The 139,623-nt window shown below is 42.9% G+C and overlaps 14 protein-coding genes across 19 annotated transcripts; 6 read left to right on the forward strand and 8 right to left on the reverse strand.

The window, feature by feature from the left end:
- Positions 1-1,920: 1,920 nt before the first annotated feature.
- si:ch211-197l9.2 (uncharacterized) lies at positions 1,921-11,283 on the reverse strand. The gene is made up of 9 exons (XM_068732690.1): positions 10,687-11,283; positions 9,477-9,701; positions 8,437-8,595; positions 6,101-6,172; positions 4,819-5,997; positions 4,607-4,726; positions 3,813-3,850; positions 2,526-3,723; positions 1,921-2,447 (listed from the first exon to the last, which is right to left on the reverse strand). The coding sequence occupies exons 1-9, from the start codon at positions 11,281-11,283 to the stop codon at positions 2,292-2,294; spliced, it is 3,744 nt and encodes a 1,247-aa protein (XP_068588791.1). The 3' UTR covers positions 1,921-2,291.
- A 1,434-nt stretch (positions 11,284-12,717) lies between these two features.
- LOC137889460 (oxysterol-binding protein-related protein 2-like) lies at positions 12,718-19,615 on the forward strand. 2 transcript variants are annotated; one of them, XM_068733329.1, is made up of 14 exons: positions 12,718-12,800; positions 13,070-13,210; positions 13,321-13,417; positions 13,841-13,916; positions 14,337-14,471; positions 14,689-14,786; positions 14,878-15,060; positions 15,547-15,654; positions 15,739-15,828; positions 15,923-16,037; positions 16,580-16,699; positions 17,414-17,537; positions 17,703-17,793; positions 18,368-19,615. In XM_068733329.1, the coding sequence occupies exons 2-14, from the start codon at positions 13,174-13,176 to the stop codon at positions 18,468-18,470; spliced, it is 1,377 nt and encodes a 458-aa protein (XP_068589430.1). In that variant the 5' UTR covers positions 12,718-12,800; positions 13,070-13,173; the 3' UTR covers positions 18,471-19,615. The 2 variants fall into 2 exon arrangements, with proteins under 2 accessions (XP_068589430.1, XP_068589429.1); XM_068733328.1 differs by having other exon boundaries at positions 12,728-12,858.
- A 2,035-nt stretch (positions 19,616-21,650) lies between these two features.
- On the forward strand, positions 21,651-25,941 carry LOC137889530 (proteasomal ubiquitin receptor ADRM1-like). Its single transcript, XM_068733420.1, has 10 exons — positions 21,651-21,707; positions 22,549-22,776; positions 22,855-22,971; positions 23,075-23,198; positions 23,277-23,363; positions 23,469-23,574; positions 23,681-23,925; positions 24,867-25,024; positions 25,154-25,256; positions 25,580-25,941. Exons 2-10 carry the CDS (start codon positions 22,567-22,569, stop codon positions 25,681-25,683), a joined length of 1,254 nt encoding a protein of 417 aa, XP_068589521.1. The 5' UTR covers positions 21,651-21,707; positions 22,549-22,566; the 3' UTR covers positions 25,684-25,941.
- Positions 25,942-26,045: 104 nt separating this feature from the next.
- On the reverse strand, positions 26,046-36,025 carry LOC137889531 (CDK5 and ABL1 enzyme substrate 2-like). The gene is given in 10 exon segments (XM_068733421.1): positions 26,046-27,617; positions 29,989-30,193; positions 30,342-30,448; positions 31,015-31,112; positions 31,213-31,381; positions 31,497-31,596; positions 31,752-31,829; positions 34,945-35,037; positions 35,465-35,499; positions 35,501-36,025. Coding segments are annotated over 10 exon segments (1,542 nt in total). The 5' UTR covers positions 36,011-36,025; the 3' UTR covers positions 26,046-27,470.
- A 702-nt stretch (positions 36,026-36,727) lies between these two features.
- Positions 36,728-43,211, reverse strand: xkr7a (XK related 7a). The gene is made up of 3 exons (XM_068733779.1): positions 42,666-43,211; positions 40,082-40,281; positions 36,728-39,853 (listed from the first exon to the last, which is right to left on the reverse strand). Exons 1-3 carry the CDS (start codon positions 43,202-43,204, stop codon positions 38,898-38,900), a joined length of 1,695 nt encoding a protein of 564 aa, XP_068589880.1. The 5' UTR covers positions 43,205-43,211; the 3' UTR covers positions 36,728-38,897.
- A 1,227-nt stretch (positions 43,212-44,438) lies between these two features.
- Positions 44,439-52,323, reverse strand: rap1aa (RAP1A, member of RAS oncogene family a). Its single transcript, XM_068732841.1, has 9 exons — positions 52,271-52,323; positions 50,603-50,761; positions 48,480-48,567; positions 48,006-48,074; positions 47,840-47,896; positions 47,611-47,751; positions 46,496-46,639; positions 46,122-46,237; positions 44,439-45,240 (listed from the first exon to the last, which is right to left on the reverse strand). The coding sequence occupies exons 3-8, from the start codon at positions 48,534-48,536 to the stop codon at positions 46,151-46,153; spliced, it is 555 nt and encodes a 184-aa protein (XP_068588942.1). The 5' UTR covers positions 48,537-48,567; positions 50,603-50,761; positions 52,271-52,323; the 3' UTR covers positions 44,439-45,240; positions 46,122-46,150.
- A 2,866-nt stretch (positions 52,324-55,189) lies between these two features.
- kdm5bb (lysine demethylase 5Bb) lies at positions 55,190-71,089 on the reverse strand. 2 transcript variants are annotated; one of them, XM_068732684.1, is made up of 28 exons: positions 70,709-71,089; positions 69,206-69,283; positions 68,646-68,768; positions 68,382-68,552; positions 67,752-67,808; positions 66,733-66,915; positions 66,494-66,587; positions 64,882-65,000; positions 64,533-64,691; positions 64,216-64,335; positions 63,950-64,108; positions 63,405-63,586; positions 63,119-63,281; positions 62,847-62,966; positions 62,457-62,651; positions 62,186-62,367; positions 61,862-61,986; positions 61,480-61,630; positions 61,220-61,334; positions 60,732-61,087; positions 59,888-60,026; positions 59,589-59,768; positions 58,827-58,988; positions 58,235-58,720; positions 58,069-58,153; positions 57,773-57,981; positions 57,438-57,683; positions 55,190-56,129 (listed from the first exon to the last, which is right to left on the reverse strand). In XM_068732684.1, the coding sequence occupies exons 1-28, from the start codon at positions 70,859-70,861 to the stop codon at positions 55,992-55,994; spliced, it is 4,650 nt and encodes a 1,549-aa protein (XP_068588785.1). In that variant the 5' UTR covers positions 70,862-71,089; the 3' UTR covers positions 55,190-55,991. The 2 variants fall into 2 exon arrangements, with proteins under 2 accessions (XP_068588785.1, XP_068588786.1); XM_068732685.1 differs by lacking the exon at positions 67,752-67,808 and having other exon boundaries at positions 70,709-71,088.
- A 3,202-nt stretch (positions 71,090-74,291) lies between these two features.
- Positions 74,292-79,499, reverse strand: tuba5 (tubulin alpha 5). The gene is made up of 5 exons (XM_068733854.1): positions 79,409-79,499; positions 77,356-77,581; positions 76,076-76,224; positions 74,875-75,555; positions 74,292-74,798 (listed from the first exon to the last, which is right to left on the reverse strand). The coding sequence occupies exons 1-5, from the start codon at positions 79,409-79,411 to the stop codon at positions 74,499-74,501; spliced, it is 1,359 nt and encodes a 452-aa protein (XP_068589955.1). The 5' UTR covers positions 79,412-79,499; the 3' UTR covers positions 74,292-74,498.
- A 1,184-nt stretch (positions 79,500-80,683) lies between these two features.
- On the reverse strand, positions 80,684-87,699 carry LOC137889805 (kelch-like protein 12). Of its 3 annotated transcripts, none has more exons than XM_068733851.1 (12): positions 87,381-87,699; positions 86,380-86,606; positions 85,731-85,884; positions 85,104-85,321; positions 84,197-84,346; positions 83,979-84,093; positions 83,755-83,861; positions 83,476-83,671; positions 83,232-83,390; positions 82,506-82,604; positions 82,235-82,421; positions 80,684-81,665 (listed from the first exon to the last, which is right to left on the reverse strand). In XM_068733851.1, the coding sequence occupies exons 2-12, from the start codon at positions 86,560-86,562 to the stop codon at positions 81,539-81,541; spliced, it is 1,695 nt and encodes a 564-aa protein (XP_068589952.1). In that variant the 5' UTR covers positions 86,563-86,606; positions 87,381-87,699; the 3' UTR covers positions 80,684-81,538. The 3 variants fall into 3 exon arrangements, with proteins under 3 accessions (XP_068589952.1, XP_068589951.1, XP_068589953.1); XM_068733850.1 differs by lacking the exon at positions 87,381-87,699 and adding an exon at positions 87,175-87,362; XM_068733852.1 differs by lacking the exons at positions 80,684-81,665; positions 87,381-87,699 and adding an exon at positions 87,175-87,363 and having other exon boundaries at positions 82,274-82,421; positions 82,502-82,604.
- A 421-nt stretch (positions 87,700-88,120) lies between these two features.
- ptpn1 (protein tyrosine phosphatase non-receptor type 1) lies at positions 88,121-95,305 on the forward strand. The gene is made up of 9 exons (XM_068732990.1): positions 88,121-88,399; positions 89,637-89,727; positions 90,754-90,854; positions 91,520-91,618; positions 91,751-91,888; positions 91,985-92,194; positions 92,398-92,559; positions 92,696-92,856; positions 93,184-95,305. Exons 1-9 carry the CDS (start codon positions 88,343-88,345, stop codon positions 93,494-93,496), a joined length of 1,332 nt encoding a protein of 443 aa, XP_068589091.1. The 5' UTR covers positions 88,121-88,342; the 3' UTR covers positions 93,497-95,305.
- Positions 95,306-105,221: 9,916 nt separating this feature from the next.
- On the reverse strand, positions 105,222-106,841 carry cebpb (CCAAT enhancer binding protein beta). Its single transcript, XM_068733631.1, has one exon. The coding sequence runs from the start codon at positions 106,636-106,638 to the stop codon at positions 105,733-105,735; it is 906 nt and encodes a 301-aa protein (XP_068589732.1). The 5' UTR covers positions 106,639-106,841; the 3' UTR covers positions 105,222-105,732.
- A 1,850-nt stretch (positions 106,842-108,691) lies between these two features.
- peds1 (plasmanylethanolamine desaturase 1) lies at positions 108,692-114,270 on the forward strand. Its single transcript, XM_068733632.1, has 6 exons — positions 108,692-108,862; positions 109,735-109,854; positions 109,992-110,083; positions 110,182-110,326; positions 110,468-110,680; positions 110,779-114,270. The coding sequence occupies exons 1-6, from the start codon at positions 108,727-108,729 to the stop codon at positions 110,898-110,900; spliced, it is 828 nt and encodes a 275-aa protein (XP_068589733.1). The 5' UTR covers positions 108,692-108,726; the 3' UTR covers positions 110,901-114,270.
- Positions 114,271-115,126: 856 nt separating this feature from the next.
- LOC137889671 (ubiquitin-conjugating enzyme E2 variant 2-like) lies at positions 115,127-117,562 on the forward strand. Of its 2 annotated transcripts, none has more exons than XM_068733634.1 (4): positions 115,127-115,198; positions 115,903-116,051; positions 116,561-116,686; positions 116,805-117,562. In XM_068733634.1, the coding sequence occupies exons 1-4, from the start codon at positions 115,177-115,179 to the stop codon at positions 116,949-116,951; spliced, it is 444 nt and encodes a 147-aa protein (XP_068589735.1). In that variant the 5' UTR covers positions 115,127-115,176; the 3' UTR covers positions 116,952-117,562. The 2 variants fall into 2 exon arrangements, with proteins under 2 accessions (XP_068589735.1, XP_068589734.1); XM_068733633.1 differs by having other exon boundaries at positions 115,161-115,204.
- Positions 117,563-121,247: 3,685 nt separating this feature from the next.
- slc52a3-1 (solute carrier family 52 member 3-1) lies at positions 121,248-125,565 on the forward strand. Its single transcript, XM_068733739.1, has 4 exons — positions 121,248-121,514; positions 122,419-123,512; positions 124,302-124,425; positions 124,705-125,565. Exons 2-4 carry the CDS (start codon positions 122,503-122,505, stop codon positions 124,915-124,917), a joined length of 1,347 nt encoding a protein of 448 aa, XP_068589840.1. The 5' UTR covers positions 121,248-121,514; positions 122,419-122,502; the 3' UTR covers positions 124,918-125,565.
- Positions 125,566-139,623: the final 14,058 nt, after the last annotated feature.

Here is a 139,623-nt window from a genome sequence, read left to right on the forward strand (position 1 = left end):
ATGCAGTACAGTTACATTTTTTGAGGTTACTTATACGTTAGGTATTTTCCATGTTCTGCAACTTTATACTTCTACTCCACTACAGCTCAGAGGCAAATGTTGTACCGTTTACGTCACTCCATTTATTTGAGAATTACTTTACAGATTCAGACCTCGTGGAGATATAACCCGCTATGAAACAAACAACTGTGTGAGAGGAATACCAAACGTGAAACCGGCAAAACTATGTGTACAAATGGAGAGTTGAGCAGAATAACAGCAAGTCGAGGAGAAATGTGCTGAATCAAATTATCACCTTAATTTAGATAAACGGTGAAAAAGGAGATTTGTAAAATGTGTAATTTGCTGGTTTTTGCATCTCTGCAAAAGGTCACATATTTTTTTGTTTTGTTTGTTCAGAAAAAAAGTGAAAAGTTATGCCTTCACAATGCCAGACATAGTCCAATCCTCACAATACAAGCTGTACTTGTATACACTGTAGGGTACTTTATAAGTCCAGTCTAGTTTAATGGGTCAAAACGACATTTTATAAGATATTTATTTGCTTGCTGTGCAAAAATCTTAATTTGTAAAGCAACTAAATCTGTTAAATAAATGCAACTTTAGTGAAGAAACCGTAATGTGGTGTAAAGTAAAAGTGTCACGTGGTCACGTGCGCGTGGGCCTACCTCAGATGTGTACTTAAGTACAGGTCTTGAGTGAATGTACTTTGCTACAGTCACAGATGTCACATATATATGTACCTGTTGTAGAAGAAGAGCTTCAGGTCCAGATGTTTGGTTTCCTCTCCGCTGCTGTCACGCGTGTTTAAATCCTTCACACCGGCCTGAAACCGTCCATCGGCCGCGAAGTCAAAGGAATCAAACCTCAAGAAGACAGACTCCATTTGTCCGCTGATTCAACATTAATTTAACTGAGTATCATCTCATCTGGAGCGCTGATAGCGGAGAGCAAGAGAAGCACTTCCGGCTTTGGTTTCATTTTGCATCAACAAACCTGCAGAAGGACCACAGCTGACGTAAAGGGCAGAGCTGCAGCTGCAGCGCCCCTTCAGGTAGGATAACGATACTGCAACGTATCACAAGAAGTATACAGAGAGTAGTAATACTACAGTAAACGTACTCTGTCAGTTCTTTTGTCAACAGTATATGAGAGGTAAATATTTTGACAATGTACATAGAGATTAAACGTAAATCAACATGTATACATATACATTAACCATGTTAATTGTAAGGACTCATAGCTTTAATAATGTTATAGTTTAACTATGAGACCACACTGTCTTGTTCCTTAAATATTTTTAATATTTACATAGTTAGTGTGTGTGTGTGTGTGTGTGTGTGTGTGTGTGTGTGTGTGTGTGTGTGTGTGTGTGTGTGTGTGTGTGTGTGTGTGTGTGTGTTATGGAGACAATAGAGGGGGAACTCGTGTGTTGAGCAGAAACGTGACACCGTGTGATTGTGTGACTCCGTCCTTGACCACAGCCGCCACTGAGAGGAGACAAAATATTTCAGCTCCAAAAAATTCTGAACTTCCATCTCTCAATGTTTAATATCTATGTATATCACAAAGTTACAAAACAAAACTTCCATGTGCTGGCTGCAGTCAACAGTCAACAATCAGAGAGAGAGAGAGAGAGAGAGAGAAAGAGAGAGAGAGAGAGAGAGAGAGAGAGAGAGAGAGAGAGAGAGAGAGAGAGAGAGAGAGGATGGATCACGCTGCTGACAGGCGAGGAAATGTTATCTTATTAACTACTTAGCTTTTTCTTTTTCTTTTTTTGAGCATGTGACGTAACCGTCTGCAGCCTCCCTCCTGAAGCGGCTGATCACTGCAGAGTAAACAAGTTCCTGCAGATTTCAGGGTGAGGGGTGAGGTGTGACTGTGACGTATATCTAGATGAAATGATCTCAATACGTCCTGTTATTGAGACATTAGATGTTTATTCAACAAAACAAGGTTATTCTCTACAAAATACTACAAAGATAATATAAAGTTAATTTGCAGTGTACAATTCAATCAAGTTCAAGGTTGTAAATAGGAATTAAGCTTTGCAGCATTGTTGTTTCTTGTAATTGAAATGTGTTAAAGGAGATAAGGGTTATAAATCGCACCAAAAGAAAACACAATGATCAAGTTAGAAAACCTAAAAATCCTACATACAGTTTAGCAGTTCTCCCACTTCAACAGCAGGAATTACATTTGAAGATTACATTTTAAACTCCCTTCCCTGTCGCTCTGACCGCTCTCAGCTGTCCAGAAGTATCAACGCTAGCTGCTGTTTCTCTGCCCGTTCACTCACAGTTGGAGTCTGCAGCCGTACTCGAGGGAGGCGAGTATCTGTGTCGGTGGAGTTTGTTCTGGTTTGACGTTTGTCTCTGGGTGGAGCGAGATGGCCGAGCAAAGCAGAAGGTCAGGGTGCTGCTGGAGCTGTGCTCGTAGTTTCCATCCTGGTCAGAGTAAATACGTGTTAACTCAGCAGCCGGTGTGTTTTATCAGATATCAGACATTCTGTTTGTTACACTCACCTCTGCTGTGACGGTACTCGAGCTGTGTCGGACGCCGTGGTTCAGACTGCTCCCCTTCTCCTCTCTCTGGGCCCGGCTGGCCTCCTCTCGCTGCTTCATGAACCTCTGGTTGACGATCCTCGTCACGCTGTCGTTCCGGTGCAGCGGTGCGGCGGGGGGCCTCGTTGGAACACGTTCCAGGTTCTTCAGACCATTCTTTGTCTTCTGCCCTGACACCGGTACCGGTACCGGTTTCTCTGCCCGGCCGCTCACCCTGCGTAGGAACTCTGTGACCATGCCGTAACGGTTGGCGCCTCCAGGTTTGCTGGGAGACTTGCCGCCGCTCAGAGAGTTGTGGTTCAGTCCTGGACAGGATCTGCTACTGGTTTGTCGGGTCCATGTGAGGCCGGTGTGGCTTTGGTGGTTCTGGTTCCACAATGCTCTGTCTCTAGAGGTGGATGAAGATGAGGAGGAGGAGGTGCTCAAATTGGTGGATGAGGGGGGAGAGGATGCACCGGATACCGAGTGTCTCCGGTAAAATTTAGGGGAGGAGGTGGAGGCTCTGGCCCTCTCGACTCTGCCCGGTCCCCCGTCCAGTGAGGTGGAGATGTGGTGTAGGCGGGCGGACACCAGGGAGGTGCTCAGGACCCGGGATGGACTGCTTCTCACAGTGACTGACCCGTCTGTCTGCAGACCAACACTCACCATCTGTGGCTTCGTGTGGGTCTGAGTACCTGAACAGGCCACGTCCACCCAGCGCTGCTGTGATCTCCCTCTCTTCTCCTGTGAACTGCCCTGAACCGTCTGCCTCCAGCTGGCCGTCATTTCCTTCATGTCGTCGCTGAGGTTAGCGGATGAGCCGAGACGGAGCGGAGAGAAGGAGGTCGACGGCGTGCACCACGGAGAGCCGGAGTTGACGGACTGTTTGTCTGCGACGGGGCTCTGCTTCAGCTGAGCCAGCTGGACCCGGCGAGCTGACGGGGGGCTGTAGTAGATGCGGAAGGCAGATTTCTCCGGGGCGGTGTGGCTCCTCTCCGTGGAGATCCGCTCAAAGTCGAGATCAGGGAAGCTAAGCGGCATGATTAGATGGTCCCACGTCTTAACGGGGTCCTCTCGGTCCAGCTGGGCAGCCTCCTGGCTCAGATAGCACCAGTTCTTTCTCTTACAGCCGTGTGGAGAAAACTGTCGCCGTAGTCTTTTCGCTTTTGAGCTGCTCATTCTGTGAAAACAGCCAATGGTACATGAATTAGAACCACAGTGACCTCAAGAACAAAATGGTTAAGATGTGAACGCTTTAAAAACACTCGCCTGTCAGCTCCATCATGAAAGACGCCGCTGGCGCCACACTGAGCAAAGGGAGACAAACACACAACAATCAGCCAAATGATGGTTACTGAACTTGTAAATAATGTCACGTCAAAATCTTCCTGTAGAGCCACAAGTCCAGACTCAGATATCTATTGGATGGATGGAAATGACTTGCCAGCGTTCACATCATCGAGGCAGAGTTTGTATTGTGAGGATTAGAATATTGTGTATTGACATTATAGCACCATAAACCATTAAGTTTGGGTTCAATTACATTAAACGACAAGCCCCTGTTTGGCACTCGTTTCATATTAAATGTGACTTAGAGGAAAGGAGGGATTACAGTCTAGCCAGTGCAATAAGGAGGAAAAACACCATTGAAGAAATAAATCCGGCCCCTTCAAAGCAGATCTTGAGTCAATGCTGTGCAAAGAAAACACCAACAGTTCAGAGGTTATTACTCTGGAGCATTAACGCTTTCTATTTGCATTTGACCAAGCAGCTGGAAACAATATTTAAGGAGCTGTTATATTCATGCACCAGGTCTGGACAATGCAGAGAATCAGTTGAGTGTTTTCATGCGGCAGATTTGAACGTGTCCTGTTTGGCTGCAGCCCCTACAAGAGCTTAGCCTAGATACTCTGGCATGACTCTTCTCGTGATGCCTGTTGAACTGAGTCTCAGGAGGACGTGCGGCCCGGGAGCCAGATCATCATCATCATCAGCAGGACTTCACACAGCCTCACACACTGCAGGAGAGACACACGCGCCTGAAGGGTGAACAGCATCCTTACCTCAGTGTCCTTGCCCTGCGCACCCTTGGCCTCACTGTTGAATTCAATCTGCTCATCCCGGAGCTCTGCACCAAGGTCTTGCAACAACCCCCACAGCGCATACATGGTTTTGTCTTTACCCTGAATCAAAAAAAAATGAAGATATATAAAAAAATATATTTATATAAAACACACAATTTGTTGATTTAAGTATCAACAACTTTAATTTTTACCTCTTTTCCCTCCAGCCCGGGTCCTTTGACTTGACACCACTGATGGAGGATCCACAGAACCTGCAAGCACAGTCGCATTTTTGGGTCCCTGCAGCTGGGAATGAGGTCCGATTGAAACAAGGTTGTTTGTCTCACTTGTTTTTCTCTCTCCTTAACCTCTGAGGTGCGTAGGTCTTCTACACACTCCTGCTTACTCGGTGACTCTTTGAGGTCAGGATCTGTGCAGTCTCCAGAGAGAAGGGAGAAAGTGCAGGAATCCCAAACATGTCCGTCCTTGTGAACGGAGAGTTTCCCAAAATCTTCTCCTGCTAGGAGCGTCTCCACTCTCCCAATGAAAGCCGACAGCATGGCCTGGAGAAGCTCCAACGCCTCATTTGAAGGCGGGAATATCTTATGTGCCGTGTCGTTCGAGTCCACCTCTGTCGGAGAGGCAAAAGCGCATGAGGTAGATAAGCTGTGGCCATTTTTTGGTGGCGTCGTCAGGAGCTGGATCGCTGAACTCAAAATGCTGGAATGATCTCTTAGAGCTAGAAGAGTTTCATAGTCTGTCGCCGTCATGCCTTTGACACCTCTGTCGGGTTTTTTGCTGTTATCACTCTCATGACTGTCTGAAGGGTCCCACTCACCGCCCACAGGACCCTCTCGAGTGATATGACGGGCAGTAATCATCCCATCAGTCCGTGACGAAGTCTCAGCATCACTTTTACCTTTCTCTGCTTCCTTGTCCTGACCCTGCTCGAACAATGTGCACCCTATTTTCATATTTCCCTCTCTGTCCTCCACCGGCGTGGAAGCCGACAGATCTTCCACCAACACATCCCGATACTCTTCTTCTTCCTCTTCGCCTCCTCCTCTTCCCATTTTCTCTCTCAGGTCACTCATTTCTGCTCGCAGTCCACGGTTCTCCACCTCCAGCTCGACGATTCGCCGGCTCAGGAGCGTGGCCTCCTCTTCCACCAGTTTGAGGTGAACTTTGACTCCTGCCTCCCTGGCGTGGGCGGAGTTTTGTTTGCCCTCCGGCGGTTGGATGGCGTCGATGTCGCCGTAGGCTGAGTGGTATTTGGCCAGCTCCTCACGCATTCCCTCGCTCTCTGATACCAACTTGGTGAGCTTCTTGCACATGAGAGCTAATTCCTCTTTGGCAAAGTGGAGTTGGCACCTGAGGTCTGCACTGTCATCCTTTAAGCAAACAAACAACAGTGAATATCTTTCTGGGGATGATAGGTTCATATAGGTTGCAACATGCGATGTTTCATTGGTGCAGCCACAAATTTGATCAAACCTCAATCTGCTGCGAGAGCCTCTTCTCAGCTCTAGCGGCTGATGATCGGATGCTCTTCTTCTTCAGAGTGCTCTGAGGGATAGAAACACGGCCGAGAGGTTTATTTAGGGTGCAATACGTAAAAAAACATATCCAAGTGAGCAACTTGTCACCGGTGAGCCATTTTAAAAAGCCATTTCTTAAAGTTAATTGACGAATAGACTTGGCTGCACCTTCTGAGACGTCTTTATCTTCCTTCTAGAGATGCTAAGATCGGCTCTGACGACAAATCTGTGTGTACGCATAGATCATCCACTCGCCACACAATGATTGAGTTATTTCCTCTGATTTAGAGACCAGCGTTAACATTTCTCTCCCCCTCTAACAGTCCCTGTAGGCTGTGTTGCTTTTTTTTACGTTATGTACTGCAGGCTTTTGATGTATTAGTGTTTTCTTTTGAAGGGTTTATTTTAACGATTAGAGAGGCTGCTTTGAATCATTTTATACGTTTCCATCCACGCAGTTCACTGCAGCAAATAGCGTGGGACATTTACGCAGCAAAACTAAAAACTGTATGAATTTGACATTGAAGAACAGAACTTAACTTTTAAGTTATACTGCTGTTCCTAGTGTGTAAATGGGCATAGTGTCTCCTAGCTGTTCACTGGGGATTTAACTGCAATCTGAGCTTCACTGCTGCCTTTCAAGAGCTTGAGACTGTACAGAAATCCAAAGTCCAAAGCTCAGCGGAACACTTCAATATACAAATACAGACGAAGGAACAGTTCTACATTTCATGCTAAGAGTTTACGGAGAAGATGGATACCACTTTCAGACGTGAGAGTGTTCTCCATCTTCTCTTTTAACTCTCTGCAAGAAAGGGAACGAGTTTTTCCCAAAATCTCTTTGAAAAAATACAATTTAAACTGTACATTTTGCTGCTTTAACAGATATCTAAAATGAACGGTCCACGGCGTGATTTGATTCAAACTTGTTCTCACATTCGAGTCCCTTCCCTTCTCTACATGTGTGAATTTATTGTAAGTCTGAGCATGAGAGGAATGTAAACGTCTTTCTGGCAGCATTGTCTCTCGCTCCCAGACACTAGACAGGATGTCACAGTGTTAATTATAGTCATCTTCTACAGGCTAGAAACACAAATAAGGAGTGGGTCATTGTGTTTTCAAGTCAAGGTCAGTGTCCCTGTAAGCGGTGACCTAAAATGTGATCAAAGTAAGAAATATGCATGTCATAATTTGTGTTGAATTTTAAAATAAAAGCGCAAATTTAGTCGCCATTTATGGTTTCGTCATTGTTCAAGCATCTGCAGCTGTGTTGTGCCCTGACCGTATTAAATTACCATTCAAGTCCCTCAAACTGGGTCACAGACAGTCCAGTTGCGATGCGACTCTCTGAAATGTTCATCCTCCTTCACATCCATCTAGACTGTGTTTTGCGCCCCCTAGATTAGGTAATCTAAGTGGATTTCCCCGCTGGGATCAAAGGGACTAGCAGCTGCCTCTGAAGCCAGACTGAGCTCATGCAAAAGCACCGAAGCCTGGATTAAACCACACACGTGTCACTGAAGTGCACGGCCGCTATCACCGGAGCCATCGAGGCAGGAGGCGCCGCAAGAGGAAACGGTGGACTGGAAATTCAGTCAGGGTGTGGTAGCCACTGTATGATTAAAAGCATGTGCGGTTGCAGGTCAGTATGTTGCCGCACAAAAAACATTTTGAATGCCATAATAGACGCTGATCCAGATTTAGCCTGTCTTAATAGCAACAGAAAGGGAGAATGCAAGTCTATTTTAGTAATCTCTCTCTCTCTCTCTCTCTCTCTCTCTCTCTCTCTCTCTCTCTCTCTCTCTCTCTCTCTCTCTCTCTCTCTTTTCTCTGTGAGGATATCAGCTGTGCCTGAAGTTCAGGATTCAGCATACCAGGAGGCTTCACCCTGCCGAGGCACCGGGCAGCTGCTGGCCGTGCCCTCCTCTCATATCATTGATCTGCACCCGGGTCATGTGTCAGCTGACATCAGGGTGAACCGAGGGATGAGGGTGACAACTGGCTGGGGCGGGTGCAGCTGTGCAGTAGCAGAAATGGAGAGGAGGGTTCCTGACCAGAGGGATGGAGACCCGTGAAGGGTGTCGGTGGCTGCAGCTTATGTTTCTGACAAGATTTAGGCTGAATTCTTTTAGCCCAATAAACAGATTTATTTAAGATCTCCTCCAGACCTGATTTAAGACGTATATAAAAATGAATAATTCTTAAACATACAAGTAAAGTAACAATAAGAAAAACTATTTTTTTGACTGGAGAGGGGGCTTCAATGTAAAATGTTGTGCTTTAAGGTCGCACCTCTCTGGTTTTCTCCACTTCAGCCTGTAACACCTGCTTGGCCACTTCCAGCTCCTGAGTCTTCTCACGCAGCGCCTCATTTTCCCACTCCAACTGGGAATCCTTCTTTCGCACCGCCTCCAGCTCGTTGTACAGCCGGAGGGACACACTCTTAGCAACCTGCAAACAAAGCCACCAGCAGGTCAGTGTATCTCCAATCATGGACAGATTATGAGAAAATGAAACCCCCCCCCAGACGCAAAACCTCTCTCGTGGTTATGTCTTGGTGGTCATTTTCATCTCATTTTATGTCTCTTTGTAGTCATTTTGTTTCCCTCAGTGGTCATCTTGCGTCTCTTGGTGGTCGTTTTGCATCTATTTGTGGTAGTATTGTGTATTTCATCTCATTTGACATCTTGTTGTAGTCGTTTGATCGACTTTCCAACCAAAAAATGTCACTTCAAAAAGAGGCTCTGGAGCTCTGGAGCTCTGGCTCCAATCAGGCAAAACTGCTGTAGAGAAAATCTTTTGGCCCAGATCTCACCTCCTTCCCAGAGTTGTAAAATAGACTTAACAAGGAAATGCTTGTGACAGGAATTTACCATATGAGTGTATGAGGGGGTGAGAGGGTGAGGCTGAATCCTACACCATCGCACGCAGCCCGGCTCAGAGAAACGGAGTCTGGCTGCCACCACAAAGTCAACAGAGCGATTGACCTGCCATGATTCTGCTAAAGATTACTGTGCATTTATGTTTCCTACTGATGGAGAACAACTCACCACATAATTACACCGTGGTACAACAAAAATAGAAAACAGGATGCATGATGAAGACTTTCTAACTAATGACATTTTTGTGGTCCTGATGAACAGCAGGAAGCATTTTACAGCACGGTGAACAGTCGTGAGTCAGACTGCTGTCAAACGGTTCCAGTCCTTCAGTGCGTATGAGTAAAACAATCACGGAAAAGCAGTGATTCAGTCAAAAGCCAATTTGGCAGGAATGTACTGTTTTAACAAGGCCGCATGACGACATGATGACTAACTGTAAGGACCTCTGACCTTGATATCGTGCTCCAAACTCCGGACCAGCTCCCCGTCCACCTGCCCCGTCTGAGCCACTCGGATGCTGCGGCGCTCGGCCTTGCGGAGGCGGTACTGCAGGACGCGACAGGTCTTGTTGGCCTGCTCCAGCTGCAGCCGCAGCTCCTGCAGCTGGTACACCTCCTCCTCCTGGAACATGTCGCGCATTTCCAGCATCTCACAGCGAAGCTCCTCCACCTCATCCTGGGACAAACCACACAGAAATACAACAACTTTAGATTTTTTTTCCCCCCCACATATTATAGGAATGTTAAAGTTGGAACCATTCTGGGTCAAATTTGTGGTCCTAGTGGATGGTTTGGTTCAGAATAAACAACTTTTACTCTCAGGGGACAAATCAACACACATCAAAATGCATTTCCAATTATGGTGGTTATGATTACAGTTTCCAATCATTTTAAGACACTGGAAGACAGCGAAAGCTCCAGACTTTAAAGAATGAATTTTCTTTGTATACTATTTCATTGTTGACTGTGTCTCTTTGTATTTTCTTATTGATTTATTCATTTTTCACACCATGTCGTAATGGTTTATTCTTTAATGGTGTAAAGATCTCTGCTGCTTCGTAGAATAGATGGAAGTAGAATAAACCTTCCACCTGGACCTTCTGATTGGTTTAATTTCCACTATTTAATTAAACTCCTTATTCACTCCTCTTCCTACAAATACAACAACATAATGCTCAAGTAGTGACTACCACAACTAACTAACTCACATTACATACACTGGATTATCTAAATAAATGGCAACAAACAGATGAACGTTCATTGAATTGTACCAATAAAAAAGGCTGTTAGTTTGTGTTTCAATGTCTTGTTTTTCAAAAGTTTTCATCTTGTTGTTTGTCTTCCGTTTAACAGTTTTATTTCAATATAACATGGAAATGCTGCTGATGGTGCCACGGATCATTTATGTCACTCGTGACTTTGATTCTTGCACGAGACCTTCCCCTCACTTGTCCTTTACTCTCTAATGGACACTGACAAGAAAATCTGTTCTGGTGGTCAGAGTCTGAGGCCCTCTTATAGACCACACAAAGAAGCGACACACACACACACACACACACACACACACACACATGTGGACATTTAAGCGACACGAATATAATGCAAATACAATCTCAAAATAAATAAAACAAACTAATTACTAATAAACAAATTAAACTTACTTTCAAATACTCGTTCTCTGATCTCAAATCTTCCACTTCCCGGACAACATCTTCGGTTGTCTCTCCCATCATTAGATCCATAAACGGCCCCGCAGAGTTAAACAAACCAAGACCCGCTCCAGCAGGTACCTTTACGCACGGTCTCCCGTCGCCTTTCCCCTCGCTGTCCGGGAACAAATAAGCTCCACCGTCTATCCAGCTTAAATCATTGTCGCTGCTCGGAGAGTCGTGCTTGTTGTTGCCCTCCGAGGGGCAGTCGGATATTTCCGAGCTGCTGTCTGAGGAGGAAACTTTCCCGGACGGGCAGCCGGAGTCTTTGCTCAGGTCCTCGGAAGCGTTGCTGGCATCCGACAGTTTCCTCTGCGCGCCGGGACACTCCACCGTGGCACCTGATGACACTTTCACTGGTCGTTTTCCCTGCAGTCCTGCCGATTTCACCTCCCTCTCAGAGAGTCCTTGACATGACTGAGAGCCACTTAGGGCGTCTTTTGAAGCCGGATCTTTCTTCTTTTTATGGGCAGGAACCTGCTGCTGCGCCTTGGGTTGTTTCTGGCTCCGGAGCGCAGTCTTTGCGCTTTTGTCCCCGTCTCTGTTCATCACGACTCTCTTCCTCTTCCTTTTTATTTCTCAGGTTGAAAAAAAATAGCAGTTTTTTTTAGTTCAAGATGATCATGATGTTTCCACAAATATGTTTGAAATGTCTTTAAGTCTGCAGCTCAAAGCTCACTGAAGACATCCGACTGGTTGCTCTCCATCCTGGAGACTAAAACTTTGCCAAAAAGAGCGCAGAAAGTGACTAGCAGTGTATGACTAACGCAGCGTGTTAATGACTTCCGGTTAACAATTCCAAAATAAAATGAATCCATTGACCCTTGATGAAAAAAGTTTCCAAACACTTTATGTTGAGACAATTGCTTTTCGTAAAATGGTTGTAAAACATATCCATTAATAATAATTAATGCGAAAAAAGTATCAATTGACCATAACTGCCGATCAAAGAACTGATCATTTGCTTTTTTATTTTGAAAATCTTAATTTCCGTTCTTACCGGGACTCTTGGTGACTTGTTCATAGTTGTCAAATGCCATATTTTTTTTTTAGATATTTACCTAAAACCTTTGTTTAGGTTTATAATAAACCTTTATTAATTAAAATACATAGACTGAAAATATCTAAAGTGTGAATGCTGTGCCGAATTTTTATTTTTTATAAATGAATACATTTAAATACATTTCTAAGTTATTTTTATTTTCTGATCACAGTAGAAATCTGCCGCCTTGTGGATAAATTGAGCTGCGTTTCGTTGCACATCAGCAGGTAGCATCCTGTGTTTTTGTAGCGTACTGAGTCCCAGCAAATTGCAGCTATTTCCAATGTCCAGACAGATCAAACACACATACAAGTTTAATTAATTTAAGCAACAATCAGCAGTTTATTCAAAGCTTTTTAATTGAGTCGCATCTTTCTTCACTGTCGTAAGACCTTGAAGAAACGAGAGAAAGTGTGTCGAGGAAGAACTCTGTGATTGCTCACAAGTTGGGGCAGTAGAAAATACAGTAGGTAGAAAGTATCTATAATCAATAAACACCAACACATTAAAAAGTAATTAGTGACCATTTATATACTTTTTTTTAATATAGTGTGCCAGAAAGTCACTGAAAAATGTTCAATGAGTGTATATTTCAAACAGCTGACATGATGATTTTACTTTTATTAACAATAAATTAAAACAATTAACAATTATTGTTAATTGTTAATTGTGTATTTCATTACACTTTATTTTTGTATAATTTGTATTGTCTAGTTTTATTTGTCTCATTGCAGTCCTGGAATGTTTTGCTCTTTGTTCAACCATGTAAATCATTATTTTGAAAAGTTTGCTGTATAAAGAAAGTTTATAATTGTTATTTTAATCATTAATTTGAGGAGGCGCGTCCATTCAGCCTTGAAGTCCTTTGACTTCTATTTCTAGACCGCACTTTGCTGCGCTGTGATTGGCTGACGGATCCGTCAGTCACGGTGTCCTTGCCGCCCACTTCCGCCCCGTTTGAGAAGCAGTTACACTCTTCGTTTGTTGATGTCACTTTGAACACTCGTTTCACCTGCATTCACCGGTATATATACATCTTTGAATCGTGTATACATCGTCGTGTCAGTGTCTGCGTTGATAACGTAAGATAATCTCCGCTGCCCACCTTCCAGCTAAGGGCAAAGCTTAGCAGCAGCGATGCTAACGGCTAGTTAGCTAGTCAGAGCTAGCTAGCTAATAACTAACTGAAGCTCTCAGGGGAGCTAGAAAGCTGTTATTGTTTAGTCATAGCATGTAGCTTACTAGATACTTTATGGCTGCTCTGCTTGGTGTAACTAGACCGTGCTGTTGCAGGTCGTGTGTCTTCGCTGTCTGATGCTTGGAGCGAGGCTGGGCTGCAGGGACAGGCCAACGGTGGAAACATGACTGTTGAGTAACAGTTACTTTCTCCGCTCAGTATGAACAGTGAGGAAGAGTTTTACGACGCTGAGACGGGTGAGAACACGCGGACAAGAGTTCTCATTCAGTTAAATATACTTTTGCTTCATGTGCTTACATTGTTTTCCCTTTCTTCCCCTCGCCCTCCTGTTTGTTGTCCCCATCAGGGCTGGAGTCAGATGATTCCTGTGAGGTCAGTTTTAAAGATGCCCTGGTGTTTGACAGTAAGCGGGCCAAACAGGAGAATGGAGTGTGGGAGCGCAGGTGAGGACTCATGCAGGAGTCTGTCTGTCTGTCTGTCTGTCTGTCTGTCTGTATGCATGTTACCACATGACCACGCTAGTCTTTGGGTTAAGATCTAAAGGGGTTAATTATGCATGCACTCACACGTAGAAGCAAACGAGGCCAGTGCGACCACATTTTTATTCTATTAGCTAGTGTGTGTGTGTGTGTGTGTGTGTGTGTGTGTGTGTGTGTGTGTGTGTGTGTGTGTGTTCCTCCTTCTGCAGAACATTTGGCGAAGCTAGTCAAGACTTTGTTTCAACTTCACACCGTGAAAGATATCTGTATTTCAGTGCAGTACATTGTGTACTCAGTATTCTGCCAGCTATTAACAGACACACTGTCTAAAGTGTTGTCTGATTTCACATTTTTTTTTAAATCATACATGGTCCTCATGTGTACCAGGAAAACCCTGCCTGCTGAAATGATCTCCAGAAACAACTTCAGTGTGTGGAGCATACTGAAGAAATGCATTGGCATGGTGAGTCCTATCTGCTTCCAATTGAATATGCCATAAACAAGCTGTTGTCAGATTCTGGGTTTAGTGTGACATGACTTTGTTTTGTTTATAATTGAGTACTTGCATGCTTCAGCTTTTACTGCGCCGCAGCTACAAGACGAATCATGTCTGAACTCTTTGTGCTTCTCTCTGCTCGGCGGACTATAATTGGCTTATAATTTTTTTTTGCCGCCGCCTCAAAGAACCACAACGGCTTAAATAAACATCGGAAAACAAGGAATATGAACCGCATGTCCTACAGAGTGTATTTGTTGCACGAAAGTTAAATATTATGATGCATGAGTTGTTTTAAGTAAGCGATTTCGTAAAACAGTGTCACACTTTGAATCCTTATCCTTATTTATGTGGTCTGTTCTTTGATCTGTTCTTGTGCTCTAATAGGAGCTGTCCAAAATAGCGATGCCGGTTGTGTTTAACGAGCCGCTGAGCTTCCTTCAGAGAATGTCGGAGTACATGGAGCACACTCACCTCATCCACAAAACCTGCGGCTTGTCTGACTCGATAGACCGAATGCAGGTACAGATGAAGGGTGACTCTGAGCATGTGATGTTATTTCTCTTTAAATGTAGTTCTTTCTCTGTCTGCATTCTTCTAAACATATCTGGACAGGAGCATGTAACAGATCTTACTCTGATTTTAAAAACCTGCAGCAGCCAACCATCATTTTCTATCGGTCGATGAAGGGATTATTCTTTGCCGCTCTCCTCTGACCCGCTTCGTGTCTCTGTAACAGGTTGTTGCTGCGTTTGCTGTTTCGGCTGTAGCGTCTCAATGGGAGAGGACTGGAAAGCCATTTAATCCTCTACTGGGGGAGACGTATGAACTCACAAGGTATTGGAGAAGACAATATTGTCTTGATGATAGACCGACACCAAAATGTTTCTGATTAATTTAATGCGAGTTTTCAATATTTTTCTTAAAGAGAGGAAGAGGGATACAGATTGATCTCGGAGCAGGTGAGCCACCACCCCCCCGTCAGTGCCTTCCACGCCCAGTCTCTGAAACAGGAGTTCGAGTTTCACGGCTCCATTTACCCGAAACTCAAGTTCTGGGGCAAAAGTGTGGAGGCTGAGCCCAAAGGCACCATGACGCTGGAGCTACTGAAGTGAGTAGTTGTGCCTTTTTTATTTGTTACGAGTAGCTTTAGTGTTGTCGTGCTTTTTAAGCTGCATCCGATTGTTTTTGATTATTTTTCATCACTCGATGTCGTCAAGTTTTTGTCTCTTGCTTGCTCTTATATTTACATACAAACTGTGGATGAACTTTGTATGAAAACGTTAAAATGAATGCGACCGTGACGCCAACTAATCTCCAGAGCATCAGTTCAACATTGTAGGAAACACGTTTATTTGCTTTTTTGCTGAGCATTAGATGAGAAGATTGATGCTACTCTCTTATCTGTCGGCTACATGAAGCGACAGCCAGCGGCTGGTTAGCTTAGCTTAGCATAAAGACTTGACAAATTGTCTTTTTAACAGACAGACACGGGAGCGGTGTCATTCTTTTCATCTAATCCTCGGCAAGAAAAATTAATAATTGTTTCTCCCAAAATATCAAACCATTCCTTTCTGATTCTGTGAATTTCCCGCAGACATAAAGAAGCGTACACATGGACAAACCCGATGTGTTGTGTGCATAACATCATACTGGGAAAACTCTGGATTGAGCAATATGGAACGGTGGAGATAGTCAACCACAGGTATAGTGACCATTCCCCCATTCTTAACTGCAAGATTTAAACTGGTTGTATCATTCATTTTCATTTGTACTTTTAATTCATCAGAACTGGAGATAAGTGTGTGTTGAACTTCAAACCGTGTGGAATGTTTGGGAAAGAGCTGCACAAAGTCGAGGGTCATATCCAAGACAAAAGGTATAAGAGCGAGATCACAACCACACTGTTAATAGCCATCTGTTGTGATTTGTTTAATCTGAACTGAATTAGATTCTCTTTGCTGTTGAACCAGTAAGAAGAAGCACAGAGTGATCTATGGGAAGTGGACAGAGTGCATGTACAGCGTGGACCCCAAGGTTTACGAAGCATACAAGAAGTCGGGGGGAGGCTCAAAAAAGCCGAAGCAGGTGAGTGAATCTGTTGTGACCGATATCTGACCTTCCACTGAGATGAAACGCTGCTTGAGTTTGTTCTCACGTTTGTCATTGACGTGTTTTTTTGTTTTTTTTTTCTGTCTTGCAACGTGACGTAATCTGTGACTCATCACTCTAAATTCTTCTCTCAAACGGTATCTTTTCCTTTCACAATAACAATGCAGTGGCTTTAGTAGAAGGTAAGGTAAAAGCCTGTTTGACATCTGTAATGTGCTACTGCTGTTGTCTAGTTGGAGTCCTGTTCAAAGTGTAGTGTATGATTAGATCATTGCCAGCACTAATCCATACTGTCTTGCAATGACATGCATTGCTGCTTGAGAGACGTGTTGAATTCGTGGCGACTGTAGTTCTGTGAATCAGCTGTTTGCATATGAACCGTACGTTCTGTCAGCCTCAGCTCGTTAGTCCACCTCTGATAACCTTATTTATCTCTCTCTCTCTCTCTGTGTGTGTGTGTGTGTGTGTGTGTGTGTGTGTGTGTGTGTGTGTGTGTGTGTGTGTGTGTGTGTGTGTAGGAACATAGTTGTGAATCTGAGGAGGCAGATGAGATGCCAGAAGTTCAAGAGACTGTGACTGTGATACCAGGAAGTGCCTTACTGTGGAGGATAGCGCCGCGGCCCGCTAATTCAGCACAGGTCAGTATCAATCACACTGCTAAACCGCTACAGCTATCCGGTAACGTTAGCTTGTAAACAAACTTCACCAAAACCCGTGGTGTTTATCTTTGAGGCCTGACAAACACGTTGAGAGCAGTTCCTTTCTCATAAAACATTGTCATGATTTTTTTTTATTATTTAATATATATATATATATATCCTGCTTGTTGACGTCCCTGTTTGCTAGCATGCAGTCTACTTCTTTACTACCTTTGATTGCACATGACTACGTTTCTTAACGCATCACCACCATCAACTGAAGTCAGCAGGTTAGCGTGAAGCCACACATGCATGTCCAACACAAACACCTGGGGCCCGTTTGTAAAAGCACTGCTCGGGTAGCATCTTTAACTTTAGGTTTCCATTTCCTTTAATGAGAAGTTCATTTGTACAATTTATAATAAAACAGATTTCAACTTTCTTGTGGTATCTAGTCAGCCAGGTATTTTGCTATATTTGCCCAGATTTTAAGTTATAAGTTTCTGAGATATCTGCCTCCAGACCACTTTATTAGAGCTAAATAAAAATTCAGCTTTGACACACCTCAGTGGCGAGAGTCTTCACTGAAGGAACCTTTCCTCCTGATGAAATAGTTCCTATGACAAAGTGGATCAACAGACGCCACACCGATTCTGAGCTCGCAGTATTGCTTGATGAACAAAGAGGTTTTATTCCCTGTGTTTCCTCGTGTAGATGTATAACTTCACCAGCTTTGCCATGACACTAAACGAACTGGAGCCCGGCATGGAGAGACTACTGGCGCCAACGGACTGCCGGCTAAGACCCGACATCAGAGCCATGGAGAATGGAGACATAGGTAACACAAACCTCACACAAACACGCCGAGAGAAGCGGACTCCGTTCCTCCCACACACACACACACACACACACACACACACACACACACACACACACACACAAAACCCTCATATGATTCTGCAGTTGCTTTTTTTTTTTCATTCATATTTTTGTGTTTGTATAGACTCATCAAGTACAGAGAAGGAGCGGTTAGAGGAGAAACAAAGGGCCTCGCGCAGGGAACGCTCCATGGATGAGGAGGAGTGGTCAACCAGGTGTGTGTGCTGGTCACAAAGGTCAAGGTCCATATTTAAGAACTTCAAAATAAAGCCCATCTCAAACATGCACCTCGTTACATAAATGTGATTCAGTTTAAGCATGGTGGAATAACACCTGAATCACAAATGTAACATTTACATGCTTTCATTTTTATTTAAAAACCAAAACAAATCTACTCCAATAAGTTTTAATAAACCACAAAAAGACTAATTGAGACAATTTGAAGGTGTTGAGGAGATTCTTCTCAGGTCAGTTTTCACTCATGCCAACTGTACAGATGGATTAATGAATGCCTGAGAGCCACGACTCACTAAGGCCACGTTCAAACCAGCATCCAGCAAGGCGCCGCATTCGCATCACATTCATGTAATTTCCTCACATTGTAATTTGAACAACAGTTGCCACAGAAGATAAAATAGTTGCTGCCGTGATGGTTTTCCACACCTTGTAAACCGTGTCTCTGGTTATTATAAACCGTTCTGTGTTCTGACATCTGATGAACCTCTAAACACACAAATCTATTCCTCAAACTGGACCTTTTTTAATGATGCGTGTTTTATGTTTCTCCAGGTGGTTTCAGCTGGGAACAAACCCTCACACTGGAGCGGAGGACTGGCTGTACACTGGTGGATATTTTGACAGGAATTACACGGACTGTCCCAACGTTTATTGACCCGGGAGGAGGTGTTCAGCTTGAAGATCTCCTCCTCCTCTCCGTTAGGATTCACTTTATTTCTCTACATCAATCGTTTGTGTCTTTTGTGATGTCCAGACGCTCACAGGTACTGTGTCTTTGTTTTGAATCCATGAAAAGCTGATATCAAAATGTTATCACTTTGTCCACAGCAGAAATGTTATATTAAGAATTTTAGGTTTTTTTTAGAGTTTACTTTCTGTAAATGTTGACATCTTTATGTCCCCTAATCATGACAATAATAGTTCACACGTCTGTTACTGACCTGTGTGGGATTTTAAACCAGTCACGTGTGTCTGTCTGTCTGTCTGTCTGTCTGTCTGTCTGTCTGTCTGTCTGTCTGTCTGTCTGTCTGTCTGTTGCGTGCTGCTGCAGGACACAAAACCTCTAGAGGTTATAATCTCAGTTTTAGTTCAGGTACTCAACCGTAATCTCACCTGTAGACGTACCACACACTACTTGTCCCGTTGCATTCAAATATCAGGGGTTATTTAAACACATCTGCTACTTTTTTTTTTTTCTTATGTATATATAACCTATTTGAATATTCGATGTGCATTTTAGTTTCCTGTAAACATCCATAAAGCGTCACGTGTGTCACACGTTCTCTGTGAATAGAGACTTACAGTAGAGGTGAAAGCTGCTCATAACCACGTTTACGTCCCAGTAAACGTATTGTTGGTACGTTGTATCGTTGTCCACTGTAACATAATAATAATGTGCATAATAGTTGGTGCATTGCATGTTCACCAAGATGATTATTGACACAATGTTAAAGCCATAAAAAACGTTTTTTTCTGCACTAAGCATAATACCGTTAAAGGATTCACATAAGACGTTAGAGCAAAAGTCAACGGAGCATTTTGGTTTTCACAGTCTGACACTATGAGAAACACGTTGATGGGATATTCTGAAGCAACAGTCGAACAAATATTAATCAAAAGATGTTGTACTTTTAAACTCTTGTTAATATTATTTGTCTTATTGAAGACAAACTAACTAAACAAGAAGTACGTTTCCCTGGAGTCAGTTTGGTAGTTACCTGTTTTTTGTTGTTGTTGTGTTTTTTAAGTTTGTATTTGTTTATTTTGGCAGGTTGGCACCATTAAAAGTTTGCCGAATTAGCTCTTAGCAGTTCCTGTTTGAAATGTGCCCATAAAATGTACAGACAACTATCACTGGATGACTGTGATTCTGAAGAAAAGTGTGAGGATTCTCTGGCAAGTCCTGGAGTTCTAAAGATAATCCTCGATTTTGATTATTTCTAAGGGGACTTTTGGACGTTCATTTATTAGCGAGAACTGAGAACTGCAAGTCTACGGCGAATCTAAAAAACGTGTTCTATATTTTGTGAGTTACGAGTAGGAATTTTGAGTCAAAATTTGCGGCTCACGTCTTTCCCTCTGCGGCTCCAGAACCTCTCGTATGAAGAGAACGCTTTCTGACCGATTTACAGCCATTTGTCGTCACACACGGACACGTAACTGATTGTTTTTAAGAGTTCACATTTCGATGCCCTGAAACATATTTTTCCCATCAGTGAAAGCCGTGCTTTCGGACTGAGCAGCAGCAAAAACAATTTTTATATAAACGGGACACTGCAGCCATCGTAAACCTATGCAAAAAGATCCGTCCACTCTGCCCTCCTGAAATGTGAAAACGGCTCTTTAGCTTGTAGCCAGCGTGTGCTTCAGATGCTTCAGAGGCAGCGGTTAATGAATGTTCTGTGCTGATGATGATGATATAACGTTTACATACGTAGAGCAGCTGTTAGACGGTATAGATAGATGTTTCTTTGTTGTTTCAAGGCACTAACGTTGCTTAATCTGCACATTTGTACGCTCACAGTCCAATGCACATATTGTACAGCGACAATATATATATATTCTACATCCTGTCGTCGTCCGGCTCCTCTCCACTTTACTCTGGATTCAAAGCACTTTGTGACGCCAGCACACACTCAAAGGTTCACTCCTACGGCTCCTCTGATCTCTCACTCTTTTTACCTCCTTGTGTCATCTAGCGTCCATTTGAAAAATGTTTACATTGTATGTTCATTCCCCCCCCCCCCCCCCCCCCCCCCCCCCCCCCATACTGTTATCCACATACAACCATATGCAAACATGACATATTTGAGAAATAAATGATGGACTATTGAAATTACCGGCCCTGCCGTTGTTTGAACGCTCACTTTAAACAGCATGGTATGACACCAGTGTGTGTGTGTGTGTGTGTGTGTTTATACCAGTCGTTCCCAAATGAAGGGGCACGAGATGATTTAAAGGTTTCAACTGATTTGGTGAATATTCCTTCAGGGGAGGAAGTGAGAGTTGAACTGAAATGTTGGGGATCCGTCATCAGGTTTAAATTAAATCAAAAATCTCAGCTGTACGTTGTGTTTAGTGCTAATTTCCATATGTTAGCATGCTAACACACTAAAGTAAGATGGTGAACGTTACCTGCTGCTACAAATGTCAACCCTCTATTTCATTATGTTAGCATCTTAGTCTTGTTCCTTTCTATTTTGTATTAATGCTGGTAATCCTGAGATTTAACCAAGTATGTACTCCTTTACCTCAGTAAAGGTAGCAATACCACAGTGTAGAAATACTACACTGAGACGCTAAGTTTACTTGGAAGTACAATGTAAAAGTCCTGCATTCAAAATATGTACTCAAGTATAGATTAATGTCCATGTCACTTTAATGTTTCAGCTGGTAAAGGTGGAGATCATTTGAATTACTTTATATACTACTGTGTAGCCTAATTTATTCGTTGATGCCATCTAGTACAAATAAACTTCAGATTAATGTAACGATTAAATGTACGTAGTTACTTTCCACCACAGGGTGTTTATATCACCGAAAGCCCTTCAAACCCAATCAAAAGGGTTTATTCACAACTTCTAGAAATATGTCAAAAGTTATTCTTAATATTTTAAAACTGATTCATAACATATTTAATTTATTAACCATTAGTTGCAACTTAAATACCCAATAAAGGATGTCTAATCCATGTCTGCATAAAAAGGTTCAACACTAGAAACATGCTGTGTTGTGTCATCTCTACCTAACACGCGCAATGAGATTTTAAAGGCAACATGATTGACACGCGGTTCGACCAATCACAGTGAAGCACGGGCGCCAGCCAGCCAATAACCATCATCTTTAGTTTGTTCGCCTGCTCTCCGGCTGAACGACATTTCAGTGAGTAAATGTAAGTATAAACGGCTTATTTACGTATATTTTTATATATATTTTAATCGGTTGCATATGAACCGGATGTGTGTTTTAGTCCCCGTGTCCGAGTCGCAAGACTTGCAGCTCCGTCGTGAGCTCATCGAGCTGGAAACAGGCGGCTTCGCTAACGTTACAGGATGCAGAGTCATCTGTGGCTCCAGTACCGTTAGCTGCTTTATTATGGGAGCACTGGGGTTAGCTTTGTCCCACACCGTGTCTCCTATTAAATCAGCTTCTTCATTATAATCATTGTTTAATTCATGTCAGTCTATGAGAGCCGTAAAGGAAATAATAAAATAATAGCTTCACATTAAATAGGTTAGAAAAAAAATGTTTAGAATGAACGTGCAATCAGGAACTAATTTAAATCTTCTGGATAATATGTTCATTATTAGAGTGGGATACAGCAGGTTAATATCTGGGACTACAGAGCTCTTTGATTATTAAACAGATGAGCATAGTTCATGATTTTATTCTAAATGATTCTTAATATATTTATGTTTTTTTACTTTTTATTTTCTCTAAAAGCTTAAATAATCATTACAGTCATTTTTTTTAGCAGACGCTTTTATCCAAAGCGACTTACAATTCAGTATCTATCTACACACCGTAGACGGGAGCAATTTTGGGGTTATGTGTCTTGCTGAAGGACACATTGACATGAGACTAGTAGAGCAGGAGGGGATCGAACCGCCGACCCTCTGATTGATAGGCGGCCCTGCTCTCCACTTAGCCACAGTCACACCGTATACCCCGCATACGCCGTGTGCGTATATATATATATAACTGTCCTTGTCTCCCGTCTGTCCTCCCTGCAGCAGTCTGTCCTCCTCATCATGGCGTCCGGAGCTTTGTTCCCCAGCATGGTGTCCGGGTCCCGAGGCTCCTCCAGCAAGTACCTGGTGGAGTTTCGTGCCGGTAAGATGACCATGAAAGGCAGCACAGTGACCCCCGACAAGCGCAAAGGCCAGGTCTACATCCAGCAGACCGACGACTCCCTGATCCACTTCTGCTGGAAGGATCGGACGACCGGGAACGTGGACGATGTAGGTGACGCTGTCTGCGTGAAAGAAAGGCTCCACCTGAGTTTTACATTTTTATCATGAACCCCTCTTCTGATTCAGGACCTGATCATCTTCCCCGATGACTGCGAGTTCAAACGGGTGAACCAGTGCACCACCGGACGGGTCTATGTGCTGAAGTTCAAAGCTGGCTCCAAAAGACTCTTCTTCTGGATTCAGGTATGAAACACGACGGAATTACCGAATTAGTGTAAAAAACTTTTCCAGAAACGCCTCATTAGTGAGTCAGTCAGTCTGAGCAGTTTTGTTTTTCTGATCTCAGGAGCCGAAGACTGACAAGGACGAGGAGCACTGCCGCAAAGTGAACGAGTATCTCAACAACCCTCCGATGCCCGGGGCGCTCGGTAGCGGCGGCAGCGGAGGACACGATCTGTCCGCTCTGGGAGGTAACGGATGCTCACGTTGTAGTTTTTAGAATTGAATCACTGATGCTGGATGTCAACTGTTATTTTTCTCGTGTAAAGGGGAGGGCGGCCTGCAGAGCCTTCTGGGTAACATGAGCCACAACCAGCTCATGCAGCTCATCGGACCAACTGGCCTGGGGGGGATCGGTACGTACCTACGAGCCAATTAAGACAAAAGAGGAGAGGCGCCTCGGTCAATGCAGTTTCACGCTCTCGGGAGAATAACGTGGCTGTTTTCTCTCTGAACAACAGGGGGCCTCGGGGCACTGGCTGGTCCAGGATTGGCCAACCTCCTGGGCAGCAGCAGCAGCAGTAGCAGCAGCAGCAGTGTTCCTGCAGCCAGTAACTCCTCCACAAGGTGTCCTATTCTGAGTTTAAGGGAACTTAACCGGCTGGTTATCACAGGTTGATATGTGTTAGTGCCTCACGTTGACTAACGATCTCTCTCCTCTCTCTCCTCTCAGTCCGTCCACGGCCGTCACCCCCACCTCCACCTCCGCTACCAGTCGGCTCGGCTCCACCCAGGTGCCAACCACCCCCATCACTCCCTCTGCCACCTCAGCGGCCTCCCCCACAGCCACCACACCCTCCACCCCCGTCGTGTCCTCTGTGGCGGCGGGGGGGGCAGCGAACCCCGCGCAGCCCATCCAGCTGAGAGACCTGCAGAGCATCCTGGCCACCATGAACGTGCCCGCCAGCGGACAGGGAGGTGAGGAGCCCATGTTTCTAATTTGCGAAATTCAAATTGCACAATTATCCTGTTTCATGGATACTGTTTATTCACCTCACCTACAGATTCACATTAAAAACTAGCGTGAAGGAGTAGAAAAAGAGAAACCCACCGTACACTACCTGCTCAGCACCAAACAGCAGACAGACATAGTTCAGAACTAGTTGGTGAACATAGTGGAGCATTTAGCAGTTAAAGAGACCAAAAAAAGAAAGAGATTATTGGATTTACATTCACCTTTTGGGGTTTTGGGAATTATAATTCACTATTTTCTAACAACTAGACGCATTGATAAATTGAGAAAATGATCATTTTTAGAGATTCGTGGTTCTCGCAGGACAGCGACGCTACAAACACATAATGATCTTATAGAATATGATGTATTTATGTAGATTAAATTATATAAGGGTTTGAATTAGCACAACCTTGAATATCTACAGTTGTAAAATGCAACATGATGACTCACAGACAGACAGACAGACGGTGAAAACGTTACCAGGCAAACACCGTCACGGCTGGTAAACACTGACGGGGAACATTTTACTACATTTCGCTGACGATGCTACTACTTTTACTTGAGAACGGTTTTTGAATGCAGAACTTGTACTGCAGTATTTTCCCAGTGTGATATTGTTACTTTTACTCAAATAAATCTTCCGTATATGTCTGTGATTTCCTAAAACAGGTTAATTTATTAAAGCGCCATGACTTGCGAGGTGGGGTTTTCCTACTGCAATTGAATGCACCGGTGGCAGGTCAACATTCTGACCCCTTGCTCATCATCCCTATCAGATAGACTAAGATTAAACAAGATTATCACGTGCAGAAATAAGCATTCTAATAAAACCGAGTCATTTGTAGCTAAGAAAATCTGGATATTTTTAGACTAACCAATCAGCGGTGATGTTTGCTACTTGCAGTGGACCTTGCCAGCGTCCTGACACCTGAGATCATGGCTCCCATCCTTGTGAACCCTGAGGTGCAGGAGAGGCTGATGCCTTATCTGCCCTCTGGAGAGTCCCTGCCTCAGAGCACAGAGGAGCTGCAAAACACGCTCAGCTCGCCTCAGTTTCAGCAGGTAACGTGTTCGCTGCTGGACTCCTTACACACTCTCTCTCTCTCTCTCTCTCGCTCTCTCTCTCTCGTTGGTATTTAGTATCTTGTCGTGGTATTTGTCCTTATCCTGGTATTTATTGTGTCTCTGCAGGCTATGAGCATGTTCAGCAGCGCCCTGGCATCCGGGCAGTTGGGGCCTCTGATGAACCAGTTTGGTTTGCCTGCAGAGGCTGTGGACGCAGCCAACAAAGGAGGTCAGTGTGTCGCCCACACCAAGAAGACAAAACTGTAACCGTTTGTTTCACTGCTACAAAACACATTTTCATCTCCACAGAGGAGAGTGGAATGTTGACAGTGACATGTTTGTCTTTTTAATAGTGGTGGAATGTAACTAAGTACATTTACGCAACTTGCGTAAATGCACTTAGTTACATCCCACCACTATTTGAAATGCTATACTGTGACTTTTTTTTTTTACTTATTTATGGCTTACATTGCATGCTATATTTTCAGAATCAACATTTAATCAATAAAATGATTTGCTGCACTCATTTTATGAACATTGCTATCGTTGTAGATGTCGAGGCTTTTGCCAAAGCCATGGAGACGGAGACAAAGTCGGACCAGGATGTGGACTCCAAAGAGAAGAAAGACGACGATGAAGACATGAGTCTGGACTAGACTTGTATGAATTGTTTAAGTTTATTATTTAAGGTATTTATTTAGCTGCTTCACTCGTTTTGTAACTATTAAAACATCAAGGACGAAGATTGTGCCTCATATAAAATGTCACTAAGACGCCCCTCCCTGGCTGATAATGCCGTGTTCAGTGTGTTGCATTATTAAAACTGATTAAGCTGAGTGAACATGTAACCCACCTGCATGTCAGCGGCTAGTCTTTCCAAACACATGGGAACAATACAAATGATGAGAAACACCCTCGACTGTCTCGTGTTTATTCTCACTTCACCTCAAGAAGATGAAAACTGCTTCATATGAGTGATTGATTGTCGCCTCAGGAAAAAAACAAACAGACTCATGACTTTTCAGTTTCTGAAAATATATTTGAAAAACATTCATTTTACAGTATGAAAACAATGAATAAATACCCATTTGACACCAACCATACAAATACATTTTCTGCAGTTCCATAGATCTATTTGGACATTTATTGTAATACATTTTTTCACCACAATAAAAATGTTTAATTATCTTTCCTAGAGCAGAACACCCACGACACTTAATAGATCTCTACAGCAGCAGCAATACTCAGAAATGTCAACATTAAATATCACTCATAAGACGGTGGACTCTTTCACTGCCGCTGTAGTTTCAGGCACTTTTTCTTTCCATACACGGACGCCTAAATCTGAAGAATTACAACACATTAAATGGCAACTGCAGTCACGTTAATACAGTGTGGTGCTTTGAGTCATCTGTCAAAGCGATACAATCAGGTACCTTCCATTGACTCACAACGGGAGCACAGGCGATACATTTAAAACATCTCTTTGGATTAGATTTGAGCCATTTGAAGACATGAGAAAGTAAAAATCCTGAGAAATAAAAGATACTAAAAACTAGACTGAGGAATAAATTACAGTGCAGTGTTTTTTTTTTTTTATAAAAACATATCCCTGGTTAACGACATTAAAATCATACACTATAAATATTGTCTCCACATTCCTGTTTTCTTTCTTCGGCACAGTCTGAACACACAGCTGGCCACAAGCGTCTGAACAAATATTTACTATTCACAAGATAAATATATGAATGCGGCTGAATTACTGTTGGACATACAAGTATTGAATAAACATAAAATGAAGGCTGCGTCCTTCTCCAATCTTTCCAACAACAATCTACAGTGTCAGTCTCATGGCTGAAATGACATCAATGTCACAGTGAGTTTAAAAAAGGCATTTACAAAATCAAACAGTATGGTTCCTCGTGGTTCGTAATAAGTAATACGAGAACGGTGCAGGAGATGATTCTTCCACAAACATATCACAGCGTACGTTTCATTGAAATAGAGTTTAAGAACACTGGGACGTACCGAAACAAACACAACGGGTCACAGGAAAACAAGATAATAGCACAATTAACGTGCTCATCAAACGTCTCTAACATAGAGTTCATGACTGCAACGTCACACGAACAACAAGACAGACATGCCATCAAGTCTACAATACGAGTGTAAACCAGTTATCCTTCATATAAACAGTGAGCGACTGAAGCCACGACCGACAGAGAATAAATAATATCAGAATCATTTCTTTCAAACACCACAGCTTATAAACTTGTCGATACGCCCCGCGCGCGCGCACACACACACACACACACACACACACACACACACACACACACACACACACACACACACACACACACACACACACACACACACACACACACACACACACACACACACACACGATGGCGTTACGGTATTAAAGCAGCAGATTGTGGGTCTAGCCCTGCTGCTGCTGCACCAGCCTGCGGTAGTGTGGCATGACCTTGGTCTCCGGGAGGTAGAGTCCCATCTCCAACGCCACCAGCACCGGGAACTCCAGCGGAATCAACTCGCGCCTGTTGATGCGGAAACGCTCCTCCAGCTTCTGCTCGTCCACAGGGAGGAAACGGAGGAAGGGGTTACAGGAATAATGGTTAGAGTCCAAGAATGTGACCAAGAATGTGACGAGATGCAGATAATCATCAACACGGGAATGTTCTGATGTACAAGTATCTGTTTGATGCTCATGCAGCTTTATTTTGTCACTAGAGATGACTTTTTTCAACATTCTATATATACACTATGACTTTTGACATATTATACTATGACTTTTTTTGACATGTTATACTATGACTTTTTTTGACATTATACTATGACTTTTTTTTGACATGTTGTACTATGACTTTTTTTGACATATTATACTATGACTTTTTTTTGACATATTATACTATGACTTTTTTTGACATGTTATGACTTTTTTTGACATATTATACGATGACTTTTTTTGACATATTATACGATGACTTTTTTTGACATATTATACTATGACTTTTTTTGACATGTTATACTATGACTTTTTTTGACATGTTATACTATGACTTTTTTTGACATGTTATACTATGACTTTTTTTGACATGTTATACTATGACTTTTTTTGACATGTTATACTATGACTTTTTTTGACATGTTATACTATGACTTTTTTTGACATTATACTATGACTTTTTTTGACATGTTATACTATGACTTTTTTTGACATGTTATACAATGACTTTTTTTTGACATGTTATACTATGACTTTTTTTGACATATTATACTATGACTTTTTTGACATGTTATACTATGACTTTTTTTGACATGTTATACTATGACTTTTTTTGACATATTATACAATGACTTTTTTTTACATGTTATACTATGACTTTTTTTGACATGTTATACTATGACTTTTTTTGACATTATACTATGACTTTTTTTGACATGTTATACTATGACTTTTTTGACATGTTATACTATGACTTTTTTTTTTACATGTTATACTATGACTTTTTTTTACATGTTATACTATGACTTTTTTTGACATGTTATACTATGACTTTTTTTGACATATTATACAATGACTTTTTTTTACATGTTATACTATGACTTTTTTTGACATGTTATACTATGACTTTTTTTGACATGTTATACTATGACTTTTTTTTTACATGTTATACTATGACTTTTTTTTTTACATGTTATACTATGACTTTTTTTTACATGTTATACTATGACTTTTTTTGACATATTATACAATGACTTTTTTTTACATGTTATACTATGACTTTTTTTGACATGTTATACTATGACTTTTTTTGACATTATACTATGACTTTTTTGACATGTTATACTATGAATTTTTTTGACATGTTATACTATGACTTTTTTTGACATGTTATACTATGACTTTTTGACATGTTATACTATATACTTTGACATGCTTTATTATTACTTTTTATGACTTTTCGACATACTATACTATGTTTTTTCAAGATCTTTTTCGACATACTATACTTCAACATGCTATGTGTACTATGCCTTTTTTCGACATACAATAGTAAGACATATTCATGACTTTTTTCTACCTGCTATAATGTGACTTTTTTAGACATGCTATACAATTACATTTTTAGACACATAATAGTATTCATTTTTTTTTCATGCTGTACTATTTAAAAAAGTGATGAATTATAACTTTTTCGACATGATATTCTATCACTTTGTCATGAATTATCTCGACATAAACTACTATTACTCTTTTTCAGATGCATTACATTTTTTCAACAAAAGTAAAATACTGTGACTTTTTATGACCTTTTTACGACACGCTACACTATGACTTTTCTATTACATTTTTCAACACTTTATACTGGGACTTTTTTAGGACTCTTTTTTTGACATACTATACTATCATTTTTTCTTACATACTATACTATGAATTATATTCTAACTTTTTTCAACATGCTGTATTATGACTTATGCTACAAGCTATAATATGACTTATTTAAACATGCTATACTATGACTAATTCTAACAGGACTTTTTTCAATATTAATATTATTCAATATCGGGTGAAGGTATAGTATAACGTAATCATGATGTGTTCAAATGTAGTCTTGTAAAAGTTTTTGGTGAGAAACTTGAATGAATAGTTATTTGAAGGAAGTGTTTTCACAGCAAAGTAAAACAGACATAAGAGAGGGAATTATGACCTGTTGAACTTTTTTTTGTTTTTAATGCACTGGTATCGATCGGTACTCTGTATCAGCTGATAAGCAAACGTCCCACTCTGGGGATCAATATAGACTTAATCTATAGCACTGAGTCTAGTTCTACATGTGTTATAAGTTGTTCCACTTTGTTTACTCTTCTCTTCTCAGAGGGTTACAGTATACAGGTTCAAATGTCCTGCTTTATTCTATGGAAACTTTACTCACGTCAATGAGCTGTTTGACATCTGGCTTCCGTAAATCGCTGCTGATCTTTGCAGCCAGCAGCACGCACGCAGCTGCAACCAACTTCCGGTTCTGCTTGTTGAGGCAACCCTGCAGCACCAGCTTCTCAAAGTAAACAAAGGCCATCGCGATGGTGACCGGCTGAAGGCCGCTGTCGTCGCTCATGGCCCGCATCTCCCTCTTCAGGCTAGTAGAAAGCAAGGGAGAAGTCACTCTAACCGATCACTTTTCTAAGAAAGAGTGTGCTGTGTTGTGTTTGAACCAGATTAAAACTGGAAACGTGATGAGGTACAAACAATGATCAACCCTCAAAAGGACATTTAGATCATCTGTACCTTCTTATCTTGCTCAGAGTTAGCTTGATGTGAGGAAACTTCTCCTTGAAAGTCTCATTCATGTCCTTCTTCAGGTCAGATGGTTTCACATACTCAACAATAGTCGTCTGAAGAGATGAAATAAAACAAACCAGCATGTCAAAACAGAAGTAACTCATGTCAGCATGAATTACAGCTGCAATGAAGTTTTACAGTTTTTCTTTTTCTTTTGTAGGCAAGGACTGCGCCACACACACACACACACACACACACACACACACACACACACACACACACACACACACACACACACACACACACACACACACACACACACACACACACACACACACACACACACACACTAGAGGTTACAGTCCTGTGATAGGATCTTTCTCTGCAGCAATGAAATCATGTGACCAGTACATAACGGATGTGTTTCACTCTAACAGAGCTCTGCTTCATTTTACAAATGTTAGCAGATTCATTTACAAGTTGCCTTTTTTGAGGACACTGCATTGAAGAAGTGCAGATACCCTGTAGTTTAATTATTTTAAATATAAAAGACGAATTGCTAGATGTAACATCCTTTCGTCCCTGTCTGCAGTCTTTGACATGCAGATTACAAACCGTGTTACCCATACCTACAAGTTTAGCGTCATGTAAATACACTGAATGAATAGAACAAACTCACCACGTATGATGCAAATATCAGAACCCTCTTGTGTCTCCCGCAAGGCCACTGAGGGTCACTGAGTAGGTTAGGATCGTACTCCACCACCTCCTCTACAGCTGAAACACACACACAAAGAGACGTGTGCAATGACATCTGGTCGTCGGTTAAACAGTGAAGGAGCAGATGTGTGCCTGTTGGTCCTAATCTGAGACGTACATGGGTCTTGTGCGGCGCTGTTGTTCAGACGAGCCGGGGTGAAGTTCCTCTGCCCATTGCCACGGAAGCGGGACTGGGGGGTCTGAGCTGTGCAGGTCTCCGGTGCACCGCCGCTCTTCTGTCTCACCAAGGCATTGGTCGGGTAAAGGAACTGAGCGTATGACACCGTCTGAGGAGAGAAAATGAAACCGTCAGCAACCTTCAAATCCAGCAGATATAGCTCAGTAATGAGAGTATTCCGGTTCTCTATCATAGTACTACATATATAACACATATATATTTACCTTGCTACAGTCTCCAAGCTCCACACCTTCCAGAGAAGGAAGCAGGTCAGCAGCCACCACAGAAGACAACCTCTGTCTATGAGCCTCCAGCTTAGGATCACTGTTCAGAAAGAGTCACATGCGTGTCATTCTCACCACACGACGAAGTCACACACTGCCCTTTCCTGACAATGATGATGGTAAATCACAGAGGAGGATGAAAACATAAAAGCGATGGGTGGGTGCTCTCTGCGTGGGATGATGCTTTCATTGTACCTGAGGTGAGCACTCTCTCCATAGGGCAGCACTGAGAAAGCAGCATATAGCGACCGCTTGGCACAAATCAGCACGATCCTGCAGGACACAACAAGTTAAGGCAGACAAAACAGATGGTGTGTCAGTCTACAAGCAACAGCTACAGTCACTGCTGTCAACAGCTACAGCCACTGCTACAGTCACTGCTGCTCAACAGCTACAGTCACTGCTACAGTCACTGCTGCTCAACAGCTACAGTCACTGCTACAGTCACTGCTACTCAACAGATACAGTCACTGCTACAGTCACTGCTGCTCAACAGCTACAGTCACTGCTGCTCAACAGCTACAGTCACTGCTACTCAACAGCTACAGTCACTGCTGCTCAACAGCTACAGTCACTGCTACAGTCACTGCTACAGTCACTGCTGCTCAACAGCTACAGTCACTGCTACAGTCACTGCTGCTCAACAGCTACAGTCACTGCTGCTCAACAGCTACAGTCACTGCTGCTCAACAGCTACAGTCACTGCTACAGTCACTGCTGCTCAACAGCTACAGTCACTGCTACTCAACAGCTACAGTCACTGCTACTCAACAGCTACAATCACTGCTGCTCAACAGCTACAATCACTGCTGCTCAACAGCTACAGTGTCTGCTACAGTCACTGCTACTCAACAGATACAGTCACTGCTACAGTCACTGCTGCTCAACAGCTACAGCCACTGCTACAGCCACTGCTACTCAACAGATACAGTCACTGCTACTCAACAGATAGTCACTGCTACTCAACAGATACAGTCACTGCTACTCAACAGATACAGTCACTGCTACTCAACAGCTACAGTCACTGCTACTCAACAGCTACAGTCACAGCTACAGTCACTGCTACGCAACAGATACAGTCACTGCTACTCAACAGCTACAGTCACTGCTACTCAACAGCTACAGTCACTGCTACTCAACAGCTACAGTCACTGCTACGCAACAGCTACAGTCACAGCTACAGTTACTGCTACGCAACAGATACAGTCACTGCTACTCAACAGCTACAGTCACTGCTACTCAACAGCTACAGTCCACATATTCATCATCCATTGAGCTACAGTGACAACGAAATCAGTCACAGAGACACTTCTATGTTGATCTGAATCACTACCAAAGCTTAACAGCTAACAAAAACTACATAAAGCTCAAAGTGGAGAAGGAACCCGATCGCTCAACAAGCGTCCGGTTTGTGACTCTCTTGTATTGACATTACATCCAAGTCACAGAGATAAGTAAAGCCATTTTCATGAACAATTAAATGTACTTTTAAAGCAAAAATACAGAAAACAGATTCCATTCTGTTCCAAATGTAAATGGGCTATTTTCTGGCTCACTTAGTGTTCTTTCATAATTAACTGAAAAACGTCTGTCGGGCCAAAACAAGAGACAAGTCACTCTAGGAAACCGTGACACACATTTTCACTATTTTATGATAAAACAAGACCAAACAATAAATTAATGAATTGAGAAAAAAAAATTTGATTGCAGCCCTTGAGATTAGCATCAGATTTTCCCAAAAAATATATAAACAGTGAAAAACTATTTTTTATCAAAATTCAAGACGGTCATTAAACAACACTCACTGCTCTACAATATTTCCAGAATTCTCAAAAACCTTTCAAAACAACTGGACAAAAAAAATATTATCTGCAGCACGATAAAAAAAAAAAAAAAAGTTAAAAAAATATTTAAAAAATCTCAAATTGCGACTGTGTCTCTTAATCAAGATAGACGGAAACATGGCATATGTTGCTCTTTTCTGCTATTTTTGTAAAACATAAGCAAAATATGAATGCATCTCAAGTAAATTTTTTGTTTGATGAATCAATTAGTTGTTTTTTAAACATACTTCTCTTAAGTTATACCTTTCCTCAAATTGCTTTTGTTGTTTGACCAAAAGTAATACAAAAAGAAAAAAGATATCAAAGTCTGTAGAAGCTGCATTATTTCACATTTGAGAAACTGGAACCTTTAAAATGTTTGCTTAATAAACAACTGAAACAATAAATCGGTCAGAAAAATCTCCGTCTCAACGATGAACCAAACATAAAGAAATAAGAAAAATGTAAACCTGAACAGAAGCTGTAGCCAGTGATTTCTGCTTTCATTTCTTTATCATTAATAAATTATCAAAACTGTAGTTGACGAATAATTTTCTGTCAATCGACTAATCAAGTGTTTTCAGAAATACGTCTGGGTTTTTAAAGTTTGCGGACTATTTTATTGGGGGGGGGGATAATCTGATGCAGATATATGTGACTCAAAGGTTATGTAAACACATGAGAGGCACAAACAAAGGCTACAAGCTGGACTGACTAACATCAACAAACAGTATACAGCCACTAGAACTCTTAAGTTCTGATAAAAACGTAGACAAACCACTCACAGCCTACGTACAACCACTGAACACAACTTCAGCTCCTCACAAAACACCGATCAGTAACAGTCAGCAGACTCCGGGTCTCAGAGAGAGATATTAAATATCTTACAAGGGACAATATAGCGACACAGACACCTACTTCAGTTAATTAGCTTAGTTACGTAATAGCTTTGCTTCAGCCTAGTAAGTAACTTGCACCGCCTCAAACAGAAAGTGACACTTGAGGGGCAATTTTAGGATTGCTTCATCATTGTTTTGCAGATAACACTGGACACACATTCATGTATGTGGGCATGAAATGGAGGTTAAATGGAGGAGAAATGTAAAAAAAAAAAAAATGACACATGGGGAAAAAAATATGACATGTTTTCAGTGAGTAAGAAAATATTCCAGAAAATAAATGTAAAAAAAAAAAAAATATATCACACTCTTCATCATGCTTTTGGGGAGTTAACTTACTGCAATAGTATAAGGTGTTACAATTCTACACTGCACTTCTTTTCAACACGCAGCAGCTGCACCGCTGTTATTCCTCTGCAGGCCAAACTAAGCGCCAGAGTTAAGCAGCTTATTACAATACTAGCAGGAGTATAACACCGCTGGTGAGCTAAATGCATATTTCAGTAGAAAACAAAGCAGCCTTTCTTATTATTCTGACGGAAAACTTAGTGTAGCAGCAATCCTCATGGGTCCCTCTATTATATATATATATATATATATATATATATATATATATATATATATATAGTATGTAAATGTATTTGTGTATGTAAAGTGGAGACTCACCTACATCCCCTGGTATCATACTGTCTCATACTCTTGATGAAGTGGACTTTCTTTGGCACCTTGGGTCCAGGAGAACCAGACACATTCCTCAACCTGAGTACCCCGTTAAGAGATCAAGAACAAACACTTCATTCATCAGCGAAACAAAAAGGACCTTCACGTGATGTGGCTCAATCTGTAATCTGCGATGTAAATCTCTTTAACACCACAGGTTCAGAGATAAAGCAAAAAGAAGAGGGTCAAGATTAATAAAGTAACATCAAGTAACGGTGTTAAACGTTGGGGACTACAGTGAAACTACCCTATAATGTTCCATCTATACATCCCATATCATTTATACTTGACATATTGTACATCTTTTACGGGTTAAAGCAGAGAATACTGGAACTTCACATAAGTACAGGAGAATGAAAGTGACTTCCTGTCCATTATACCTGCTGGTTTCATTTTATGCGGAAGTGGGTAACTTGGGATTGTTTTAAAGGCCCATGTCGAGACACCGACCACTAATAAGGCTCACCTCTGCCGTGAATCCAGAGGATTGCCGGCCGGGACCGCCGGCCGGGACCGGGCTGATAGCGGCGGGCGTTGACCTGGCACGGGAGCAGGGCTGGTGTCCGGTTGTAACAGGAGACAGAGGGGTGTCCGGGGTGAGCGTCTCGGCCACACCACCACCCTCCAGAAATACCTCGTTGGCGCCTACACTGGCCGCCCCGGTAAGTCCCGGGGACATGACCACAGAAGGTCCTGGAAAACTGGAGGACGAGCCACTGCCGGCCGCGGAGGGTTCTGTCACCTGGACGACCGGTTCATGGCTGTCCGCCGGCGGGGGCACGACCATTGCGCCGCTGTCTCTGTACCTGAGTCGCTCCTCGGGGGCTTTTTGGTCGGTGTTTCCATCGCTGAGCTGACACTGGGGTCGTCCGTCGAGTGAGATATTAGTTAGAAACAACAACGCCGCTTGTCTCCTCCTAGAATCCTTCGCTTTCCTCCGGTGTTCGCGGTGTGTTTTCACTGGTTTGCCGTTGTTGCCGGTGGACTGCAGACCGCAGACGGCGGTCGCCATTCTAGTTTGAAATGTGGCCGTTGAACGCGAAGGCAACTGGAGACCGGTAGCACAGCACTAAGCTCCGCCCCTCTTGGCGCCGATTGGCAGTGATGGAAATGATGTATCTTGCTCGCCGTTGATTGGCTGTAGTAAAATAGTGGGAGGTGCTCTGGAAACAAAGGAAGTATTTACTAAATTCACCAATTAAATTTAATTGCTGATAAATTTCTATTTATATGAATTGATTGAACTACTTTTTTTAAATACAATTATTTAAAAAAAATTGTATATCTGTAAAAGTCAATCTGTATACAAAACTAGGACAAAAGGCGGATGAGATCAAACAAATAGTCACATTCTGTAAAACCTGAACATGCTAAGTTTTGACATTTGACACTACATCTCATTTGCAACCGCCAATCTTTAACTGTGAGTCTGTGGAAGCATGAAAGAGTTTAGATTACACAATTACGCACAAATTACAAATTCAAAACCAAAACTATGCTTAGCATTATGGCCATTATGTAGAGATATGTACAACAGAGATAATAATCAAACAGTAAAATTAATAAATTAAATGCCCAATGCTGGATGGCAACATATGGCATAATATATTTTTACATTTCTATTCACTGTGTTTTAAAGTGTGTTGTTTCTGTGTAAAAAAATAAAATAAAATAAAAAGCACCAATGGCAAAAATCAGGTAAACACATTGCTCTTTATTTCAGCAACAACAACATAATGAAATTGTCTTCACCTTCTCATTCATCTTTTCTTTTCTTTTTTTCTTGCTCTGAACAGCAACCGTCTGGTATGACCAGTTTAAGGCTTTTTGATTCTAGCTTTGTGTTTGTGTTTTGAGGTACAGCCCCGCCCAAACTCCTGCCATAACAAGTTCACTTTATGGTACACCTTGTGGTAGTTATGTGATGGACTCAAACAGTTAGCACCATAATTGAAACCTCTCTGGCTTTTATTTTTTTTAACTGCAACAGGGTTGGTAAAGGTGTTCCGTGGGCTGTTACTTATTTATTTTAGTGTCATCTGGGAAAACTGAGCTGACTGGACAGTGTTTACAACAAAACTGTCTTATCTCAATGACACATTTCAAATTAACCTAAATGTACATGGCAGGACTCCCCTCCCCCACATACACCCATACACATGCTGGTATATGAGCTCACACACACACACACACACACACACACACACACACACACACACACACACACACACACACACACGCAAACACACACAAACACACACACACGCACACACAGTTCAGAAAGTTCCTTCTTGTGACTACTCTATACAAAAACAACCCTGATAAAATAAAGTACGGTATCGCTTTATTTTACAGGACCATCAATTCTTAATAATTTCATAGGAAGGTTCCTGGAAACTAATATTTAGCACTAATTATAGGTAAATAAATACCAAATAATAAATTCATTTAAATGATAAGCTAGTGTGACCATCACTCTACAGCAGGTCAGAAATGTGTAATTTGTTGAGTATGGTGAGTATTGAAATCATCATATAAAGAATTAAGTTTCCAAAAATGTGTGGGTGATGAATAAATGATTTGGGGGTTTAAATAGAGCAGTTATTTCAAGGGAATCCTCTGGAAATCAACAGCTCAAATTCTGTCTCTACATTCCCCCGAAACTCAAATCTAATTAAAAATGTATTTCTAGGAACGTTTAAAAAAAATTAAAAGAAAATTACCGATCCTGTAAAATAAAAGTGTTACCACAAGTATCACATGCCTGTACCATCAATAATATCAAAGCTATTCCCAGTCTGGAGTCTGCAGCTAATTATTATTTTTTTCTCTACATTATTCAGACAACAAAGTATGGATACAGTAATATTACAGACAGTGCTGTCCCCTCTGTAACTTCCTCTTCATTATACAGTTTCATTTACATGGAAATTAATATCCCGTTTCTTTTGCGGTGTAAGACGGATGCAGTATGAAAATACAATTGTTGAGAGTCCTATCAGAATACATCCTGTAAATGTAAATCATACTGGAGCTATTGTTCAGTACACATTCTGAATGAAGGTGCATCTTATTGGAATAATAGTGATGGCGTGTCCCAAAAACAACAGACTGCTTGTAAACACACAAATCTCTTTTTTTTTTTGTTCTAGCTTACCTAAAAAAAACTAAAAACAAATGTTGTACCACAGGAATGTTGTAAATCCCACTAACAGCATAAAAATGCTTGAAGCCTTGTCACAAATAATCACATTTTCAACTGTTTTTACATTCAGCATTTTCAGAGAATCCTTCAACATGAGTGAGTAGATATGGAAAAGTATGATTACGATCACCGGTGCCTGTAGATGTACTTATTGTAGATTGTGTTTAAAATTACAGTGCGAGTTCACCGCCTTTAAATGCCTCTCACCCTTCTACATCTTGTTCCATGATGTCTCATTTCTAGCTGCCATAAATAGTCATGCATGTTGAAGGCTCGTCTCTGTTGTTGATCGCCTTGAGAGGATGCGCTGAAGCACCTTCACTGAGGAGGACTTTCGGCCTCTGATTGATAGTCAGCTCCACTCCTCTGACTACCTGTGCTTCTCTCTAACTTCACCGGAACAGCAAGTTCGCTGCTAACGTCAAGCTCTTCCTGTACCACACCCCGACCTGAGAAATGATACAGAAACCGAAATATGCACCATCATTACACAACATCACAGCACTTTGCCTTTGTAAAAAATAAAGACGCCACGCCTCTCACACCTGTTTGTCTCCACTGGCTGACAGCACAGAGATCAATCAAGTTAGGCGGGGAGCGGAAACAGACTGCTCAGTGAGAGTCATCCACCTGCCATTGTGTTTAAGGCAGGGTGTCCACAAAGCTCGAGCTGAGTTACAGCGCCTTCAGCATGTCACACGGTGGTCTCGTACTCCATCACTTCTTTGGGTGTGCCCAGACAGCGGTACTGGATCCTTGGCGTGACCGGGGCGGCGCTTTCGAGCACCAGGATGGTTTTGCGCAGCCGGCGGTCGATGAAGTGAGCATCCCAGGCAGGGTACTTCTTCCTGGGCAGGTCTATGCGGATGACAGGCCCCTCTGTCCTGGGTGTTAGGTTGGGCACCGGGGCCTGAGCTCCCCGGAGTGGTCGTACCTGAAACACGTCTCCATCTACCCCAGACCCCTGCTCTCTTTCTGACCCTTTAGTTCTCTGAAGGGTTCTGGGGGGGCTGCTCACCACGTCAGGGGGCAGGCTGGTAGCTGGGGAGGCCAGCATCTCCACAGGCACCTCCTTCTCCACAATGTAACCCCACCCTGAGACCGGGCCGTCAGGGTGCAGCAGACAGTAGTACACAAACATGAAGAAGGTGCCCAGAGCGTAGCTGCTGGCCACCACGCACACCATGATGACGGCGTAGAAGTCTAAGGTACGAGGGTCGCGGTACAAATACCAGGCAGTGGTGAGCGCCACATTCTCAACGAACACAGTCAGGCTGTAGATGAGCATCCTGCAGCGAGTGCGCCCCTCTCTAACACTGAACCAGCAGAACACATACACGATGCCCACCATCATGTTGTAGATAATCTCCTCCCATTTGGACATGCAGAAGTCCGTCTCGCCTTGAATGATCCAAAACGTCATGATGCACCAATGGGCCACGATGAAGATGCCAAAGTAAAGCTGGAACACAGAGGCGAACAGGGCGAAGGCCAGAGTGCGGGCGCCGATGGTGAACAGGTGCCACAGAATCTGAACTATGACGGCTTTGTAGGTCATGGGTAGCTTATCGTCTCGGGAGTCCCTCAGAGTTTTCTGATAGGACGCGACCATCCAGGCGAGGGATAGCAGCGAGGCAGAAGCTGAAAGCCCTGGAGAGACAGAGGGAAGAGAGAGAGATGAGCAACAGAAGTTAGACCTGATGAAAATGGCTAGGGGGGGGGGTAACTGTCCTACCATTTAGCACAGCGAGAATATACACTTCTCTGCTCTGTCGGAGCCTGATTGAGGCGCATCATAAATGACTCATCGTGCATAAGCGTGGGGCTGCAGACGTGTGATTGAGTGATGTGGTGATTGGCCGTTTTGGGGACACTCACCCTGAAGGGGCAGCACCTGATTGGCCTGGATCATGATGCTGAGCTGCAGCACCAGCTGAGGGGCGCTCTTCAGGAAGGACTCAAGCAGACGCAGCATGCTGATATCGGCGCTCTCAAACATCATGCGCCAGTAGTAGTGGCGGCGCTCGGGGTCTCTGTGCCAGCGGCTCTGCACACCCAAATACAGGGCGTGGACGTACCTGTGTATCAGAGGCAGACACATTCATCAGTGTGTTAAGGCAGAGTGTTAGGTCTAAAAAAACTGTGCTTCAAAAACGTTTTGGACTTCAAACTCTCAGACTCTCAGAAGTCATAACTCATTATTCCAAACTCTGGGAGCTGTCAGTACTTCTTGCCAAAAAAGCTGGCTGCTTTTTTGCTCCTCTGGGATTCCGACTAGACTGAACCAAGCAGCTCTGTGATTTTAATTTTAGTACAGGCATCGGAGGGGTTGAATGTGGAGCTTGTGTGCAATCTCTCTTCAAATGAAATCAGTCAGAGTGCTGCAGAAAAAGGCAAATATGAGCAAAGAAATCCAAATACATGCATTCAATCTCTTCTTCGGATTCAAGGTTAGAGGGGGGGGGGGGGGGGGGGGGGGGGGGAATAGTGCTCGCTATAAATCCCCTGTTGAACTCCTGAGCTTTGCTGGCATGTACTCCCCCCCCCCCCCCCCCCCCCCCCCCATCGCTTGTTCTATAATGACCTTGTATGACAAACACACATCGTTTTGTAGACACACAGGTTCACATACATGCACTGTGCAAACATATTTCTGCACAAATGCATTGACACGTGACACCTATTTGTACCATGCAAATACACACTGTGTAAATCATTACTTTTCCACCCTAACTGTTTGAAAAAGCGTGGCGGAGGACTGAAGCTATAAATGTATATCTATCAGTAATTGCCTCAGGGAGACGGGTCTGAGGAGCCCTATGTCAACAAGCCCAGTGAACCACAAGGGAGTTTGTGTCACCATTTCTTTGTTCTGCTTCCTGCTACACAAAGTGCGCCTTGGGACGTAACACACTGAGAAAATAGAGCATATATACGTGCAATAATTGAGGGTCAAAGACTCGGGAGGACACGCACAAAGACAGAGTTTCACTGCACACACTCGGGCCATGTAACACAACCCCATATCCCATCTCTTGTGCGCTGACATTTAATTCTGGTAGCTGGCCCAAATTGATCCCCGGTTCACCTGACTAACAGTGTATCAGTGACGGATCATTCCCGAGTTAACAGCTGAGGGTAAAACACAGAGCGGTAATCCTCTTAATGTGCAGACACGCCGGTCTGAGAGCAGCGGCAGTGAACGCAGCGCGCGCGCGCGCGCACACACACACACACACACACACACACACACACACACACACACACACACACACACACACACACACACACACACACACACACACACCAGCTTTAATGGCATTACCGGTAATTCTGTGCCGCCACAATGTTTTAATGTGCTCCTGGACACACTCACACACATATAAGTCTAAGTCTCCAGGAGGAAATAAGGAATCAATATATATTACCCTCAGGGCTGTCTAAAGAGGCAGGAAGAGAGCGACCACAAAGATAGATTCTGAAGGCCTACACATAAATCAAACAAGTGATTTTCATTCATCAGTGCGCACAATATGTCCTTCTATAACGTTTTAGCATGTCTATAAAATGCAACTTGTCTTTGAATATCATCACATTTTGTTTTTCGTCTAAGCCTCCTCCTCCTCCTGCTACACTTCAAGCTGGATGCCTCCTCCCGGCTGGCGGCAGTCCAAGCCTGTCAAAATCAGAGCACTGTGAGCGTGAGCGCTGCCTTAGCACCACCGACTGAGTAGCTGACCTACAGACCTACTAGGCCTGCCACCCATGTGAGAGGAAGAGTGTACACACACCGGTTTGTTTTTAGTCTCAGGGTGTGCCTGATAATTAAACATGTGTGGGCTCGACTGAGAGGAACAGACTGAATCTAAAAACAGCTGGGGGATTCGAGAATATGGATTTAGCAAACATAAGAGCAGGCGCCTCAAGCTAAGAACTGAAAATACCCAGTGAAAGGGAGGCGGGCACACATATCACTGCAAATAGGAAGCAACTCTCATGACATTTAAGAGTATTCATTTTCTCCAGCACACAGGCTCCTTCTTGCCAAAACCCCTAAAGACAAAGGGATTTTTTTTCTTCTTTTTATATAAGGCGATTGGTGTGGATGAGTTGATGATTTTCCTCGGAGATGATTGACCTAAAAGCGTGTCAGGGGGTTTTGGGGGGAAGGGGGGAGTGGGGGTGGATTGGGTGGAGTCTAATTCTCCCTTTCTAAGCTGGAGACACGTCAAACAATACAAAAAGACATTCTGGCATTTTGGGCACAGAACCTCCCTGAATGATTTTACATTTCATAAGCGTTTAGCTACAGGGAGTGATGCTGGGCTGTGGAGAACACACACACACACACACACACACACACACACACACACACACACACACACACACACACACACACACACACACAAGGCAGAATGTGTAGTTTCCCTCTGCTCTCAGATGCCGTTATATTCAGACTTACCTCCAGACCTGTGCCAGCTGAAAGATATGAATGATGGCCTGTAAGAACCATATGAAGGCTCTGCAGCAGCCCCGGGCTCCTCCCCCGGTGCCCGGCCCTGGCAGCACCCCGGCCTCCTCGGCAGAGCGGCCAGCGCCCCGCTCGCCGCTGTCCTTGGTGCTGAAGTCGCTCTCCTCCGCTACCGACGCCCCCACCACGGCGGCCGCAGCCGTGCCGCTCTCGACGGTTTCCGAGAAATCGTAGGCGAACCATCGGAAGCTCAACACTTGCACCACCACGGACGGGATTATCACAAAGACCAGAGTCAGTGCAAAGCACCAGTAGGACCTCCTAAGGTAGTAGTCCGCGGCCAGCCACAGGTCTGAGGCCCCGTCCGAGAAGAACACCAAAAGGGCGCACAGCGTCCAGCAGCAGTCCGGGACGGAGTAGCGCTGCTCGGCAGGACGGTGCTGGGGAGGCCGCGGGTCCGACCTGGAGGGACACTCGGGTGGGATTTCGTTTCGTAGAGAGACGGGTGCACCATCAGATTTCGCGGCCATGTTTGTTGTAGGGAAGAGAGTGAGTAAGAGATGGGAAAATGATGGAAAGGGGGGGGGGGGGGGGGGGGGGGAGGGGGGGTCGCGTAGCCTGTCGGTCTGTATGCATGCGTGTAGGAGAGAGGGAGGGGAAAGGAGGCAGGGAGGAGGGCCAGGGTAGGTGAGGAAGACTGGGAGTCACCGCCGCCGCTCACTCAGCGGTGAAAATATACACAATATAAATATACAATATAAACGCTGCAGGTCCAATTCGATGCTTTTAGGGAGAATAATTCTCTGCTGGTAGATTTACTCCAGGGCTAAACATGGGTGACTCATCTTGCTTACGTTGCAGTTTTAGCCAGCGGTGGAAGAAGTAACTCGGATCATTTACTTCAGCAAACGTACAGTAAAGTACAATAAGTACACACTCTAAAAAAAACATACTCCCCCGGCAAAATGCATTGAGAAGCAACAAAAAGTAAAACACGTACTCGTTCTGCAGAGGATTGGTCTGTGTGACAGATGTATTACACCGATAGATATACTGCTGCATCAGTGTGGATGTGTGGGTGGCGTTTTGTTACTGGAGCTGGTTTGACTTGGAGGTCAGGGCCCCTAAAAAGATACAGTAAATCCTTGGTAATCTTTTTGGAGGAACAATAGCTCCAAACTACACAGTTGTTCTAACTACTGTTTTTTTTTTATATCTTTAACAATACAACGTACAATACTATCAAGGCGTGTGATGTATTTCCATGATATTTCGTGTAGTTACTAGTAAATAACTAGTAACTACAGCAATCTTATCTTAAAGAGGCCTTTGTGTCTCATCATTCTGAGGTGGATCAGCTGATGAGTCTCGTCTGCCTTCGCTTGCCTCAAGGACACAATCTGATCCGTTTTTCTATTCTGCTTTTTGCTGCCTCTACCTCTGAGGCTTCCTCTTTCTGCGCTCCTTCCTCTCTTCCAACAACCTCAGCTGAGCCGACTCCTCGGCTGAAACTCTGGTGACTTGTGTTGAGGCTGTCATTTCTGCCAACAGGAAACGCTACAGTAGCACTTTAAGCTCGCCGAGGCTCTCTTGGAGGTATCGATCCTCTCACTACTGAGCCGACTTGGAGAAAAACACATTAATAACTCCGACAAAGTAACGAGCAAATCAACACGTTGAAATATCCAGCAATACACTTCCTCATTATCAAACAATGATTAAAAAATACATCTAACACCTTGGAAAAAAACAAGACAAAGATAATGAAAATGTACTAAAATTTAATCATTCATAAAAGCTGGAAAAGCATCTGTGACAGCAATATTAGAGTTGGTTTAGTACAATATATTTTCAGCCTCAAGACACAAATCAGAACACACCATTTCCCCCCCATCAGTCTATAAAATACTAATTTCCTTAGCTTTATTATGCAAAAATGGAAGTAGAATATATTATGGGAAATATGGAAGGCTTGCAGCTCTCAATAAAAAAAACAAAGTCACTTAGGAAAGATGTTATCTCATCAATACACATCCTTGAAAGTAGGAGCGAGTAACTTATGGACAATGATGCATCTCGGTTGACACTGTTAGTGCAGCAATGTATGAAAAAAAGGGTCAACATTTCACAAGGTTTTCCTTTTGCAAACGTATTGTCACAATATGCCAAAGATTGATGTTACTTTTAATAAAACATTTTAGTTCCCATATATGGATTTAAACCCACGGTCTCTTCTTTTACACTAATATTTCAAAAAGAAAGACACATTGGAGAAGAATAAACAAATAAAACAAGAACAGAGTTGTCGTCAGGCTGACGATACAAAGAGAGAGAGAGAGAGAGAGAGAGAGAGAGAGAGAGAGAGAGAGAGAGAGAGAGAGAGAGAGAGAGAGAGAGAGAGAGAGAGAGAGGTGGATTTCTTCGCTGCCTGAAAGCAGAGAAGAGCATCTTGAGATTATGTGCCGTCTCCTGGTGAAGTATCTCGGTCTGCCTTTTTCAAAATGCTCTGGAGAGGACTTGGAATGCTGGCATGATCCACTGGGAAACAGTTAATCATTACAAGTTTCTGCAAGCAAGAACAAAACATATATATATATATATATATATATAATGTCAGAGGATATTCAACATGGTGAAGGACATGCAGAGAAACAGGAGCCGCAGTTTGGAGCCGATGCCTCAAACTCAAACGACCCGTGAACAGTGAACCTCTCATTTAACAAAGACTGCCGTCATGATTTTAGATTTCTTTGAACTTTGGTTACGTAATCAGTTTTATGACTGTCACTATGATGAATATTCCATATTTCAACCAGGCTTCAAGACTCAAGAGTTTGATTTTCATATTGAAGTGAAAAGACTGTAAAGCAACGATTAACGGTCACAAACACATGAAGTCCATCACACTAGTTCAGCGCGTCATTAGTAGAAAACGGGTCCGGAACGTGAAGTATGGCAGGAATATTTAATTACAGTTACAACGTTCCAACAGCAGGTGGAGCCACAGCATTCATGAAAGACTCGGAACTTGATACAATTTGGATAAAACATTTTTTAAAAATCATCTTTGATCAAATTAAAAGATGAAACCCTGAAATGGATTTTCACACAACAAGCTTTCACTGGACAGTAGTTCCAGGTTTTCTTCTATCTGTTCATATGAAGACAGAAAGGGACTAGAGAGCATATATTTATTCATGTTCCCCCTGAAAAGATTTACCTTATGAGTTATTATTGTTAAATAGTCATCAGTGATGCTATAATCCCCATTCATCAAGTGTATCTGGTTATTGCAACACAATACTCGCGTGCCGTCAAAATGAATTAAATGATTAAAAAAAAAAAAGACTGCAATAAACATCTAAACGTTCATGACAACCCTCAGCTCAGTGTGCGGCGGGAGGCCCGCTGGAGTCTGAAATAAATTTAGATTCAACTCCCACTCACCTGGCCTGGAGCTGCCGTGGGAGGGCATTTTAGAGCAGTGTGCAACTCGACTTCTTTTTTGTCTTCTTTTCCATCGGCGTTTTTCTGTTGATCTGTCTCACCAGATCATAGAAAATCTGAAACAAGAGAAAGTTCATTGGGCTCAAGGCTTCCGCGATCACAGAGCTAATATCGTCACGTTAACTTGTGGTCACGTTGTAGGCGCCGCGTTAGCCTTCTCCGTCACTAATGTTGCAGCTTTTAAAACGGTGGATAAAATGTTTTTTTGGACCGATCGAAAACCTGTACCGAACCGTCCGCGACACACAAACAGTGTCGTGAAGCGAACCGTGACTTCTGTGTACCGTTACCCCTCTGATAGCGGCCGTACTCACCTCATTAACATTGATCTTTGATTTAGCTGAAGACTCTAAAAAGGCACAGTTGTTCCACTGACGGGCCAGGTTCTGACCCTGCTCCTTTCCGACCACACGCTCGTCCTCCAGGTCACATTTGTTTCCCACCAGGATCATTGGAACCTGATGGATCAACAGAAACATTAAAGAGGTTTGAGCTCAAAAGGCAATAAACATGCATGATTCACCTGGTTTATGATCTTGTATACAGTAGAAGCACGAGGGAAATATTAAGTGAACCACAAGACCAATCAAGAAACCTGCTATGAATAAATAAAGCACCGACTCAGCGTGCTGCACGTCCTCTCTCTGAATCGAGAGATGAAGAGACCGAGACTGGAAGTGGCTCATAGCGTCTAACAGCTCTGACATTTACACCCCGTCACAAAGTTCCTGCCCCCCCCCCCCACAGAGCCGACTCTAATGAGGGAGCGATGAGCCCGAGAGGAGACACGGGCAGATTATACAGAGAAACGCAGATAAAAGGTTATCACCGAGGAGAACCTCCGCACACACGGAGGAGGAGGAGGAGCCTAACGGAGGGTGATGTCACCTGCACCACGACAAGATGCACACTAACGCTACCAGATGAACACCATGCATCTCCAAAATTTGTTGAATTTTATTTACATTAAGTGAAAGATTAAGCTCTCTTTATTTCTCTTCTGCATCATCTTGTTTACATTCTATAGTTATGTCCTCAGTTCCATATTTCATGCTTTCATCATATGTATTTTTAATGCGACTGGGAGGATTTTTACACGATATTAATATTTCACTCTCAAATATCAATTAGCATTAATATATGGCAACTCCCCTATATGTATACATGCATGTTTCACATGTACTTATTGTTCTCTATTCTCTTTTACTGACTCACAGTATCTGAACATTGCTGATCAGTGGTGGTTGAAATGTTTGTTCCCCGTTTGTTTGGTTGTGAGAAAATTAACAGCAGTTCTGTTTTTCTTCATCAACTTTATTGGCTGCGGAAATACGCCCACATTTTAATTTACCATTTTAAAAACCAGTTGGATTATCTAAATAAACTGTCACAAAACGGAGGATGACTATACGTTTTAAAGAACACTCACGTCCTCGGTGTCCTTTACTCGCAGGATCTGCTCCCGGAGGTCCTGCAGGTCGTTAAACGTCGACTGCGCTGTGATGGAGTACACCAGAGCGAACCCTTGTCCATTCTTCATGTACAGGTCCCTCATAGCCGTGAACTGCTCCTACAGACCAGAGACAGAGAGGCGGAGCCATCAGCGGCGTGTTTACATTGATCTTCTTCACCCGACGCCCGTGTCTGACTCCACTTACTGTTCCGGCCGTGTCGAGGATTTCAAGCATACATTGCTGCCCGTCGACCTCCACTTGCTGTTGGGAGAAAGAAAAAAAACAAAAACAAACATGAACATTTTTCTTATGAGGAACATGGAGGCTCTTCAACAGCGTTGCATTGAGGTCCGTGTGTTCCTGAGCTTACCTTTCTGTAGGAGTCTTCTATTGTGGGGTCGTACTTCTCCACAAAAATGCCTTGCACAAATTGGACCGTCTGAAACGGAAAGGAAAAACACCCAGACGGTATAACATTATTAATCAAACGCTGGCACTGGAAAATTAAATCATCATTCATCTCTGACAAGAAGCCACTTTAATTTCTTAACACGGATAATTTACATTCTTGAGGCGGCACAACCCTCGACTCAGGCTACATCGTGCCTCCTAGTCGCTTTTATTTATTGTGGCCTGTTGAAATATTGCATCCCAGAATATATTACCCGCAGAATAAAGCCCTGTAGCACAATGCAGTAGAAGAAACCTACAGCTTCATAGAATAAACTCCGTTCTTCTCATTTTAAAAAGCACTACTTTATTGGAATTTGCATCACAACGATGTCAACGACACCATTTTACTACAAAAACGCAACAAACATAAATGACCCAGTTTGTCACTCACCAGTGCTGATTTTCCCACGCCACCTGATCCCAGCACCACAAGCTTGTACTCACGCATGGTAGAAAACTTGTCTGGTCAGCACAAGAGTCTGCGGAGCGACAGAGAGAACGATGAGGCGAGACAAAATATACTGTATAATTATACATCACACTTTCATGAACTTAAACAGTCTTTGTTCAGCGCGTTTTCCTCGTTCACCTTACTGTAAATTGATTTTGAAACTATGTTTAAGTACGTTGAGAGTCAAATTCCATGTAAACATTCGTGGCCAATAAAGATGATTCTGATTGCGATCAAAGACTTTTTTCCCCCTGCAAGATACCAAACTCATAGAGTTCAGAATTGCTCACAGTGTACAGTAACTGAAGTAGTGAAGCCGATCGACTGCGCTGACGTAAGAGTGAACACCCCGTCAGCACAGTGCCGACAACAATCAAAAATCACCACTGACATCAGCGGATTAAAACGCCGTTCCTCTGCCAAAGAATGAGCTCTCTTATCCCACCCACTACCAAGGGACTTCAGCTGTTGTGACGACGGGCGTCGCCTCAAAAAGAAAATCAAGAGGAGCTTAAGGGAAATCAAAGACAGAGATTCAGACGGGTGTCGAAAAAGATGTAATGTGGAGAAATGGACTCTGACATTTTTAGGATCTATTGAACTTTTCAGAGTCGGAACATGAGAGCTCCAGTGCCGCAAATAACTGAATCTCATTATCATAAGGAGGAGAAAGGCCACAGACAATGACCCATCATCATCATCATCATCATCAGCCTGGAACAGTTTAGACAAGTCAGAGGAACTCTCACAGGCATGAAAATGATTAAGATGAATATGTTTTCTTAAAACAATCTGTTATCGTCCAGGGATCAAAATCTTTGACAACTTTGCTGCTGATAATAACATAATAATAATAATAATAATAATAATAGCATCATGAACCCCTTGAGTAATACAGGAGGCTCGTCTTCTGTTGTGAAATTTTCCAACAGTGTTTTTTAATTTTTGTGTTTTGTTTTCTTGTGCGACTGAACGCTGAGAAAGTCACAAACCCAACACTGATAATCAAGCAGTTCATTCCTGCAAACATTTCTGATTATTCTAGAGAAAGCATGAGTAGGTCGGGCCAATGTGTATTTTGATAGATTTGACTGAACGGGGAGAATTTTACTTTTTTTTTTAATCAAAAGAATTGTGATTTTAAAAGGTGAAGAATATCAGAGAAGTGGCAACAAAAAAAACACATCTGCGGTAGCAAAACATCCAGAAACAAAACAAACGTGTACAGAGGCAAATGTGGTGAAAAGTTTTTAAATATTGCTTTTTGTGTTTGAAATTATATTCTGAAAACGCAAATGCAATCTTCATTTGATGTAGAAAATGTCAAAGAGGAGGTGATGCACACTAAAATCTCATTTTACGAACCTCTTTGAATCTACTAATCACACAAGGTCTGTTGGACATTTGCCAAACGTTGAGAGAAACAATACAAAAAAACCACTCTGTTACACTCGACCGACATTTGCAATTCTAACGAGGACGTATGAAACCCACAGTGTGAGACCGGCACACGAGGCCCTCCACAAAGAGGCATTGTGATGACCCTCCTCTACTCGAGGACACCACACAAACAGAACATGGAGATCAGAGGGTGCATGCATGACCACTGCACTGAAATCATTACCAAGGCAAAGGAGGGTGCACCTAGGGTGACACCAGCGTGTGCCTGATGCATTCGTCGGCCGATTCTTTTTTCTTCCCGTGAACCATTCTATTTAAAATTTTAATTTGTGTGGGTGTCACAAAACTGGCTTCTAAGCCCCGACATCAGATAAGAAAGCTAAGCCGCCCACCGATTAGATACGAGGCCGGATGCAAACATTTCAAGAATCGAACACTTGAGCTGACAACCTTCACCAAACCTACTCAGAAACACTTCCTGTTTTTTGTCGTTGACAGCGTCTCATTAGTACTAACGGCTAATGATCACTACATCCCACATTCCTGATCAGGAAGTGAAATGTAAACATCCATCCCAGTTCACAAAAAAAAAAGTATTTTGCGCACAATTCTGTGCAGTAAAACAAAAAGCAGATTCATGCTGAGAAAACAGCTTAACCTACTGTGTACACGGCTGCTGCAGATGTCAACTCCCTCTACATCTGGGGAGGGGGGGGCACCGGCAGATCCTCAGGTACGCCGATGTCAGCGGGCAGATGTTGAGGGTCGGTTGGGAGCCAGAAAACGAGACTACGCCAAACTGTTCAGACAGGAACCTGGCCCTGAATTAAACCAAATAGTGCAGTGTTTACAGTCAGCCTAGATGAAAACGGGACACATTTAAAACAAAACTGAAGTGTTTGCTTTGTGTTTATAAAGTCAGACAAATGAAAAAATGAAGGACAACATTTGACACCATTGGAAAAACCGGCTGTAGAATAGAACTATTAAAGTCATCTGCTGTGCAGTGTTAGCTTATTCATCCAGTGTTATGATGATGATGCTGCTTTTCTGGGATGACTTTATGTTGCTGATTTAAGTGCTGTGTGGGTCTACTTTATAATCAGGAGGTGAGTTGTCACACGTTACATAACAAACAAAAAGTATTCCATGAGAGACCTGTTGCTGATCAACATACAGACAGTAAAGAAAATACACGTGTCTAGAACATTCATTACAAGGCTGGTGGACTTTTTAAAATGATGTCTAACTGGGCTACTCTTCAGTTAGTGTGTCAGAGACAAGAGGGGGTAAATTGATTTTAACTTAACGTTAACAGAAGAGCACAAACACGCTTCTGATTTAATACAACTTTTATTAAAGTATATCGTGTAAAATGACGCTTTTTTTTTAGTTAAACGAGTAACGTTAGTGCTATAGTGGCAATTAAAACAAATGTGAACTTATATGAACAACTTGAAGCGAAACGTCGGCTGGCTTCGAGAGGAAGGGTGTGGCTATGAAGCAACAGAGTGAGACCGTAACACCGTCTAACACGAGCAGTCAAACTCGGCTTTATGCTATATATTGACGGATCAACATAGCTTAAATAAGAAAGTAACGGTGAGGGTGATTAGTCGTCGCCGAGACCAAAAAAAAGTAGCTTGATTACGACTTCCAAATGTTAGCATTCAGCTAGCAACATTTGGTCAAAGCAAGCTAACATGGGTGTTAGCCTGGAGAGGGTACGGCAAGCTGTGCGGAACAAACACTGCGTTAACCAACACTGTGTTAACTAACACTGGCGTGGTAGAGAAAACAAGCTGAGCTCGCGGTTTAACGTTGTTCGCGTCGGACAAATATTAAACTCCATTTTAAGTCGCCTAACGGTCAACTTAGATGTTTAGCTAACACCGTAGGCTAAATAAGTTAGCTAGCCAGTTAGCATTAAACTGAACTCTCAAATCTCGTGTTTTCATTCACGCTAATCTTGCTAATGTTCGATTTAGCAAACGCTAGTTGAGTTAACACGCGAATACACTGCTACATATCTGAAAGCGAGTGAGATACAATCGGACATAAAACTACTTGAACCACAAACCATGTTTGTACCGACAACTCGTTAGTTAGCTCTTCATTAGCTGGTGTTAGCTACTCAATACAGTCATCTAGCTCGGAAGCTAAAGCTATTTCATATGTAGCTACAGTGGAGACAGCGGGCAGGCTAGTTTCTCACCAGAGACAATAACATTTTAGAGACTAATCGATAAACTTAATAAGACACAAAACTTGATAATTAGCAATAAAAATGGCTAATTTTCCGCACGGGTAAAGCTTCACAAGACACTTACCGAGCTGCGCTGTGTGTGCGCTCTCTCACTATGTGAATGTGCGGAAGGGTCGGAGCGGAAGCTAATGATTGGCTGAGGATCAGCCAATCACGGCTGTCCAGGTTAAGGCACAATTTAAACCTCTTCAGTTAAGTTTATTTTAAAACAAATTTCATACAAAAGGCGTAGAGTAAAAAGCAAAGACCAAAGGTTATAACACAAAAATATATATGATATGAACATATACGATAAGAAAGGATTACATATATAAAACAGAAGATATATATATATCATAGATGATCATATTATTTTCAAATACAAAAGGGAATAATGCTTGTCCATGCATTTATCTTCAGTAGACTCGACTACTGTAACGGTGTGTTTACAGGTCTCTGTAAAAAGTCAATCGAGTCCTCACCAAGACAAAGAATTGACTTTAAAATCCTGCTGTTGGGTTATAAAGCCCTGAATGGTTTCTCAGAATAAAGTCTCTGAATACTTTCTCCACCACTAAACCTATTCACATCCATCCAACACAACCAGTAACATTATTTACATCCTGTGAAAGAGAGAGAACCACACACACGTGAAAAAAGGAGTGGACCAGGAAAGTGATTCATTGTGTTTACTGGTGTGCTGGTGTTTCATTTAGGAAGGACAAAGCATTTCATAAACAAACAGATGAATATTACTATTGAATCTCAAAGAAGATACTCAGCAGGAAGAGAAAGAGCTATTTATGCTTTTATGAACCCTATGAGACTTAAAAAGCCATCCATTTGGTGGAAATGAAGTGCATGCACTTGCCATATAAACTGTATCCCTCTGAACTTGTAATCTCATAAGTACATATTTACCTTTTAGTTCACATGGTGTGCTGTGATAACTCGGCGGCGGCTTACAGCTGTGGTCACTGAGACGTTGAAGGCAGCAGAGCTGAGTCGACACACATCTGTCTCGCCGATGTTTCGGTAACTACAGCAGCTGATAAGGAACAGAATGCAGAGGGAGACTTGAGTCCCTTTAGAGGAATCTGAGTGAAACGTCTTAACAACTATTGGACGGATTGTTTGAGTTTCACTTGATGCTTGTTATTGCTTTTGTCCCTGAGGCATATTTAATTTATGTAGGTGTGTCACATTATTGGTTGCATCTAAATGTTTTCGTCACTTGATCATCCACTTAATATTTCCATATGCCTTTGTGTGTCTGCTTTGTTTCTGTGTCTGTTGGCATGACACAGGCCCACACGAAAGAGCAAGACAGCCAGCTGGTCACAGCCCAGTGACTGCATGGATTAGATGCGTTACTCTCACTGCATATCTTCCTCATTACACTGGCTAAATATGGAGCGTGTGACGGGCTGTTCATCCCCAGATGACTTATGACTGCAAACATCATTTGATGTACTGCGTGCCGGGGGGCGGCGCTGCCACGTTACTCCAACAAAAGGTCACTGCCCTTGTTGAAAACAAACAAATTAAACAGCTATTACCACAGCCATCGTCGTAAACTGCAGATATGGACGTTATGAATGGCAGCCTTAAGTTATTAAAATAGAAATGTATACGGCATCTGTTTCCGTGGTGTGCTCTGTGCTCATACAGACGCTATGAACACCGACATGCTGTCCTTCGATCCCATCGTAGAAACTACATTACCTTAGAAAGAGACGCTCACATACTGTATTTGTATTTTAGTGCAACACTAAAACAACATCAACAGAAGTCATATTTCATATAAGGAGAATCCGCAAGGCCTTAGCTTCAACCTTAAAGCTGCAGTCACTTCCTGCTCAGAGTCGACCCATTAAACATAAACCAGTGACAGAACATTTAGTGTGAAAGCAGCCCCCCCACCCACCCACACACACACACCCACACACACACACACACACACACACACACTCGGTTGCTGCTGGATGAGGAAAGGAAATGTGTGGACTGTATTATGAACGTTGCTTTGTCCATTTGTAACACAGGGTTTATTAATCACAGATGAATTTCCATTACAATGAAAACACGCTTTATATAAACTGTTGTTTATTTGGTGGCTGTTTTGATGAAAGGGGGGGAAAAACCCTTCATCTGTTGTCAGGATGTATTTGACTCACTTAACTCTCACTGACACGTCACTTTCTTTGCTCAGTGCGTTTCTCAGCTCCGGCTGTGAGTTGCTCAATGTTTGCCTTTGCGTTATGAGATCCGAACACTCTTCTGTAACACAAACACCTGATACACATCTGACCCGTGACACATCAGAATACTAATAATTTCAAAATCACTTTTGACTACATTGCCAATCATAATTTCACGCTGCGGCTCTTCAGCACTCAGCGGCCGTCACATCTGCTCGATAACCGGCAGCCTGAAGGATGCAGTTCATGGATGTATTTCTTTATCACCAGAGATACTTTATGGTCACAGATTTATGGCTCTGCTCCTGGCTGTACCTGCTGTCAGTAACTTGCTCTTCGTCCTCACGTACAATTTTAAAGAGCAGGACAATGGCTGAGGTCTTTAAAAACGGGGTCATAACAGCTTCTTAAATATTGATTCGTTTTTATTCTATTTTGAAGTCAAGAGTGGAAAAATTAAGAAGTCAGCAAGACACCGTTTGAAGTCATTCCTTCTTATTAAGCAGCTCACTGACGTTGAAGCCTCAAACTTGTTAAATTACATTTAACTCTGGATACGGTCAGTGCTGATCTGTTGACACCCACAGGAAGAAATCAAAGTCTTTGCATGTAAGTAATCCCTCCCCTTTAATACATTTTTATTGGTCTGTTTCAACACTTACCAACAGGTGAATGTACACTAGACACAAAGAACAATAAACGAGATAAACTCTGAAAGGTGTTCCATTTTTAAATCATGTTTACGAGGACATCTAGTGGTTTCTTTCTTCCATGTGTTCAAGTGAAATGACGGGACTTCTCCATAGAACAAAAGGGCTTTATTCCACAATATAAACCTGTAACATCTTCAGCTACCCCAAAAATCCTCCTCACGGCGTCCTACATTACACGCTGTGGTGGTGACCACAGATGTAATCCCTCCATCCGCGTCGCTCTCTGTACATCACACCATCGCTAAAGCACCAACACAACTCAGCGGAGATCAAGCCATTTAAGTCGATTCGGACAAAAATTATTGCTCAGATAAATAAACCTATTCTACAAAAAAAAAAAAAAAAAAGAAAAAAAAAAAGGGAATAATTATATTAAGATGCATGTACTAAACACTGGATTTCAAAAAAACGTATAATCATTTTTTGGGGGAATAGTGGATGAAAACCGTGACTCCTGTCCCCTTAGCTCTGGTTTAACATGCAAGGAGGTTCCAGAGACCATATTGACCCTTGATTTACCCGCCGTACTGTTCTAAAGACTCTGCGCTGATGATGTGGAATCACATGCAGCACACTTCACATCCTGTATATATTTTTTTTTCTTTTTTTCATTGAGACAACCACAAACAATTCATAAGAAGAAAGAAATATATATATATATATATATATATATATATATATATATGTAAAAATACAAAAAAAACAAACTAAACAGTATAGTTCTGGACAACAAGTCAAAGAGGAAATAGCACCGTTGTTACAAAAGGGTTGGACAGACGTGATGGAGGCAGAGGTGGGGTGTGTAGGGGGGGGGGGGTTAGGATCAGTGACACATCCAGACTGGTGGCTCGAATAAACGGACTGATGACAAATAGACCTCTTTACTTTCTCTTCATTTTCTCATGTGTCCATCATTCAGTGTACACCTGACACAGATGTAGTCCTCCTTCTCTGCCATCTCTGCCGTAACGCCGACGCAGACCTGGTGGAACCACTGGTTACAGCTGCCGTCACACTGGACCCAGTCCACCTGCAGGCAAACACACACACACACACACACACACACACACACACACACACACACACACACACACACAAAGCTGGGTTTAACCACGATGGAACGTGATGCAACATTACATTACATTACAGTCATTTAGCAGACCCTTTTATCCAAAGTGACTTTGAATTGAGTATCTATCTACACACCGTAGGCGCAGCTACGGGAGCAATTTTGGGGTTCAGTGTCTTGCTCAAGGACACATTGACATGAGACTAGCTGGAGCCGGGGATCGAACCTCCGACCCTCTGATTGAAAGGACGGCCCTGCTCTCCACTTATCCACGGTCACACCTGCATTAATCTGCAAAATGCTGCATTATGTTCACCAGCTAGTCGTTAGCTGTGTCCGTCTGTCAGCTGTTTTGGTGCGGAGCAGGAAGTGTACAGCTGCGGGTGAAAATGATGCGACGAGAGCGGTGAGAGTGAACCAAAACAGAACGGAGCCAGAAAACCAAAACTATAAACGGCAACGCACTGAAACGCTGCATGGAGCCGAGGGGAAAAGCAGTCGGGTGAGTTCAGTCTTGAGTCATGTGACCATAAATAACAACTATTGACTATAACCGCTCTATATAACGAAATAAGTGTGCTCCAGTTCCTTATTTGGATTAAGTTCAGTTTCTCAGTTTCTCTTTGATCTTAAGGGGTTCACATGTTTTCACTATTTAACATCACTAACACTGAGAATATTGTTATCATTAGTTTTCTTCATACTGGCCGTTAAAAGGATACGTACTATCATGCTTTTGAGTGGAAGCGATGAGGGACAAAATCCACAGATATCCTTCAACGTTAATACCTTTTTAGTACAAAATGACCTCTTTTTGATTCCTCTCCTGCAGCTCAAAAAGCAAACACAAGGGGAGTTTTATACTGAGCATGGTTTCAGTTCAGCCTGGTCTCTTAAAAATTACGTTATGAAACGGAGTTGTCAATACATTTTGAGGGAAACACATTTTCTCCTGGATTCTGTTTGTTTTACTAAACCTGACCAAGTCATTTTGTTGCGTTTTAGTCTTGTTTTGTTTCAATTTACAACATTAACCGCGTTGTTCACACCTCCACCTCCACTGTTTTTCTTCACCTGCATCTTTTATGTTTATGACCTACATGTAATAAAGACGCTTCACATTCACAGAGTCCAATTGCAAAAGTCTTTCTCTGCAGCTAAACTCAATTTTGTGACACGATACTTCTTACATACATTCCATATTTGCATAATGGTAAACTGACCTCTGCAGAGAAAAAGACTCTATAGTGACCCGACAGTTATTCTCACCTCGTCTCCCTCTGGCAGCTGACACCTCTCTGCCGGACACACGGCCATTTCCTCATCGGAGTCGTCGGACTGGGAGAAATCAGAGCGTGGAGAGGACGAGGTCGAGGCCGGCCTCTTTTTATTCATCTTCTGTCTTTTATGAGAGTGCTTTTTGTCCTTCGCTCTGTGCTCTGCGTTTAACCCTTCCCTCTCCAGATGCCGCTTCGCTTTCTTTTCTGAGCCAGTCATAGTTTCCCTCACGCCATCCTGAAAATAAAAAAGGAAAACTGATATCGAGGCGTTTTTTTTTTTAAAGGAGCGATAGAATCACTTAATTTGGCGGTGAGAGTTTGTACCTGGTTCGGTGGCAGATTTTTTCCCTGAGAGTTAAACTGCATGTGTTCGTCGCAGTCCGGGGCTTCGTCCTGCGGCGGTGACATGCATCTGTTTGTGTGCTGGCTGCTGGCTCTGTCCAATAAAACGTGGAAGAGGCTCTGAACCTCTGGCAGACACACCTGCAGCAGGAGCCCCTCCACCATCAGCTCCTCTAGATCATGACTCAGGCCTGTCACACAGAAAAACACCCAGAACATAAACAATAATAATCTATAACGACCCTCGACGCCGCAGCGTATAATAGGATGGCACTGACCCTGCAGCGGGATGCATCTCTGCTCGGTGTAGAAGACGGTCTGAGTATGGCTTGTCCTATTCCACTCTGGAGTCAAACACGGAGCCTGTATGAAAAACATCAAACCCCAAGCTTAACATTTGCACATAATCCTTCTTTTCAGATGAAGAGTGAGATGAAGAGTGACCTGAGTGTCGTTGTGAGCTTCATGGCTGCCCGACGCCCAGCGGGTTAAGGTGGGAGGAGTTCCAGGTCTCTCTTCCAGCTCTGGTAGGTTAAAATACTGCGAGATCTCCTGTGCTCGGTGCTGCCAGTTCACCGTCCTCTCGACCAGATAGTGCAGCGCGTCGCCCTCCGGCAGGCGCACCCCGATGCGCCGCAGAGATGCCAGCAGAGAGACGGCTTTGTTCAAGGGCGGCTTTTCTGATCGCTGGCACTGCGGACAAAGCCACGGCTGCGTTTCGCAGGAGTCCGACGGGTCTCTGACGCACACGCTGTGGAAAGCATTTCTGCAGAGTTCACACTGTAACATCGCACCCATGGGCGCCTTCTGACAGACGCACACCTTCAGGTCCATGCAGTCGGCTGTAGGAAGGAGCTTTGACTCATTTGCTGCCCTGAGATTAGAGAAAACCTCCATCTCTCTCATCCGCAGCTCCTCCAGAGTTGCCATCTGGTGAATAAAATACAGACCGAGTCAGTCAATCTCCCGATAGTGAAGGCTCATTGATCTACTACCACAGTCTCTCGTACACTCATCTTAGAATCACTACACTTACTGCAGAGGTAGAATCTCTGGTCGCTGAAAGAGCTTTTTCTACGTCACTGAGAGTGTTTAGCCTTGGCGTTTTCTTTTTGTTACTTTTCGGCGATTCTTTCCCTTTCTTGGCCTTCCTCTTTGGAGAACCGACATTTCCAACTTCACATCTTGGACACAGGACCTGTAATTAAGAAAATAGTGTTCTAGTTTTATTGCAACAACAGGCCAGGAGTGTGTGCAACAACAACAGAGAAGGGAGGAAGACGGTTACTACTGGATCACAGATTAAAAGCTGATTTATAGAGGTGGGTCATGCTTGTGGTTTTGAAAGAGAGGAGTGAGGAATAATGTCTGAGGTGTCCGGGAGAAAGTTCCGTGGGGGGGGGGGGGGGGGGGGGGCAGCAGCTGTGGAGAAGGCCCTGTACCCCAGGCCTGGGACTTGGACTGGGTGAGAGGGGTGAGGAGGTTGCTGTCGGTGGGTCTGAGGTTGCAGGCAGAGGCATGACGGTGCAGGAGGTTGGGATAGGCTAATGAGGGCTTTGCAGGCGATGAAATATATATGAACGCTTGTATTGGCAGTTGATTTTAAATTCATATTTAATGATACCTCTGCGATGATAAATACTTTCGTCTAATTCATGAGTCAGTTGCTTTCTTTTAAATATCTACATATTCGGTTTCTCTTGTTAGATAAAAAGGAAGACATGGATTTAGTCACGGCTCCTAGATATCATGAGCGCTGCTGATCGGCTGTATTGACATTTAAAATGAGCAATTTCACCTCCAGTAAGGTTAGGGTCGAGTCTCTCTGAAGGAAAGTTGTCGCTGCAGATTCTCGCCATTCTTGCACTTCCACCATTAAAGACTCCAGCTGGTCTAAAGGCTCGAGGTGGACTTGAATGGCTTGTCCTCGCAGCACCGCGTCAGACAGGCTGTCCATCATCGGTGTGCAACCAACGACCTGGAGAAAAAAAAAGAAAGCGATTTCAGGATTACAAATCAGACTCAAACCGACCCGCAGAGAGAATAGTGATCCGTTCAACCCCCACTAAAGTCCTGAAACGTTGAGTGCGTCCTAACCTGAAGCTCCTCGGCTTCTTGAAGCCACTCTCTGGCTTTCCTGACGGTGTCTTTTAGGAGGCGACAGTTCGGGAGGTAAGCGGGGATGCCAGACGTCTTCTCGGCTGCAGCGCTGAGAGTCTCAATGGAGTGTGGTGGTCTGAACACAAATGACATACTGTAGTTAAAAAAAACAACCCCTGCATCACCTCCAGATGAACTACTCTCTATGACAACAACTGTCTCGGCATTGTCTTCCGACATCGTCACAGGAAGCAACACTTTCAGAACTTCCTGTATGCACATTTTTACCAGACTTTTAAAACCGAGACTCTCTCGATGGAATATGAAATTCATAACATCTTGGGGCAACACTCTAGAAATCTCTATTAACCATATTTCCAATACTGTGAAACCCAAAATTCAAAGCTGCATGGTGAGGGAACATAACACCTGACTCTACCGGACTTGAAATTAGTTTTTCTGATAATGGGGAGATGCACATTGCTGACAGCCATGCCATTAAAGCCTCTAAAAAGCACTTGTGACAGTTAATACTGAACAGCAATGAGAACCAATGGAATGAGGGCAGAACTAAATGTGTGCTCACTTTTTGTTGGTCTCGTTGAATATTCTAGCGGCAGCATTTTGCACTAGCTGTAATTAAAATGAAGCAAAAAAACAGGAGCACCGACGTAATGTTACATAAATCACGTACAATAAGTGCAAATACCTGGACAGACAGTTACAGGTATTAACAGAGCAACCTATCATGTCTTCTCGGGGATCTTTTGGACGTTTTTTTTTTTTCCACCCTGTGGCTAAGACGCTAACATAGTCATGGATCCGCCGCTGCCGTCCTCACCTGGCTTTGAGGAGACTGCTCGCCTTGTCCTCCCAGTGCTCGGACACAGTGAGCAGCTCCTGCAGGCGCGCCATGGCTTTCTCCACCGACGGATGAGGCGCCAGGCCGACTCCCTGGTCGATGAGCCTCCTCATGGTCTCCAGAGTCAGGGTGGTGGGCTGAGCGCCGGCCTGCTGCGCCCCCTCCAGCCAGCGCGCCTGCTCCAGCCTCACTCTCAGGCAGGGCAGCTCAGGCAGCTCCACGTCGAAGTCGAAGCTGACGTCCAACAGGCTCTGGATCTCGGCGACGCTGGGAAGCTTGTCTGCCAGGACCTTCTCGCTGTGCTGTTGGAAGTCTTCGATGCGATTCAAGAGTTCCTAAAGAAAGACATTGATTCAAAACATACAGGAAGTCAAATCACAATTTTTAAAGGTTTGTTTGACATTCAAACAGGTTTTCTTGGTGTAAATGCAGCGTCTTAATGTCATTAATGGATGCATTTCTCCTACCTTCAACATGGGCGCTTGAGGGAGACTGCAGGAGAGGTTATACAGCTGCCTCACGAATGAACTCAGCTCCTCCACACTCAGCTGGCTGCAGGATTTTCCACTTCCAACCCGATACCTAGGACAGAGCGTGCACTCAGTTAAAGAAACGAACCCCATTAAGGCACCGACTCTGCTTCCCGACACGAGACAGCGTGAAGAGAAATGTGACGACGGCTCATCTTTAAATATGACTTGGTAGAATATTTTCGTATTAGCGCTACCTGGTCTGCCTCTTGCCGTTCAATAGCTGCTGCGCCACCGAGGAGCACTTTTCTGCATCTTGCGTGACCACGCGTAGCCGACGCAGCAGGTCGTTGTCAGGGAACACCATGGACTCTGACTGAGCAAGAAGGGAGCGAAACACTGGCAGGCCTGAGGAGAGAACACCTGGTTGATCACAGTCTCACACATGGGGGCGACGTTCGCGGATTAAAAACATAAATAACGATTCTTTTTCATCATTTTTAGCCACAGTGAATGCATTTTGTAACATTTGCTTAAACATACCAGCAGTGTCACAAAAGCTAAGATATGGCGCATGAAGTATTTGGCTTCAACATGCAAAAATCACGCTTTGTTTTCTCATTCGCTCTTGCTGCTCACCTTTCTTCTTTTCTAGTTTGGCCTCAAGAGTCTCCGTCACGAGGGAGGCCCAATCGTCGTACAGTTCAGCCCGCTGCTTCACTGCACCCATCATGGGGAACAGCTCGTCCAGTGTGTACCTGAGGCTGCAGGAGAAAACAGCACACTCCATTAATGAGGTGGACATAATAACAAGACACCTAAATCTACTTCAAGAGGCCCCAGGGTAGTCTGTGAGGAAATATATGTTTACCGGCGTTAAGTGTTAATTACATTTACACAACTAACAGGTGTGCTCTGATCTCTGCGTGCAAAGCCGGCTGACTCCGCTCCAGAGGGACTTACTTCAGTGTGTAGTTGGTGATGGGGCAGGAGCAGAGGTCCTTGATGTGGTGCAGACAGACCAGCACTCCTGGGCTGCAGGAGCAGGTGACAGCAGACAGGTAGCAGGTGGTCCTGCACCTGGCACACTGCCGCTCGTCGTCCTGGAGGTGATCGTATTTTGCCTGCTTGGTGAGCAGCATCCCCTGAAGGTGTGAGACGACGACAAGAAGGTGTTGAAAGCAGAAACAAAATCTAGTCAGTGTAACGGCGTGTTCATAGTTCAATATCCTACCATTTTCTTCACTTTCTCTCTTATTTTCTGCTCTTCTCGGAGCATGATGACCATGTCCTTGTGGACAGCCGACGCCAGGACGACGTCGAGCGTGCTTGCTTTGGAGGCCATGTTGCACACCATCTCATCGTGGGAGAACACATTGTAGCGGCGCAGCATACGATAGTGGTCAACGCACTGCCTGCCGAGGGGCATCTAGTGATGTGGAGAGGAATGAAACGGGTTGAAGGGACGCTTCATACATGTTGTGTCAAATCCGATCAACACGATAAATAGAAGGCTTCAAATGGGCCTTGTGATCGGTATCGGCCGATGCTGCTTTTCAGCGATTGTGCTTGAGGATGTCTTTTGATTACTTTCACACACAGTAAGGTGTCTAGTGATACGTACCCAGTCCACAGTGCAGAAGTTGACCGCCTCAGCGAAGTTGAAGCCCTGATTGAAGCCGCTGTGGTAGGCTCGGGGAAACGTGATGACGAACTCACCAGCGCACTGGTTTGTTCTGTAAATCTGAAGGACAGCAGAGACAAAAAAAAAGAGAAGACGATTTATGTTCCCCGTTAGAAAGACCAGCTGCTCGTTCCTGAAAGCGCTAGCGGTGCATTACTGCGGGTAAAAGATAGAAGGTCAGTGCGTGTCGAGAAGCTACATAAAACGCGTACCGGCACTCCGTGGGCCATCAGCGTGTTGGGGTTCATGATGGTGACCAGCTGGTGCAATAGGTCGGGCTGAGACTCAAACAGCTCTGGGGCCAGTTTCCTCATCACCTCCTCCAGCTGTTCTGCAGCAAAACCAGGAGCTCCGTACCAGGTTTTGGGTTCCCCCCTGGTAGTGAACGAGGTAAAACAGAAGATTAAGCTTCGACGTCTAGACCGGATATTAACCATCACAAGCCACCATGAATAATCGATTTGCTCTCCTTGAGAAAAGCCCCGGAGTCGTAAGTACCAGTGCAGGTAGTTGATGGAGTAGCTCCAGTGATCCTCAATGTGCCAGCAGAAGGAGGAGAAGCACATGCCAACATAAAGCCAGGGCAGCGTCATCCCACAGATGTCAGCTGTCACATGAGTCAGTACGGAAGGGTTCATCATCGCCAGGTTGTTGAGGTTCCAGCCACACTTCAGGTATTTCTGAAACACACACAGACAACATACAGAGTTTAATAACACTGTTCACAGCCCTTAATATTACATTAGACTGATTCTATCCCATCTAGTCAGATACAACTGCTGGTTAAGTCTTTAAGACCTTTTCAATACTACACAGAATGCTAATTAATAGCCTAGAATTATTTATTATCATATCACTTTCCTAAATACTGAGTTCCCAGCAGTATAGAACAACAACTTCCTAATGATAGAATCGATTGTGACCTGGACCCAGAGAAGCATGAAATGGATGGATGATTAATTAACCAATTAAAAATAATCCATTCTTTTAAGTTCATTTAAGTTTTAGCTTAAGCTTTTGGGGGGCTTGTTTAACTGGTTCACCTCATCAGCCGGGGAAACTTTAAATTTCCCGTTCGGAATGGGGAACCCGCTCCCAAACTCCTTTGAGGCAATATCTGCTCCATATTCCACAGTAACATCCTCCTCGATGGCTCCCACCAAACGCCAGAACTCTTTCTCCACCAGCTCTGTGGGTACCATCTGCAATGAACACATGAAGCAACATTAAAAAAAGATATATATATATATACACACACACTCACAGTAAGAGAGACTGACAGATTCACTCTGAAACTGTCTGTACTTACATGAACGGGCATGTTGAAGTAATCGGATTTGAACGCATCGGCCATTTGTCCAAATGCACGCAGGGAATAGTCTCTGTATGCTTGTTCAAAGCCGAACGCCTCGTGAGGTTTGTTGCATTCCTGCGGGTACAAATAAAAAAAAAGACATTCAACACATACGTTAAATGTGTTTTGGGGGACATTCTTGTATTCTTTTTTTATGTTATAAATGTTTGTATAAACTCCCTCTTAGGAGTAGAGAGGCTGGTATCGATTGACTTGCACAGCTCATTGGTCAAGAGTCGAGTTGAATCACGTTAAGCAGACGTTGTCCTCACCTGAGCGAGGCACTTGGGGCACCTCCAGTCTCCTTTGGGGATGTCTGGCAGAGGAGGGATGAGGCAGAAGGTGTGGTAGCTGTCGTCACAGCCGTCACACAGCAACAGACGTTCTTCATCTCCACCGCTGCCACACACCAGACACACAACCAGGTCCACCTGGGAGACAACAAGGAGTTTGTAATGAATCCGTCTCAGAGCCACGACAACCTAGAAAAACAGCTCATAGGGTTTCTGTACACAAACAAATACAATTTTACAGCAAAAGAATAAGGGTGAGTGATTTAGGCTGGGATCACATGCAGGTTCATCTCACCCAAAAGAGGATACAAAAGACATTTCTACTTACTGGACTCGGAAGAACAGGAGGGATGATTTTCTTGTAGCGTGACTTCACGGTGACCGCTTCAATTATTGGTTCTTTACTTTCAACTGGTTCCTGTTTGACTGGAATCGGAATCTCTTTTTCTGCAAGACAACAGGAAACATGACTAAACACAATCAATAAAAGTAGAACTAAGCGGCTATAAGGACATTTTTAAGTGTTTATTAATGTACGATAGGAGGTGTGGAAATGTCTCGATTCTAAAAATGCAGATCGGAGCAATTCTGCACCGATGCAGTGACAGAAGAGAATCAAGAGTTTGATTCCAGCTCAGTGTGAATCTTTACTGCTGTCATTTACTGACACACTTTTTTTCTCTCCTATCCTTTGATCTCTGCGTTTCACCGAGGGCAGAGCTTTCACACACACACACACACACACACACACACACACACACACACACACACACACGCACACGCGCGCACACACACGCGCACACACACACACACACTCTCTCTTTCTTTCTTTGTGTGCGGAGAGACGGCACCCGGCAGAACACTAGCTTGTTGCTCTCCCTACCAATATTAGCTACTCTGCTGTCAATAATGGTGGGCTAAAAAAAACAAAACACGTATGCAAGCTCAGGCTGAAAATCAACCGTGGTGTTGTAACCATGTCGGGGGAAGCAGTGACTCAAACCAAAGTAAGAGCAGAAGAGCTATGAGAGATGCAAAGTCTGCTCGACAATAGGCTAACTCAGGCGGTGTAAACAGCCGGAGGCATTCAGAGCTGCTATGTGAAAGCCTAATTTCTGTAATGCACTGCAGAAGGATGTTTGTTTTGTTTATGCACTGAGGTGTCTCAAAAAAGATAGTGATATTGAAAAGATGCAGCTTTTTATATATTAGAGACTGTTTCTAAAAATAAAAGGGAGTTCAGGTTGATATGACTGCTTGTATGAAAAAGCAGCCGTGTGTAATAATATTTAAAATTGAGGATGCGATACATCGAGAGTTGTTGTGCATTCTAATGAAATTGTGAAGCCGGTGAAGATTCACACCTCTAATGCACAGACATATTAGAAGGAATCAAATGAACTCGTTTGATGCCATCTGGCAGCCTCTGGCTCAATATTTGGGGAAGATAACAGAGTGTGATGCTATTTACAGATGGTTGTTACCAACATAATGTTTAGGTTTAGTTCTGAGCGTCGAGGTTGGATTCGTTTTTCTTACATCCTTCCCTTCTTGTCTTGTACTGTTGCTTTAAGTTAAGTTATGTCTTTAAAAAGAATTATTAGAGTTATATTAGATATATTAACCAATCCTTCCTTTATCTGTATATTCACATCATTCACAATTGAGTCAGTATGCTCAAATGATTATAGTATTTGTCAACAATTATAACTTCTATGAAGACATATTTCATATTTTTACAACTATGTTTTAACCAGACTTCAGTTATGATCGATTGTTAAAAATTACATGACTGAAAGCTCCTCTCTGCCACACTTCAGTGTGCTGTAAACCATTTGTGAAATGTTTATATGCTGCTTATGAATTGTGAATAGGGATGTTTAACCGATGTGCGTTCATACTGTAAATGTCATGAGAGTAACTATGTGGTGGAGCCTGACCTGGTTCCTGCTTGGCGACAAAAGAACCCATCCTCCGCCTCAGGTTGGGCTTGTTGTCCCCGGGTTCACCTGGTTCCGTCTTCACACAGACGGCCTGCAGAGAGGGTGAGAAGTTAAACTGCAGGCCGCTTTGAAACTACTGAAATCATGATGTGGAAATATGTGGGGAATGGTGACGAGTGGAGTCAGTGCCGCTTGTTTCGGGACGGTTTCAGTCAGCTGTTTGTGGCGACACCCACCTCACACTTCATGCGCTTGGCTCTGCGAGCAGAGGGGCCGGTGTCGGGCTTCTGGGCGTCCGTCCTCTGAGCCTGGTCCTGCAGCGTGGCGTCCTTGGTGTCCCTGGTGTCCCTGGTGTCCCTGGTGTCCGTGCTGTCGGCGCTTCCTGTACTCTCCACTGGCTGGATTGGCTTCTGAACACACTGAAGGAAATAAAAGCATGTCAGTTAAAACCACACAGCTCACTGGCTATCAATCCAAACATGCCCGCGAATAACTGGAATTACCTGCAGGTTCAAAAGGCAGCAGCCAGTAAGACATGAATGGAATACTAAACACTGCTAAATATGGCTAACAAAACACAGATACATAGATTCCATTGTCTAAAAACAGGAAGTGTGAGTGTACCACAGCCTGCCCAATAAAAGATATCTCTTTATATGATTATGACTTCTGTTTACCAGCTGTAATGAAATACATATTAGGAAGTTTCAGCAGCTACCAAGCGTGGTTCAAAGACTGGGATGTACTCTGTCAAAGACAGGATTTGGTATTAACTTAAACTTTAAACTTCCAGAGGACAGAAAAGGGACATGTTTAGTTACACTTTGTCACCCTAAACAGGGAGCACAGACACTAAGGAGGAGCATAAGAGGACAAAAAACAGATTTGAGCTTAGGGAAGGGTGAATAGCAGATATTCAAGGAGCTGATAGAAGAGAGAATACAACAATATTTGAACTGATACATAATAAGCACCAAATTGCCGCTCGTTGCCTGTCACACAAACAAAAGAATTGCATTTTAAAATTTGTCCCAAGATGCATGTTAAGTGCAGATTAACACACAGAGGCGTTTGAGGTTATTCTTTTTGCTGTAAATCCAGTTCATGACTGTTTTAAGAAGGGTTAATACACATTACCATGCCTGGAAATATTACAACAATAAGCAGGACATAGAGCGGAGCGTCCGGCTGTAGATCAACATGCACGTTTCTGAATCGTGAGGCCGAGCGGCACTTAACCAGGACACAAACATACCTTTTCAAGTTCAGGATCAGCCTCCAAACGCATCTGTTTGGAAGCTGGCTCTGGTGCCTGAGGCAAGAGAGAGCTTCGGTAATTAAAAAAAAAAAAAAATGTAGAGTGACCTCTCGGAGAGGTCGCCCCAGAACCAATCCAATGACTTTCATGAGCTCTCTGGCAACATGTTATGGAATATTTTGGGTGCAAAAGCTTTTAAACGACACGACTAGACACCAGGTGGTAAATTCACGCTCAGCACATTAGTCAGACAACAGAGTTAACGTCTCCAAAGAAAAACACTGTAAGAAAACAACTCAAAATAACATAAAACACAGATAGAACATGCCTAACCTAATATGCATCTGTTAATATGTATCTTTATGGTCTTAGTGTAATCCATATTTGCTCAAATCTTTGATAGGAATGGTTTATTTTTATTCAAAACGAAACAATTTTTTAGCATAATAATTACGTTATTAAACTTTGACTGTAATGTTAAACAACTAGCAGTAATAAAAAGGCATGGATTATCCTTATTATGGTTTTGTTTACAGATGAGCGACACACAGATGCATGACAGCTTCTCTTTGTGAGGATCAGCAGGAACAAGATATGCTTTCATAACGACGCACGTGTCCAACTCACCAGCAGGTTTGCTCCGCTCTGAAACAGATTGTAGGGATAGAGAATCTTCTCATAATGCCCTCGCAGGTGTGAGCCGACAGCTTTGCCGGGGGCGAAACCCATTTGTAGTGCAATCTTGGTCCACTGCCTCTCCAGACAGACAATGTCGAACCCACCCTCATCCGCTACCAGCTGAAAGGACAGGGAGTCACGTGAGCGGTGAAAGTTGTTTGATTGCAATTTATATTTAGAAAAAAAGAATGCGCGGCGATGTCGATTATTAACCTTGTTTAGCTTGTATAAATCCAAAATCTTTCTCTCCACATGAGGAATCTTCAGGGCACATCCCTGCAAATCCCAGAATTTGGCAATCTGGTCCAAGAAATTGAGCTTGACTCTGGTCTGTGCCTGGATAAAACAGAAGAAATGATGATAATAGTCAGTCACAGATTAATTAAGCTCAAGGAAATCATCCGGGATATGAAAGTCAAGGCTTTCAAAACTAAGGCAATCATTTAAGGAAATAAAATAATCAGAAGACGCTGAATTTATATTCAAGAACAGGGTAGTGTTGTCTATTGTTTAAAATAAATAAATACACGTCTAGCGTATTTTTTAAGTTTGGGTTAAGCAACAATTACGAATTGTAATTTCCAGGCTAAATTTGATTATATCATTACGAGGCATTAATAACATTAGTGGTCTTTGTTATTATCAGTGGCCGAGTAATTAATTACACGAACAATGGAAACAGGTGCTATTAAAATGTAGAATTTCAGAGTGCTGACACACAAACACATGTGGTTAGACAACCACTGGTAAATAATGGGATTAATGAAACTCACCTCCAGTTCATTGAGCCTCTGGATCCGAGGAACAAAGTGAAGTTTGTCAACGTCACAAGCAAACGGAGGCTGCCAACCCTAAACAGAAATACATACATGAAGGTCTTAATGAAACATATGGATATTGATGTGGTTCTGATTATTATTCTTGTATCGATATGCTAGATAAGGATGTCTATTTGTTTTTGCTTTGCAGATGGTCCCCATTATGACAATTCTTTTTTTCAAAGCATGGAACCAAATTGAAGAATTTTCTATATTCTTTACTCATTGTGACTTAAATAAACTTAAACTAGGAAGATAAAAGAGGCGGTTTAATAATCTACTACACAAATACAGATTACTAAACTAATATTAGAATCAAGTTTGGCAGAAAAGCGAGGCCTCGCCGATACAGAAAGAACACATTGATCTCTTTCAGTTTATAAACACACAACACCGATCAATATGTGTGTGAACACAACCTTGTATACGCACAACAAAAATATACTATTTTAAAAAGCAGAGAACCCAAGTTCTTGTTTTAAGTCAGTGGCCAACATCCCCCACTGGCACACAAAATGGCCAGATGGAAGACTCACTCACCAGCCCAGCTTACCACAAAGCCAACATGGAGGACAACACCCTACAACACAGGCTCACTCATGAACAGTGGTTATCTTACAGGACACTGATGCCATAAACAACACCACTGCACCGTTGTATAATATGACTAATAGAACAACAACTTCTCAAAAAAAGTCACAACTTGTTCTTTAACAATGATAGTGGACTTTATATATTTAAATAACATCAGTGTACCTCTTGTCCCATCATGGGGCAATTCATATGAAAATAAAACCATCATAGGGGACATTTATTTAGCCTGAGCCATGACATAAACACACACTGCTACAGGAATTCATCAGAAACAAGCCAGTGGACTGAGAAGTGATGGATGGAAATGACCCATCGTGATGATCTTCAACAAATAATCCATAATTAACCTCCACTGTATGGATGTGAGGACATTAAAAGGTCTAAAGGGTAATAACAGGTGCTAACATCCATGTCTATTTTATCATCATCATCATCTTCCACGCAGAAGGAGGAGGAATGTCTTCCGCATAGTGTCAAAGCCGAGACCTACATTATGACAGGTTGGTTGTTGAGCTCTTAGCTAGCGTTAGCCTAGCTTTAGCTAAGTGGTTCAATGGACGGAGCACTTTGTTGACACACGGTGAACAGAGACTAAAAATGCACTTTTAACACACCGACACGTCGTTATTGATACCAACGAGCGTTAAATCGACCTGAAAACGGCGCTGTAGCAGCGTCAATAATCCCAAACGAGGGCTAAGCTAGCTGCGAGCAGCACAAAGAATGAACGTTAACGTTACATCCGCCATGTTGAACAGTCCCTTTAAATCCCAACCGCTCGGTCCATCTACTAACCGTCTTAACGGTTAACTAATGGAGCATCTGTGGAACGTTTGACCGTTTTGTTTTTTTAATCACACTCACCGGAGGCGGGCGGACTTTGCAGATGCCCGTTTTCTCGGCGATGGGACGGATCTTATTGATGAAGGCAAACGGATCTCTGAATTCTTCCCAGCTCGGCTCGAAGACCGGGCACTCCGGAGGAGGCTTGAACTCGTCCGGCCGAGGCTGGCTCATCGTTGTTGGACCGGACCCGGTGGTAGCGCGTACTGGACTGGTCACACACACAAAGTATCGCCGTGGTACGGTTCGCCTGGAGTGTTTTTTTTGTAATCCCGGTTGTTCACGGTCAGACTCGGTCGTCAACAGCACGAGAGGAGGCAGCTTACACACACACACACACACACACACACACACACACACACATACAGCATACACATACACACAGAAACATACACACACACAGACACTTCCATGCACAGTGAGGAGAATGTTCCAAGGCAGTGAGCACGTCCGCTGAAAAAACTAGACACCACACAGTTGTAATAGATGTGGGAGTGATTTATCAGTTTGATTAATGTTTGATGTTGAACCTACGTCTCTTTTGTCACTGTTGTGGTACAATAAATATGTTTTTCATACCCTATTTGATATTGTTCCATTTTTATTTCTAATCTTATCATAGCCTCAAACTTTAGTAGCCACACAATCTAGACTTGGATTCAGCCTAATTTGGCAGATGAGAGATCTGACTGATACATTAATTAAAGAAATAATTAGACCTTAGACCATATTAGAAAGTCTGAATTGGGATATTCCACCCTAAACCACATTAGTGGTGGAAGAAGTACTTAACGTTAGATATTTTACTGAAGTAAAAGTAGCAATACCACAGTGGGGGAAAAAAAATACTCTTGTTACATGTAAAAGTCCTGCATTCACAATATGACTCAAGTAAAAGTACAAACGTGTTCAAATCAATATACACTTTAAATACCAAAAGTAAAAGTACTCATTTTTCAGAATGGCTCATAATAATATGTTATGTAATTGGATTATAACTATGGATGCATTTATGTGCAAGCATCATTTTTAACGTTGCAGCTGGTAAATGTGGAGCTAATTATAACAAATGTATAAACTGCCGGGTGGCTGAATTCATAATTGTAGCCTATACACCATAATTAATGTGTTAATTGGGTTTTGAATTGATTATCTAAATTCCCAAAGTAGTTTACAGCTGTTAAATAGATGTTGGGCATCATATTTAATAAATGTATGTTTTAAATATAATTTTCATGTAAAATTTGAATCTGAAAAGTAATTCTTATAAATGTAGGAACGTATGAAGTAGGATATTTCTCTCAGACATGTAGTGGAGTATAACTATAAAGTAGCATAAAATAGAAATACTCAAAATTGGACTTAAGGCTAAGTACTTGAGTAAATGTACATAATTACTTGACATTACTGCTCAAAGCCTCAAAGATCATACAAATTGAAATGTGCTATGTCTAAAAAAGATGTCAGTTCTACATGCTGCAGCCTAAAATCTTCATCTAGTGAAGATTAGATTCTAGATTATTGGTATTTTATACATTACATATCATTATGAAAACATTACAAAGGATTCCTCACATCGTACTGTTAAGGAATAGAACATTATAACCTGTCACACAAGTCTCTTTCTTTGTAGAACGTCTACTGTTTACACTTTCCACGCGGATGAATATGTTCAGGTGACACCTTCACGGCTGCCGGGACTCGTTGTTTAAATAGGCAGTCCGTGCGGTTTGATTGGATGCTTCTCGTGGTTCTATAACATCTGCTGCTGCACGATCACAGGCGGTTTGTCAGCTGACTTCATGCAAAAGTACTTACGGTTCAGGGTCATAAAACCACTCCTGGGACAACCAAGAGTTCATCATCTTGGTTCACTTTTATATGTAATGTTATATACATTACATATAAAAGTCAACTAAGATGATGTATCAAATGACCTACTTAAGTAAAAGTAGCAATATCACATAATAGAACTACTCCACTGCAAGTTAAATTCCTTCTTTCCAAATGTTGACTTAAGTAAAACAATGTTGAGCAACTTAAAGTATCAAAGTGAAAGTACTCACTATGCAGAATGGCCTCTGCCAGTGTTATGTTGTACTGTTGTATTATTCATGAATTAACATGTAAGCGGTACTTTAATGTTGTAACTTGGCTGGTCAGCTAATTTTGACTACTTCACATACTGTTGGGCATCGTATTTAATAAATCATCATATCATTGTTATGCAATATTTTAATCTGAAAATTAACTAGTAACTATTATAAATGTAGGGAAGTAAAAAGTACAATATTTTCCTCTGAAATGTAGTGGAGTAGAAGTATAAAGTAGCATAAAAGTCAAAAGCCTTTCTCTCGTCAAAAGACCTGGAGAAAGTTATCCATGCTCTTATCTCCTCCAGGCTGGACTATTGTAATTCTTTTCTATCACGCCTTCAGTTGGTGCAGAACTCTGCAGCGAGACTTTTATTTCACCGATTTTAAAATCACTTCATTGGCTACCTGTAGAGTACAGAATTCATCTTAAAATGTTATTTGTTTTTAAGTGTTTAAATGGCACCGCTCCAGTTTATCTGTCTGACCTGCTGCTGCCCTCTACCCCACCTCGCTCACTACGATCTCTCGGCCAACAGCTTTTAGTTGTTCCAAAAACAAAAATGACGACCCGGGCCGACCGGTCCTTCTCTGTCGCTGCCCCTAAGCTCTGGAACAACCTTCTCCTTCATATTAGGTTGTCATCCGCTTTACCAATGTTTAAAAGTCGTTCAAAAACCTATTTCTTTTCCTTGGCCTATCACCTTTGATCTTAACATGGCACTTTTGTGTGATTTGTGTCAGTTTGTCTTGATTTTAATGTCACTTACTGTTGTTAATCAAGTCTTTGTTTGTATGACTGCTTATCTACTGTATGTGCAGCACTTTGGGCAACCTTTGTTGTATTTTAAAATTGTGGTATATAAATACATTTTGATTGATTGATTGATAAAATGGATTTGCTCATGTAAAACACAAGTACATCAAATTTATACCACAGTACTTCGTTGTCTTGGTATCCTCCATCAACGCTGTTTAAATCAAGAACCACGATGGAAATCAGTCTCTGACCTTTTTTGTGTTATTGTTGACATTTTGTAGATATGTGTTACCCGTGGTCCTTCATCTCACTAAGCTAAATTAAATTTAACTAAGCTAAGTTAAACTAAGCTAAGCCAAGTTAAACGTAACTATGATAGGCTAAGCTAAGCGAAGTTAAACTTAACTAAGCTAAGCCAAGTTAAACTTAACTATGATAAGCTAAGCTAAGCTAAGTTAAACTTAACTAAGCTAAGCTAAATTAAACTAAGCTAAGCCAAGTTAAACTTAACTATGATAAGCTAAGCTAAGTTAAACTTAACTAAACTAAGCTAAGCTATGCTAAATTAAACTAAGCTAAGCCAAGTTAAACTTAACTATGATAAGCTAAGCTAAGCTAAACTGTATTTGTTAGATGAAGTATTTATTTTGTGTTTCTTCCACTGGATATATACTCACCTTTCAGACTTGTAATGGATACGAGGTGGTGACGTCGTGTCGTCTTTGACCGCTGTAACAATCTGCATCACTAACAAGTTTCACGTCCAACTTTATTTCAAAGCACAATTCAAATACAACTTTAGCAGTCTGTCTTCTTAATCTAAAGCTGATGTTAAAAAAAAAACATGGCAGTGAGAACGATTATTAATTTGGTTAACTCTAGTTTGGAAGATACACACAGAACAGATATGAAATCGTTATCACATCACTGCTATGCAGCCGTCACAGCCTCACAAGGTTCAGTATTCTTGGTCTTCGTCATCATTTTCAGAATCGGGGCTCATTCGACCCAACTCCTCGTAATCCTTCTCCAGAGCTGCCATGTCCTCTCTGGCCTCAGAGAACTCTCCCTCCTCCATACCCTCACCCACATACCAGTGAACAAACGCACGCTTAGCGTACATCAGGTCAAACTTGTGGTCAAGCCGAGCCCAGGCCTCTGCAATAGCAGTGGTGTTGCTCAGCATGCACACGGCCCTCTGGACCTTGGCCAGGTCTCCACCAGGAACTGCAGTTGGAGGCTGGTAGTTGATGCCAACCTGTTGAGGCGAAGAGAATGATCAGAAAGATGAAGAATGTTTAAGCGGCACTTCCTACCTTCACGAGGTTACTCACCTTGAAGCCAGTTGGGCACCAATCGACAAACTGAATGGAACGTCTGGTTTTTATATCTGCGATGGCAGCGTTGACATCCTTAGGGACGACGTCACCTCGGTACAGCATGCAGCACGCCATGTACATGCCGTGACGAGGGTCACACTTGACCATCTGATTGGACGGCTCAAAGCAAGCGCTGGTGATCTCGGTCACGGTCAGCTGCTCGTGGTACGCCTTCTCAGCAGAGATGATGGGCGAGTAGGTGACCAGAGGGAAGTGGATACGTGGAAACGGGACCAGGTTGGTCTGGAACTCCGTCAGATCGACGTTGAGGGCACCGTCGAAACGAAGGGAAGCAGTAATGGAGGACACAATCTGACCAATCAACCTGTTGAGGTTGACGTAACCAGGACTCTCGATGTCCATGTTGCGACGACAGATATCGTAGATGGCCTCGTTATCCACCATGAAGGCACAGTCAGAGTGCTCCAGGGTGGTGTGGGTGGTCAGGATGGCGTTGTAGGGCTCCACCACAGCGGTGGACACCTGGGGAGCTGGGTAGATGGAGAACTCCAGCTTAGATTTCTTGCCGTAGTCGACAGACAGACGCTCCATCAGCAGAGAGGTGAAACCAGAGCCGGTTCCACCTCCAAAGCTGTGAAAGACCAGGAACCCCTGAAGGCCGGTGCACTGGTCCGTCTGATGGGGGCGACAGAAGGACACCACAGACTGTTAAAGAAATAGTTTAGCAAAACTTATGCTCAACTTATTCTTGCAGAGAGTTAAATGAGAGGATTGATATCACTCATGTCTGTTAAATAGATATGAAGCTACAGCAGGCAGCCTGGTAGCTTAGCTTAGCTTAGCTTAGCACTGGACTGGAAACAGCTAGCCTGTCATGCTAGCCGTTTCCAGTCTGGACAGTCTGGACAGTGAGAGAGGATCCTCTCCTCTAACTCTCTGCAAGAAAGGAATGAGTGTAATTCGCAAAATGTTGAAATATTGCTTAATGTAGTGCAGAAAGTTCACATGTTAGCTAATGTATGAGCTTTAAGTTCATACAATGAAAATGTGATTATTGTAAGAGCATCTTTATTTCCACTATTAGACTTTTAAAAAGTAATCTGGAGCAGAACAAAAAATGTCAAAACCAAACAATGATGATGCTTATTACCAGTAAATTGCCAATCAGGTGTTTATCATTATTGGTGTCACTGACCATTTTACGAATACGCTCCATGACTCCATCAATGATCTCTTTCCCGACGGTGTAATGGCCTCGAGCGTAGTTGTTGGCTGCATCTTCCTTTCCAGAGATCAGCTGGTCGGGGTGGAAAAGCTCTTTGTACTTTCCAACTCTTACTTCATCTGAAAAGAAAGTTTCCATCCAGAAAGGTCAATAACGTGGTTTAACTTAACAGACCGGATGAGTTATAGTTTCTCTTGACCTCTTCAACCATATTGAATTATTGATGGTTCCATAATTGATGTAGCAACTCATGACTAACTTTGCTTTTTTTACCCTGAATCTGAAGACTTACAAAGAATGGGTTGTTGTATTTGAATGTTTTGTATATTTCATACAGTGTGGAGCCCAAAAACAGACAACATAGTAGGTCATCAAACAAGTAAAATACTGAAAAACTGATTACATTGATGAATAATACAGGACATACATGTCAATATGTGCCCACCTCATTATCATATAAGCAAAATAGGAAATGTTTACTCAGAAAAATGTGAAGAGATAAATGATTAAAGGATAGTTTCACCCTTTATCCAATCAGGTACCCTCATGAATATAACAGATTTTTGCTTGCTTTTCCCGACATCAAATATTGTGAACCTATATCCTTTTAATGTGCAAAATAAAAAAAGACAAAGAAAGATAAATACAAAAGTAAAATGATTTAACTTTTGATTTATTTGAACAAACTGGAGGTTAAAATAGAAAAATATAAATCTTCATTTGTCTCTTTACACTCCACTATCTAACTAAATATTGATGCCTTCAGTTATATAACCTTTTACTGTGTGTTTTGTCGGGATCAGAAATATATATATGTATGTATGTATATATATATATATATATATATATATATATATATATATACACACACATATATATCACAGAAATGTTAAATGTTAGATAACTTGTATTTGAGCAGATTTTCATTGAAAATGTGTTGTGTTCAAAATCTCAAACATAAATTGAAGGGACATATTGTCCTGTCTAAAATCAATCTAATACTCTACTCTGCAATTTGCTGTTTACACACTACGCTTCTGTAAATGTTAGCCAGCACTGAAGAAAAGGCAAAAGGAGTCACCGGTGCACCGGTTGCTTGGATACCAGTGTTCCCATTAGTCGATACCTGCATGACCCGAGTGGATGGAGAAGCACTCGCACTAGACGACCACACATGAAAGGCAAACGGGAACGGTGATAAAAATAGAGATAAGGAGGACAGAAATAAGCACAAACACAGGACGACTCACCGACCACGGAGGGCTCCAGGTCCACATAGACGGCTCGAGGAACATGGCGTCCAGAGCTCCCGGTGTTGAAGAAGGTGTTGAACGGGTCTTCGCGAGAGTTCTGTGCTGCGGGACTGTCCAGGAAGACGCCGTCAGGGCCGACGCCGTGCTCGAGGCAGAAGAGCTCCCAGCAGGCGTTTCCTATCTGGACTCCTGCCTGGCCCACGTGGACGGAGATGCACTCTCTCTGGACAGAAGGAAACAACAACAGGTGGAAGTGAAGTTTTTAACATAAAAACATACTGTGAAACAATCCCTGTGGTACTTTTAGTCCCCAAAACAGGAATGGTTTGTAAGCACAGCCATCTATTGCAAACATAAACCTGAATGAATTAGAATAATAATGATGGTTGAATAAGAAACTTTTTTTTTTTTTCCCTTCATATTTTGAAAGTCTAAATGCTAACATGCTAATGTAAAACAGGTATAATGTCTATGGAACGCAGGGGTTCTCAAGCTTCTGTTACTTAAGGCCGGCTTCTGATTGTTAAATCTAATTCTGAGGACCACCTTCCCAAGTAAATGACAAAAATATATATATACTGTGCTGTAAATGTCTTATGCCTCTGTCAGCCGTCATGACAAATATACATTTAAATAAATAATAATAATAATATACTGCCATGAATCAGAATTGAGGGTTTTTAGCGTGTTTCAGGGTCACATTTCCTCACCAAAGGCTTTGGAGCTTTGAATGGCGCTTTTTATGTCACTTACTCTGAGGGAACGTTAGCTAACTGAGGCAAAACACGTTCGACTTTACCTGATGATGTGTTGTGATGTTGGCGTGGTGATATACAAATGTTTACTATGATTTTTATTCTTGAATCCAACCATTTGGCAGTACCTCTGTGGTCCACTAGGTGGCGCTCTGAGGCCCATCAGTGGATGAGAAGAGCTGATGTAAAAGCGTCTTAGTTTAACTGTTAGCATGCTAATACACGTACAAGTATACAAGTACAGCTGATTGGGATGTCATTAGTTTTGCAGGTATTTAGTCATTGACATGTTAAATACATTTAAAGTTTGACCTGATGATGGCGCTAGAGGAAATGTTAGAGGATTCTCTTGGCACCATGAATATTGAGGTAAATTTCACGCGATCAATCCAACAGTCGTGAAGTCTTTTTAATAAATCACATACATGATAACCTACTGGTGGAGAAGAAACTGAAATGGAACTTACATTTTTATTCAAAGTTTTGTAAAAAATTCAATTCAGGTTAAAGAAAAAATCAAGTGAGTGAAATTAGATCGGTGAAATTCAGATACTAGAGTCATAAATACCAAATTAGATGTTTTTATTGCACCACACGCAATTCAGTTGGTTATGGAATTTACATAATTATGGACTTTTCTAACTTCTATATTCATCAGCTGAGTGTACACAAATGTAAAATGGTCTGATGATTAAATGTTATGAATGGTATTTGTGTTCTGTTTTTACATTTAATAATAGTAAACACATAACTGCTGTAGGGTCCTCCAGCAGTCCTGTTTGAACATGTTGAGAATTTACTTTTCCCTGAAGGCAAAGATGAGGTTGATGTTGCTGTTGAGTGATATGTGTAAGACATGAGTCTACACTTACAAAAAAAGAAGAAAACAAAACATCCAAAAACTTGAAAATGAGAGGCTCTTCTGAGGGTCTGAGGATGAAGATGAAGATGCTTTGGGCTCCCAATGCTTTGACTATAAACTCATTATTAAACTATCAACGCCCAAAGTTCAAGATGTATAAATAATCCTTTCAGAATTCAAACTTGTGTAGCTGTTATGTATGTTAACACAAACAATTCTCATTTTAAATACATGCCTGCAATCCATGCTGCCAGAGGTTTGGTGAGGCTTTGGATAAAACTATCTAGCATAGACTTCCTCTGCGGATAAAGTAGTTAAAACTGGTGCAGATTTCAGAAAAAAAAGTAAGATAAATGTACTGATGATGCAACAATACCAAAAAAACAAACTAATAATTTCTTTCCACATTTCTAATAAATTGTAATTATCTTACCATGTTTGCTGCGGTTTAGTCGTCTGTCCGCAAGGCTCCAAACAGACCGAGACCTCCCTCTGCACTGATCCGGGACCAGTATCGTGTCTCCACCGACCAGCGCCGCTCTGTCCCGCTCTTTGTGCCTGCAGACAGACTCACCCGGTGCGTCTGAGTGACGGCGGTGCTTCTCCAGGCTCAGGAAGAGAAGGGGAGGGGGGGATGACTTTGACTTTCCTCTCGCATGGAGCTGCTCCTCCTCAAAATGTTTGTTTTAGTCCCTTTGTTTTTGGGAGGTCTTGTAACTGGAACAAAGACAGAACAGTTGGAGAGAGAATTCACATGTTGGTTCAATGAGAAAACAGATTGAAGTGTGCTGTGAGGTCAGAATGTTTATGATGTCGTGGTAGACGTGAAGTTCTGAAAATCTAATTGTGAAAATTAATTGAATTGGTTTTCTTGTAGTATTTGAAAATATGTATCATTCATGTGCTGCGTTGTTATTACTGATGCTTTTAAATGTTTAAGTGGGACTAATGACTAATCTAAGCTCCATAAATCTTACTACTGTAGTTCAATGTAACAGAGCAGCATGTTTTATCAGGCGATAATACCTTTTGGATGATATGTTTAATCTTCAAGGTAACTAACTTTAGCTGTCAAATAAATGTAGTTGAGAAGAAATATGAAGTATAATTAAATGGTAATACCTCAAATTACACTTAAGTAGATGTAATTAGTATTTTGCTGATATCATTAAGTTAGCAAAATAGCTTCTATACAGATTTCTGTATATTAACCTGTTGTGGCTTTAATCCTGAAAACTGTACATAAAACAGAAGATGGTGAAATGTGCTTATTCTTTTATTATTTGGTGAACATGTAAAGTTTTCCTTCTATCAACAGAGACATACTAAACTTCTCCTGTTGGAGAAATTTAAATTGTGACCTGAAGATTGTGCCGGATGAAGCGTCAGAGGATCACAAAAGTTAAGAGAGTTTATTCTGAAGGGAACATAAATGTCTCTACCAAATTTCATTTCAATAGTTGAGCCACAAACATCAACCTCATGGCGTCACACACAGCCGTCATCAGAAGGCTGATTAGTGATCAGTTCTCAGAGACACAACACGTCTGTACCTGGTTCAGTTTGTTGAATCTTCTGCTGCTCCGAGTGGCTCGGCGACTCGTCTCATGTGGATGTGACTCAGCTGGCGACGTGTGAAGCGAACACACACGGCGGAGTCTCTCTGCATCACTTATCAGGTGTTTACAGACGGAGAGCAGGAAGCGCGTCAGTTCTCAGTGTGTTTATTCACTTCCCAGGCAACAATGATATCAGGACTCCGTGTCCCACAGGTACATTTCCCGATTTATAAGCGGAGGAAGAAAAAAAATAATAAAAAAATCACATGCACCTCATACTTATTACTTTTGTGATTTTTTTTTTTTAGGGACAAAATAATCAAAGTCAACTGGTACAATTCAGTCATTTTCTAAAACAATATTGATCTCTAAATATATATTTTGAGAGCAACGATAAGTATTAAACCTCCCGTATGAAAGCGATCTAAAAGCACTGTTTACAGAAGGAATTACAAAAGAAAGGGTTGAATTACTGACCCGTTAATGACCTCGCGAAACGCTAAATGGAGTACACTCGATAATAAGCCAATGTACCGTAACTGTCGTCAAAGTCACGTGGGAGGCAACACGGATGTTCACTGTTTGATGTAGGCCAAAGTCATAAGGCATATAGCAGCAACCGGAGTCTAAGTCGACTCCTTTCTTTTTCTGTTTTTTGTGATGAGTAGAAATATATTGCACTTTGAAGACAAACTGAAAAAATAATCTCACAGGTGTAACGACAGCAACAAGTACCACCGAAGAGTCATGCAAGTGGCGATGGGCTCGTCGGAGGCCTCTTTTGAGGTGAAACTCTACCAGCGATGTCCGTCTGTCGAAGGGTTCCATCAGATAAGGCAGCGCAAACTGCTGCACCTAGTCGGCTTTTTTTTTGAGAGTCCCTATTTGCATACTGGCGAACAAACATCTCCCTTTGTTTGGCTCTGTTTTTAGTGGCGTTTTAGTAAAGTCTAGCTGCCTGTCCTCCCCCGTCTGCTTCTTCCTCTTGCGGTTCTTGGCAAAGATCACTTTTCTCGTAGAACGCAGACGCCGGCGTCGCATCGCTGCGTCGCCATCGAGGTGACGACCTCCCAGGAGTCGACGACCGGGTCGTAACATTCAATGCTGCTGAGGAGAGAGTTCCCATCATACCTAGAGGCAGAGAGATGTGAGACAAACAGAGAGTTTTTTTTCTCCTGTACATTATACTGGCCATTAAGAGATCCCTTTCTGAGGAGCTTTCATATACAACAGTGTATCTGAAGCTGAAATACGAGTTAGAATAAGCAGGTGAGGATCTTCCAAATTGCCTCTTTTTGTTAGTATCCTCTCACTGAAGCTCAACGGGAAATAATGTCCAGGGTTACTTGTGTTCACACTGCAGGAGAAGTGGCCCAAATCAGATTTTTTTTTTTTTTTTACACATGTGAGTCAGATCAGAAAACTCTTCTGTTCAGCTTGCACCTTGGCCAGTAAAAACAAATAAATCTCTTATCGCCTCTAAATGCTTTAGATAAAAGCATCAGCTGAACAAATACAATGTAACGGGACTCCGGCATTTATGTTACAAAGTAATCTACCAGGAATGTGCCCTTGCATGTTTTCGATTGGCCGATGACTTGCCGGGTCTGGGTTTTTCCCTCAGCACGTGAGATTCACTTAGAATAAAACCCCGTCCTTTAAACCCAGGGCCACAGAGAGAGAGGGACATCCCGTCTTACCCGGCGATGGCGTAGAGACGTCCTCTGAGGACGGTTGCTCCTACGTAACACCGGGGCGTCGTCATACTGGCTACGGTGGTCCAATAGTCTGTTCTGATGTTGTAGACCTCGACGGAGTCGAGGTGTGAAACACCATCAAAGCCTCCCACCACATAGATGTGGTCGTTGAGTAAAGCCACACCAGCGCCTGAAAGCAGCAGGGAGGTCTCAGACAAACGGCAGCACACACGGCGAGCTGGAATATTTCACTGCATTCTGTTTTCTTACCTACCTGACCGCTTGGTGGCCATAGGTGTAACACTTGTCCAGTGGCCCGTGTGCGGGTCGTACCGCTCCACTGAATTCAGGATATTCAGTCCATCATATCCACCTGTGAGGAAATACACGGAGAAGTGTAATCGACAAGTCTATTGACAGATTGACTGAATTCTTCAAGCAAAAAAGCCAAACATTCCCTCTTATCAGCTTCTCGTTTGCTAGTATTTTCTGCTTTTCTTTGTCTTATGTGATAGTGAATTAAACATGTTTGGGTTTTGGAGGATCGTTTAGGACAAAACACGGACATTTTATTCATCCTATACCTAAGGAAATGGTGTTGGGCATTTCTCACAGTTTTCTGACATTTTATAAACCAGACGATTGAGAAAATAACTGTCAGATTAATTGATAATGAACATAACCCTTTTTCCACATTGGTTCAATAAGAGCTAGAATTAAGATGGTTAGTCAACTACCGTATTGGCCTGAATAGAAGCAATATCTTTTTCACAATTCTGAAAAAAAAAAAGTTTACTTCTGGAGAAATTAATTTTTAGAGCTTCCAAGCGCCCGACAGATGAGAGCAGGAAGAGAATGTGAAGCTACATGAATCCTGGATTTATGTTCGCTTTCATGGTATCATTTCAAGGCTAACCCAAACTCTGACCCTTCTCTGTGGATTAATATCATCTCAGGGAAAAAGTCTCAGTCAAAGTTAGAAAACATTTTCTGTCCATACCTAGACAGTATATAAGTCCACTCGCCACCACTAGACCAGCGCCTTCTCTAGCCGTCTGCATATCTCCCAGCATGCTCCACTGGTCAATGTTTGGGTCGTATCGCTCCATGCTGGTGTGACGCCGGCTGCCATCGAAGCCACCGGCAACATAGATCATGTCTGTCACGAATAGAAACAAAATATGACGCACCTTTCCGAGAGATGAGAAACCACACAAGATGGATGAAACAGAAACACGCTTCACCTCCGAGCGTCGTGGCTCCGGCGAGGCCCCGGCGCACATTCATGGTGGCGACGGTGTACCAAACACCGTCCTCGTCCGCGGTGTAGTCCAGGCACTCCACGGAGCTGAGCCTCGACCGGCCATCGTAGCCTCCGATCACATACACCCGGTCGTGGAGAGACACCGTGGCGACGTAACGCCTTTTCCGTGCAATGTTCTGTTCAAGACACACCTGTCTGTATTAACCAAAACCCACTGGGATCAAAACAAAAAGCTCTGTTTGAAATATTCAACACTTACAGGAAGGGAGCTCCATTCTTGTGTTTTCGGATCGTATTTCTCAACTATGTCTATTGGCGATTGCTGGCTGCCAAACCCGCCTATAACCAACAGGACTTCTTTGGCACCTGCAAAAAAAAACAAACCCCCCCACATAAATCACTTTTACTATCAGTGCTGATTACAGAGTAGTTATATAGGAGGCAAGCTTACAGCGAAATTGCTTCTAAAAAAAGGATTCCCACCTAATCTAGCTTGTGTGCGTGGGCCCTGCATCTCACTCCTCAGCTCCGGTCTTAAGTGGAATTTCTTGGCTTCATCAACAAGGTCTCGACACGGCAGGCTACACCGAATGAGGGGCTGCAACATGTCGAAACGCGCATAATTATGGTGGCGGCTGCGATAAATACTTTCAACATATAATCCAAGCTTGGCGTGCGAATACGTCGTCGCATTGGCTCACCTCGGCATCGATGACGTCTGTAATGTAGCGGGGGGTCAGGAGCGGCATTCGGACAAACTCCAGCATGTCCGGCAGGTAGGGCTCTCGCTCTTTCCGGTTGTGTTTGACCCAGTTCAACACGGCTTCAAACACGGGCTCCTCTGAGTCCACCTGCGTACAGACAGAGGAGTTACAGCTACTTTCAAACCTGCAAAAATCCACATATTAATCAAACGCCTCGCTGACAATCTGCAGGTTAAAAGATGTTGCACAATATTCATTTGTGACGCAACCCCTCTTGCAAAGACACAACGAGCAACGATGCGGTCTGCTGAGCGTGAAAACAAGCCATGAATTCCTCACACGAGGGAGAGGACGCCACGTTTTACCGAGGGCAGATTATGAGTGACAGTGATTTCCATGTATGGTCTCGATTTATTCTTAAAAACAACAGAAACTACGAGAGAGATGTGATGATCCATAAATCATCTGTATGGTAATAGCTGTGTTTACACAAAAGCAAGGTGTGTGGTTGGAAACAGGAATTTCCTGAGAACAAGGGCAAAGTTAAATCAGGCTTTCTTCACTGCAATTTCATTGTCAGCTAAATCCACAAAAGTGAAAAGAATTGGGGGGGGGGGGGGGGGGGGGGGGGGGGCTGACTGAGACTGCAGCAGGTCGGTGCTTGCTTTCCTCTTTTCACACTCAGTTGTTTGAAAGACAATGCGAAAGCTGTGAAAGTCAGTTGACACTAAACTATTTTAGTCAAGTTGCTTTTCACACATGTTAACACCAATTATCACCATGACAGTTATGGTTTCAGGTATTTCAAATATCATAATAGTTCTCTAACGTACTCACTGACAACACATCAAGCAGCCTCCACGGTACAGCCGACAATAAGGTTTAAAACGGCCGGTTCTCATACCTGGATTTCATCGCATTTTATGAGCTTTTCAACTTCGGTCTGGCTGAGCAGCATGAACTCCTCGTGCTGAACCACCTCAGAGAAATGCTTCTGGGAGAAGAGCTCGGCCGCCTGCATCAGGTCCAGGCAATTGTGAGTTTCTGCAAAGTCACGAATACCCAGGCAGTTGGTTGGATCGAGCTGACCCTCCAGAAAATCACAGCATGCTCGTTTCACCCCTGAGGAACACAAAGACACATTTGATCAAGTCATTCAACAAGTTGAGACTTTTTAAAATAACACATAGATGCAACACAGAGACCTGTTTTATGATAATACCCACCACAGAGGTGAGAATAATTTGTTACATCACCTTTTTAATACTTCTAAAATAGATAGAAGGATCAACCAAATATGAAGGATTAATTCATTTAAGTTTTAGAGACTTTTTATTTGGGGAAACTGAATGAAATGCTTGATAAGTCCTGCAGATACACTCTGCCTATACTCACGACGATATCAGCTATCTTGAGCGCGCGCGCGCACACACACACACACACACACACACACACACACACACACACACACACACACACACACACACACACACCTCAAATAAAAAGGTACGGCCGGCACGTCTGAACCTACCTTTGAGCTGCAGTAAGCACGCTGCAGGGAGCAGTTCTTGTACGTTCTCCACCGTGACTAGCACCGTCTCCGTGTACACAAAGTCCAACAAGATCTCCATAGTCGCTGCAGTGAGCCCCTGAATGTCCACAAAAGACTTCCCCTTCTCTGCAAGCTGCAGAGCCACAAAAAACAGAGTCAGGTATCGATGACGAGAAACAGCTCATTGAGGGATTAGTAAACTGCATTGGGGATTGTCTACAAGTGTCTCGCTGTGTTGTTTTAGTTTGTGTTTACTATCTATATCTCGTCATCCTGATTGTCTTTACTGTCATTTTACTTGTTGGTCTATTCAACGTCCACGACATCTGTTGCATGTGTGAAGTTGCTTCCATTTTTTCCCTGTTAAAGTTCATTTTTGGGAAAGATTTTCCTTTCTCTGAATCGGGAGGCAAATATTGTGGACTGCAACAATAAAAATTGACTTGACTTAGAGACTCTCAGAGACAGAGAAGCCCAAAAAAAAGGAGTGAAAAACCTTTTCCATGCCTGAGAATAGATGTCGTTCTACTCTTAATTCTATCAATTCTTATGCAACTTTCCCCGTAGAGGTAAACAATGGTCACAAGTCAACATATTTCTAAAGCACTCAAAACAGCTTCGGCATTACCTCACTGGTGAACATGGCACAGAAGTAGTCACTGCAGGCGGCCAGGACGATCCGGTGAGCGGGAAAGTCTGTGTTCTCCACCCTCAGAGTGATGTCACAGAGCGTGTTGCTCTTGCGAAGTGAGTTCATGGCATTGAGGATGGATTTGGCGTGGGAGTTGGTCATGATGTCTTTGGGAGCCATGCTGCCCTGACAATCTCTCAAGGATCTCAAACTACTCCAGGAATCTAAAATAGATAGATAAGCTTTGTTGAGAATGATCGTCACAACACACATTCATCACCACCCTTCACTTTATAACGTGAACATGCAGGACTTACTGTATATGTCTGTATGTGTGTGTGTGTGTGTGTGTGTCTTAAGATTCAAGCTTGTGTTGCATGCTGACAGAAACAATGGATATTTTTTTTTAGGTGTGACAAGTTAGAAAGCCCGAGACACAAAGATGCAAAGTATATTCAAGTACTGAACTTCAGTACTGTTTTTGAGATATTGGTGCATAATTTGAGTATTTCCAATTTGTGTGATTTCCTATTAATTTTAGAGGATAATATTATACTTTATAGCAATTTATGTAATTTGTCTGATAGCTGTAGTCAGCAGATTAAGATGTTTTTCTTGCAAATCATATGGAAAACTAATAAAAACAATGTCAGTACTTCAGCAATGGGACTTTCAATTTAGATACATAAATAAATAATAACAATTGAGTGTTACTTTACCGACATTTTTGAATGCAGGACTTTAACTTTGAATTGAGTAATTTGGTATTGTGGTATTGCTAATGCAACTTACCGTTAAAAGATTTGAATACTTTATCCACCACTGGGAGGCAATAACTATAGCTACACATTAGCAAGCAGCAGCCAGCGACAGCTGAGGGCTAACGCCAACGCTAGACAACAACTAGGAAAACACAGGCACGTAAAGTGAGCCGACGGCCAGAGGACAACATATGAAGCGACACACACAGAAGAACTTGTCAAGGATGTGTATAATACCTGTCGCAGCAGTAACGCTGACTCAAAACGTCTAGCTAAGTTGCGTTGCTAGCTAACGTTAGTAGCACCAAAGTCCCTTGTCCCAGCTCCTGCTGTCAGTCACACTGTGTGGAGAGAAGCCACTGAACTACAGCTAATCCATGGTGACCTGTGATGGGTCACACTGTGCGCCGCCTGCTCAAAGACATTTAAGTCTAAAACGCCCCCAAAAATAGAATCATATCATCACTGGCACGAGTTTTAACCAGCTAGAACATTTCGTTGAGTAAACTGCAGCAGGTCACAGCAGCAAGAGACTCCACAGATTGGACGTAAACAGACCATTACGTGAGGGTACGCGCGCGCTCGCGGAGCCGGACGCGTCACGTTCCATACACACATACACACATACACACATACACACACACAAGACGGCTTCCGCTCGTGCTCGCTGGTCTGCCCGTACGGCTGCCGTTAGAATCGGTAAAGTGACTGTTTCTCACGAATAAAGTTACACAATTCTGGTTTTAATGAGGACATTCAAATCCCGATGTACACCCGGAAAACCCGGGGCGGATTATAAACTCTAAAAACACACACAAACACACACGCACGCGCGCACACATATACACACACACACACACACGCACACACGCACGCACGCACGCACGCGCACGCACACACACACACACACACACACACACACACACACACACTGCCCTTTTTCAGCCACCGGCGGCTGCACGGTGTGGGAGGAGCCAGCGGCGTGTTTCCGCTAACACCAGGCCGACAGAGGTAACACGGTAATCTATGCCGTCGTTCTGAGAATTACAGGATATTGACGGAACAATTAGCAGTTACTGCGGGACGGTGTTAAGAGGACAGCTTGTTTAACCGCCGGGGAGCTGCGGTTGTACATTTCTGGAGGAGAAGAAGAAGGAGAAGGAGAAGAAGAAGAAGGAGTGGCAGCTGGACTGTCAGCAATGGAAGCCGAGTTTCGGGAAATCGATGAAAACGGGAGTTGGAACGCCATCTACCAGGTAGGACCTCTCCGGCACAATCAAGGTGGAAACGGACTGTTAGTGGTGCTTTACTGGCCGCTTTTTAGGCCACATTATAGCCGGTGCACACGAGTGTGCAGCAGCGGGGCGACCGTTTAATGTTTGTTTTAAGTCCGTGTTCCGCCTGCTCGGATCAATCCGATGATTGATGTGTCTGCCTGGGTCTCAAACACCCCCCCCCGTCTCCATCACCAAACTGTTATTGTACATTTAATACAAATTGCACATCGAGTCCGTGTTGGGGGAAAAAGTAGTCCGATCTTTTACTTGAGTGAAAGCAGCAATTCCACAGTAAAATACATATTGTGTTGCAAGTAAAAGTCCTGCATTCAAAATCTTACACAAGTAAAATTGCCAAAGTGTTATCATCAGAATATACTTACAGTACCGAACATTAAAGTACTCGTCCTGTAATAATATGTAACCGGATTATGATTATTGATGCATCAACGTGTAAACATCACCGATGTTGCAGCCGGTACATGTGGAGCTAATTTCAACTACTTTATATACTTCTGGGTAGTTTAACCTATAATTATACATCATAATACATTAGTTGGTTCATATTCTATATTTATAACCGGAATCTAATGTAAACAAATATATGTAGTGGAGTAAAAAGCACGTTATTGGCTTCCAAACTGTAGTGGAGTATAAGCAGGTTATTTAGGCCGAGTGTGAAATGTGAATACTCAAATAAGGTAAAAGTACCTCAAAACTGTACTTAAGTGCAGTATTGAGTAAACGTACTAACATCACTGTCTTGGACTCTTTCTCTATGGTTTGTCCAGTTTCTTGCACAACAAAATCCATTAACTATAACTCAATAACTCTGTGTGTATCAGGTGTTATTATTATATTTCTTACAGTCGTGTGGGTGCATTCAAATGTTCATCACTCCACCCACACATGACTATGACACTTTTAGGGGGGGGTTGACATTTTTTTTTTTTTTGTCGTTTTTGTTTTTAGAATTCATAGAAATGTTTTCAATAAAGGAAGCATCACACACACACACACACACACACACACACACACACACACACACACACACACACACACCCACCCCCCTTTCTCAAGATCCATTACAGTGTTCAGCTTTAAAGCATCTAACAGCCATGGAGACACAGTCTGCACCATGTTACATCAGGCCTTTGATGTTATGTTAATGCTACTCTACTTTTTTTTTTTTTTTTTTTTCTTTTTTCTGCCACAGGAGATTCGCCAGCAGTCATGTGAACTCCCGTGCAAAGTTGCCAAGTTGCCCGAGAACAAGAATCGGAACCGTTACAGAGACGTCAGCCCGTGTAAGCAGCTCTTCTGTCCCACTGCACCGACCGGAGCCGTTTGCAACGTTTGAAACGTTCTGACCGCTCGGTAATCTGCTGGCTCATGTTCAAACATCGGCCGGCGGTGACTTATTGTTTGAAGTTACAGCAGCAGCAGCAACAGAGTCTTCCACAGTCGAGTGTTATACAAACAGCTTACTGCTGTTTGACCTCAGTCATTTGAAATAACACAATGTCAGTGTTACACAATAGGCAGAGGGTTGCATCACTGGGGATCGACGTCATAAAGGATGTGACTTCCAGTTCAGAACTTTTGGCCTCTTTACTGTGACTTTGTTCTGGTTGTTGATGGCACGTGTTGGTACGGCAACATAATAATCGGCTTTAATTAAAACCAACTTGTACCGGCTGGCTTTTATGCGATCAGTGGCGTTGAACGGCGTCGGTGTGAATGTACCGAGTCAGCTCAACGCAACGTTTGCTCCCGTGTCCCCGACTAGACACTGACAAAAAAAAAATACTACTTATTGTCTCCTCTCTAATCATACATTGTGTTCCTTCAAGCACTTTGTAAACATAAGAAACATTTAAGTACATTTCATTGTTATTATATGTATGTAATGCTCAGCTAGCCCCACAGAACAGGTGTGTCTTCTCATGTGAGAATAACTATTCAGCGTAGTGTTCAGTGTTTCAAATGAATCCTTATTCACCAGGTTGTTGTTTTTTCTTTTCTGCAACGTCACAATTCAGCTGAATGTTGTTTCCTCTTTTTCACGCTGAATAATTTATGCAAATGCTTACTGTGTATGTGCCGTCAAGTGTGTAAAACATTTGAAAAAGCTGTATCCTGAAACTTGTGCGTGCCGTTTTAACTTTAAAACGCCTTTTTCCGCGAAGAGCGGTTGACGTCAAAGACTGACTCGTCACGTGTTCCCGGCAGCTGCGTCGGTCTGATCTGTCCTCCCCTGAGGTTTTGTTGTGACATGTGGGAAACATAGAAGCTTATTTTCACGTTTTTTCTTCTTTTCGTCCTCTCCTAAGTTGACCACAGCAGAATATGTCTGCAGCTGGGAACGAATGACTACATTAATGCCAGCCTAATAACGGTAGAAGAGGCACAGAGGAAGTATATCCTCACTCAGGTAAGGAAGCCTCGGCACACTCCTCTGTACAGCAACCATCCACCCGCATTCAGAAGTCATACCTGTTGTTGTTGTTGTTGTTGTTGTTATTATACAATATTTATTTATACTTGTGAACAACCATGATGCAAGTTTTGAGTCATGCGCGAGGAAATGGGCGGTAGTGTGCTTTGAAGCATACGAGGGAGGACTTCACCGTGAAGTCGGAGAGAAACGGAGAGAGATTTATCCTGCCCTCATTGGTGCGTATGGGGGCGGACAAATTAATAGGAACACCTGTCGGTACAACGCGCCACGAACTACATCCTCCAAAAATGTTCATGAAGTTGACATCTGGAGAACGGTTTCAATAAAAACAGATTATAACCCCCGTGACGTTTAGATTTTTTTTTGCAGCTGTACTTCAATAAACTTGAGCGTGAAAACATTTAACCAACGGTTTACAACACAGGCTGGTTATTAATGCACGAGTCGATGACCTAATCCTCCTGTGGGAGCGCACACGTGGAGGCTGGCGTACAGAAAGATGATAAATGGCAGGTGTGATAAAGTCACATTTTAAAAATAATCTTCACGGGAGGAATCGGTATGCTCGGCGATAACAAATGCTCTTTAAATAGACTGTTTTCATTTAGTCACGCTGGGAATGAAATCCTCTCTTTCAGGGACCCCTTCCAAATACATGTGGCAACTTCTGGGAGATGGTGTGGGAGCAGAGGACCCGCGGCGTAGTGATGCTCAACCGAGTCATCGAGAAAGGATCTGTGAGCGGTGGCTTCTTTCCTCACGTCGTCACTCCATTGTTTGCCCCCATGACATCATTTGCTTTTGGGTTATGTGTAATGTGCCCCCCCCCCCCCCCCCCCCCCCCCTCCCCTCCTTTGTTTTGGTTTTAGGTGAAATGTGCCCAATATTGGCCACACAGAGAGGAGAGAGATGCTGTCTTTGAAGATGCCAATTTCAAGCTCACCCTCATTTCAGAAGATATCAAATCTTACTACACAGTCCGTGAGCTGGAGCTGAAAAATCTGTCGGTGCGTTTAAAGTAGACACGCTTTTAATACTCCGTCCTGGTTTCATTCGTCTATGATCTTTTTTTAATTTTCCCTCGTCTTTATCTTCCTTTACAGACTAACGAGACTCGTGAGGTTTTACATTTTCACTACAACACCTGGCCTGACTTTGGGGTACCAGAGTCTCCGGCCTCCTTCCTCAACTTCCTGTTCAAGGTGCAGAAGTCGGGTTGCCTGAATTCCGACCGGGGACCAGTGGTGGTGCACTGCAGCGCCGGCATCGGACGCTCCGGGACCTTCTGTCTCGTGGACACGTGCCTGTTGTTGGTCTGTACAGAGCTCTGCTAATAGGAAATCTTGATGTCATACCTACTGTATCTGTCTGTGAACTAGCTGTACAACTCCACAGTTCTAGTTCTGAGCTCAACTTTGACGGGAGACTGTTGTGTACTCAGTGTTTTTGCTGTATTTTGTGTACTCAGTGTTTTTGCTGTATTTTGTGTACTCAGTGTTTTTGCTGCGTTGTGCAGATGTCCAGCCGTAAGGACCCGTCTTCAGTGCGTATTCGGGACGTGCTGCTGGAGATGCGACAGTATCGCATGGGCTTGATCCAGACAGCAGATCAACTTCGATTCTCCTACCTAGCCGTCATTGAAGGGGCCAAGTACATCAAGGGGGACACTTCCCTGCAGGCAAGTCCTCCCTCCTTCAGTTCCGTCTCCTTTTTTTCAATTTAAGGAATTCATCGATTGGGTATTATGTTAAGTGCAGATTGTTTTTATGAAAGTGTTTTTTTTTGCAAATAAAAGGATTTTGTTTTCTCTCAAGGAGTCCTTGAAAGAGCTCTCAAACGAGGAAGAGGATCCTCCAGAGTTCACCCCCCCGCCTCCTCTTCCTCCTCCCAGAGACCCTCAAAACGGCAAAGTTGAGCCGTCCTTCTTCCCCGAAATTGATGAGGTCATCCAACAGACGGAGATCCGCAGTCTGGGGTAATCATCCAAATAATGTTCAAAATGTGGGAAATGTCCGATTGTGCTAACCTGGCATCATTTGGTCTAACGTCGTCCCATTTACAGCCTTATTAAGCAGCATCTTATCAAGTGTTGGCTCAGATGTGTCGGCCGTATTTTCACATTATAAATATTTAACAACAACTAATCTCTACTAGTTGGTGTGTTGCAACACGTTGTAACTAGGCTACGTTTGAACTCTGAAGAGCTGGTGCGACCGGCTCCAGCTTTGTCAAGTTTATCCACCTAATAAAACCCAAGTTGCTTGGGGGACATTAAAGCTTTACTCTGCTCTCCTCTGCTCAGGTCCTCACAGGAGCCGGAGCTGCGAAAGAGGACCATCGCTGCACCCGAGCCTCCTCCTGACGGTGCCGATCAGCTCCATGGCCACATCGGAATGGAGGATCACGGGTCCAAAGCGCCACTGAAATCCCAGCAGCAGGAGACGGGGGAGGAGGAGGAGGAGGAGGAGGAGGAGCAGGAGTTGGCCGAGGCGGTGGAGCCGCCAAAGGAACGCTCTCCGGTGCCGGGGACGTGGTCCCCTCTACTAACCAACGTGTGCCTGTGCACGGCCCTGGCTCTCGGTGCTTACGTCTGTTATCGAGCCTGTTTCCACTGATGTCCTGTCCTTCCTCCTCCTCTTCCTCCTCCTCCTCCTCCGTTGCTCTCTTCTCTCCACTGACGTCGCAAAGTGGACTAGGCTGCCAAATCGGCCTGCTTTGACTTTTGGGTTTACTCTACGAGTGAGTGGATTATTTGGACTTCAGCAGATTCAGGTTCGCTCGTTTATTTGACAAAAAGCAAGTGTGAAGGGGGGGGGGGGGGGGGGGGGTTGTGCTTGTTGGGAATAACGGGCCGCCAATCCTCATCAACCCACCCAAACGTTCTTTCAATACGTCATCATGAATGCTCAGGGCCTTAGTTTTTCACGGGTCGCATCCCAAATATACGTGTGCCGACTTAAACACAGACTCGACAGACGACGCGTGTCTGTTGAGGAAACGGGGTGTTTTCACTGAACCGGGATGAACGGCCTGTCAGCCCATTTTTTACTCGCGTCTCCTCTCTTATTTACCAAATGACACTTGTATGTGTTCTTCCATTTTAACCCCTTATTAAGGTGTCCGTTAGGATTTCACTTTTTTCTTTTTTTTTCCCTCTACCTTTTTCTTTGTTTTCGCGTACCCAAATGATCAGAAATCATAGAGCCAGATTTTTGAGCAGAAACCCTTTTTTTGTTGTGGTTCAACATTAACCCCGACAGTAAGCTGAAGGATGTGAAAGTAAGAGGGAAGCAGCCCTGTGCCACTAGATAAGAGATGCATGCTGGGGGCGGGCATTGAATTATCTGTCCTCACTGGTGGCCTGTGTAGGTCTGCAGGAGGCCCGCTGATTGAGTGTGTGTGTGTGTGTGTGTGTGTGTGTGTGTGTGTGTGGACATTTGCGCGAGTGGTAGTTAGTGGAGCTTTCTACTGATGCTTGACTTAAATCTACTCGGTGAGAAAATATTAATGTAACATTGTTCAGTACCTCAGATGTGAGACGTAGACTGAGTTGCCTCCTGGTAATTGATTCCCTCTGTGTTTTCTCTCCCCGGTGGCTCAACAGTGACACAGAAAAGTCTTTTTAAAAAACAAAATGGTGCAGAGGCACAGGGTGGTTCGTCTCTTTTCTCCATTCGCTTGGCATTCACAAATCGACGGTGGGGAAGATCTTGCCAGGAGAATGTGTAACATAACCTGAATGACACTGTTGTATCGTTTGTTTTTTTTAAGTGTTAAGTTACTCTAGAATGCCAGCTTATTGAGACACAAAGTAGCTAACACCCAACTCTTTTTCGCCAGCAATAAAACATACTTCATAATGTGTCGCCCTTTTACGTTGTCAAACTCTCGGGTTTGAATGGGGAACCAGGGTCTTTTGAACAAAACCAAAAACCAAACACCAGCACAGGGATGAAAACAATACACTGTAGCGATGAACCGTTGTATCATGGCGTGGCCCTGAGCTGGCAATATTGTTTTGTATGATTACATTTTTTTTATTTTTTAGCATGCTGCATTTGTGAATCAACAGGTTTGTCCTAAGAAGAGATTAGCTAAGCTGCTAGCATTCAGTTTACCTTTGTGACTCGACAAAGTTCAGTACACGAGTCCGACTGCTGTACTTTTCTTTAGAATGTATAAACGTCCTCAACAAGGACTCACCCTTATTAGATATATATATATTTTTTTTCAAATCAGGTTTCAATGTTCTGAGTTATTATTTTTATTTTTTTTTGTTCTGCTTAAGCAAGGGATTAACTCTCAGCACCCGTGCCGCCATCGCACCAGGTTTTCCTGTTTTTCTACTTATGCTGAGCTCAAAAACATGTATTTTTTTATTTACATTTGTTTTACTTTTTAAATAAAAAAAAAAACTAAGTCTACTGTTGAGTTGTGCAGGTTTGTCCGACGCGTTTACATCTATAACCTCATTCTAATTCTCACTACGGTAAGAACTGCTAATAAAATGTCATACATGACTGTGTGTGATGGTTTATAACCGATACGTAAAACATTAGTACATGATTTATTAATAATTCATAAAGCCAACATTAGTTAAAACTTATAAATCCTTTACAAAGGGTACAATAATATCTCTACGGATGTGTTAATGTGTAGTACTCTTATCGTGTACTTTACATTTCCTTTATTATACTGAATGAAATGTATTCAACAATATAAGTACAGTGATGGAAAGTAAGTACATTTACTGAAGTACTGTACATGGATACATTGTTGAGGTACTTGTATTTGTTTGACATATATAGTTACTAGTTACTTAGCAGATTTAGAGTATTATTACAAAACTAATACATTATAATGTATTGTTGTATATTACCCTAGCCAGCAAAATATTAAGTATCTGAAATTTGCTCAACCTTAACCAGCTACAACATTTAAGTACACATTAATGCATCACTAACTAAATACAATGATTGTGTATATATATATATATATATATATATATATATATCTAAATATATTTAAATCAATTCTGCATAATGAGTACTTTCACTGTTAGTACGTATAACTTGATGTTGATACTTTAGGTTTTCAATGCAGGACATTTACTGCTAACAGTATTTTTACACTGTGGTATTGCTACTTTTATGTAAAAGATCTGAGTACTTCTTCCAGCTTTGTGAGTATTGATCATTCTCTGAGTGAATCGTTTTAAACACCATCACCACCAGGTGGCGCTGCTGGCCTGTAAAGCGAGCTGGTTCCTGACTGCTAATAAGGAGCCGTGGCTGTTACTGCAGCCCACTCTGTCTTGTTTTCTGCGTTGAACCTGGGTTTGCTCATCAATTACTTTGAATTTCCTAAATACTTGTATTTACAGTAATTCAGGAGTCATGAGTTATCCCCTATTATAAAGTGCCTCTCGTCTTTAAGGGGATCGTGATGTCTCATGCCACAAATATTGCTCTCATATTCATAATCTATTGGCTCTCAACTACACTAATATGATTTTACATGATATATACTATAGAATATAATAATACTCAATTCTTATATTCATTCTGACAGTTTGTTGTGAAAACACACCCAGAAAATGTGAAGGCTGGTGTCCAAACCGCTCCTCTTAAGCCCAAGAATAAGTTTAGGCTAATTTGAGTGTAAAAGACCACAACAATAATGATCAGTGAACACTAAAGGGCGGAGGAACATGTCTTGACACATGCATTGCTTGAGTAAACTTCACCACACTGATATAGTACAGATGATTTGGCAACAGAGTCTTGGCTAGAACTTCCTGTTTGGGAAATAGAAGGCTCGTACGTGCTGTGCAAGAATGCAACTTAAACAGAGTGAGTAATAGCACTCCCAACCACCGCTCTCTGCTGACGTCAAAGCTGGCAAGATGGAACACGCTGAACTCATCTAGGAAAACTACAATCAAGGTGTGACCGAGGACCGGAAGTCTTCTTAAAGCCGCAGTTCTTTCAAACAACAGACCCGTCTGATCCAACGGTGTCGTGACTGTTTGTGGTTAAGAGTGTTGTCATGTTGTTACTTATTTTGAATGTATGTCAAGTCTATGTATGTCATCCACCAAAGGCCTCTGCACATATTTAAATGTTTGTAAATTAGACGGCATATTTAATGCTCTCTTCAGATTATGACAGCTTTTGGAAAATGTCACTAATGCCTCCTTGCTCAGCCTAATTGTGCATAACGCTGACTCCACATTCAACGATCGACCGAAAAGTATATCTGCCCTGCCCTGCTGACTCTTCCAGCATGTGTCCTCAGTTTAGTTATTAACCTGGAACTTCCCAATAGCTGGCCAGCTGTGAGGGTGGGTGGGACGATCTTTGACTGTAAATCTCTTTTGTAGCCTGCAGATCATTTGCGCAGGGAGCTGAGCAGGCATCAGGAAATTCCTGAATGTGAGGGGGAGTCAGATCTTTCCAAGTGTGACTCTGCAAAGTCTGAGTCACCATACACACCAGAGCTGTTCAATGGAAGTCCGATACAAGGAAGTGCGAGCATGCTGTCAGGTGTACCGTGTCTCTTCATGCCCTTATCGTCTCAAAACTCACAAAAGAAAGGGGAGTGAGTGAGACGTAGTCAGCCCTCAGTATCAATCGGTGGAGGAATGCAACTCAACGCATTTACTGAAGTACTGCACTGTACAATTTGAAGGTATACTTCCGAAGTATACCGTATACTTCAATACTATGAGAAATATGAGGCTACAGCACAGCAGCTGATTAGCATACTGTGGCTTGACTGGAAACAGCTGGCGTGGCTCCGTTCAAAAGTGACAAAATCCACCTGTTTCCCACTGTTTGTGCAAAGCTAAGCTAACAGACATGAGATTGGTGTTGATCGTTGAGAAGCAGGGTCTAGTTTGAGCTTTCTAAACGTCTCCAATGGCTTCATTCAAATAACTGTTCAAGGCCCAAAAACAGGGTTGAGTATCAAATGTGTGGCCCCTCGGATTTATGTTGTGACCCCTTAAAAGGGGGCCTGAACCCTAGGTTGGGGAATCAGTAGACTAAACCATCCAACTGAGTAGAACTATAGATAACAGAAGCTCCATCTCCACCGGTTGCTACGGTAAAATGCTACTTAGGTATTAACTATCTAACAATGAGATAATGTACCGGTTTTTGCAATACAAGCACTTTCACATTTGCTGATATAAGTGCATTCTGCTAAAAGCAGGTTTGTTGTTTTTTTGGTTATAGAATGGGTGAAAAAAACAAACAAAAAAACCCCCCATTGTGTTGTTGTTCTCATTAAACTGCAGCCTCTCTGTCAGAGGCTGATATCTTTGGTTGTGACTCTCACCCGTGAGCAGTTCCTGTTCCTGTTCCTGTCCCCCCCCTGGCTGCTGCTGCTGAGGACAAATGGTAGACGTAGACACCGACGTGACATATAGTACTTTGACTGTCATTGGCTAGTAAGTTCATGCATATAGGTCATATCGTAAATACCGAGAGGTTGGAGCTGGTGCTTCCCCTTGGTTCAAAGCTCCCGCATCCTTCCTTGACGTCAACACTAACATGTGGTCCACATGTAAACAAAGCCAGCTGACCTGCCTGCTTCACCGCAGATGTTACCACGGTGTTCTTTTGGGTTATTATTGGTAGCAACTGTGGAAATTAAAAAAAAATTTTTTTTTTGCATCCGAGTTTGATATTTTGATGCAGCACCGAGTCTGTGACAGATGCGCACACACGCACACACGTCAATGATTGTCTGTTTGTGACAACAACTTTTGGAAATGAGGTGAAAGGTAAGACGTGAACGTGAGGATGGTCACATAGTTAAGCTATTGCGGGTGGAATGCTTTCATCGCTGCCAGCGTCGTCAACACACCCTACTTCCTGTTGAGTAATCTGTACATGTCAAAAGCCCACACATGACTACTACTATTATGTCAAGCTATCTGTGATTTCATAAGTGTACAGCTGAGAATTCACTGTGCATTTTATTAACTTTGCAGCAACTTGGCAACAAAACAATGTTGTTTCTTTAAAAAAACAACATTACATGCAGTCACATGATCAGAGAGGAACAATCTGCCCACAGTTCTGTCTTCCTAATATATATATATATATATATATATATATATCCTCTCTAAACATGTGTCTTATTATTTTTTTCCCCATCTTTTAGGTGGGGCTAACTTTTTGTTGAAATGGGAAAAATAGACCTGAATATAACTTTTTAACTGAATAATTATCAAAAACGTTTCACACAAAGCTTTAGAATGTCAGTCAATAGCTGCTATATACATGAAATGTTAAACTTCTTGCAGAGCTGGTTCGATCAAACCGTGTTGATCTTTCGTCCCGATTTAATTAATATGTACAATTTACAATAAGCGCCCTAATCCTGCCTTATGTTTGCACAACTGACAAATTTTCACTTCCATATTACTCACAATTGCCATTGCCTAGTTGTCAAAATAAAACAGGATGTCAGTCTAATTGAGTGGCGTGTCTGGTAATCTAGGAAAGTTTGAGAGGAGAGCTTTGAGGAATAGTGCAATGGGTTGAACTTTCAATATTAATAGAAACTGACGCATTGTGAAAGACGAGTTGGATCTCTTTCTTTTGATAAAGTCTTGCAATGATGAACTCTATAATAAATTACTGAGGTCTGCTTGTGTGTGAGCAGGAGCCAGCATGATAACAGTACTAAATCAATGTTGGCTCATCACTGCTGAGAAGTGACCCATTTCATCATGTGAGTTGACCCTGTGGATAGTTTGATCAATAATGATGCATCACATTTTAAGCGTTATATTTTGTGAGTCAAATCTGAATCTGCGACGTAATCTGTAACATTTTCTCCGTCAAATAAGTGTATTAGTACAATGTGTTCCTCTGAAGTAGAAGTACACAGTATGTAGTATCCTATACAGCTGAGCTACATATCGTTTTTAAGTGCTTTGGGGGCCTTTTTGAAAGCTATTTTGGGGGTACAATATGTCTAAATACTATCATTCAATATGTTTCTATGGCAATTTGTAGCGTTTTTAGTTGAGGGCCCCCAGGCTGAGGTTGCCTAACTTGCCTAACGGTAACGGTAGAGTCTGCCCCTGGGTTTCCCGTGCACCAGAGTGTATTTCACCGGTGTTTCTGACCGGGAGTAGCCGCGACTTGTGTGTGTGTGTGTGAGACGCAACTATGCCATGGCAGGTGTATTAGTCAGGACCCAAGGAAGCGCAGTGGTGAGTGTAAAGCCAAGGCCAAGCATTCAGCCCGTTCTGAACAGGCATATTTACACTGATAGATTAAAATGACAGACACACTTTGTGGTCTAGACGAGGTGTTGGCTAATTGTGCGTTCAATCACACAACACAGCAGTGCTCAGTGCGGACACACCTGGTGGAGATCTGCACTCGACTGAGACGCTAACATTTTGTAAAAGCACATTTGAAGTGATTTTAAAATGCATTTAAATGTATTCTGGAGGATCATCCTCAGAGGTCGCTTTTGGCCTTCTATAGCTATTTATCAATTTGGAAATTCTGATGAAAGTTTTTCATTATTTTAACATGATAGTCAGCTAAGCCACCATTATCGCTGTTTAGTCCCAAATGGGCAATTTCAATTAAAAACGTTCCTGCCCAGTGAAAAGTAAAAGTTTTACCAGGCTTCATTAACACATTAATATATAAATTGATTGGTTAATGATACATCATTGCAGGGTTCTGTACTAAGGACACACCTGTTGATCACTCCCGCATAAAACATGGATTAACCCTTCAAACACTGTGAGAATACCGAAATGAACTCTTCGTACACACTATTGTTTCTCTAAGAATTAACGGTCATTTTGCAAAGATGGACTGGTGTTACACAAGATCTGGGCAGTGATACTTGATCCTGTGTAGTCACCGCAAGTCACTTCTGCACGTCAGTTTAGTGTTTTTTCACAGTCATGTACGGCGAAAATAGCAGAAGTGAACTAAGATGTCGAAATCTTGGTGCACTTGGAGACAGATCATGTTCTGGTCCGTTTACCGTAGCTCAGGCGGTCTGGCTTCCCGTTACAACCCATGGTCCGGATATCCGGTGTTCCTTTCACTTAGAGGAGGAACTGTAATTAAACACGCCAAATCACAGTGTTAAAAATCACCATTTGAAAATATCAGTTTTCATTTTGGCTAGAAAGGCGACAACGGTTTAGCTACTTTTGAAAGAGTATTTCAGAGTTTCAGAGGCTCCTTGAAGACATTTTGACGTTTGGTCAGACTTGTGACAATCATTACAAAGTTGACGTTCATCTTTTGCTTTAGAAGTCGTCAATACTCTGAACAAAAAGTGTTTATATGATATAGATATAAGGGATGATGTGAAACTGTAACCATAAAGGTACAAAACAAAAAATGTCTGAAAGAGTACATACAGCTTCATGATCAAATATTTGTACACAAACCATTTCAGTATCTGAGGGTCCTAAATGACTGCAAGTCAATGCATGTTTTCTAAATTTGGGGTTATTTGATCATTAATTTAGCTCTGTTTATAAATGAATCATAAAGATTATAAAAATGTTTGACAAACTTTTACAAATTTAAAGAGGGTCGGTCCTAATAGAATATGTTCTATCTAGAATACAAGAAAATTTAAGTTGTATCTTCATTTATTTGAAGGTAATTTAAGCGATGAAAGGAAGAAATGTGCAAAAAAGACATAAAAGAGAGAAAACTAAACAGGACCCAGGATAGAACTTTGAGGTACTCCACAGGTTAACTGTGATCAGGTGGAATTAGAATGACAAACATCAAAACAGAAACTAACGGACTGGTGACTGTCAGAAAAGGACTGTCATTAAAGGATGACTTTGTTAATATTGTGTGTTTGTTATTGACAACCCATCCCATAAAAAAAAAAAAAAAAATTTACGCCCAAACACAATTAAAAACCCACCAATGAACCACACGGTTGCACTGGGTGACATGTTCCTTCACTATGACGAACTGCTTTCTTTTGAGTCAGTTCCACATACACCATCTTGTTGCCGTAGATACTCACTATAACACAACATATGTTTTGTTCTGTGGCTGATAACAGTCCACAACAAATACATATTTTATTCTTGTCTAAGTGAAGTTTGCTAAGTATGTATTTAGATAGATAGATATACACTTTATTCATCCCCAGGGGGAAATTATTCTGACCTATTTTTAAAGATTAATGTCTTAAGTAGGAACCAATGAGCTCAACAGACGAGGCAGAGAAGTCAGAGACGTACTGAGAGACAAACTAGAATAAAACACTGTTGGTTTTGGTCTTTTTATGAGATTTGTTGACTGTAATACAAATATTGAATATTGCCCACCATATCCTTTTTAGATGGATTGCAAACTAGGTCAGAAGCAAAGTTTAACCAAATTGGCAGAAAACAGTAGTAAATAGTTATGTGCTGATTTGCAATTTTGTAATTGCTGTGATGAATACGTTGATTGTACGTTATGAATGATTATCCTGTAGATTATTTTATTTCAATTTATCGTTTTGTCGTAAAAAAAAAAGCTAAATCTAATTTCCCACAGATCACGTGACATCCTAAAATGTCTTTCAAAACAAATCATAATTCAATACTTTAAATAGAAATAATTCAATACTTTTATTTGAGAAACTGAATATTTGACATTTTTGTTTAAAAAATGTATAAAACGGTGATTTGATTATCAAAATAGTTGCCAATTCATTTTCGGTTGATCGACGAATCAATGTATCGACACATTCTCGCAGCTCTTTACCACATATTCATTTTTTTGTCCAACCTTTTTCTAAATAACCTCATCCGTGGAGATGCAACAAACCACTAATCCATCTGTTGCTCACATTGCAACTGAACTACAACACACTGCTGTAGGTTATTCATGATGTAATAACAGCAACACATGTAGCGTCAGCTGACACATTGTCAAACTAAACAAGAAATACTGGAGCAAAGCCAAATTAATTAAACAAACATGTTAAATGGATGGTTCAGTTTTCATCATTCAACTTTTAAAAACAAATTAAATTAGAAAACAATCTAATGCTAAGCTGTAGAAAAGTGGATTGAGGAAGAAACAGCTAGTAATACGCACCAAAAGAACATTCTGACATCAAAATCTTCCATTTCTCAACAACTAGTACAGGGTGGACATTAGAGTGACAGGTGTGTGTGTGTGTGTGTGTGTGTGTGCGCGTGAGTGTGAGTGTGAGTGTGTGTGTGTGTGTGTGTGTGTTTGTATTGCCTTATCAGAGGAGTTTTTTAGGAGGCCAGTTGGCCTGTGGAGGGGCTGTGATGCAACGAGCAGTTTACGGACAGACACTGCCCATTGACGGTAAAATGTGGAAAGAGGGCCGGGCTAAACTTTCAAGAAAAGAGGTCATCCTGTGTGGGAATTTCCCTCTCTCCTGTCAGCATGTGAGCCAGAAGCAAGGGAACGACTGCATCGGGGCTCCAATAGGAAACGGGGGGGGGGGGGGGGTCATCGAAGACAGAAATGCAGAGAATGCTTAAATGAACCTTTGCCAACACTTGACGGGTACGACGAGAGCGAGAGGAAAAGTGCTGAGAAGAAGTCACAACAATGGAGTGCTGGATGTTAAATCATTAACACGTTATATGACACATTAATTGTCTCTGCGGTTTTCTTAATTACGTTTTTAAAATACCGACAACTTTTCTTGAAAGTTGTAAAAACAAAAAAAAGACACGATCAATGTTTGGTGGCACTGTTTTGCACCCAGTGAGGCCTAAAGCTAAACCACAACTATCTACAGCTATTGTGATGTTCATGGGGGATAACAATGTCTTATTCAAATGTGGGTGTAGCATTCTTCAAGCGGTGATGTGTTGGAAAGGGAGGATATTGCACAACAGTTAAAAGCTAAAGTGTTCCATCATTGAGTGTGTTGAAACATCCACTGTGTTCAAAATGTCATCTTTCAATGCACAAAACGGCAACAGTTGTTATACTTTATTTAAAGGGGATATATAAAGTGACTTTTTCAATGATAATAAAGTAAATGTGTCCACAGCTATGGAGGTGTTTTTTTTTTTTTTTTTGTTGCTCTTTTTTTCTGCTGAGTGGGAAAAACACACCCCACCCTGAATTGTCACGGATCACCTACAAATCCCACCATGCCTTTTTCTTTATCCTCTCTGTCTGGGGTTTGCTCGTTTCAGACAGATACGTTTCGTATTGTGCAGTGAAACACACACACACACACACACACACACACACACACACACACACACACACACACACACACACACACACACAGTCTATATCGGCTTGGTAAATTCCACTGCAAACAAGTAGTCGACTTATCTACCACGTCTGGTGTAACCTACTTTGTAACTCCCATATTTTGAACTTCTTCATTTTCTGCCGAATGTGTTCCACTTCAGGTTAAAAAACGAGGTTTGCTAAGGATTATCGGTATCTCGCCTCGCAGCCAGGTCCTCCGGGCTGTTGAAGCGTGACCCGAGGTGGTGTGAGGAGGTTTAGTTGCTGATTAATTTCTATGCAACCTTGAACCCCTCTCCGGGCCAGTGGACCCAACAGACTATTGACAGAGCAGTGTGCTAAAGATAAAGCTAACATTTCTGTGCTACGTGCAGTGTGACAGATGTCTTTTTCTTTTCTCTTTTTTTCTCTCCCCTTTTCTTTTTTCGCTGCCCTCAGCAGTATCGTTTCAGTATAAATTGGTTGAATGTATTTCAGGATCTGAGGACTTTTGTGTCAATCAATGAGTAAACAGAGGAATGCGTTACGTTGACATAAAGAGCTACAGAATAGTATGGACAGTCTATGAGGAGTCCTTTCACTCTTCTATTGTGTTATTCTATATTATTCTATTGTATGGCAATAAAAAACAATTTCCTATAACCCTTATTTTATATTCAGAAACAGGAGGTTTCTGTCACCGTATAACTGCACTGATCAAACCACTGAATGCCATGTTTTGCTTTGTGGAAACACCAAATAATAATGTATTGTGATGGTGATCTGAGACATTATTCAAATGTCTTTAGCCTCACTGGTGAAGACTAGATGATTAAAATTCACTCCATGTACAAAAACTAACATCACGTCCATTCATCTTGTTGATGTCTCTTTCAATTTTTTTGGGCATATTGGTCTGAATTAAAAGATTGCAAATGTGCCTCAATGTCGAGCCAGTATTCATCCGCAATATGTTCTAATTGAAACACATCAGTACACAGCCTGACTATGAGTGTGTGAATGTTTAAGGCGAGCACAACACCCCTGTCTGCACCTTCTTCAAAAAAAAAGGACAAAAAAAAGGAAGTTACAAATGTAATTGTTTAGACAAAGTATAAATCTGTTTAATTCAATAAAATATCAAGTACATTTAAAGCATTTAACCATTTAATATTAAATAATTTGACTTATTTCATTCATTGCCAATACTATTACAAAGAGTTGCATCATTTCACTGCAGCACAACTCTTCCCTTTAACAACCATTGCTCCAGATACACAAAAATGTAGAAATTCACTCGCACGTATGTAAAATATGCACCGAAATACTGCATACACAAAATTACATCTGAGAATAAAAGCTACGGTGACATGTGAAGAATCGTGATTGATTGCGCAATCCATGCACCCACTCCTTCAGTCCCATTGAAACTGTCCCTGTAAACTGGTGGTCGCTGTCTTCACCCGTGAAGCGTACCGTTTTTTGTTTTTTTTTCGTTTTTTTTTTTCTTCCAACACTTGTTCAGTGGATCACCTCCAGCTCTAAAGTCCATCGATGATTTAGACAAGCAGCCAAGTGGTGCGCGTGGAGTCTCTGTGGCTGAGGTCTCTCTAACATTGTCCGGTGGCAGAGAGCAGGTTGCGCAGGGTGGCCAGCTCTCTGGACAGCTGCTCCACGCGCTTTTGTAAACGATCGTTCTCTGCGGCCAGTTCCAGCACTTTGTGTTGCGTCTCCATGTTGCGCACTTTGGCTTTGTCCCTGCTCTTCCTCACGGCGAGGTTGTTCCTCTCGCGCCTCACCCTGTACTCGTCGCTGTCCTTGTCCAGGCGTTTCTTCGCTTTCCCGGAGGACATTTTGCCACTGTGCGACGGTGACCTGCTTTTACCTGAAGGGGCAGGTGTGCCGGGCGGGCTGGAGCAGGTCGAGGACGCAGTGGAGATGTTCCCAAGACTGCCGCTGGTGGACTGGTAATGAATGTAGAAACCGGGCGAGCCGTTCTCCATGTTTGCGTCTCTCTGGCTGTCGTCTCTCTCCGCGGCAGCAGCTCTGTAGCGGCTCCCGGTGAGTTCAGGGCTGAGCACGCTGTCCACGCGGGTCTCCTGCAGCTCGGTGTAACCCAGCGCGTAGGGCTCCCTGGGGTCCCTCAGGTTGTCGCACTGGCTGCTCTCCAGCTCGGTCAACAGCGAATAGTTCTTGTAGTTCTGTAGAGCCGCAACTCTCTTGAGCTTGTTCTCCGCCAGGAAATCTGAGAAAACGTCCCCTTGCTGCTGCTGTTGCGGCTGCTGCTGCTGCTGTTGGTGGTGGTGGTGGTGGTGCGTCTGCGCCGCCAGTGGCGGACAGTGCAAAGCTGAATCCAGGTAAACGCTGAAGTCTATCGCTCTCTCCCGTTCTTCGATGCCCAGCTCCGTCATCGAGTCGCCGACCCTCCAGTACGAGCCGCTGCTGATGGGACTGATAATGCTGTCTCTACTGTGGATAGCAAAGCCGCCCTCGTCGTAGAAGCCGGCCACTTCCATGGATCTTAACACCCGCCGGATTGAAGGAGCATGGAGGGCTGAGATGAGACGCCCAGATTGTTTTGGATTCAGTTGCCTCAGTTGCGAAATGGCTGAAGTGTCTGAATACAACGAGTTTTAAATGTCCCGTGTCACCGCCAGTGACAGCACGCAGTGAAACTACTTTGAAGGAGCTGCGCTCATGTATTGGGAGGGATTGACAAGTCTTCCTGTCTCGGGGGGTTTTATTAGACGCGCGGGGCGGGGCTTTAGTTGGGCAGGTGTGTGACGCGCAGCGCAGAGCCAACCGGACAACATGTGCTGGTTTTGGAGGATCTTTCCTGAATGTAACTGTTCGTGTTTATATGTTTGGTTGGTTTCTTTTTGTGGCATTCGTGACGCTTAGTTGTGGTATAGACTTGGAGTGCAGCAGCAGATTGTTCCTTTATTGGTTTTCATAACGAAACTGAGACAACACAAATAAAAAGTGAAAATACAAACCAACGCCTACATTTTACGGTCACAACAGAATATCTTTTAACCAGCATGTGTTGACAACACGTCCATTACCGCCCTCTAACATTCTCATCGCATCCACTCCACAATAACGGAAGAAAGAAAAAAAATCCGACTCAGGCGGCAACCGAGTTCATGCGTAATCACGCCATAACAACGAGGCTCGCGAAAGCAGCTCGAGACACATCTCCAGACAGCTGTTTCCCCACAACACAAACAGAGACTAGTTCAAACCAGTTTGTTGTTGTGTGGTCAAACTGTACAAGATGACACATCCACTCCAACACTGTATGAGGGTCAGGGTGGGTGTTCGGCTTTTAGTCAGTCTGGTTTATGACTAAAACTCTGGAAGGTGTTTTCTTAAAAGGTCTAAAAAGATTTTCTATAAATGCCTCAATGATCTTCACGACATTTGGCAATAAGGAGCTCACAAACAGGTGATAAGAACCGGAAACAGTGACTTGGCTCAGGTGCCAAAACAGGTCTTTGGTATCACACACACGCACAGTTGGTTTCATGAGCCTCGATGCGCGCAGGCTGCTGTCAAATGTGTAGTCAGAGCAAAGTGAAGACGTTTTATTATACGGCTTTACTGCCACCTTGTGGTGAGTTTTAAGAATGTGCACAAGCGGCATTATATCAACAGAGATAATATAAATGTTTAGGACATGTGTAGCTCTACATAAACGGTTTCACTGGTGCGCAGCCAACGGCCACTTGTGTCTTAACAACATTTCTTGTCTTTTTCCGAGTGATAAGACCCCCTCCCCCCCATACATACACACACACACACACACACACACACACACACACACACACACACACACACACACACACACACACACACACACACACACACACACACACTTTTACCAACATGTGCATGCACCGGTGTTACAGTTTATTCTGTGACTCAGTAGAGTTTGTGACTTTAGTCCTGTATTTATGATTTTTTTTGATGAATTGATGATTTACTCATTTCCTGACATTAACGCAACAACATTAACGCTGCATACCATTAGACAACAGAGGCATCTGGTCATACCAGACTAAATGAGTCTGTCTGTGGTGAATTTGGCGTTCTAATGCTTATGAATAGCACTTTTAATTTTAATTGAAGTACAAAGTGTCGATAATTCGTGCACTATTTCGTAGCCGTTAACGCCTCACCTGTCGATATGTTGTCAAACGTTCGGCCTTCTCCATAACCTGGATGAAGCCGAAGCGTCACAGAATGTGACGGGTGACAGATGTCGCTGTAACACCTCCTGTTGGGTTGTTTGATAACGTGTATAATGTTACAGAGAGAGAGAGAGAGAGCTCCATCTACTGTTCATCCAGCAGAGCGGTCACCACACAGGACGGGTGGAGTCAGGAAATGCGGTCTTTGCCCTCGTAAACCGCCCATTGGTCACTCGGCCGTCTCTGGAACATTTTCCTTTACGCTGATTGGCTGCCGCGCTCAACGGCTTTCACGTGATTGGTTGAAAACGTTACGCTGTCTGTGGGCCGAGAACTAGATGATTCCGTTGGTTACTGACTGCGAGTACACAGAGAGAGAGAGATTGAAGGGGCTGGGCCCACAGTGGAGAAATGGCGAGAATGGTGAACGCGAGCGGGTGTGGAGTGGAAACACAGAGCACGGAGCCGGAGGCACCGGGCCGGGGTTCGGCCAGATGGGGTCCACAACACGCCGGTGCTCAAGAACTGGCCACTTTGTACTCCCCAGGTGAGTCGATAAGCAGCGGCTCCGTCCCGGTTCAAGTGGCCACGAGCGACAGGCTTTAACACAGCGTAGTTGTTACCAAGTAACGTTAGCAAACTGGAAAAGGACAAACTTGTAAAATCACGCCAAGAGGAGCCTGCTTGTCTTGAACTGCTAACATTAAAGAACAATGAGCGACGGCTCTGTGTCCCACAGTCCCACTTCTGTTGTTACTCAACAGGAATCATGTGAGATTGAGGTCGAGTCTTGAGTCTCAGTCGCAGTTGTCCTCTTGACATTTGGAGCGTCAGGAGGGCGAGAAGGATCCCTTTAAAGTCTCCTTTGGGCTCTGAAGCCGGAGCTGCTGTGACCTTTCATTACAGTGTTGTCTCTCAGAGAGCGATGCAGAACCATAAACTAATCACATCTTAGCCCGTCCACTGTGTTCAGGTGACTTTATTTTGTAGCCCACTTTGGTCACGCATACTATTTAAACTCAATGCACGAAGTGAAAGGCCTCCACGCCCGGTGTACGAATACGTGATACCTTTTTGAGCTGCTCATATCAGTCGAGGAGCTTATCCCACAGCTCTGATTTTATAATATGGTGATCAGACTTTTATTTATCTATTTAGCCACTAAGACTGTGGGTGTTTCAGGTCATGTAACCAGCAAAGTGCAGAGGAATGTCGTAAGGAAGCATCTGATGGTTTAATCGTGTCGCCTAGTTTACTAATCTTTGGATAGTTTGGATCGTACTATGTCACATCGTGTTCAGGTGATACGGAGTGCAAGACATAATGTGACTGATAGTTGTATCAGGAACGTTATGTTTAAAAGAACTTCTGCTCATGTGTTGAATCGTACTAATACGTCCGCTCGTGTTTTTATTGAAGGCAAAAGACGTCAGGAGTGGCTGTGTGTCGCCCTCTGCTTCTCCCTCATGGCCTTCAACTTCATTCACCTTCTTGCCAATTTCCACCTGGGTCATCTGTGGTACATCCTGTTGAGCATTGGTAAGTGCTGACTGAAGCATTATCTGAGCTACAGTCCAAACAAAGTGTTGTTTGTTCTCTCTTTAGCCCGTTTTTGAATGGTTTTCTCATCCTGTTTCTGTGCTTCTCTTCTCCTCAAACTCCTTTTTTTTTTTCAGTGGCGGGAATACTCACTGCAGACTTTGCATCGGGGCTGGTTCACTGGGGGGCTGATACGTGGGGATCAGTGGATTTACCCATCTTTGGAAAGGTAACATATCATAATCATAATCATAATCTTTTTTTTTTTTTTTTTTCTTTCAAAAAGGACATTTCCTGCATTCACAGTGCGTATTTCATTCTTTTCAGGCCTTTATACGACCATTTCGAGAGCACCACATCGACCCCACGGCCATTACCCGTCACGACTTCATCGAGACCAATGGTGACAACTGCATGCTGACCATAGTCCCTCTAGCAAGCATGGCCTTCAGCTTCCTCACCCTCTCCCCCGGTGAGTTCAGCACCAACAAACCGGATCTGACATTTTCTTCCGTCTTGATTTTGCTAAACCGTTCCTTCCATTCAATGTTCATGCGATTTCAACGACCATACGCCGAACAAATGAGTTGTTCCTTGTCTCCTTTTTTTGCAGCGGAGATTTACCATTTCTACCCCTGGTACTGCTACTTGTTCGCATTGGCCATCTTCGTGACCCTAACCAACCAGATTCACAAGTGGTCGCACACGTACTTCGGCCTGCCTCGCTGGGTCGTGTTCCTGCAGGACTGCCACGTCATCCTCCCCCGCAAGCACCACCGCGTCCATCACGTCTCCCCCCACGAGACGTACTTCTGCATCACCACAGGTTTGTCTTTGTTGCAGTTATTACGGGGCTCAAACCGGCCTGTAGGTAATGCTCTGAAGGGGGACAGGCGGGTTTGTCATCGAGCTTTGTCTCTCCAGGTTGGCTGAACTACCCTCTGGAAAAGCTGGCTTTCTGGAAGAACCTGGAGGATCTTATCCAGGGCGTGACGGGAGAGAAGCCCAGGGCGGACGACCTGAAGTGGGCTCAAAAAGTCAAGTAACGCCGCAGGCTACCTGCACCCTACCTCAGACGGCCCTGGCTCCATCCAGGCTTCACCCCCCCCCCCCCCCTTTTTTTTTTTTTTGTTTTGGCCTCACACGAACTGTAATCTATAGACAGAAAAACTAACAAACACTTTCTGATGCCATAGCTTTAAGTCTCGCACATTTTGTCGGTTCTTCAAGAGGAGGCCTCTGTTGATGGAATTTTTTTTTTTTTTTTCACAAAACGCAATATATCCTAAACTCTTTGTACGTCTAAAAACAACTCATCACTTTTTTTTTTTTTTTTTTTTTTAAGGTGATTTGCAAATGCGTTTGCTAAGAAGGTTTATTCAAATACTTTACAGTCTGATACAGATTACTTGTGAATCGCTTTCAAGGAGATTAAAAGATTTCTCTCCATGTCAGAACATTTCAAACAATCCCAAAAAAAAAAAAAGAATACTTGAAAGAATGAACGCTCACTGAGACGACTGTTCATTTGCAGAGTGGATAAGACGCGTTATATTTAGCACTGCTTCTTATTGTCTGTGGATACGTCTGTGCGTCTCATCGAGGGTCGACTTGATGGGCGGGTAATACAGACGGATTTAGGCCAATGCAAGTAGTGGAGCAGGGGTGGTGTTGGATTCTAATGCGGTTGGCTAAAAAACAAAATGGTTAATTGCTGTTACATTTGTTGATTTTTCTTGCACATTCGGGATCAGCTTGCACGCTTTCGGGGCTGTTTTGGTGACGACAATATTTGATAGTTTAGTCAATTTTGAGACTCCAGTTGCAAATGGAAGAGTCGATGCTCCTCTAAAGCCAAAATCATCCCTCCAGGATGCTAAATGTGAGTGACAGCTCAAGAGAAACGGGTTTTAATTTACACAAACCAAAATACACAAACGACCAAATTGCTCCTATTGCTGTCAGATCCTAAGCTGTTATTTTGATCGGAAATTTGTTATCTTACCTTATCTGGCCATTGGAACAGTTTTACATTTATGTCTTTTGATAATGGAGGAAAGATTTTTTTATATCATTTGATTTGAAAAAGTGGCATTGAACTGTGTGTAACTGTCGTCAGCGTTGATGCTAGGTCGTTAGAAATTTGGGTAAATCCGCACGCATCGTGCTGAGTCAGCCCGGCCCAACTGACGAGTCTCTTCGACGGTCAGCTGTCCTCTGAAAAGGCTTTTTAGTTTTTAATTTGACTCCTGGTAAACAAACGGGGTTTGCAGGAAAGAGGCAGACGCGGTTCTGTCAAGCTGCCTGACGCACCACGGAAGCAGCACTTGTGTCCTTTCTGTCGCCGTTTTGTTTGCTGCACTTCTTTGTGTCGTCGCAACCGTAAATTCTGTCTTTCTGGGATTCGTGTCTCACTTAGTGAGACGCAGATGCTCCAAAGTTATGGGCCAACAGTGTGTAACATTGTTTTCATTGCTTCACTCCGAGAGATGATGTTGTTAATCGATTCGTCGGATGATTGTCTTTTTCTTTCTTTCTTTTAAATGCTTAAGTCAGTGATTTGTAAATGTATTGTGCAGCGAATAACTATGCAGTGTAATCCGAGGCCGTTAACCATATGTCTTAACTCATCTGTTTAGGTTCAAATGCCTTTTTCTTTTTCTACAACTTAACACACAGTTGCCATTTTAGCGGGAGCTTAAAAAATGTGCTTCTTAAACAGCATGTGTAAAATGACATGTGCCAACAGGAGCTAAGAATGCATTACGACACGTGATACTCTGGGTCACCAGCTTCCCTTTGGGTTCGTGTGCATCACTCTGTCTGTGTAGCTTTGTGCTCGTTCCATATGAAGTCGATTGTGCTGCTTTTTAAAAGATGACACCCCCCCCCCCCCCCCCCCCCAATTTTTTTTTTGACCAAGTGGTTCCAGGGTTTGATGAAAATGTTCTCTAATAAATCCTTTTCAGGTTTAAATTGAAGGAGCTAACCTTTCTGTTGGTCGGGTCGACCAGCTGAAAAAGCTGAATTAGTGAGCTTGATAGTGTACTTATAGTATAGTTCATTTTGACGCCAAAATTATGCTTTATATGATGTAATATTCCAGTTTTTGAATCCCTCATACTTGATTATATATATTGGTCAACAGCAGAAACACACTGCAGATTAACGAGTGCTTGTAGAGTATTGAGAGAAGCAGTTTTGTGTGTGTTAGGTAGCGTAACGCTAGTCAAGTGATGCTATTACTGTCAATGCATCAAAGGTTAAGGCTTGTGTGGAAGTTCTACTTTTGTAGTTTTTTTTTTTTTTAGTTTTTTTTAATCCGTTTTAAACAAAATATAGTTCTGGAATGTCGACTCATTCACATCAACGTAGACAGACAACTTGTTTTATGAATTGGAGATTGTGCCGTTGGCTCTAGAGGATGTTTTGGAACTTCAGCAAATTGCTTTTTGTGATAATATAAAAGTAATAACTTTCGACATCATTTCATGTTTTTAAATACAACATTAAAAGATAATGGTTAGAAAAGCTAGACGTGCCATAATTACTTTGGAGATTGACAGAACTGACAACCTCTTCTGAATATATTTGGTGAGCTCAGAAGGAAGCCGCCACATAACAACGTTAACTTGGATACAGACTCGCCATAGTCGCTTTTTGTCTGGTTGTGAGTATAGATCTAACATGCATTAACTTATTCTTATTCTTCAGATGATCTCAGGATTGTGGTTAAGTAGGTTATTATGGAATTGTGAAAAAAACAAAAAAACAAGTTAAGGCCTTTTTTAATAGATAAAAGTTGTTTAAGTCACTCTGTTGGATAAAAGTAGCCGGATGATTTAAACGGGTTGAAGGTTCCGTTGTAACCGTGTATCAGTGCAGTTAACTCGGCCTCTTGTTATCAAGGTAGAATTAGTGATAAAGCTGTGTTTGGGTTTTCCTGTTTCAGAGACGGGCGTCAGTGGATTTGAAGGGTATTTTGTGACGATGTGTGGTTAACTTAAATACTTTCTCTTTGGGGAAACTGTGAAAGCAAATGAAGTTGTTAAACGGGGGTGGGCAGTACGTTCAACCTGCGGTGTTTTGAATCACCTTCGTAATGATCCCTGGTCTTCTCATTGAACTGCCTTATCCTCTCCCTGATGGATTCACCGGAGTCCTTTGCCAGAGAAATAGGAAAACAATTTTATTGACGGACTTAAATTTGCCCTTCACTCGCCTCTCTATCTTCTGAGGTAAGACCCACACCTTATGGATGTCGTAGTTGGTTATGTATGCTGCTGATGATGGAGGTTTCGATATCAGAATAATGCCTTGATGCCTTTTTGTTGTCTTCCATTTTGGGAGACTTACCATGTATGTATTAAACTGTATTTATAAATAATCTAAATAAAAGGTTGATAATTACTGCTACCTGTTTTTCTCTAGCTCATTTATTTCTGTAGCTTTATATATTCCTCTCTGGATTACTGTCTCATAGATTACATTAAAAACTCTCACTTACAGGACGTAATGTGCAATATAATGGTATTACTATCATGAATATTCTGTATTAACCACGCCTAACTTTTTAAAAATCTGATACTGTACTTACAAATCTATAAGCAACCCCACCTAGACTGATACTAACTGTTGATTTTGGCCTTATTGTTATTATCATAGACTTTTATTTGCACTCCTCCCACTTTGTATTGCAACCGCTGCACAACAAATTCCCTCTGGATACATACAGTTATCTTAAATGATTAGGATAATCATCCTTTATATTGTTAACTTTCCTCTTGCTCTCTCTGCACAATCTCTCTTCTAGAAGCCTGCAGCCAGAGCAGAGTGCCATGGGAGTTTTTAAGGGAGACAAATGCACAGTTGCAAGTAATAAAACGGATTAACGGAGTATTGCAAATGTTATTGGACGCTCTTTCCCCACTATGACGAGTTAAAATGTCTGCTATGAACAGGGCCTATACATTATTAATAAACGTGCGGCCTATTGGGAAGGCCTTCTTCTTTCAGGCCTATTTAATCCAGCCGTGTTCTCCCTGCTTTTGATTTGTTTTGATGTATTAATCATATGTAGCCTACGAATAGTTTGTGTATTTCAAATTCAAATTAAATAGTGATACCTGTCTTCACACACTTTTATGTTTTAGTACAATACTTAACAGTTTAGTCTTTGCATAGCATTCAATTCCTTTTAAATTGATTTTCTAACTCGCCACAGGGACAACAAAGGAAGCGCTGCTCTGCGTTTGTTCCACGCGCACGCACATTGGCCACAAGCAAAGCGACGTGCGCGCCTCCGCTGTGTGTAGCGACAAGATGGCGGTCGCCGCCGGATCAGGTAAATGTACGAGAGAAATACATCACAATCATAAACGGAACAATCGGCCGAACGAAATATCCAGTTGTAGCTATCGAGTTTCGCAATGACGTTGCATATCTACCGCCGCGCGAGCCGTGTGAAAATGTGCACGCAAACCTGACGTTGGGGCTTCTGGAAGCTTCTGGAGGGAATGAATAGGAAGCGATGCTACGAGCTAAGCTAACGTAACTTAAGTTAGAAAGGGCAACGAGATGCACTGACACTGCTAACCAAGAAACCGTGATGTGTGTTGAGTTTCATCGGTCGGGCTCGCGAGAGGCCGGTGATATTGAGCCTTAATTGCTGCACCATCTGGTTAGCGTGACTGTGTTTGTTTGCACGGCTCGGTTTAACGGTGCAGCTCTTCATAATCTCACCGCAGAGGCCAAATGATGCAGCAATCGTCGAAGCCAGATGCCCAATTTGGGCACAACGAGAACCGTCTTGCTAGTAGCAAAAAAAAAAAGGCGGATGAGAGAAAGCCCGTCAAACCGCGGCGTTCCTCATTCTCCGCTCACGTCGTTGTGTGTCTGAATGAGTCACGAACCCATACGCTCATAACTGCAAGTCATCGCTTTCGGCAGACGCTCTTGTAAATGTACATTTTTGCTCGGTTTTGGTACCTAAAATGAACTTGTGTTGAAGTGTGTCTGTGAGCACGGTCTGTTTTTGTCCACAAACAGTTGTTAAAGTCCCTCGCAATTTCCGGCTCCTGGAAGAGCTGGAGGAAGGCCAGAAAGGTGTGGGAGATGGGACGGTGAGCTGGGGTCTGGAGGATGACGACGACATGACCCTAACGCATTGGAGAGGGGTGATCCTGGGCCCCCAAAGGGTGAGTGCTGCCACTGTTCTTAAAAGCACTTACACGAAGGACTGTGCAATGAGGATGTAAGTGGCTGAAGAGGTGAACAGGTTGTCATGGTAGTGTACCAATCAGGAGGATGGAGTGTAATGAATAATGCTACAGTAGTTGTGAAAGTGAATTAGAGACATAAATAATGTCTCAAATAATAAAACATTTAAGTAAAGACAAAATATAATATCGCAAGATGACAGGAAGCAACAGGTAGCACACCGTAAAGCACATAAACAAAAAAATAAATAAAAAAATAATTTTATCATTGATTTTTCAGATGCAAAATGTAGTATTTACTTTTGTGTGCTGGTGAGATTCTCTTTGAAAATGCTTAGTTTTCTTTACTTTTGGTGTGTGTGTGTGTGTGTGTGTGTGTGTGTGTGTGTGTGTGTGTGTGTGTGTGTGTGTGTGTGTGTGTGTGTGTGTGTGTGTGCGCGTGCGTGCGTGCGTGCGCTCACCTCTCCTCTACCCGTCTCTGTTCACAGACGAGCTTTGAAAACAGGATGTACAATCTGAAAGTTGTATGCGGGCCAGAATACCCGGAGTCACCACCGTTTGTCAAATTTGTGACAAAGATAAACTTGAATGGCGTGCACACCTCCAGCGGTGAGGTACGGAGATCTTCTAAACCAGCTGTTCTGCTTCTGGCTCCATTACTCAACTCCGGGTGCCTCGGCGTATCTTTTGAAAGAGATGCTGCCCGTCCTTACTTGTTTCTCTGTGCCGCAGGTGGACGTGAATGCGGTGACGGCACTGGCCAAGTGGCAGAACTCCTACAGTATCCGGATGGTGCTGCTGGAGCTGCGACGGCTCATGACCTGCAAGGAAAACACGAAGCTTCCTCAGCCGCCCGAGGGCCAGATCTACAACAACTGAGCCCCTGCTACTTTTGCCTCCATTGAACCCCCCCCCCCCCCACAACTCTTTTTATTTTGCTTTCATCCCTTTATCCCCATCCTCTCCGCCATGTGATGTCCCACCTCATGCCAACACCTTGACTGAGCGCACACACACACACACACACACACACACACACACACACACACACACACACACACACAGTTGAAGATGTATACAATAACAGACACATGCAAACATACACACACACATATCTGTACACACAGCAGAAGACTGAAGTCCACAGTATTAGATACATACAGACCTATAAATAACAGGTACAGGCAAATATATGTACACACACACACACACACACACACACACACACACACACACACACACACATATGTAAACACACACTTGTTGAGCATTCATGAAAATCATTCCAGCCCCCCCCCCCCCCCCCCCCCCCCCCTCCCCCCCTCATCACTGGAGCTCTGGGTGGACTCGCTGTGACGAGGCAGGCGGAGTCCTCAGTCCACTCCAGACGTGATCATTTGAAATACTGTACATGTTACTAATCTTTTTTGTTTTTATTGTTTGTTAAAAATGCAGATTGTACAATAACATAAATAATCTTATTGAGTGTACCTCTTTTGTGTGTTGCCTTTTTTGTAACATAAAAAAAAAAAAGGTCACTTAACGTGTTCGCACGTAGTTCACTGAACGGGCCGTCGGTTATGAGATAATCGTCTTTCCAGATCTACAAATGAAACCCTCATCGTTCATTTGACGTGGCAAATAATATGAATGTGTTGTCATGTGACCAGATTGTCCAAAGTGAACATTGTGTATCTGTACCACTACATCTGATAGTTCTATGCAGAGTATGCACATCTACTGGAGGTCTGCAGAAGCCCCAGTTTAAACCCCTGCTTGAGTGTAGAAGTGACATCGGCTGCCTCTTCTGGGGACGTCGGAGCAGTTCGTCTTTGCTGCTTCATGTGACCATATGTTTTACTTTCTCCACTTCTTTCATAAATCTTAATTCATGCTTTTCATGCATTTGTGTTGTTGTAGTTCACTACGTGTTCAAGTCATGGAAGGTTATATGGAGCATTTCTACATAACGACTTGTCTTCTGTTCAGTGGTCATTCATCTAACTTAGCACTTAGAAGCCATGTTTATTCACTTCTCTAAAGTGAAATAAGATTTATGTGACGCTAACTTGGCTTCATAGAGTTCTTCTCATAACTCTTCTTACTGGCATCATTTCTGCTTTTTGGTAAAATATTTTTAATTTGACATTTTAGTCAGGTTTGCTGTGGTAGAATAAGTACTCAGATATTAATTTAAGTAAAAGTAGCAATAAAAAAATACTTTGCTAGTAATAGTAATAGTAAAGTAATAGTCCTGCATTCAAAGTCTTACTTAGGTTCAAATATTACAACTATATTAGTGTGAACATATACTTAAAATGTCAAAAGTAAAATTACAGAATGGCCCCAAAACTATATACATATCACTGGATTATCACTGGATTATGATCGATCACTAATGTTGCAGCCGGTAAAGGTTGGGCTCATGTTTATGTGGTAGTTTAACCTATAATTATACATCAAACATGTATTAGTTGATTTAGATTTTGTATTAATAATCTGTAATAATGTCATAAATACAACAGCGTGACAAAATGTAGTGGAGTAGAAGTAGTAAGTAGCATAAACTTGTACTTGAGTACTTAACATTCCGTTATCAGGTGTGTTGACATTAGGCCTCGTATGAGAACAACTTGTACAAATAGATCCATTCTTCAGAGGCCTGGAGGAGGGAGCTCTAAGAATTTGCAGCATTCACCAATTTCCTGCCTGTCGATGAAATGAAGGACATGAAAGAAGCGACATAGTGTCGGTGGTGTGTCTATTTAGAGCGGTGGTGGAAGAGAACTAAAGGAGGTACTTGTACTGAACCTGGATATTTACATTTTTATGTGTCTTTTATTTGACATCAGTTACTTTGCAGATTTAGAATATTAATACAAAATATAAATCAACCAATACATTGAAATAAATGTATTATTTTCGGTTAAGCTACCTAACGAAATATTAAGTTCAATTAGCTCCGCCTTTACCAGCTGCGACATGAATCCATCACTAATGATATTCCATTGATATTACTCTGACATGAGCCATTCTGGATAATGAGTACTTTTACTTTTAATACTTTTATAGGTTAGTATATTGTGATGCTAATACATTTGTACTTAAGTAAAATTGTGAAAACATGGGTTTTACTTGTAACAGAGTATTTCTACACTGAGATATTGTTTCTTTCACTTAAGTAAAAAACTAAGTGTCTTTATTTACATTAAGAGTATCACATATAGGTCTACTGCTGCTCAGTGGATTTAGTGTTTTTAGCAAAATTGGGTCTTTTTAATCCAAGGTCGCCTTGCAACAAGACTTTTATTTTGAAAGTTTTTACTATTTCCAAAGAAACAGATTTTACATTTGAAGGCAAGTTACCCTCACAATTGTTTAAGCTGCATAAATGACTGACAGTGACGGATGTTAAATGGCATCAGACAATAAACTCATTAAATAGCCAAAATATAATGTCAAATACACATAATATATAATACATACATATATATATATACATATATATATATATATATCTTTATGTGTATTTGACATTTGTAATGATTGTATTGCCTCATGCCTGTCCCTTTTTAAATACCTTTGTAATCAGATGTTGCTTTATAAGTGTTGTATAAATAATCTTTATTAGTAGTGTAACATTGCAGTGCTAAATGTCACTGGGGTTGTGCTGAAATTACACCATGAGCTCCTCTAGTAGATAAGTCTGATGTGAGTTGTAAAAGTCCACAGGCCAGAAAACTAGTTTGTTGGTTTCAGGAAAATACGTCTGTGGAAAAAAATAGCGAGTGGGCGTGTTGTGGAAAACGCTGTTAAAGTGAAAAGCAGAACTGAGAACATGTGACGCAAAGAACAATAGGCAATAACAGCTGTCTGTCAGACGATGAGCACAAAGAACACCTCCTGATGCAAACACTGACTGTAATGTCATGACATTTTAACACGTCATGTTGTCAGGAGGAACTGATAGCGGCTGCATTCCATTTAGCTGAGTCTGTTATGGACTCGTGTTTATGCTGGTTTACTGGGACACGTACTGACATACAGTGGCATTGTTAACGATACTTCTTACATCTGTGCTCAAGTCCAAATAATAGGTAAATAAAATACACAGAGTCTGAAGTGAGCCGGTACCATAGTCCTGTTCTGAGTATTGTCACATGAGTGCGCTTACTTCTTTTTGGTTCTATAGCTTAATGCTGAGACGATTCCTTTCATTTTATTGTAGCATATATGCAATATTATAGTTATACACGATTAGATCTGTATTGATAGCTACATAAAAAAAGTTCATATTAACCCTAATTAAACCCCTGTTTCCTGTGAAATGTCTCCACAACTACTGGATGGACTGCCATGACATTGGGTGCACACTGTCAATGTTCCCTGCAGGATGAACTGTGAACATTTTGGTGAACTCTTAACTTTTTCATCAAGTCAAAATCAGAATGTGTCCAGTTTTATGACCAAATACCTGCAAAACTAATGACATTCCTATCAGCGTCAGCTGTATTGTAACAGGCTAAAGTTTATTTTATTTACCTATTATTTGGCTTCAATAAAAATACCCTGTCTGCATATATATTTTTAGTATTTTAGTTATACTTACTGTGGATTTTGAACATTTTGTACTTTTTTTACTTATTTATATTACTTGTTGCTCTTGTTTTTATTATCTTATCTGATCTTATCTGATCTTATCTTAAGTAACGTGGTTAAAATGGTAAACATAAACATGATAGCATCATCATAGTGGGCATGCTGAGCCACTAGAATAAATTCAATAACTAAACAATAATCAAAACGTTGTCCACTGTGTAAAAAGCCTGTTAAAGCAGGTATAAGAAACAAACTAGTGGCCATGAATCAGTTGAACTTGGACTGACTCACTGAAAGTCAACAGGAGGCAGGCGGTCAGGGCTTCCACATAGAGACAGCGTCCTCTTTTGATCACTGAGCAGGAGTGAAGAAGTGTCCACTTCCCTGGAATCATTTTGCAACTCTTTTGAGTTTGAGGGTTGGAGTCTTGTGCAACAAACTGCTGCGTACAAAGTGAACCTCCTTGACGTCTCAGTGCCGGATCCAGCTGGGGCCAGCAGGGGGCATTGCAGGCTTGGCCGGTGAAAAACAACTATAGTCCAGCACATTTCGTTTTTTTCCTTTCTGGGGGAGGCAGATGTGTGCCAGATAAAATGTCACGGGGAACCTTGGAGTGTTTCAGCCCTGACACGACCTAATTAAGAGGCGGGTGCAGTAAAGAAAGCTCGACGGAGAGAGAGAGAGAGACACTGCCCTCCGTTAAGACGGCGGAGTGGACTCTGACCTACCCAGAAGCCCCGTGTGATCCTCATCAGTGTGTGTATGTAAGAACAGGTCTGCTGCTGACCGCTCTGTAAGATGACAGCAGGTCGTTTTCAACGCTTCTAGGGACTGAAGGAACTTGTAAGTACATTTCCCTGTCAAGAAGGCAGATTATTTGGGATCGGCAGTGAGATTTTTAAACACTGTATTTTTCTGTTCTCCTAAAGCATGAGAATCTGTGTGAAGACCACACGTTCTTTCCATTATCTCCAGCGATTACACTATTAAAAAGACATAATACTGTTTATGTCAGGTGCCTTTGAGACAGTTCCCTGAACATGGAAAGAACATTTTCTGTATTGTTTTTGCACATCATCATGGGATCAGTGTGGAAGCTACAAGCGAGCCAAGAGGCAGAGCGCAGAAGCCCGTATGGTTCCTCCACAACGTGTGAAAAAGGGGGATGTGAAAATTGTATCAGCTGCTTCAGACATGTGGGACGCTCTGTGGGTGTGATCTAAAAATGATATTGCTGTTAGTTTCTGTCAGGAGAGACTTGGTTTTCCACCGGCTTTATCTACGGAGAAAGAAACTCGAGTTGTTGGTGTTTACTGATCATGACTTAGTAACTCTAGCTGGCCTCAACTGACATTTGCTCTCGTGAATTATCAGGGATTTACTGCCTTTGCCAACAACCAAGGATTTTGCGACACTTTTATGCGACCTCACGCCTTACTAGAGAGACATATTGTATTGTTTTACAACAGAACTACCTTCGTTTGACATTTGTGGACATTTCATTCGTTATAAGTTGCTCTGGCCCACCTCAGTACGCATTCGGTTGACTGTGGAGGGTTGTCAGCTGATTAACCGGGGCCCTTGGGCTGTATGAGCTGGCCTATGTGGTTCCCCCTGCCTCTCTCCTCCTGTCATCGCTAGACATTCTGGTTTCCACAACCCATTGCTCATTTGTGGCAACTTTAGTTTGAATAAATTACAATTGTTTGACAGTTTTTTTTTGAATGCTCCTGACTTTATGTTCTAGGTATGAACCATTTGGGGAGGCTTCTTCTTCTTCTTCTTCTTCTTCTTCGTCTTCAAGCTTTCTTCTCACTGATCCGGCTGCACCATGGCTCTGCTCGTCCACCTGCTGGCCTGTGCCTTCGGCCTTGGCTCTTGGGTGGCGGTGAACGGTCTGTGGGTGGAGCTGCCGCTCATCGTCAACACTCTCCCGGAGGGCTGGGAGCTGCCCTCCTACCTGACGGTCATCATCCAGCTGGCCAACCTGGGACCTCTGCTGGTCACCCTCATGCACAAACTGTGCCCGGGTCGCCTTAAAGAGCGCGTTGTCATCTACTGCATCCTGTCCATCGGCGTGCTCTCCTGCGTCTTGCTCGCCTTCTTCTGGGACAAGACGACGATAGTGGCCGGGGCATCGCGTAGCACCGCCTTCTTCATCATCACCTTCTTCCTCTCGCTGGTGGACTGCACCTCCTCGGTTACCTTCCTGCCCTTTATGATGCAGCTTCCAGCGAAATACATCACCACATACTTCATTGGAGAGGGGCTGAGTGGATTCATTCCCGGCGTAGTCGCTCTGGCACAAAGCGTTGGCATCGCCAAATGTGTTAACTCGTCTCAGACGGCAGGAAACCACACAAACGGGAGCTTGTGGTCATCACATACGGAGTATCTTCCTCCCAACTTTTCCACCGAGGTGTTTTTCGTCCTCCTAGCGGTCATGATGTGCATAAGCCTGGCTGCGTTTGCCGCACTGAACAGGCTTCCTCGGACATTCAAGTTGTCTACCGAAAACCTTGTGCGAGACACCGTGGCCTCCGTCTGCTCCGGTCTGGAGAACCCCGGAGCAGAGGCCGATGGAGAGGGCGTTAAGTGCCAGGGTGAGGGGGCAGCCCAGGGCAAGCCTCTGTTGGCCTCTGGCCCGAAACACTCGGTGTACCAGCTGACCTTCATCTACTTCATGGTGGTGTGGGTCAACTGCGCAACCAACGGCCTGCTGCCCTCCGTGCAGACGTACTCCTGTAAGTCCTACGGGAACCTGGCCTATCACCTCTCTGCTGCTCTGGCATCAGTGGCCAACCCAATGGCTTGCACCATTGCAATGTTCTTCCAAAACAGGTACAAATTCTTGTATGGATTTACATTTTGAATTAAAGGATCACAGCAGTCCACCTAAAACAATAGTCAGGTGCCTATTTGAACATTGAAACAGGTTTTAATTAGAGGTCCTCCTGTCCATACCGGCCTTAACGAGATCCCTTTATTTTGCAGTATAATTGATTGGGGCCAAAAATCCACCGTGTGCAAAAATATATTCCAAAGTTTATTTGAAGTTGACAGAGAGCCAAAGTGAAATCTGAACTTCTGGGTTGTGTTCCAGAGGAAAACCTCATTCAAAAACCCTTTAACGTTTGTAATAACAGTCATAACCAAAAGATATGGGCGACCATTTTTTGACATAACATCTAACAATTGATATTTTCAGTTTTTTAGCTGCATTTAACGAACACAATTACCCCAAAGCTCCAGACCTGTACTGGACAGAGAGGACTGAATGCTCTAGAAATGTAGACGGCAGATATTCCAGCTAAGAAATTGGGAAAATACCATAAAAAAAAAGAGAGAGTTGATGAATTTTACTGGCATTGAACGTAAGTACCCGCGTTAATTTGTCTAATGGAAACTAAACCTCAGGAAGACTTTTTTATTTTGTCCGAAAGACGTGAAAGAAATGCTGATTGAGGGATTCTATTGAGTCAGAGAAGCAACTCAAATGAATGTCTGGGCGCATCGTTTATGTGGGACAATAAAAATCAATCAAACCTTCTGAAAGAGAACTTAACTTTCACCTCTGAGTGGATTCTTAGAAAAACGAGGTAGCTGATAACAAACCTCTGTTGTTTTCAGGTCACTGGTGTTTCTCGGCGTGCTGGCGGCACTGGGGACAGGATTTGGCAGCTACAACATGGCTATGGCAGCTATGAGTCCATGTCCTCTGCTTCAAGGGTCTGTGGCGGGAGAGACGATCATTGTAAGTGAGACACAAACATGTTGTGTAAGAGACGTGTGGCGTGGAAAGAAAACATGTGTCAGTGGCTTTATCAGGGACCTGTGTCAAAGTTCAACCCCTCATTTACAAAAGACCCGAGTATTGAGCAACTCTGCTTACTCTCATAACAGATGACGTAAAAAAAAACACGTTTGGGCCGTTAATATGAAATCCTGATTTGTTTTTCAGACACTAACGATGTTAAACATTTCCCAGATCCTCAATTCAGATGAGTCCACTGTGTTCTTTTGCCCTCTCCAGGTGCTCTCGTGGCTCTTCTTCACTGGGACACTGTCTTATGTCAAAGTAATGGTGGGCGTGATCCTGAGGGACCGCAGCCACAGCGCCCTGGTCTGGTGCGGAGCCGCACAACAGATGGGCTCGCTCGTCGGCTCGGTCACCATGTTCCCTCTGGTTAACGTCTACCGGCTGTTTAAGTCAGGGGACTTCTGCAGCACCCAATGTCCTTTATGACAGGGAATGTGAGAGACACATTACCGAGGAGCGCTGGAGACACTCAGTTAAAGGATGGAGTTTGTGATGAAAAGATCAACACCACTCTCGTGTCTGTGCGTTAAGTACAGCGCTAGAGGTGGGAGTCCATGAACTTAGCTTAGCATAAAGACTGGAAGCAGGTGAAAACTGCTAGCTTGGCTAGTTAAGAGGTAAACAAATCTACCGACAGGCACCTCTGCAGATCATTAACCTGTTGACCCTGTATGATTCATGAATCATAATCAAAATGTGAAAATGTTGTTGTTGTTGTGAAGTTGCATACTCTTAACTATTTATTGATGACCATCACAGTTTTAATGTGTTTTATTCAAGTTTAGAGATAGATAGAGCCAGGCTAGTTTTTAGTCTTAATGCTAAGCTAACCAGCTGCTGGCTCTATAGCTTCATATTTAGTATATACACGAGAGCGGAATCAATCTTTTCTTCTAACTTTTCAAAATGTCTTAAGAACTCCTTAGAGGTTCTTCTGTCGTTTGTTAAAGAAGTGATGTTTGATGATTTTTACACCATGTTTGCACTTAACTTTTTCAATGTGTGCGTTAGTCATTTCATATACTATGATGGGAAACGCAATCAACTTGTATTAATATTAAATTTAAGAAGTGAGTCACTCTTCTTGTTCATTCTGATTCAGTGCTTTCAGGCCAGTAAGTGCAATTGCACCAATCATGAAACTGCTATCTTATTTGAACCACTAGATGGCGCAAGCACACTTCTATGTATTGAAACCTGTTAATCCACATTCTGCAGGAAACACAGTGACCACAAGTCCCTGCTCATGAAATCCATTTATACAGAGCACTGGAAAAAATAAAGTTCAAATTTAATGTTACACATTAATGTGACATTGATGCACCTCTAATACGGGATGTTTCTCTTTAAATTGAAACATGCATGCAAATAATAAAAACAGCCTGTTGATGCGTTTCATTACTGTGAATATGACAGAGAGACAGTTAGGACATGGACAGATACATGTCCTGTTAAACTACCAGCTCCAGCTCAGGAGCAGTCAGTGGGTTGTGTGTATGTGGACAACATAAGACCTGCAGGAAATAGGAACATTGTAAAGCTTTAATAGCTCGTTAAATTGTTTTTTTTTATAATACTGTATTTATTGTATTGTTAAGTGTACGCTGTGGTGGAAAGTAACAAAGTAGATTTACTCAAGAACTACAATTTTGAGGTACTTGTACTTGAGTATTTCCATTTTATGCAACTTTACACTTCTGCTCCTTGACATTTCAGAGTCGAATATAATTCTTTTTACTGTTTTATTTATTTGACAGATATAGCGACCGGTTACTTTGCTAATTAAGATTTTCCTTTTGAAAAATCTAAACAAAATATATATTAAAAACTCAACCAGCTACAGCTTAAAAATGCTGCTTACACATCGATGCATCCGTTTTAAAAGCAATCTATTTATATATCAGTCACAGGTTACATCTGTAACATTCACTATTTCATTATCGTATAACGTACTTTTACGTTTAATACTTTAAGTAGACTTATTCTTGTAATGGAGTAGTTTTTACACCGTGGTATTTGATACTCTGACTTACGTTCAGGATCAGAGTACATCTTCCACCTCTGAAAACACAGTTCTGTAGTCCAGTAGTTTCATCTTTAATCAAAGTGACCATTATAAGCTTCACAAAGGCCATGCTAATGTTATCGTCCACTTATTGTAATTTATTGCCCTATGATGCATTTGTGAGTCTTGACTACAGACTGAAAATGCTTTCCATAATAAACCACCAACAGATTAATAAATCACCAACTGGCCGTGGAAATGGTGATAACAAACGAAAAAGGAAGGGAAGAGAAACGGCCGAGAGAAACCAGACAGATCCTATAATGTGTCTGGTCCAAGCCCCCCCATCATCCCCATCAAAGATGCTTCTGCACATCCTCTCAGGAGGACGGAGGGACGCTGGTCATCCATGGGAACCAGAGAGTGCTTTCCCATCAGCAGCTGTTCCTCCTCCCTGCCCCCTTGCCCTTCAGAAGGAGAGCGAGAGGTTCCCCGGCCGAGAGGAGGAGGAGGAGAAGGAGGAGGAGGAGGGCTCTAATTACTGATGCTCAGCGGGGGGGGGCGATGGCTGTTGCTCCTGCCGCTGGTCACTTGGGAGCTTCCCTGACCCCGACACTGAGTAAAAACAAAAAGATAAGGAAAGGGAAAATGGGGCCACAATTAGCCCAATGTAGCCTCTAGGGCCCGGGATCAGTGGAGGAGAAGCACAGATGGGACTTTCTCACTTGGATTTGTTGAATCTACATTGCAGCATGTGTAAGCTGCACACTATCACTGGCGGTCGGTTGTTGATTGAGGAATGCCTTTGAATGAAATCAAAACAATACCTTTTTTTTCATTCTATTGTCTTGAAATTAAAAATTGGTGTTCATGGTCATTGGACTGGGAGTGTGTACCTGAAGACCGCCTGTTAACGCTACTGTGAACATGACATTGAATGCTTATATCTAATCAAAAGGATTTTCTCTAAGCTTCATTAGCTAAATTCCTTGATTGGCTCGGGGCCTTTGTGTCGAGACAAAAAACAAAAGCGGCAAAGAAAAGTGTATCATTTTCCTGCGTGTGTCAGATGGTCCCACCGCTCCTCCAGCTGGTCAGGAGGGGCTGTGGCCACCTGGATGCTGAGTCCCCGGTCCTGTGAGATCCTGCAGTCTCCTCCAGCCATGTGAAGACTCCACTTACTACGCCACAGAGAGGTCCATCTGCTCGGGACGGCACCTCCCAAAGAGCCCCCCCCCCCCCCCCCGCACCCGTCGCCGCTGCTCCCCCACAGGCTCCCCTCCCTCCAGCCAGCCACTGTGCCTCTCAGCTAAATGAGCAGCGTGTCAAATGGAAGGAGGATTTACCCTTCCTCTAACGGGATAAGAGAATAAATTCACAGTGCCCACCAGGCAATGAATGAGTGAACCCACCTGCACTCCCGCTGAATCGACAGATATATCGCCTGTGTCTGACTTCTCGTACTGAGGCGCGAATGGGAGGTTCACCAAGGTAACGTTTGACCACGCGAAAAGAAAGGCGGTGTTTTGTTGTTGTTGTTGTTGTCGTCGACAAAAAACCCCACAAAACAATGCTCAGAAAGTGAGGAAATTTGCTCGGGTGAACCCGCAGGCCGACAGATTTTGGCAGCTGATGTTCAGGTGAACAGCTTGTGGGTAAACCAATTGCTGATGCATGCAGACAATTCACAGACATGCACAGATCAGACAGCATCTCTCCCATCAATTTCCACACACACACACACACACACACACACACACACACACACACACACACACACACACACACACACATACACGCCATCTAATAAATGCCGTCCATTTATTTGAAATTGGATGTGACAGCCCTATGTCATTTCACTATAGTGTCTCGGAGCAGACAGCGACGCACATGGGCCCAGTCCTCGTTTTCTATCAGCAGGTATTGATGTTGCTTTAATGAAGTGCCTAGCACTCCACCCTAGGAAGAGACAAGTCTGTCAGCATATGTAAATGCTTCCTGCCTGTCATTGTTGTGGAGGGTTCAGCATGGGTCAGCATAGATTCCCCCTCTGGGAACCCTTTGTTCTGGGGCCCGACTGTGCCACATGAGGGGACCAATTACAGAGCTGCAGAGCAGGACGGGGGTGCTAACTTGTTACCCTGCAGTGGTGAGCTAATTATTACCTTCGCACTGCGTGTAGCATACATGGACGGGCAACAAAAGCTGGCTCGTCTGCGTGCGTAAAGCTTCCGCGGTTCACTTTTCCCGATATGCGATAAGACATTTCACTTCAGTGAATTGGTTTGTATTAAAGGCACCATTATCACAGTTTGGGAAAAGGTCATCCTAATTTTCAGGCCATAAATAGCTACTGAACTACTTAAATCCCGGCGGAGCTCCTTTTGCATTGTCAATGCAAAGGCAATTTACAGGCTACAGACTGCCAACCGCATAACCTTGATGTGGCGTCAAGAAATGATTTATGAAAATGCATCCTGCTCTGCCGGTCCCGAGCGGGGACCTGGCTGGACCCGGAGTGTTGACACAAAGCCCATATGGCCGAGCAAACACGCACTGGCTGAATTATCATTCATATCATAACAACCCGACGGGCTTTTGTTCCCAGCTTCTGATGAGATGTTGGCAGTCTGTTTCTCATCAAGGAGTGCAAGAGATCTGCCAGGTTTTTTTCCTGAAATGTTTCAGCCGACGTACGAAAAAAAAAAGAATGACGCTTCATCCCGACGCCGGTGAGTTGGACGTGTACGCATTTCATGAAAATGTAACAGCGAGCAGGTCGACCTAAATGTGTAAACCCACCTGAGCGGTAAGTGCATTAGCAGGAGTGTTTTAGAGGGTAAATTAAAGGGTATATTTTAGGTCAAAATACCAAACACACCTCTCGATGCATATAGACGCCCTTCCTTTCTTGCCATTAGCCCCCCCCCCCCCCCCCCCCCCTCTTACACGCAGCCCATTCATCTCCTTCTCCCCACCCCCAGTGACCAGTTGCCCAGCTGCTAGAGGCTACCAGTCCCCCTCGTGTGTGTGGGGCCAGTCAAGTGGAAAATGGCTGCTACCGAGAGAGCCCACTTTAGAGAGCCATCATCCTTTGAAGGGGCATGATGGCCTTTGACAGCCACAGTGTTAACACGGGAGCCCACACGAACGCCGCGCCGCTATTATCGTGTTTACTAAAGCAAGAGGAGAGGAGAGGGGATCAAGGGGAGACCCTGTTGGTTGATGTTTGAGTCCAGGGGTAGCAGGGGGTGCTCGTCTGAGCCGCGCCACTGTGGCATTGTGGGGGAAACATGACATGGGATCACTGGCAGCCAGGTGGAGATTGTGTTTCAACATGTCAGTCGAGCTTTTAGTGAACAGGTGGTGATATGATTGGTTTGTCTCAGTGCGCTGTGATTACTTTTCAAACACCTGTTTTCAGTCAGATATCGCAGGTAACAAACTGCTGCACTTCTGATGAAAACCATGACTCTCAAAACACTTACTGCGGTTCACAGAGGTCTCATTTTCTCACAAACATTTACGCATTTCTTTCAAAAAGTATTTTTTTTGTGTATGGTAAGGCAAATATCTGTGTTTGGATATTAGTGCATTTGTTTTTCATTTCTAAACGGTTTCTTATTTACATGAGAGTTTTGTTTTAAGACATTAATTTTTCTGTTTCCTTCTTTACATAAAATGTTCTTAATATGAATAGAAACCTGCAAACAAACTGTGGAAACTTTGTATAACGGGAAATATATTCAGTCAGCTGTAGAGGATATAATACTTATTATTGAGTTACTTTATGTCTCAATGAGAAATTACTCAAAAAAGAGACAATTCTAGTGTCTTCTGTCTCACTGACACAGTTCCATATATATATATATACGTGATGGCAGGAACATGTACACAACATTGACATATTATTACCTTTTAAGTTGCTGTTCAGTCACCTGGGTGTAACTTAGTATACAGGCCTGAGCTACAAAACCAGAAAAGAAAACCATCTTGTTCTCAGAATAAACAGTGAAAGGACATCAAGAGCAGAAAGAGTTCGGTCAAACCCACCGGACATCTCTTCAGACGGTGAGCTGATTGAGAGGTTTCGCGTTGGCAGACGGGTCCTGTTTGAGGTAATTGAAGAGAGCGCTCCCCTCAACGACAGCATGGTTTGGACAGAAACGCTGTGCTGTCCCCCCCCCGCCCTGCATGCAAGGTGCTGATTGCGTTCAGATTTTATGCAGATGGGGCCTTTCAAAAAAAATACTGGGAGATATGATGAATGTACATCGGACGACAGCCAGCATGCCAGGTTATTAGAAGAGAGTGTCCTTGGCCCAAGTAGGACTTCTATTTTAAATCAAGGCTACACGGTATTGCTGCTATTACATGCCCCCCCCCCCCCCCCGCCTGCTGGCTGTGACGTGTTCATGCTTCACCTCATGTTTACCTGTGTTTCCTCTCAGGTGAACCTGGTTGGGGCCTGATTGAAAGAAGCCAATGAAGAGGGAATAGAAAGTTCAGCTCACTCTGTTTCCTCCCAGCTTTTGGCCTCAGCAGCAGTTTTGTGCTTCGATAAGGTTCAGAGCTTTGCTTCCTTTTTGTTAGTTCCTTGAGTTTTTGATGAGCCAAGAGGTTCGTAACGGCCGGATGCATTGACGGTACTCGCGTTCGTCTCCAAGCCACATATGACACAGAACAAATATACACATTTTATTACGAGTTTTATCATTTTTATCAGGAATTTGACGCAGGGATCTTCCCCTCTGAGATAGTGGATTACCACTGAAGCGGTGGCTAATGACACCCGTCATGGCAGCGAGAACTGCACAAGAGTGCAACTATAACAAAACGCACAAAACAACAAGGAACAGTGTTGAGCGCTGCATGGGAATGCTCAAACGTAGGCTAGCAACTAGTTTATGGTGGTGAACGATACAAAATAAAAAAAAGACCAGTATGGTATGTGCAATGTGTAGCTTGTTTGAAAGGAGAAGTTAGAGTGCGCTTGGGATAGAAGTGTGTTTCTTGGCAACAATCATCCATGTTTTCACATGGATGCGGATCACGAGACCAACTGCTGCTACAACCAGAGGTCAGTCAGGCTTGGTTCACTCGGTGTGAATTCAAATCACAAAGTTAGACGTAGAGTTAAGACCTACTGCTGTTTTTTTTGTTTTGTTTTTTTTTACAAAAAGCTGGTGCCCTCAGTTCAATACTCACTCTTTTAGCTCTGTTTTGGTCTCTACCAACTCCTGAGGGAAGATATTCAGTCTCTTTAGCCGCTAAATGCTAAACTACGTTCACCACCTAGTCGCCTACTTTGTTCGTCTGCTGTTTGGCATTTAAGAGCTTTTTCACAACAAAAAAAAAACAAAAACAGCTGCCTGCTGCGCAAAATAACGACGTCGTGAAAGTGAACCGAAGGGTAAACAGGAAAATAAGAGCTAAAACTCAATGAGCTAAACACTGAGCAGAAACGCACCATAAAGCTGCGGATTCATCTGATGATTCTCTGCACGTTCATCACGACAAGTGACTTCCTTTCACTTTGTCACTTAAAACATCGTCAGAAAAATAGAGATTATAGTCACGATATAAGGGGACGTGACATCATCATGGTGGACAAATGTCTCTTCTTCTGACACAAGTTAATTGTTTTTGAGTGAGTGACGGCGTTTTGCAGGACAAATGAAGAATATGAAATGCGGCTCTCGGTGTTTTGACAACTGAAACACGGTTTAGGAAAAGATTAATATGCTCATTAGTTGATGCAGTGCGCTCTAATCCACCTTTGACCTCATGCAACGTGCGCGGCCCAATTTATGGTTGCAGGTTGGATCAGCAGCAGATAAAAGCTGACACCGTTTTCGGCCGGCCTTGCTCTCGACTGGCTCCGCTCCAGCAGCGGCTGACTGCTGATCTACGGCTGTAACTCGACCAAGCCGCTCTCGCCGCTCCGGCACATGTTGCTGGAGGGACACACGTGGAGCAACAGTGATTTTAACTGCAACAAATGGTCGGGGTGTGTCATTATCCAGATTTTTGGTCAAGGGATCATTACCTGCCACAGATGCCACTGTTGTTTTGCGTCTCCATTTGTCCCGAGGCGAGTATAGCCCCGATACTTGAAAAGAGCAGGAGGTGCCTTTGTGCAGACGCACACCTGATCTTAGCAATCAATTGGCAGCGCTACCCTCACACAAGTCTCTCAGGCTCTGCCTCAAGGCCGTCCATCTGTTGCTGCGAGGCGGTGGGTGAACGTGTTTCGAACAGGTCGGCGTGTGTGTGTGTGTGTGTGTGTGTGTGTGTGTGTGTGTGTGTGTGTGTGTGTGTGTGTGTGTGTGTGTGTGTGTGTGTGTGTGTGTTGGGAGTGGGAGGCTGCAGAAAATATGTGATTTGTGGTTTTGCGCCTGTTGACGCCGCTGCCCCCAGAGGTGTAGCTCGCTCACTCTCTTTGTAGGCATGAAACAGGTATTTAAAGCGGAAAGAGGTGACAAACAAATGTGGCGAGAAGCTCGCTGTGTAATTAGTACAAACAGAGGTAGCGTTAGAGAGCTGGGGGGTGTTTAGATCTATATGCATTCGGAGGAAATGAGCATATTGCACCTTTTATCTTCCTCATAAACAGATGTAAAGATATGCATGAAATGAGGAAAACCGGAGGTAAAAGAAACAAATAGATGCAGTCTTTCTAACATACTGGAACAACAGATTTTTTATATCCAGCTGAGTGTGCACTATACCGCTGATCATGAACACCGTATCTTCTCTGAGAGCATTAAAAGGCTTTTGAAGGTGGTGTTGAATGCCTTCAGCGTTAAACACTCCTGTGTCTTTGTGTCTCACCTTTAAGTGTCTTTTTTCAGTGAAATTCAATGAGAGAAGCGGTGCGGAGGAACAATGTAAATGATCATGACGGAAAGACTTAATGTCCTCGGACAAACAATATTTTAAACCGTATTTTCTCTTGTGCGCTCATCTCCTCTGTCTTGTTTTCTTCCCCTGAATACATTTAAAACGGAGTAGGAAATATTCTTTTGATAGCTGATATATTGCTATATTATAGTGGCACCACACATTGTACCGATGCACTACCGTTGTATTATTTTGAAATATTTGGGGGAGGGAGAGGGTCCAAATAAATTATGCCGGAGAGGATCTCGCTCTTTCATGAAGTGAATCACAACGTTTCACACCCCGATGATTTTCCGTACACTCTAAAGGCACGAAATATATTATATATTATTAAACCGTTAGAACAAATGACGCAAAAAAAGAAGACATGGAGGCAAGAGACTAATGGACAACATCTTGTAATGTAAATGTAAAAGGTAAAAAGGTCACAGCACACGGTACACACCTTTGTAACCCGTTTCTAGGCCTTTGTCTTGAGGGTAAACGGTGAACGTGTTCGGGTTTGACGGACCATGATGTCTCCGAGCTGTGCAAAGAACGCCGGCCTCTACGCGTCTCATGGGAACGGGACTTTTGATACCGCTGACCTTGTAAATATTGAGCCGTTCTGATAGATGTGCCATATGTAACTCGATTCAGGGTTGTTCTGGTCATAAGAAATTGATAAATGATGAAATGATAATGGAAAAAGAACGTGTGTGTTCCGTATTGTTTCCTGTGCTCTCTCACTTGTAATTTTAATAAAATAATCTTCTGCGGCGTACCTATTTCCCTTTTTAATTGGTATCAAAGGACTCTCCAGCAGTTCGGCAGCAACCGGTGTGGGGTTCTTAAGCTCTAATGATTTATTTCATTATCTCATACAGATTATTGATCTCTCTCTCTCTCTCTCTCCCTCACCCGCTACTCTGTAAGTGGAATAGTCGGGGATGAAAAACAGCAATGTGTCATGTTCAAACCGGTGGCCTCCCTCCCCGTACGCTCTCACTTTAACAGGATTTAGTTCATTATGGGGATTCGGCGCTGTAGAGAATGTCATATGCTAAGTTAACCTCTGCATGCCATCGCTGGCTCGCTGCCAGTTATGAAAGGACACGGACATAGACACACTCTGTTTGATGACGACAACTGGCAAAGTTCCCAACCTTTTTAGAACAACTCGAGCCGCTTCTTTTTTTTTGGACGTATCCGATGGTGGGAGTGCACTCGATAAATCTGCGAAGGGTCTGATTCAGACTCCCACACATCGGCGCTCAGTGTCCTTGAAAGCAGCTAATGCCGGTATCAGTTCAGGAAACATAAGATCTGTCCGCTCTGCCACAAGTCAATGAGTCACTGAGAGCGCTTTTAACCGTGTGCATCGCGGGTGAAGCCCATTTCATAAATATATTGAGTAAAACACTCTCAGATCATAATCGGGGGCCCGATGCTGTGACGCTTGTCTTATCATTGGACGGCTCGCTGTGAGGACAGCCAACAATCCCATTGAGAAATTAGCAGGGTCCCCTGTGCTTTCCCCTCCTTTAATGAATAATTCAGCCGTCAGGGGTGAATGCAGGGCGACGAGACCTTGTCAGTGGCGACTGACTCAGCACTCTGTGGCCTGAGGGTGACACTCTAAACCTGAGCGTCGCATCCTGTTCCCTCCGTGACAGGTAGCGCTTCTGCAGTACGTCTCCTCTTGTTGGTGGCCACGCGATCGTCCAAAGTGCAAGAGGAGAGAGGAGAGAGGAAGCTCTGCTCGGTATGGATCTCGCCCATTAAAGATCTGCAGAGCAAGATAGTTGTGTTGGTTTGTCGAAGCACTTTTTAGCCACGCTAGCAGTTTTGGCTCTATGGCGGTCAATGTGGGTCCGTCCACCACTCTGATCCACACGGAAATGTCTCAGCTAGCTAATGGATTGGAAAAAGATTTTTGAACAGACATTCATCATTCTCCTCACGATCAATTGTAAAAAAAAAAAACTTTGTTGAAACCTTTCATCTAGCGACATCATCAGGTCAAATGTTTATGTTATGTACTGTATATTGTGAACTTTTGCAATTTGTGTTATTATTTTGCACATCCTCTTTTAATTTGAAATACAGATATATTCTACATATTCTTTTAAAATAGATTTTTCACATTTTTATTGCAAATTTTTCAATATTTTATTTCTGATTCTTGACTTTTGCAGTACATGCTTCTGATTTTTATTCTCTCTTATTGTGTTTTCTATGTTAAGAACCAAAACATCAAGGCAACTCCTGAAATCCTACTTAGCAATACATCTGTCAAATACATTTGTTTATGAAGAGCTCCCTGACTAAGCGGTTTTCATTGGAAGCATTACAACAAAGGTTCCCGAGCCTTAACAAAGTAGTCATTTCAAGCCAGATATAAAAAAAAAACCTAATCAAGCTTTGACAACAGCATGATCAGATCATAAAACACGGCAAGTTACCAAAAAAATCAGAGGCGCACGACCAAGCGGAACGACCACTTGAGGAGCACAACGGCCGTGATTACGTCATGTTCACTACGCCGATGATAAGCTGAGCTTCACACATGATAATAATGATACCATAGTAATGGTCAAGATGTACTATTTTCCACACATCTGTGCCCATGTCAAGCTCATCTTTATTACCCTCATTTCTAACACCAATCTTGATTCCAGAGGATCTTTTTGTCCTTTCTTTCTTTCTTCCTCTCTCTCTCTCTCCATTAGCTGCTCCAGGCCTGTGGCTGCCTCCTGCTTTCATAGCCAGTGGAGGAAGGAGGCATTTCAGATTTCAGCACCGTTACAAAAGACGATTCCACATCCAGGGCAATCCAGCCTCCTGGGCCCCCGGTGCATTGGCCTCCTATGGTTCACAGAGCTCCCTTTTATTCTGGAAACAACCTTTGATCTCAGAACAAAGAGTTGTTGTCATATTAATGAAGATTACGAACACAGGAAGTGAAACTGTGAAGTCTTTCTTTCCTTCGTCCTGGTATTGATCAGGGGTGTAAGGGTGAGGTTAAGGATGATTCCTTCCTTCAGCCTCGTGCTCACGAGCTTATCGCACTGGGTCGACTGAGCTCCAGGTTACAACTGAACTCAGTGAGGGTCACAGAGATAAATATTACATAGAGCGACCCACCGTGACTCACAACCGCTCACATGTGAACAGATTGTATGTAGGACTGTAGTCAGTGTTTCAAGTCATGACGGCGAAAAAGAAAGTCTCCAAAAATGTTTCATCAAACGTATCTACTTAACTGTGAAATTATAGTTTTATTTAAATGAAGCAGTCATTTCAACTACTGCTCATAAACTATGTTAACTGAAATACCTGTCTCAGACAATTCTCCATTCTCCCCGCAAAGTACAAAATGATATTGTTCTTTCCAGGAAACTGTCAAAGAAATGATGAGGAAATTTGCACCCTGTAAAATGAAGTGTTTTATTTCCCTACATGGAGATTTAAATGCTCCTCTGTGCCAGGAATTTAAATGTGCTCAGTCAAAAAAAAACATGCTGGAATCAGCATAAAAAAAACAAAAAACGGTAGGTTGGATTTTTAAACACACCCTAGAGTGTTAAAACCCTCAAAGTCCCAGAAAAAAACAACACAGAGGACATAACCCCAGGGTCCGGAGGTATTGATCGCGTACTAATTAAAATCTGATGCAACTCTCACAGTTGTCCTTTTTAGCCATTAAAGTGCAAATCGGCAGGAATGACACTTTTGTTGTGACACATCGTAGTGAACACAACGTGGTGCTGAGACATATTTCGGTCTTCTGGGAGTTAAAAACAAATAAACAAAACCAAATATTAAAGACACAGTGACATAAAACTAAAACACAACAATAATAAAAAAGGTGAAGTTCTAGTCCTGTGTCTCTATTGTTCAGTTATCTCTTGGTTTATGACAAACATGTGTCACAGAATCCTGTTTCTGCATCAAAACACCTCTGTTTTCTCCTCCTGTTATAAAGATTGGGGGCGAATACAATATGTGATTTGGGGATTTGAAGAGCCAAGCTGCTGTTGTATACATAAAACTGCACTTGACCGTTAGCTAGTGGGAGCGTAGCAGAGCACAGGTCAGAAGAGTGTGTTTTGGTCTTGGTTCTGCTCCAAGTGTTATTAACTTGTCCCTCGTCCGGCGAGCGAGGCGCTCGAGTCCCTCTCGTATAACTCCGCCTCACCTTGAAAAACACGTCCTCACACCAGATGAAGACGCTCTAACTGCTGCTCCGCTGCGACTTTAAGTATTAGGAGTTGGGCTCTTATTTAAAGGAACAACCTTGAGATTGGCCCAATTTCCATTTTCCCTGTTATGAATAAAATCAATAAGCACATAATCATATTCCATGTGAAAGCCTTGTGTTAATCAGACCACGTTAAATTTCCATCTCTCCATCCATCCATTATGTATACCTGCTTATCATAAGCAGAGTCACAGGGGGCTGGAGCGCATCCAGCTCACACTGGGCGAGAGGCGGAGCAAACGCTGGACAAAGTCCAGCCAATCACAGCCCGGATCAACGCGGCAGATTAAATTAACAGTAGTTTTAATCAAATATGTTTTGGTGATTTAGAGAGCATGCATTTTCATAAGTATACATTGTGCATATCAAATAAGACCAGAAGGAATTGCGGCACAGACTAGGAGTTTGCCTGCTTTTTGCCCAATGCATGCTGGGATAGGCTTAAAATATTAAGTGGACAGCGGAGCGAGAAGATTAAATAATGAACCCGGCACTGGTGATACTGCTACACAGTTAGCGGTTCTCTATAGTGACACTAATAATCAGATTTTAGCTCCGGCACGCTGTCAGTATGTGAAGAGGAAATGGAGCGTTGCTTTAATTAACGCTCAGAAAGCACAAGGATGCCTCAACAGTCCTTTTGATTCCTTGACTTTCGATAGCGGACTTGACAATCATTATGAGCCCCAAAATTTCCATCAACAAAAAACATTTACTGTCAATCTTATGAGAAAAGTACCAATAATTAGTGATGTAAAGAGAACGATTAAGTGACAACAGCTTTCTCCCGGACATTAAAAAGCCTTTTATTGAGAATTCAAACAGGTGTCATACTGGTTTCTGAGAGGCAAAACAAATGACAGGCTACTGAGCCGTAAATAGCACAGCAGACGATGGGAGATTGGCCATATGTCCACTGTGTGTGTGTGTGTGTGTGTGTGTGTGTGTGTGTGTGTGTGAGCGCCAGCTACACTGGCTTGGTTTGAGATAGGATTCTGTTGGGAATGTCCCAGTAAAAGCTCCTCTGGGACGGAGAGGGACTCAACTACAACATGCATTTACTCAGTTTTGGTCGGCTGAAACGCAGAAACAGCGCACCGTCTCCTCCGAGGTTTGGATGCGTTCGAGTGACGCTCTAGCTGACAGTTTATCTGAGCGATTGTCAGCTCAGCAATTAGCCGACAATCGCAATCCAAACGCCGTTTGGAGTTGGCGAACTGCTTTTTTTTTTTTTCTCGATACGACGGCGAGTTGAGAGTCGATCCAAAAATGTGCTATGGGTTTGAAATTCATATTTGTGTACCTCATTAGCCCTCCTAATGTCCCCTCTTCCTTCACTACCAAGAGAGCGCGGTGGTGTTAGGCGAGGATAGGCCCTGTTCTCTGAGGAGCACACAGCTCCATCTGGGCCAAAGTAATTGGTCCGCTATTCATATTCAGCAGTGTAATAGCCTCTAGCTATTCATACAGTCACACGTGAACTAGTTACACTGATAACAATCAAAAGATGGGGTGACCCGAGTGTCAGTTTTTCAGGAGGGCTTACCGAACCAACACGGCGGAAAAAAACCTATTTGATCCTTTTCTGATTGAATCTGTCAACATTAGCCAAAAGACTTCCAGTCTGCACAATTCAGCAGATTTACCGTTTCCTGCGATGCAGAAACACTGATGGATCGCGACGGTTCTTTGGACTATGGAGGTGAATCTTGCATTATGACGAAGTGCCGTTAATAGAACCGGCTGCTGCACTTTGAATAAAGAAATCTGCCCTCCTTCCCCCTAAAGAAAGGCCCGCAGCGGTCCTGCACGCCGAAATGTATGCGGTGAATCAACAATTACAGCGGCAGCTTACGGTGAACTATCATCGCGTTGAATAAATAATTACGCCGAAGAACCAGAGAGTTGTGAGGGGCGACGATAATAACGCGCACAATAGCGTGCTCATTGTATCTTCGCGTGAACATTTCCCCGGCTGCCG

The sequence above is a fragment of the Cebidichthys violaceus genome, unplaced genomic scaffold, assembly GCF_023349555.1.
Source record: "Cebidichthys violaceus isolate CVI_PGR_0920_01 unplaced genomic scaffold, fCebVio1.0.p SCAF_6, whole genome shotgun sequence".
NCBI lineage: Eukaryota > Metazoa > Chordata > Actinopteri > Perciformes > Stichaeidae > Cebidichthys > Cebidichthys violaceus.

Coding starts and splice junctions, on each gene's coding strand:
- si:ch211-197l9.2 (XM_068732690.1), bottom strand. CDS start 11,283: ATGAACAGAGACGGGGACAAAAGCGCAAAGACTGCGCTCCGGAGCCAG. Junction 9,702..10,686: donor CAGAGAACGAGTATTTGAAA/GTAAGTTTAATT, acceptor GGTTTGTCCCAG/GATGAGGTGGAGGAGCTTCG. Junction 5,998..6,100: donor GGCTCTCGCAGCAGATTGAG/GTTTGATCAAAT, acceptor GTTTGCTTAAAG/GATGACAGTGCAGACCTCAG.
- LOC137889460 (XM_068733329.1), top strand. CDS start 13,174: ATGAACAGTGAGGAAGAGTTTTACGACGCTGAGACGG. Junction 14,472..14,688: donor ACTCGATAGACCGAATGCAG/GTACAGATGAAG, acceptor TCTCTGTAACAG/GTTGTTGCTGCGTTTGCTGT. Junction 15,061..15,546: donor ATGACGCTGGAGCTACTGAA/GTGAGTAGTTGT, acceptor AATTTCCCGCAG/ACATAAAGAAGCGTACACAT.
- LOC137889530 (XM_068733420.1), top strand. CDS start 22,567: ATGGCGTCCGGAGCTTTGTTCCCCAGCATGGTGTCCGGGTCCCGAGGC. Junction 22,972..23,074: donor GACTCTTCTTCTGGATTCAG/GTATGAAACACG, acceptor TTCTGATCTCAG/GAGCCGAAGACTGACAAGGA. Junction 25,257..25,579: donor GGACGCAGCCAACAAAGGAG/GTCAGTGTGTCG, acceptor CTATCGTTGTAG/ATGTCGAGGCTTTTGCCAAA.
- xkr7a (XM_068733779.1), bottom strand. CDS start 43,204: ATGGCCGCGAAATCTGATGGTGCACCCGTCTCTCTACGAAACGAAATC. Junction 40,282..42,665: donor CAGCTGGCACAGGTCTGGAG/GTAAGTCTGAAT, acceptor TCTGATACACAG/GTACGTCCACGCCCTGTATT. Junction 39,854..40,081: donor TCAGGTGCTGCCCCTTCAGG/GTGAGTGTCCCC, acceptor CTGTCTCTCCAG/GGCTTTCAGCTTCTGCCTCG.
- rap1aa (XM_068732841.1), bottom strand. CDS start 48,536: ATGCGTGAGTACAAGCTTGTGGTGCTGGGATCAGGTGGCGTGGGAAAA. Junction 48,075..48,479: donor GCGTGGGAAAATCAGCACTG/GTGAGTGACAAA, acceptor TTTCCGTTTCAG/ACGGTCCAATTTGTGCAAGG. Junction 46,640..47,610: donor GAGTAAAGGACACCGAGGAC/GTGAGTGTTCTT, acceptor TTGATCCATCAG/GTTCCAATGATCCTGGTGGG.
- kdm5bb (XM_068732684.1), bottom strand. CDS start 70,861: ATGAGCCAGCCTCGGCCGGACGAGTTCAAGCCTCCTCCGGAGTGCCCG. Junction 58,154..58,234: donor AAGCTCACAACGACACTCAG/GTCACTCTTCAT, acceptor TTTTTCATACAG/GCTCCGTGTTTGACTCCAGA. Junction 57,982..58,068: donor GAGATGCATCCCGCTGCAGG/GTCAGTGCCATC, acceptor TCTGTGTGACAG/GCCTGAGTCATGATCTAGAG.
- tuba5 (XM_068733854.1), bottom strand. Junction 76,225..77,355: donor CCTGGAGCCCTCCGTGGTCG/GTGAGTCGTCCT, acceptor CTTTCTTTTCAG/ATGAAGTAAGAGTTGGAAAG. Junction 74,799..74,874: donor GGTGCCCAACTGGCTTCAAG/GTGAGTAACCTC, acceptor TCGCCTCAACAG/GTTGGCATCAACTACCAGCC.
- LOC137889805 (XM_068733850.1), bottom strand. CDS start 87,232: ATGTGTAGCTATAGTTATTGCCTCCCAGTGGTGGATAAAGTATTCAAA. Junction 83,862..83,978: donor ACGCACACAAGCTAGATTAG/GTGGGAATCCTT, acceptor TTTTTTTTGCAG/GTGCCAAAGAAGTCCTGTTG. Junction 82,422..82,505: donor TATGGCCACCAAGCGGTCAG/GTAGGTAAGAAA, acceptor TGCTGCTTTCAG/GCGCTGGTGTGGCTTTACTC.
- ptpn1 (XM_068732990.1), top strand. CDS start 88,343: ATGGAAGCCGAGTTTCGGGAAATCGATGAAAACGGGAGTTGGAACGCC. Junction 88,400..89,636: donor GTTGGAACGCCATCTACCAG/GTAGGACCTCTC, acceptor TTTCTGCCACAG/GAGATTCGCCAGCAGTCATG. Junction 91,889..91,984: donor TGGAGCTGAAAAATCTGTCG/GTGCGTTTAAAG, acceptor CTTCCTTTACAG/ACTAACGAGACTCGTGAGGT.
- cebpb (XM_068733631.1), bottom strand. CDS start 106,638: ATGGAAGTGGCCGGCTTCTACGACGAGGGCGGCTTTGCTATCCACAGT.
- peds1 (XM_068733632.1), top strand. CDS start 108,727: ATGGCGAGAATGGTGAACGCGAGCGGGTGTGGAGTGGAAACACAGAGC. Junction 110,084..110,181: donor ATTTACCCATCTTTGGAAAG/GTAACATATCAT, acceptor CATTCTTTTCAG/GCCTTTATACGACCATTTCG. Junction 110,681..110,778: donor GTACTTCTGCATCACCACAG/GTTTGTCTTTGT, acceptor TTGTCTCTCCAG/GTTGGCTGAACTACCCTCTG.
- LOC137889671 (XM_068733633.1), top strand. CDS start 115,177: ATGGCGGTCGCCGCCGGATCAGGTAAAT. Junction 116,052..116,560: donor TGATCCTGGGCCCCCAAAGG/GTGAGTGCTGCC, acceptor CTCTGTTCACAG/ACGAGCTTTGAAAACAGGAT. Junction 116,687..116,804: donor TGCACACCTCCAGCGGTGAG/GTACGGAGATCT, acceptor TCTGTGCCGCAG/GTGGACGTGAATGCGGTGAC.
- slc52a3-1 (XM_068733739.1), top strand. CDS start 122,503: ATGGCTCTGCTCGTCCACCTGCTGGCCTGTGCCTTCGGCCTTGGCTCT. Junction 123,513..124,301: donor GCAATGTTCTTCCAAAACAG/GTACAAATTCTT, acceptor TGTTGTTTTCAG/GTCACTGGTGTTTCTCGGCG. Junction 124,426..124,704: donor TGGCGGGAGAGACGATCATT/GTAAGTGAGACA, acceptor TGCCCTCTCCAG/GTGCTCTCGTGGCTCTTCTT.